The 122,055-nt window shown below is 47.5% G+C and overlaps 2 protein-coding genes across 4 annotated transcripts; both read right to left on the bottom strand.

The window, feature by feature from the left end:
• Positions 1 to 16,032: 16,032 nt before the first annotated feature.
• LOC142907360 (myelin protein zero-like protein 1) lies at positions 16,033 to 52,904 on the bottom strand. Its single transcript, XM_076056794.1, has 8 exons — positions 52,648 to 52,904; positions 50,259 to 50,419; positions 44,984 to 45,185; positions 33,194 to 33,223; positions 29,109 to 29,135; positions 27,265 to 27,291; positions 23,321 to 23,404; positions 16,033 to 19,541 (listed from the first exon to the last, which is right to left on the bottom strand). Exons 1-7 carry the CDS (start codon positions 52,700 to 52,702, stop codon positions 23,328 to 23,330), a joined length of 579 nt encoding a protein of 192 aa, XP_075912909.1. The 5' UTR covers positions 52,703 to 52,904; the 3' UTR covers positions 16,033 to 19,541; positions 23,321 to 23,327.
• Positions 52,905 to 60,225: 7,321 nt separating this feature from the next.
• Positions 60,226 to 100,189, bottom strand: LOC142907361 (uncharacterized). Of its 3 annotated transcripts, none has more exons than XM_076056797.1 (9): positions 100,131 to 100,189; positions 93,930 to 94,110; positions 91,500 to 91,696; positions 89,275 to 89,467; positions 87,128 to 87,276; positions 85,616 to 85,811; positions 78,507 to 78,627; positions 77,190 to 77,301; positions 60,226 to 62,668 (listed from the first exon to the last, which is right to left on the bottom strand). In XM_076056797.1, the coding sequence occupies exons 2-9, from the start codon at positions 93,991 to 93,993 to the stop codon at positions 62,417 to 62,419; spliced, it is 1,284 nt and encodes a 427-aa protein (XP_075912912.1). In that variant the 5' UTR covers positions 93,994 to 94,110; positions 100,131 to 100,189; the 3' UTR covers positions 60,226 to 62,416. The 3 variants fall into 3 exon arrangements, with proteins under 3 accessions (XP_075912912.1, XP_075912911.1, XP_075912910.1); XM_076056796.1 differs by having other exon boundaries at positions 93,930 to 94,113; positions 100,131 to 100,187; XM_076056795.1 differs by lacking the exon at positions 100,131 to 100,189 and having other exon boundaries at positions 93,930 to 95,745.
• Positions 100,190 to 122,055: the final 21,866 nt, after the last annotated feature.

Here is a 122,055-nt window from a genome sequence, read left to right on the forward strand (position 1 = left end):
AGTGGCTCAGGAGAAAAGAAGAAGTCGTCCGTGTGAAGTCGACCACTGCACTTATATAAATAACCCTGTGAGCCATGCAGCTCTTGACTCGGGTGCAACTGCATGCCCCCCCTCCATCTCCATCCCTGCTGTCCTTACTGATAAAGGCTGCCCGGAGTAGGTGAAGACATCCACCCACTCCAGTGGGTCACCCTTCCGCGAAGATATCCCAGAGGCACGTCGCGTGTCCCGGGTCGGTCACTTCGTCGGCCGGGCCTCGCTCGCGGCAACGGATTGGGACCTTGACGAAAACAAATTGGGCCCCAGGGCATTCGTGGACGCACCGGGGGGGGTCTCGAAATTCGGGCTACGGAGTCAAAACGCTCCATGCTGGGACGGCCAACACTCAGCAGACCTCCCAACGTTTGGACCCGTTAACGAATTGGCACTGTTCACGTGGCACAAACCCCCTTACTAATTGGGCTGTGGCGGGAGGTGGCGGGTTTTAACGACGCATCTAATATTCACGTGATCGAACGCGCACAGAAACCTCTGTTGCGAATAACATTTGTCGCGATAGCCTCCTGCTACGACGACTACCTCCGCTACGCGTTGCACAGTCGTGGTTGCTGGAATTGCGGTGTTGCCGTGCCGCGTCTCACTTGGGACCCATTTGGGGCTGGCTCCAAAAGCGCAGATGCAGCCGCCGGCGGTGGAGGAAGAACCTTTGGGTGCTGCCGAATATCTCTGGGAACTTGATGGCAAGCTGAGAGAGAGCGTGAATAAGCAATGACGCGTACACATTAGAGGCACATCAAATATTTAAGTGGACATTCACCCCGTTGGCCAGTCCGTGCCTGGATGTTTCTCTGCATCCACGTCAGCAGCTGTGCGGGATGAGGACGAGGGAGAGGCAGACCGCTATTGTCTGGCACTTGTCACTTATTATTATTACACGCTTTTATTCAACGCACTCTGTTGTTGTTTTTGTTGTTGTTTTTGTTGTATCCTCGAATCTTGTAACTCAATGTTAACCCACTTCCCAATGTGGTATCAACTGCAAACTTGGTATACTTATGTCATACTGATGACAATACTATATTCTATCATTAAAATAAAAAAAATATTTAAAAACATTATTTTTTATGTGTTATATTTCGGATTGGGTCTAATTCTCCACGCTCAACTCACGTTGGCTGTAATTACCCAGGGTCGCTTACGTTGTGGCAAGCTTCGGGGCCACTTCCTGGAGTCGTGGAGTTTTGCCATTACCAGTACGGTACATCTAGCTAAAGCGTATTTTTTAAAAAGTTATTTTTTTAAAAAATATTATTTTTGCTCAAATTTAATTTCGACGATGACAATGCAGCAGTAAGTCGAATGAGTTCTGCGGGAACCGGCGATGGCTTTATTTGTTTTGCGTGTGACGCACAAAGGCGAGAGCTCTTTCCTATTGACCTTTTTTTTCCCCCCCACGCAATTACCGGTTACACAATAAAAACAACTTTTACCAACCATCAGCCAACCCCCATCAAAGATCCCCCGTGTAGCCTTAAACCGCTGGAGCAAGTACTGTGAGCGAGTAGCGCCTATTAAGGCCGACACGGTGCACGAGGGGAGTGGGTGGCCAGCACCATGCCCGATCGCCTTTGTTTCCCCAGTGACGATGTTTACTACACTTATTTAAGGCTGAGTCGACCTAGAGGAGGCCCAGGACCGGTTCAGAAAATCACGCACCCGCTCACTCATGCACTCAACCAATCACTCAACCACTCACCGACTCATTCACTCACTCACCCACTCATCCACACAACCATTCACCCACCTGCTCACCCATTCATCCACACACTCACCCTCCTGCTCACACACTCATCCACACACTCACCCACCTGCTCACCCACTCATCCACACACTCACTCACCCACTCATCCACACAACCATTCACCCACTCACCCACCTGCTCACCCACTCATCCACATACTCACCCACCTGCTCACCCACTCATCCACACACCCATCTGCTCAGCCACTCATCCACACACTCACCCACACACTCATTCACCTGCTCACCCACTCATCCACACACTCACCCACCTGCTCACTCACTCATCCACACACTCAACCATCTGCTCACCCACTCATCCACACACTCACCCACCTGCTCACCCACTCATCCACACACTCACCCGCTCACTCACCCACTCATCCACACTCTCACCCACCTGCTCACCCACTCATCCACACACTCACCCACCTGCTCACCCATTCATCCACACACTCTCACCCACCTGCTCACTCACTCATCCACACACTCACCCACCTGCTCACCCACTCATCCACACACTCACCCATCTGCTCACCTACTCATCCACACACTCACTGACCCGCTCACTCACCCACTCATCCAGACAACCATTCAACCATTCACTCCCCCACCTACTCACCCACTCACCCACACAACCACTCACTCACCCAACCACTCACTCACCCACCTGCTCACTCATCCACACACTCACCCACCTGCTCACCCACTCATCCACACACTCACCCATCTGCTCACCCACTCATCCACACACTCACCCACCTGCTCAACAACAACCGCCATTCGCCACTAAGTGGCGGTGACGTCACCACAACGCTTGATGCAAGCCATGTGCACCTTGAGGTCACGTGAAGTGTCGAACGCCCGCTGACAGGAGGTCATGGGGCAGACCCAGGTGCCACGGGTCGACTGACTAAGATGACTGGCTGATGCACCACCTGTGCCCCCTACTGTGCCAACCTGCTGTGCTTTAGCCACCCGGCGCTCCGCTCGTTGTGAGCGTCGCTCCTCCGCCCTCCGTTGTTGTTGGAGGGCGACTGCCTCCAACTGCCCAGTAGCGTCCTTCACGAGCCTCCTCCACAGAGGCCGATCTTGACACCGCTGGTACCAGTCATCGGCTAGTCCACTCAGCTCCACATCCTCCTGTACCACATCACTCCATCTCTTCTCTAGCCCGTGCTGCGCCCATTTAGCCCCCTCGATCCGGCCGAATAAAAGCTGTTTTGGAATGCGGTGGCTGGGCATGCGGACTACATGACCCAGCCAACGCAGCCTTGCCTGTCGGAGGAGCTCACTGATGGGACCTTGCCCAGATCTTTCAAAGATTTGTGAGCTCCTCACACAATCCAGCCTGGTTAAACCCAGGATGGATCGAAGGCAGGCTAGCCTAAATGTTTCTAACCGGTGAAGATGGAGGGAATGACCGTGGCCGAGAAGACCTAAAGCTTAGTGTGGAGCGACACACCCGGGCCCGCTCACCATCATGAAGGTCCTTCATGATCGTGAGCAGAGGGTCAGGGACTCCAAAATCACGAAGAACAACCCAGAGCCCAAGCCTACTGATGGTATCATAGGCCTTGACAGGTCAATAAAGAAGAGATGTAGGTCTTGTTGGAATTCCCTACACCTCTGCTGTAGCAGACAGACAGAAAATATGGCATCTGTGCAGGATCGCCCTTTCCTGAAACTGCATTGGGGCTCTGCAAGCCTCTCCTTAGGGTGCCTGGCAAGGCGATGTTGAATAATCCTTGCCAGGACCTTTCTCGGCACACTGAGGAGTGAGATGCCTTTGTAGTTGTTACAGTCTGTGCGGTTCCCCTTCTTAAAGAGGGGGACCACCAAGGGCATCCTTCCAATCCTGCAGAACCGGTCCAGTGGTCCAGACTGTTATGATGTCATATAGGGCAGTCTGTGCACAAACGCCACCCTCCCTCAGCATTTCGGTTGGGAGATCATCTCTACCCGGTGCCTTTCCTGGTCTCAAACTCCGGATCGCCCTCAGTATTTCCTCAACAGATGGTATCTCAGCCAGTCACTCACAGGGGGTGACTTCTTCCAATTTTTGAGGCACTGCAGCCTCAGCAGGGTCATCCCCACTTTGTGCCACGATGTTTTCCTGGCTGGGGGATTTCCCCTCCCCCAGGACCTCACAGAAATGCTCAGCAAATCTGCAAACCTGTTCCTGGGGGTCGGAGATTGGATCACCGTTTTTTCCCCTAATCATGGTAATAGGTGTGGCGCTGCAGGTTACTTTTTTGATGGAGTTAAATAGAGATTTGTGATCGCGGGCCACTGAGGCAGACTCCATCTCCTCAGCAACCCGCGACCCCCACCCATCCTTGCAGCACCGCACGGCTCTCCAAACCTCCGAGCGAAGGCTGCGGTAAGCCTCATTCTCTGACGTGGGATTCTGTAGCCGATGACAGTGGGCCTGTCGCTTTTTCTCATCCATCCTGAACACCTCCTCTGTCAGCCAGGGTCTCTGGGGAGGTCTGGACCGCGTACCCAAAGCAGCCATTGCAGCTGCATGAGTCACAGTCCTAAACCTCGCCCATTTACCCTCAACATCAGGAGGAGTGGGGGACGATGCCAACCCCAGCCGCACGCAATGATGAAATTCTCGCTTGCAACTTTCATCAGATAACTGAGACCAGGCCACTTTAGGTTGGAATGGGGTCCTGGGTGTACACCCACCACCAGAGTGGAAGAATGGCAGGCGCATCTTACAGATGACTAGTCGATGTTCAGAGGGGTGATCAGCTCCACGGTAGGTCCTGGTGTCAAGGACATGGGCTCGCATCTGCTGGTCCGTCACTATGTAGTCCAGCAGATGTTCTTGCTTGAACCCGAAATGCATCCATGATGTTGTGTGGATGCGCCGATGCCGGAACAGCTTATTGGTAATTACAAGCCCATTGGCTGCACAAAAATCTAGCAGCCTCCTACCGTTGTTATTGAGCTCATCTGGCCCATGCCCTCCAATCACTCCAGACCAGGTGCCAGCATCATGACCAACTCGGGCATTGAAGTCACCCAACAAGATGACTCTATCCCGAGGGGCCACTTTAGCCAGCACCTGTGACAGGAGGTCATATAAGGCATCTGACTCATCGGCTTTGCCTGCATCCCTCCACGGATGTTCGTCTTCAGTGGGGGCATAAGTAACCACGACCACCACTCCTCGCCTCCGGTTGATGGGAAGGCGAGCCCAAAGTAGCCTGGGGCTCACAGCTTCCCACACCTCACCAAAAGAAGAGCCACACCCTGTTGTTTGGCAGTCTGCTGCCCCGAGTAGAGGACTCTCCACCCCTCATGGTGGTAGGAGCCAGAACCGGTCCACCGGACCTCCTGAATGCCACAGAGATCCAGGCGGTACCGGTCCAGCTCCCTACAGAGGAGTGGCAGCCTCTCCTCCGCAGTGAGCGTTCGAACATTCCACGTGGCCACACGAAGTGGCTTTTCGTTGTTTCTGGAGGAGCCCCGAGGGTAGAGATTCATTCTCCTGGCTCCGCCAATTGGGGTTTGGCCAGGAGACGTCATAGACGCCTGTCCCCCCGAGGCCTCCGGCACAAGCTTATTAGTTATATATTTAAGTCGTGGTTTCATGGTAATTTTGTGAAGGTGGAGGGGTTACCAGCCCCTCGCACGCCTCCAGATCCCCCGTTTATCCACTGTGGTGGCCACAGACGCCATGAGGGGAGGGGCAAATCGGAATTGGCCCTCTCCCCACAGCACTGTCCACGACAGAGTTGCCCGTCCGGCACCGCGAGGAGGTTGTGGGTTGTTTTGCTCACCCACTCATCCACACACTCACCCACCTGCTCACAAGGCCATAAAAAGCTGTAGCTCTGTTGTAGGCCAATTCGTTTCAAGGCCAATGCTTACATTATTATCATAGCATGCTTTGTTTGCGTGTGTTGTGCTCGATCTCGCGATGCACAGTTGTCCTGACGCTGTCGTTCCCCAGATATTCTCATGCGATCACCCTACGGGTCATCATGCAGCTGGTCAGTGCATAATCATCAGTTCCCTCACAAATCAGGTCACCACATCGGATATGTTTTATAATCTCTGGTTCTTTCGGTAAAGTCAGGTATTTAGAACAAGATAATAGAAACACAACGTTTCGGTCGCAACACAAGCGTCCGTCATCAGGTGAGAAAATTATCTGCTGTTGTAGCTTTATATAGGCATGGGAGGGGGTGAAGGATTTTTGTAGAGTCATGGCTGCAGGAGTTCACGGGGGAGAGGGGGGAGGATTTGTGGCGTGCAGGGACGGATGGGGCTGGATAAATTAGCATGTCAATTAGCTTGAGTTATAACCGAAAACCAAAAAACTCAAATGGCACGGGTGGGTGAGTGAAATTCACAGCAGTTAAAATTTGACGTAGTTTATCACGTCCTTCCAAATGATTGCTCAATCTGAATCCATCTTCTCGATTAAAGTTTTGTCTGTGTTTGTATATCTGGATGGCTTCATGAACAAATCTCTGATATTTAACACGTAGTCTTTCGCGACCAATATTATTCATAATAAAGTTTTTGTGTTAGATCGCATTATTTATAAATGTGTCGTAATCCTCCACCACCCGACATGGCCAAACAGTAAAAAATGTGTCACGCTTACAAAAGACAAATGGTTCACTACTTTAGCCCACCGGTGTGTTGAAGAGTGAATCAACATCATTTACAATTTTGAGTACGACGTTTCGCTGGTAATTACATCCAGTACCATTCTGGAAAATTGCCCAATGATACTGGATCAGACCTGCGCATATCACCGAGATTCCTATGGTAAGGGTGGTCAATGATTTACTTTTGTCAGCAGATGAAAGCTTTGTCAGTCTCATTCTGCTCGATCTGAGTGCGGCATTTGACTCTATTGATCACGGGGTTCTCCTTGACCGTCCGGCAGTTTCAATGGGGATCCTAGGCATAGCTTTGCTGTGGTTCCACTCTTACTTAACGAATCGTAAGCACGACGTCACAAAGGATGGCTTCAAGTAACCAATTAGACCGATTCTCTGTGGTGTTCCACAGGGATCTGTGCTTGGCCCATCACTTTTTATAATCCACATGGGACCATTGGGTATTCTGCTCTGACATTTTGGCTTTTCCTACCATTGCTATGCAGATGGCACTGACATTTATATCTGGTTAGACCAGACAATGCATCAGCTTCTTCTGCACTGTCTGCATTACGAACAGTGGTGAATTCATGGTTGCGCCAACATATTTGGCTACTCAATTCCGACAAAACCGAAGCCATGTTCATCGGCTCCCCTCTGCATCTTTCTAAATTTGGTTTGCCTCCTTTGTTGATTGATGGTCACGATTACAGCCCCACATGGGAGGTCAGAAACCTTGGTGTTCAGTTCAACCATTCATTATCCTTTGAGGCACATATATCTAAGGTGGTTACAATTTCCCTTTTCCACCTCAGAAATATTTGCCAGAATGCATCCCTTCCTGTCACCGGCAGGCTTTAAAAGGGCTCACCCCACAACGTCGCGGGCGCTTTAGTGAGTCTGAACGGCAGCACCCGAAACTCAAACAGCCCCATCGGGGTGGTAAATGCGGTCTTTGGCCGGTACTCCTCCGCCATCTCCACCTGCCAGTACCCGGACGCTAGATCGAGGGTGGAAACATACCGCGCCCCTGCGAGGCTGTCAAAGGTGTCATCGATGCGGGGTATGGGGAAGGCGTCGCCGAGGGTAACTGCATTTAACTTTCGAAAATCGACGCAAAACCGGGTTGATCCATCCTTTTTCGTCACTAGTACAACTGGGGCAGACCAGGGGCTCGCTGAGGGCTGGAATATGTTATCACGGAGCATATCCGCGACTGCTTCTTTGATCTGGGCCCGTTCAGGCGTGCCCACTCAGTATGCGGGGAGTTTGATGGGCCTGGGCTGCACCGGTGTCAATTTGGTGCTTAACGAGGTCTGTCCGGCCCACATCTGAATCGTGCTCACTGAACACGTCGGCGTACCCCCGCAATAACCCGCGCAGCTGATCGGCCTCCCCCTTAGGTAAATCTGCCCAAGGTACATGTAACGCGTCGCGCAAGGGGACGACCTCGGCTCGGGGAGTCGGGCCGACTCGCCAGGTCAGGTCCTGCTTTGTCCTTGGGGCGACCAGGGTCCTCAGTTCAGAGGGCAAACACCGAGTCGTTGGAGTGGCGCGCGTGCAGGGGGTGTATGGTGGCTACCGGGGTGCGTTGTCGTAGCAACGCCGGGGTACTGTGGGGGTTAAACACCCGCGTGAACAGTCGGCCCCCGTCTGCGTTGACCAGCGTGGCTGACCCTACGACTCCGTACCGCGCTGCCAACTCTGGGTGAGGAGTCAGCATTACCTCGCCCGATGGTCGGTGCGCGGGGTCAGCGGAGGGTGTCGCCACAGGCACCAGCATCTCGGCGAGCGGGCCGATGGTGACGGCCGACACCAGGGTAGCGGCCACGGGTGTGAAGCTTGGGCGATCCGGCTCTTGTCCCAGGAACGGAATCCGTTCCCCGCTGCTTTCCACCGTGGCGCATCGCTGGCGGGGCTGCACGTTGAGTCCTAGTTTCTCCAGGAGGTCCGTACCTTGCAATACACTCGTGGCACAACACACTCGAGACGTAGAATTCCTGGGTGCACGTCTGGTGTCCGAGGCGGACCTCGAGGGAGATCCTTCCCAGCAGCCCCATCCCGGCTCCGCTCGCCGTGTGCAGCGGGCGATGCGGGGCCTGCAGGCGGCCCACGTCCACCCCGAGCACGCTGCAGTGCGCGGCGCTCACGAGTGAGGCCACCGCCCCCGTGTCCAGTAGAATCCGGGAGCGCTGCCCGTTCACCTGTCCTTCTACCAGCGACGTGGCCCCCGTGATTCCCGCCACCAGCTCCCGTAGCCAGTCGCCCGTCCTCACCGCGTCCTTGGGTGTTGTGGTCGGAATCTGTGTGGGGGTCACTCTCTCACCATTATTACTATCGTCGTTTTGTGTCGGGACCACGTCGATTGCACCCCTAGATGGTCCACTCTCTAGGGGGCGTTGGCGTTTTAACCCTGGCGCGTTTCTAGCACGGGCGATCTGAGGGCAGTCTCTCACGAGATGCCCTCGATGGTCGCACAGGTAGCATGCCCGGGGGGCGGTCCCATAGGAGGTCCCCTGCCCATCCCTTCTTCCCGTACGCAGCTGTCCAAGGTCGGACTCTAACTGGGACACCCGTCTGGCCAGCCCCCCCACTCTGGAGCGTAGCTCACCCATTTCGGATTGAATGGTCTTCACATTTTTGTTCGCTTCATCCCGTATATCTTTTATACCCGTCTGTATCCCCGCTACCCAGCTCGGGGTTGTCTCGCGGGGCCCCGGAGACTCTCTTGCTCGACCCCTTACCGTGCGGGTGAGTCCCTCCTCTTCCTCCTCCTCTGGGCCCAGGCTCGCGATGGCCCGCTCTCGTCCCAGCCCTCGAAGCTGCGTGCGCTCACTGGCCAGCTCCTCGCACTCGAGTGCGCGCTCGACGAGGGTATTAAAGGGGAGGCTCGTATCGCCCACTTTAGGCTGCCACCACGCGGTGTGGGCTAAACATCGAAGGATTTTGTCGGCGGCCAGCTTTGTCAATCACCTCCGTTGCGAACTCTGGGCAGGCGATCGTGTTAGCGATCGCACGTCTCCAGCGTAATCGCGAAAATCCTCGCCGGGTTGGCGGCGGCGCGCCTCTAAGGCCGTCTTGGCCTGTCTCACATTACGCGTGCTAAAACGCAGGTCGAGATGGTGCATCAACTCTTCCAACTGGGTTTGGGTGCTTGCCGGTAGTGCCTCCACAAAATCAGCTGCCCGCCCGTCTAGATTAATAGTGAGTTGTAGTAACGCCTGCGCGTCCGTCCAACCATTAAGCTCTTTAGCCCCTATGATGTTGCGTGCAAACGCTTTCCACGAAGGGGTCCCTGTGCCTGCAAACACATATCTTATTTTCGTGTGGAGTACTGCGTTTCTCTCCCGTGGAGCTGTGGGGGTTTGTACCACGTCTGACACCAAATTGTTAGGGAGACTGCCCCCCGTCTCCCCGTTCTCCCGTGACCCCCCGTCCTCCTGCTCTCCCCCCTTCGCTGCTGCTCCTCGGGGCACGATTTAACTAGCTGCACTAACCACTTCACAATCACGGCGAGCTACACAGGCTCATGGGTTAACGTGCGCGGCAAGTGCGCACACGTGGGGGAAATTACATACTCGTGCGCAAACACAGAAACCACAGCGCGCAGGCTCGCCACACCACGCACTCCCCTTCGCACTCACAGAGACCACTCGACACGGTTTATACTCTCCTGACCATTTATTATCCGCAAATAAACAAACTAAACTGTGTCAGTGCGGACCAGCAGGACAGGTCTAACCTATCTCTCTACTGCCTGATACTTAATTGGCCTGTCCGTTCTCTATTTTCTCTCAGAATTCGCCCCTTTTGTCTTACCGCTCTTCCTTGTACTTACGGTCCGACCTTGCAGTGATAGAGGTCGCGGAGAGATGATGCTGTAAACGGAATCTGGCTGTTCTCTGCCCCGTCTCACGGACGTGCAAGTAACAGTGAGGTGACGGTTCCTCGATCCCTCCCTCCTGTTGATCCTCAGCGAAAACGGCCCCTTGCTTCCCCAAAGCGTCCCTTTTTATGCTCGCTTCAAAGCCCCCGCGCCGCCGTCCCATTGGCCTCTTATCCAATCCGATCACCTCCCCTCTCTGACGCTCCGCCCCCCCCATTGTTTAACCAAGTGCACCGACTCAATAAGTGAGCCGGTGCCGCATCATCGCCGCCAATCCGCGGTGCATCACGGGTAGAGACGTTAATCCGTGGTGCATCACGGGTAGAGACGTCAATCCGTGGTGCATCATGGGTAGAGACGTCAATCCGTGGTGCACCATGGGTAGAGACGCTAACCCGCGGTGCATCACGGGTAGAGATGTCAATCCGTGGTGCATCACGGGTAGAGACGTCAATCCGCGGTTTACCACGGGTAGAGACGTCAATCCGTGGTGCATCATGGGTAGAGACGCTAACCCGCGGTGCATCACGGGTAGAGATGCTAACCTGCGGTGCATCACGGGTAGAGACGCTAACCCGCGGTGCATCACGGGTAGAGATGCTAACCCGCGGTGCATCACGGGTAGAGACGTCAATCCGCGGTGCATCACGGGTAGAGACGTCAATCCGCGGTGCATCACGGGTAGAGACGTCAATCCGCAGTGCATCACGGGTAGAGACGTCAATCCGCGGTGCACCATGGGTAGAGACGTCAATCCGCGGTGCATCACGGGTAGAGACGTCAATCCGCGGTGCACCATGGGTAGAGACGTCAATCCGCGGTGCATCACGGGTAGAGACGTCAATCCGTGGTGCATCACGGGTAGAGACGTCAATCCGCGGTGCACCATGGGTAGAGACGTCAATCCGCAGTGCACCATGGGTAGAGACGTCAATCCGCAGTGCACCATGGGTAGAGACGTCAATCCGTGGTGCATCATGGGTAGAGACGTCAATCCGCGGTGCATCACGGGTAGAGACGCTAACCCGCGGTGCACCATGGGTAGAGATGCTAGCCCGCGGTGCACCATGGGTAGAGACGTTTAACCCGCGCTGCCCCGCTCCCCACCTGTCTGCTGCTCCGTGTGTGTCCTGGGCATCTCCTCACTGCGGTTCTCAGTGAGTTCGCCGTGGTCATTTAATTTTATTTTGCCTGGGGGGGGGGGGGGGGAGCCTGCCAATTCCCTGACCCTGAGAAACCGTGGAGCACCCCCACGAGGGGGCCTCTCGGGTAAAAACTCAGGGCAGGTGCCCCCCTCCCTCCCCATGAGGCCCTACTTGAGTGTGTGTGTTTAGGTGGGGGGGGGTGGCGGGGGAAGTGCTGTGACGGGAGCCGGGTGGCTTCTCGGTCGCAGCAGCACAGCGACGGCCCCGGTTTCGACGGAGCGGCTTCGCTGTTGTGGCACCACAAATACTCGCAACCCCGCTCCACATCCAACAAATCACCTCCATCATGTTATTATTCAATTCTGAGATGCTCTTTATTTTATTTATCCAGGCATAAGCTGAAAAACAGGTCGTAATTTTTTTTCTTCTTTCCGGCAACGTTTTTGGCAACTCCACCACTGCTGCCTCTGCTGTGAAGATTTCCCGGCTTGATTGGGAAGTTGGTGACTGTGGTCTGGGATGCAGAGGAGACCTCACAGACTCACTTGTCCGCTGTGGTCACTCGCCCTGCTGTTCTTGTTGTTTACGCTGCTTTCGTTTTGGCGACATTTCTTCATTTGGTTATTCATTTTTTTATTTTGCTTGGTAGTCGGGGTTTTTAATTTTCTTGTTAATGGCTGTATACGGGATTTGGGGCCGTCTATAAATGACGTCACGCGATTTTGGACGATTTTTGACCCCTCCCCCCCTCGTCGCAAAAAGTCAGACCCCCCTCAAATATGACGTCACAAAGCTCTGCCTCCCCCCCCCAAAAAAAACATGCTTCAAATCTTTTTAAACTATTGTCAATGTAGTGCGTGTTTAATGTGGCGCTGCACTCTGATGTTGTAGGAGAAAGCATTTATTAAAAAGTCTTTAATTAAGTAGAACGTGTTGTTACATTACACGCTTTTATTTAAATCGCTGTCTGTTGTATCCTCAAATCTTGTAACACAATTTTAACCCACTTCCCAATGTGGTATCGACTGCACACTTGGTATACTTATGTCATACTGATGACAATACTATGTTCTATCATTAAAAATAAAAACAATATCTATTTCTCAACAATATTTTACATGTTATGTTTCGGCTAGGGTCTAATTGTCCACGCTCAACTCACGTTGGCTGTAAATCACCACGGCCCCCTTACATTATGGCAGTGGTTCTTAACCTTGTTGGAGGTACCGAACCCCACCAGTTTCATATGCGCATTCACCAAACCCCTCTTTAGTGAAAAATAAAATGTGATTTTTTTCAAATTCAAGACGTAGATATGTTTTTTACTGGTACACAAAATGAGCCGTGCATGAACATTACCTTGTTCAAAGAATAAAACCAACACAATGCATAAACTCACAACAAATTACATACCTGGAAATCAATGTGACTTCTGCTGTTGCCTTTGAGAGATCAGTTCAGATATGCGTGGCTTCACCTTGGCAAGTGCCACTCTCATGTCATTTTCACAGCAAAGTCTGTTCCTTTTCTTCGTTTTTATGTCCAGCATCCTCGAAAAGGATTGCTCACAAAGATATGTTGTAACAAATGGTATAAAAAAATCCAGGGCTTTCTTAGCAATAACTGGATACTTGTTCATTTGTCGACACCAAAACGTTGAGAGCGTTGTTGTTCTGAAGAGTTGCTGTTGAACCTGGCTCTGCTGAATTTCAATGATTTCGTCGAGGAATTCATCATTGACATCTGCTGTTTCAACAGCAAACGTGAACGGCTGTCTCACCCATGCTGGATATGACACTCTTGTAGGGAAATATCCGTCGAGAGACTTTGCAAGCTCATCTAAGTGCGTGGCAATTGTTTGCTTCAGTTCCGTGGATACAGAAATATCTCCGATTCCAGACACATCTTCGATCTTACTTGCACAGTCGTCCAGAAGCGGGAAGTTTGCGAAGTTATTGTTCTCTGTTCGTCGTTTCCATAACGGTAGCTTTTTTTGAAAAGCCTTCAGGTGTTCTTCCGCTTCCATGATATTGACTCCACCACCCTGCATCTACTGATTGAGATGATTGAGAGCTGCGAATATATCAGCCATGTACGCTAAAATGAGAATGAACTCAGGATTTTTGAAGCAATCTGCATGGCAGTGTTGGTGCTCTTGCAAAAACAGGGCTAATTCCACACGCATGGCAAAAACACGATTCAGCACCTGTCCCCGGGATAACCACCGAATATTAGAATGGAGCAGAAGTACCTCAAATTCAGAGCCCATTTCTTTACACAGCTCACTGAAGATGCGGTGCCTCAGAGCACTTTTTCGCACATAGTTCACACATTCCACCACAGTTTTTAATACTTCTGCCATTTTTGGAGGTAAGGTTTTTGTTGCCAACGCATGCCTGTGCAGAATACAATGCGTCACAATGATGTGTGGTGCATCGGCCTTTACTAGCGCACCAAAACCAGACTTTCTTCCCAGCATGACTGGAGCTCCGTCCGTACAAACTGCAGAAACCATATCCCATGAAAGATTGTTGTCTATGAAGAAGTCATCCACAAGCTTCTTCACATCGGCTGCCTTCGTTGTTGTTGTAAGAGGCTTACAAAATAAAAACTCTTCTTTTATCATGTTGTCTTTCACATAGCGTACAAAAACATCAAGCTGGCTTAGATCAGAAACGTCTGTGGTTTCGTCGAGTTGAAGGCTGAATTTTGCCGGGCTTGAAATCAGATCCGCGACTACTTGAGCCAAGATGTCTTTACTCATGTCTTCTATTCTGTCACTGACGGTGTCATTTGAAAGGGGAATTTGGGATAATTTACCTTCGGCCGCTGTTCCGAGTATCAGATTCGCCATCTTTAATGCAGCTGGTTTCACAAGTGTTTCACCAATGGTGTGTGGCTTGCCCTGCTTTGCGATCAGGTAAGCAACTTCGTACGATGCTGTCAGGATCGGTTTGTTAACAGGTACAAATCCAAGAGCAGGCAGAGTGGCCCTTTCATCGAATCTGGCTCTCTTCACCCTGAATTCAGCAAGTGTTGTGTTCTTGTATTCCCCGTCTCCATGCAGCTTCAAGAAGTGTTCCTTTAGTTTTGCCGGTGCAAGACTAGAGTTGCTCAACTTGGCGTTGCAAATCATGCAGATAGGACGCTCACTCCCATCACGTTCCGTGATACATGAGAATCCATGTTGTACATATTCGTCCGACCACTTTCTTCTTTTGCCCGACATAGTTAGTATGGATAAAATATTAAAGAAATCACACGACGTACGACAACAACAGTCACACGTTGACTACTGAGTACGCACTAAATTCCCCGCAGCGCTGATTGGCCAAGCAGTGTAGCATGATCATCTGCAGCCAGTGATGGCCAAGCGGGCCGTGTGTGTCATCACAAATTTACACAATAATTCAAGTGTGTCCGGACCTCCGTGGCGGGGGCTCTGCCGAACCCCTGAGATCGACTCACCGAACCCCTGGGGTTCGATCGAACCCAGGTTAAGAACCACTGCATTATGGCAAGCTTCGGGGCCACTTCCTGGAGTCGTGGAGTTCTGCCATTACCCGTACGGTACATTTAATTAAAACGTGTTTTTAAAAAAAGTATAAAAAATATTACTTATCTATTTATTTAAAGTTACGCATTTTGATGTGACGTCACATTTCTCAACCCCCCCCACCCACCCACCTCGTCACACATCGTCACAAATGTCTGACCCCTCCCTAGGTGCGTGACGTCATTTATGGACGGCCCCTTTGGTCCTTTAACAATAATTAAAGTACAACGCTGCGACATGCTATGAATGACGCGACGTAAAATAACCATTACTACTTACAATTATCATTACGCTGGAAATTACGACAGCATCGTCAGGAGATCTGCCAGCATTGTTCTGTTTGTAATCAACCAGCGATGATGCAGGTCATTAACTCGATTCGTAAACGTCAACTAGTGGGTCTTCTCCCCAACTCACAACCGGTGGTGCTGCTGCTGCTGCTGAAGTCACTAGTTGGCACCTTTTGTTCCACGCGACAAACCGCACTTATTGGCTGTCGAGTGATGGTGGTGGGTTCATTTACGCGATCTGACCCAGGCACCTTGGATTATGAACACGCGCACGTCCGTCCGCTCCACTCGTTTCATTCTCTGCTTTCATTTCCGTTCAAGGTTGAAGCAATCACTTCTCTATACACAAATTCAGAATTATATCCCCGCACTCGATGTTACCTCCCTCGCCTGGTATACAGGAGGTCGTGGGTTCGATCCCGACCCTGATGACGCCTGCTGCTGCTGTATATTTCGAGTTTGCGCGTCTCGCTCTCCCCGCGATGGTCACTGCGTGGATGTCTCCAGGTCCTCCGGTTTTACCTCCACATTTAGAATCAAAATCACGCGTTAGCAGGAATTTGCCTGTCACTATAAATTTCTACGTGATGACGATAGGCCACTTCGTTGAGCTATCATTCATGATGGCCGGGTTGCTTCTGAAAGAGAGCTGCACGCTAGCTCAGTGGGCCTTACACCTGGTGACATAAACAAATAGTCTCAGTTGAGTGAACCCCCAACTCCGAAAAAGACTCCGAGGCAAATTTTTATTTTGTCAATCGTCAAGCAACACAAGCACGGACAACGAATAGGCCAGGCACGTTGTGGAAATCATCGCACTGTGAAATGTACCATAAGTAGAAGAAAAGATCGATATTGCACTGAGCCTTACAGATAAGGCTTATCCCCTATTCGACCTTCAGCGACGGTCAGCGCAAACATCTCATCTCGGGACTAAATTACTCCCAGGTGGTGTGCCCGGTTCTCACTGTAGCCGAGTGGAATTGGGTCGTACGCAGACACGGCCCAAACACATCACAACACAAACATGAATAAGTACATTAAAATAACTCAAATCACATAGCATGGGAGATTGGGAGAGGTTTTATCACGTAGCTTTTCTTTGGTATGGTTTTACGGTGTCAACGCATTAGGAGTTCAGCGAAATGGCTCCACTTTGAATTGGCAACGCATTGCTTAGAAAGCGGTGGAAATCCACGTTACAGCGAGTGGGTTGCCGCGGTGTCTAGATGTTAACTCCCTCGCCTGGAATGCAAGAGGTCGTGCGTTCGATCCAGACTCTGATGCCTGTTGTATATTTGGAGTCTGCGTCTCTCTCTCCCCGTGGTGGTGACTGCGAGGTTTTTTTCCCAGGTCCTCCGGTTTTTTCCCCTCCACATTTAGAATCAACGTCACCACGCGTCGAGAGAACGTCTGCTGCGGAAATTTCCACGCGCCGACGATGATATCAGTCACTTCGTTCAGCTGCTATAATTTGTGATGGCCAGGCTCACTTCTGAAAAAGAGCTACATACATCAGTGGGAACCTGAGCTGGTTAAATAAAAAAAATTGTTTAGTATTAGTTTAGTTAGCTCAACGAAGTGGCTTATCATCATCGCGTGAACCAAGGCCGTAAGCCATGGAGTCAACATTGGGAGGGACCAAATCTTCCAGGGTGTCTGGGGGTCCAATATCTAAATTTGAAAACTAATTTCCTGCCGAAAATATAAAAAAAATCACTCACACATGGGATGGACTTTTTATAAATTTTGTACAACGTTTAATAGTGTATTGTATTACATTGCTCTGTTTTAAATTTTTTTTACCATTTCTTGTTTCATTGCATGTAATGGCAGAGATTAGGGATTAATCAAGTGCAACCATAACCACAATCATATAAACATAAATCTATGCATTGTTATATGAAGACAAGTCCAGATATTGTGGCCAAGGTTTAGCAAATTGTTTATTTATTTATTTACATAGCATAGCAATTGTTTTTTTATAGCAATATATTGGGGGGGGGGCATTTTGATATTTTAATATTGGGGGGGGGGGATGTGTCCCCCCCCCCCAATATATATTATAATTACGGCCTAGGCGTGAACACATAGAGACGTTGATTCTAAACGTGGAGGGAAAAACCGGAGGACCCAGAGAAAAATCCACGCAGTGACCACCACGGGGAGAGAGAGGCGCAGACGCCAAATATACAGCAGCGGGCACCGCTAGGGTCGGGATCGAACCCACGAGCATCTGCACTCCAGGCGAGGGAGATGACATCTCGTTCATTCGGCTGATGGGATGTGTCAGACACGGGTGCATTGATTAAATATAATTTTACTTTACGTTGTGGTATAATCAGACGTGCATTGGCTTATTTATTGGTTATCCAGACCGTCATTGTTACCGCTACTCTTCTTGTGATCCAGCAGCGTTTGTATGTATGTTGTACATGTGTGTGTGTGTTGTACAGTAAAATCTTGAATTGCGAGCATAATTCGTTCCGGAAACGTGTTTGTAATCCAAAGCACTCGTATATCAAAGCACAGTTGTGATCACGTGACGCTCGGCAAAGCGTATACGTACTACTCGTATTGCAAGACCCTCGCTTGCTTTATCAAATTAATATTTATTTTAAAAAAATGTGCTCGTCTTGCAAAACACTCGCAGACCAAGTTACTCGCAATCTAAGGTTTTAACTGCATTATGTATGTTGTATGTTATATGTATGTATGTTAACTTCTTTGGCACCGCGTGCATAACCATCCGTGCTGCTAATCGTAGGTGGGTGTGGGAAGAGGACAACAAACTGAACAACAACAAGCAGCAGTTCTAAAGAAAGGGTTTTGTCAATCTCGACGTTGAATTTAAAAGTGCAGCATAGCCCCCTGTGCCTTCCTACTATCGGAAAGGGGAGGCGTTCCGGGCAGCCGCAGAAGTGCTTCCGAAAGCGCCGCGAGACGATGACCACGAGAGTTGGCGTGGTGACCGTTTATGCTCCTTGACGAGGCGTTGTTGTGGCGAGCACTTTGCGTGTGCAATGAGCACCACTTTTTATCATGGATTCGCCCTGCAACCAGACGCCAAACATTATCTGACTACGCCATGCGGAGTCAGATAGTAGCGAGCCGCAATAATCGAGTCTTGGTTCGAAACTACCACCCGTGTTGGCTACGTCCCGACTGCGATTGTTACAGACCACTTTAGAGCTTATTGGTCACCCCGTGCCCCTTATAAATCTCAACGTTCATCCTGCAAAGTCCCATCACAAGGGAGAGACACACAAATAGACATTTCGATTTTTTTTGCCCGTGTTGAAACGGCTGTACGCCGTATGGACCTAAAAACCCAATTTCCCCTGCACAAGAATACGGGGTAAACCGTATAGGTTGACACAGTGTGTTAGTCCGTCGGCCAATCGGTTTTCCAGGGTATAGACGAGGTCGTGGGTCCGATCCTGACCATGACGATGGCTGCTGCTGCTGTATATCTGGAGTCTGCGTCTCTCTGTCTCTCTTTCATCATCACGACGGTGGCGAGAAGTTCACTAGCTCGCCGGGTGTACAGGAGGTCGTGGGTCCGATCCTGATCCTGACCTTGGCGATGGCTGCTGCCGCTACTGTATATCTGGAGTCTGCGTTCCCACGCGTTTAGAGTATTTGGCTGCTCCTATCAATATGTTCACGGGATGACGATATCAGCTGCTTGGTTGAGCGGAGATCATTTGTGATGGGCAGGGTCGCTTCTGAAGAAGAGCGACGACACAGCAGCTCGGTGGGGCCGTACACGTGCTACAATAAACAAACATAGTTTGAGCTGAAAATGTTAACGTGGAATTGTATTGAGGGACTATTCGGAATCGGCTTGTCGGAGGAATTCAATGAGCTGTAAAGCTCTTTTTCACAGATGTCCAGCAGAGGGACTTGCAGTACGTCTTGGGGATAAAGTTGGTCTCATCTACACTTTTTAAATCGTCGTCATCATCATATTCATTGCTTCAGAACTGCTGTTAATTGTTGGTGTTGTTAAAGTTTTGTTTTCCTTCCGCGCACCTCCGATCAGCGCGGTTGGCTACATTCGGTGCCAACGAAGTTTAACATACATACAACATACACACCACTATACACTACACTCTATGTACAACACATACGTAAAACATGATTACACTTTACACACACGATAAATATACTTGTGCTCTCGTGTCAAAGCAGGGTAACGAAGATCACCGGAGCCTTCTTTGTAGCCCCGGCTGCCTGTGAATGAGAATGTTGTGAAAGCGTTTATGTCAACATCATTCTGTTTAAATTATTATTTAAAGCTTTCGTGACTGCAGTAATTAATATTCTTAGCTCTTTAGGTAAAGTCACGTTGAAGGGAAACAATAAAATAATAAAATATATATAAAACAATAAAAATTCTCACGACGTTTCGACCATAACACAAACGGTCATCATCAGGTGTGAAAACCAACGGGTTTTTTATGTATCTCTACGGGTCTCTGTGTTTCTGTGGGTCTCTATGGGGTTCGGTGTCTCTGTGGGTCTCTGTGGGTCTCTATGTGTCTCTATGCATCTCTATGGGTCTCTATTGGTCTCTATGGGTCTCTGTGGGTCTCTATGGGTCTCTATGGATCTTTATGAGTCTCTGTGGGTCTCTATGCGTCTCTATGCATCTCTATGCATCTCTGTGTATCTCTATGGGTCTCTTTTATTTCTGTGGGTCTCTATAGGTGTCTCTGTCTCTGCGGGTCTCTACAGATCTTTGTGAGTCTTTGTAGGTCTCTGTGGGGCTCTGTGGGTCTCTATGCATCTCCATGCGTCTCTATGGGTATCAATGGGTATCTATGCATCTGTGGGTCTCTAACTGTCTCTGTGTATCTCTATGTATCTCTATAGGTCTCTACGTATCTCTATATGTCTCGGTGTATTTCTATAGATCTCTATATATCTCTGTGTCTCTCTGTGCTATGAGTTGCTTGACTGAGATGACTGAAATGACTGGCCGATACACCACCTGTGCCCCCTACTGTGCCAACCTGCTGTGTTTTAGCCACCCGGCGCTCCGCTCGTTGTTGTGAGCATCGCTCCCCGGCCCTCCATTGTTGTTGGAGGACGACTGCCTCCAACTACCCAGTAGCGTCCTTCACGAGCCTCCTCCACAGAGGCCAATCTTGACACGGCTGGTATCAGTCATCAGCAAGTCCACTCAGGTCCACATCCTCTTGTGCCACATCAAACCCATATCTTCTCTAGCCCGTGCCACGCCCATTTAGCCCCCTCTATCCGGCCAAACAAAATATATTTAGGCATGCGTGTAACATGACCCAGCCAATACAGCCTTGCTTGCCGGAGCTCACCGATCTTTAAAGAATATGTGAGCTCCCCACACAATCCAGCATGGTTAAACCCAGGATGGATCGTAGTTAGGCTAGCCTAAATGTTTCTAACCAGCGAAGATGTTTCAATAGGGCGGGTCCACGTTTCACAAGCACAGAGAAGGGAGGGCAAGACCGTGGCCGAGAAGACCCGAAGCTTTGTGCAGAGCGACAGACCAGGTAGCTTCTAACAGTGTGGTATGCAGCCAATGGAAAGATAATGCCGCTCGACTGATTTGAGGTGAGACCTCTGCTTTCAAACCGGAGCTGGTCATGAGCACACTTCCCAGGTATGGAAAACTCTCCAATCTCTCCATAATTGCCCCATCACCAATGAGGAACTGAGGGTGTGGAGTGTTTGATGGCACAACATACCCAGGCAGGTGTTTAGTTTTGGTGGGGCTGATGGTAAGGCCCCACCTTTTCATGGCACACTCCGGGTTCAGCAGCAGCACCTCCAACTGCTCCTCTGAGTGAGCAGCAATCGCCAAGTCATCAGCATACATAACGTTGATGATCCTCCCATTGTATCTGTACAGGATGGAAATTCCTCCTGTACAGCCATCGAAGGCTTCACGAATTATGTGGTCAAAAAATATTTTAAATAATGTGGGAGCTAGAGGACAGCCTTGTCGCACCCCAAGGTGTACAGGGAATGGCTCTGACTCCCAGCCACGTAGTTTTACCTGGGCCTGCCCACCATCATGAACGTCCTTAATGATTGTGAGCACAGTCAGGGACCCCGGAAGCACGAAGAACAACCCAGAGCCCAGGCCTACTGATGGTATCATAGGCCTTGACCAGGTCAATAAAGCAGAGATGTAGGTCCTGTTGGAATTTCCTACACCTCTGCTGTAGCAGACGGACAGAAAATTTGGCTTCTGTGCAAGACCACCCTTTCCTGAAACTACCTTGGGGCTCAGCAAGCCTCTCCTTCACCCCCATTTTGCCCCGTGATGTTTTCCAGGCTGAGGGATTTCCCCTCCCCCAAGACCTCACAGAAATGGTCAGCAAATCCGCAAAGATGTATTTCCCCTAATGATGGTGATAGGTGTCGTGCTGAAAGTTACTTTTTAAATGGAGTTCAATAGTGATTTGTGATCGCGGACTGCTGAGACAGGCTCCATTTCCTCAGCAACTCGCGACCACCCATCCTTGCAGCGTCTCATGGCTCTCCAAACCTACGAGCGAAAGCTGCGGGAAACCTCTTTCTCCGACGCGGGATGTGAGTTATGCCTGTCGCTTTGCTCAGCCAGCTGAAACACCACCTCCTTCATCGAAAATCTTTGGAAGGCTTAGACCGTGTACCCAAAGAAGCCATTGTAGCTTTATGAGTCACAGTCCTAAACCTTACCCATTTTCCCTTAGCATCAGGAGGAGGGGGACCATGCCAACCCCAACTGCAAGCGATTATTAAATTCTTGCTTGCAAATTTCATCAGCTAGCTGAGATCAAGCTACTGTGGTTTTGAATGGGGTTCCAGATGTACACCTACCACCAAAGTGGAAGAATGGCAAGCGCATCTTACAGATGACAAGCCGATGGTCAGTGGGCAGATCAGCTCCACGGTAGGCGCTGGTGTTAAGGACATTGGCCCGCATCTGCTGTTTTGTCACTATATAGTCTAGCAGATGTTCTTGCTTGGACCCAGTGTGCATCCATGATGTTCTATGGATGCGCCGATGCTGGAACAGCGTGTTGGTAATTACAAGCCCATGGACTGCACAAAAGCCTAGCAGCCTCCTACTGTTGTTGTTGAGCTGATCTGGCCCCATGCCTTCCAATCACTCCAGCCCAGAGGCCAGCATCATGACTCACTCGGGAATTAAAGTCAACCAACAGGATGACTCTATCCCGAAGGGCCACTTTAGCTAGCACCTGTGACAGGAGGTCATATAAGTCATCAGCTTTGCCTGCATACCTCTACTGATGCTCGTATTTGGTGGGGGCAAAAGTACCCACCACAACCATTCCTCACCTCTGGTTGATGGAAAGGTGAGCCCACAGTAGCCTGGGGCTAACAGCTTCCCACATCTCACCGCCATGCTCCTACGCCCCCATAATTATTTTGTTCAAAAGAAGGGCCACACCCTGTTGTTTGGCAGTCTCCTTCCCGGAGTAGAGGATTGTCCACCCCTCATGGTGGCATGAGCCAGGGCCAGTCCACCAGACCTCCTGAATACCACATATATCCAGGCAGTACTGGTCCAGTTTCCAACAGAGGAGTGGCAGCCTCTCCTTCAACAGTGAACATTCGAACAATCCATGTGGCCAGCCGCAGTAGCTTTTTGCGTTTCTGGAGGAATCCCAAGGGTAAGGATTCAGTCTCCTGGCTCTGCAAAATGTTGTTTAGCCAGGAGACGTCATAGACGTCTGTTCTCCCGGGGCCTCCGGCTTAGCTAAATATTTATCACGTGGTTTTGTGGTAATGAATTGAAGGTGGTGGGGTTATCAGCCCCTCACACTCATCTAGAGGCCCCATTTGGCCGCTGTGGTGGCTACAAGCACCATGAGGGGAATAGCCGATTATGGAATTGGCCTCCCCTGCATGGTGTTGCTCACATTCACCACAGCATTACCATCCTCCACACACACACACAGAAGGACACACACACGGACACGTAAAGAGACACATAGAGACACACAGGGGGTCCTTACTTGTTGTCTAGCCATAGGCTGTTCCTCTAGCCAATGGAATCGGCAGCAACAGCAGCAGCAGCAGCCAGTGGGCGTGATGTGACCCTGAAAGGCAAAGATCCCCCGCATAGTAGCCTTTAACGGACTGTAGAGGCAAGGACTGTTATCAAGCAGCACCTATGAAAGTAGTGATGATGATGGTGGTGGCGGTGATTAATTAATTCGAATATTCTTTTGAGTAAAAACTCGCCCCCACTAAAGAGGGCATCACAATACTTTACAGTATGAATTTAACAAAGGTAGTCCTACCTATAAAATCGAGACCTAGAAAAAATATATCAAAATGAAGGGACACACTCAAGGAAAAGCTAAAAAGAAAAAGTGAGTCTTGCAGTTTCCAGAATCGTTCGGTGCTCGGAGCCAATCTGAAGGCCGGTGGAAGAGAGTTCCAGATCTTAGGCGCCACACTCGAGAAGGCACCACTACCGCCCAGTGTAGAGTGAAAAATTCTAGGTTGAGCTAGAAGGGCCTGGCCTGAGGAACTCAAGGCATATCTACCTGATGTCTGGGGGGGCAAACGGGACTGAAGGTACTGAGGACCAAGGCCGTTTTGAGCTTTGTAAGTCATTACAGCTAACTTAGCTGACTGGTAGCCAGTGCAGATCATGGATGATTGGTTTTATGTGCTCGGCATAGTTAACACGTCTAAGCATGAGGGCAGTCGCATTCTGCAGCAGCTGCAGTTTTTGAACCTCAGGGCCCTGAGGTCTCCGGAATACCAAGGGGTGCTTGTGGTAACTTGAGCATGAAGATGGCGGCGAGAAGCAAGATCATACAGATCGGAGCACTAAATTGTACTTATCAACACTTTCATTGATGGTCCCACTGTCACAATACATAAGAGCAAATATGGGCCGATAAGGCGTCATGAAATCCAGATCATAAATTACCCTGCGATTAGTCCATAGTGTGGATGAAAATGGAAAGGCCCCAACTGAGACCCCCTAGGGTGAATGCTAGGTCTATCATGTGGCCGTGATCATGGGTTGGGCCCTGAATAAACTGAGTAAATCCCATGGAACCCATGGTATCCAAAAGGTATGTAGCCAAACTGTTAGATGGGTCATCAATCCATCTATTGAAATCTCCCAGCACAACTCTATGAGGGAATTCCAGAAACAAGGGAGAGATTACCTCAGACAGCTGAGACATCTGTAAACAAGGGTGAAATACAGGCTCTGATTCTAATTCAGGGCACGATCATGTATTCGAATGACCCAACTATGGGACCACGGCACATATGAGACCAGTCTGAAATATCACCGCCATCTCTCTTTTTACCTGGTCTGGGAATATGCAATATTGAATACCCATCTGGGACTAAATCAGTCAAAGGTTGGTCGACTCCAGGTCGAAGCGAGGTTTCAGTAATACGAGCTAGGCATAGACAGTGCATAGCAATCTTATCATGTACTAAAGTGGCGCACTGCATGACCGACCTGCATACCCAGAGCAGCCACTGCAGCTGCATGAGCCACAGTCCTGAACCTCACCTATTTCCCCTCGACATCAGGTGGGGGGGGGGACGATGCTAACCCCAGCTGCAAGCGATGATGAAACTCTCGCTTGCAACTTCCATTAGCTAGCTGAGACCAGGTCACTGTGGGTTTTAATGGGGTCCTAGATGAACACCCACCACTGGAGTGGAAGAATGGCAGGCGCATCTTACAGATGACAAGCCTATGGTTAGTGGGTAGTGTCTAGGACATGGGCTTGCATCCGCTGTTCCATCACTATATTGTCCAGCAGATGTTCTTGCTTGGACCCGGCGTGCATCCATCATGTTGCGTGGGATGCAGCGATGCCGGAACAGAATTTTGATAATTACAAGTCAATGGTCTGCACAGAAGTATAGCAGCCACCTACCATTGTATTTTAGATGATCTGGCCCATGCCTTCCAATCACTACAGCCCAGGTGCCAGTGTTATGACCCATTCGGGCATTAAAGCCACCCACCAGGATTACTATCCCGAGGGGTCACTTTAGCTAGTAGCTTTGACTGCAGGTCATAGCAGGTATCGTACTTATAAGCCTTGACTACATCCCTCCACTGATGTTCATCTTCGGTGGGGGCATAAGTAACCACCACCACTCCTTGCTCTCGTTAATGGGAAGGTGAGCACAGAGTAGCCTGGGGCCTGATGCTTCCCACACCTCACCGCCACGCTCAGATGTCCCCTTCATTCTTTGTTCAGGAGAGCCACTATTGTTTGGCAGTCTCCTGCCCCTAGTGGAGGACTGTCCACCCCTCATGGTGGCAGGAACAAGAGCGAGTCCACTGGACCTCCTGTATTCCACAAAGGTCCAGGCAGTATCGTTCCAGGTTTAGTTCGACATTTTTTTATGTAGATTACTGGTAGTTGAATTCAAGATGGAGTTGTTACCAGCCCCTTGCACCAGTGGCAATGTTTACTACACACCGCTAAACCGGGTACTCATTTGAGGCTGAGTCGACCAAGGAGGCCCAGAAACGGTTCAAATAATCGTCACTGGTGTTGGTCATGAGCGGAAAACGAACTCGGGTCACCGCTACCCCCACCACCACCACCACCACAATCACCACCATCGCCATTACCACCACCACTGTCCCAACCACCATTACCATCACAGTCAGGGGTGCCACGGTGGCTAGCAGATGTTAACTCTCTCGCCTGCTGTATATTTGGAGTTTGCGTGCCTCTCTCCTCGTTGGCATGTGGATTTTTCTCCGATTCCTCCAGGTGTTCCCCTCCACGTTTAGAATCAACGTCACACGATTAGTCATTTGGCTGCTATACACTTCCACATATTTCTAAACGCGGACGGAAAAAACCGGAGGACCAGGAGACAAACCACACCGACTAGCACGGTTGGCTGTGTACGGCACGAAAGAAGTTCGACTTACAACATCACACGACACGCCACTTCGTTGAGCTATTAATTTGCGATGGCCCAGGGTGGCTTCTGAATAAAAGTTAATCGCAGCTCAGTGGGGCCTTACGCTTTGGTAAAAAGAAAACGAAATTTGTCATCAACAAATGTTACGGGAAATGAGCACGGGAAGTGGCAGCAGATGCCTCTACGCGATAAGAATGCTCGAGTCCATGACAAGTCAAACCGCCGAACCTCCCACCACCAGTGACTTTTGAAACACCCCCAAAACCCACTGAGGGGTTTTTTTCCCCCAAGCAGGAAAAAATATTTATAGAACCGAAACCAACTTCCTCTTTCACCACGTCGAAAGGCCAAAATGAACTCCGGGCAAGCAAACTTGATTATGAAGCTAACGGTTACTTAACTAAAAACTCCGCAATAGAGAAATGGGGTTTTAAGGGACACTTCTTCGTCCTCCTGGCCCTGATTCCAGTCAATCTTTGTGTATCCTAAATGAAAACTTATTACAACTCGACATTGTTTTTTTGTCACCGGGTGTAAGGCCAACTAAGCTTCTAGTTTATTTTTCAGAAGCGACCTTTCAAAAATGGCTTTCACAAATGGTAGCTAAACGGAGTGGCTGATATCCTCATCATTGCATGGAAATTTATAGCAGTGGCCAAATACTCTAAACGCGTGGTGACGTTGATGCTAAATTATTAGGGGGAAAAACCGGAGAACCCGGACAAAAATCCACGTGACCATGGGGAGAGAGAGACGCGGACTCCAAATATACAGTAAGCGTCAAGGTCGGGATCGAACCACCGACGACCTCTTGTATTCTAGGCAAGGTAGTTAATGTCTCACAACTGTGGCTAAACGCATAGATACTTTATCAGGCGTGGTGCTGGCCACCCACCCCCTCGTGTTCCACAGTGTCGGCCTTCATAGGCGCTGCTGCTCACTACTACTAACAACACTTAAGGCTACAAAGGGGATCTTTGTCTCTGTAGGCAGATGTAGCACCGCAGTGAAATGAGCTTTCACTCACCATTTCCTTTGTTGCCAGCATCTCTCTCTGTAGACACAAACACAGACAGACACACATCATGCACACAGAGACACATCGCGTGGACAATGAATCACACGGAGTAGCCATCGCAAAGTCTCGTTCAGATGATGCTGGATGCGATTACCAGTGAAATGTCACTGTACTCAAATTGTAAATGTTGTGGATTTATTCTCCAACACACCGGTGGGTTGAAGTAATAACTAATTGACGCGTTGTTCACGTGAAAAACCTTACTGGCTGTGTTGGGTGGTGGAGGGTTACGACACATTTATACTTACGCCATCTAACCCAAAAACCTTTTATAATGAATAATATTGGTTGTGAAAGCCTAGGTGTTAAACTATCTGTGTGTCTGTGTGTGAGTCACAAACACACTGTGAACTTCCCTGCTTCAGCCCAGTTTGCGTGATGGATGGACACATCTGGAGGCCATTACAGAGAACAGTGGCGCAGTCATCCAAGGCAAAATCTGGTCTCTGCCTAAAACCAAAACGACGAACTGGTTTTATTTCACCAGGTGTAAGGCCCCACTGAGCAAATGTGTAGCTCGTTTTCAGAAGCGACCCTGGGCCATCGCAAATGATGGCAGCTTAACGAAGGTGGCTTCAAATCTAGGTTGAAGGTGGCTTGTCATGTCAGAGTCAGAATGTTTATTTAGACTGCAGGAGGAGGAATCCGAGGAGCTATAAAGTTATTGTCACAGATGTCTAGTAGGGGCACGGGGTAAGAACGTTACAACAACAAATACACGATGCACAATCACGATAGGAGTGCAAAGTACAAGAAAGGAAAACGAATCATCCAAACACAAACAGATACAACACTAAACCATTCCCATCGTAGCAGGCAAAGCCCACTTAGTTCTTAATTTATTTTTTAGAAGCGACCTGGCCATCACAAATGATAGCTCAGCAAAGTGGCTCCTTGTAACCGCGAGGTCAATTTACAACAGAGGTCAAATACCCTAAACACGTGGCGACGTCGATTCTGAAGTCGAGGGTAATAAGTAATATTTAAACATAATTTTGTTTAAACACGTTTTAATTGTATTGTCATCAGTATGACATAAGTATACCAAGTTTGTAGTCGATACCACATTGGGAAGTGGGTTAAAATTGAGTTACAAGATTTGAGGATACAACAACAACAACAGACAGAGTGAGTTAAATAAAAGCGTGTAAAAACCGGAGGGCCCGGAGAAAAATCTATGCGACCATGGGGAGGGAGACATGCCAACTCAAATATACAGCAGGTATCAGGGTCGGGATCGAACCCACGACCTCCTGTATACCAGGCGAGGTAGTTAGCGTCTCGCCAGCGTTAAGGCAGCCAGCCTGCTAGCTTGGTGGTTGGGTGACCCATGAGGTCTCAGGGTGTGCGGTTTGGCCTTGAAATTATGTCGAGGACACCTCCAATTATGATGGTTGGCTAGGTACGGTGCAAAATAAGTTCAACACACATACATAGACTCACATCGAGACCCATAGACTCATCACACAGGGAGCCATAGACTTGCACAGATACCCATAAACTCACACAGAGACCCATAGACTCACACAAATAACCAGACGCACAGTGTGAGGCACAGACTCACACAGAGACCCATAAACTCACACAGAGACTCATAGTTTGTTGTTCTTTACCTCGCATCTCCAATTAGCACGGTTGGCTACGTACGGTGATAAATAAGTTCAATATACATACGTACGTACAAAACATACAGTTGTGTTTATTACATGGAGACAAACGTGGGAAGGAGAGGCTACGATGTGAGTGTGTATTTATGTTTGCGTAGTGCTGTGTTGAAACTGGGCATCACTCACCGCTTCCTTTGCGGGAGGAATCTTTCTCTGTAAACAGAAACACATCGGAGACACATCACGTGGACGGTAAATCACGCGGCATACCCATAGGACAATTCAGTTCGGTTTCTTTAAAATTAATTTGTGCAGCCTTGCCTGCCAGAGTAGCTCACCAATGGGAATGTGCCCACATCATTCAAGGATCTGTGAGCTCCGCACACAATCCAGCCTGGTTAAACCCAGGATAGATCATAGGCAGGCCAGCCTGAATGTTTATAACCAGTGCAGATGTTCCATTAGGGAGGTTCACGTTTCACAAGCACAAAGGGAGGGCATGACCGTGGCTGAGAAAACCCGAACCTTCGTGTGGAGCGACAGACCCCAGGTAGCTTCTACACAGCGTTATGCAACCAGTCAAAAGATAATGCCACTCGACTTATTCGAAGTGAGATCTCTACTGTCAAAATGGAGCTGGCCATAAGCACACTGCCCAGGTATGGAAAATTCTCCACTCATCAAAAAATAGGGAGTTGAGGAGGTGGAGTATTTGATGACACAAAATACCCAGGCAGGTGCTTAGTTTTGGTGGGGCTGATGGTAAGGCCCCAAAACTCTGAGGGGCACGCTCCAGGTTCAGCAGCAGCGCCTCTAACTCCTCCTCAGGTGGGCAAAGACAAAGAACCCCTATATATACTTAACATACTGTTGGGGCAAGTGCTGTTAGTGAGCACCTAGGAAGTGGGCACACACACCCAGACACCCATTCACTCACCCACACACTCTATGAGTCTCTGGGTATTTGTGAGTCTCTATGGATCTTGATGAGTACGGGTCTCCATGAGTCTGTATTGGTCTCTATATGTATGGGTCTCTGTGGGTCTCTATGAATCACTCGGTATCTGTGAGTCTGTATGGGTCTCTATGAGTCTCTATGAGTCTCTGGGTCTCTATGAGTCTCTGGGTCTCTTTGAGTCTCTTTGAGTCTCTGGGTCTCTACGAGTCTGTAGAAACACGCGTTCAGAGTATTTGTCTGCTGTTGCCGATATAATTTGTGGTGGCCTCGGGTGGCTTCTGACAAAGAGCTACGCAGCTCGACAGACGCTGCTTGTGCCCAGAAGCGTCGTCGAGGCTCACCGTATGCGAGGCGTGCTGCAGCTCGTTGGCGTGGGGTGTGTGTGTGTCAGTGTTTATTGTAAAAATTCGGTCACAGTCCTTGTGATCACTGTTACGTTGCAATTATGGCTTTATTTTTTTGGTGATTTGGAAAAGTTATTTGGTTTCATGGATTTTCTGTTTGCACAGTCACATAGTCACTTTAAGATGTTTTTCTTGTTCGTGTTTTTGTTTTTTTGTTTGTTGTGGTTGCACCCGATTCAAGAGCCGAATGGCTCACAGGGCTATACCAAAATAAACTGAACTGAACAGTGTGTGTCACCGGTAGTGTAACGGTTAGCGCGCTGCGCTATGAACCTGGCCACCCGGGTTCGATTCCCGCTCACGGCCAACACCAGTGACGATTATCTGAACCGGTCCTAGGCCTCCCCTAGGTCGACTCAGCCCCAAATGAGTACCTGGTGCGGTGTGTAAACATCGCCACTGGGGAGACAAAGGCGGTCGGGCGTGGTGCTGGCCACCCACCCCCTCGTGGACCGTTCCGGCCTTCATAGGTGCTCGCTAACAGCACTTGCCCCTACAGTCTGTTAAGGCTATACGGGGGATCTTTGTCAGTGTCTGTATGTGTCAGTGTCTGTGTGTGTCTGTCTGTGTGTCAGTGTGTATGTGTCTATGTATGTGCCTGTTTCAGTGTGTCTGTGTCATTGTCTATGTGTGTGTCTGTGTGTGTCTATGTCAATGTGTCTGTGTGTTGGCACAGGTGGTGCATCGGCAGTCATTTCAGTCACATAGGTATAAAAGAAAATAAATAAAATAAATGTTAATTTATACCTACGTGACTTTACCGAAAGAACCAAAGAGTAATTCCTGCAGTCACGAAAGATTTGATCACGAAAGCTTCAAATCAAGATCGTCCTTCCGATCTATTGTATGTATTAAAATAGCCTCCTACCGTTGTTATTGACCTGATCTGGCCCATGCCTTCAAATCACTCCAGACCAGGTGCTAGCATCAGGACCAACTCCGGCATTAAAGTCACCCAACAGGATGACTCTATCCCGAGGGGCCACATTAGCTAGCACCTGTGAAAGGAGCTCATAGAAGGCATCTGACTCATCGGCCTTGCCTGCATCCCTCCACGGATGTTCGTCTTGGGTGGGGGCAGAAGTAAACACAACCACCACTCCTCGCCTCTGGTTGATGGGAAGGTGAGCCCAAAGTAGCCTGGGGCTTACAGTTTCCCACACCTCACCGCCATGCTACCATGCCCCCTTTATTATTTTCAGAAGAAGAGCCACTCCCTGTTGTTTGGCAGTCTCCTGCCAGAGATAGTCCACTGCACCTCCTGAATACCACATAGATCCAGGCGGTACCAGTCCAGCTCCCGACAGAGGAGTGGCAGCCTCTTCTCTGCAGTCAGCATTCAGACATTCCACGTGGCCACCCGCAGTGGCTTTTTGCTGTTTCTGAAGGAACGCCAAGGGTAAGGATGTAATCTCCTGTCTCTACCAAATGGGGTTTAGTCAGGAGACGTCATGGACGCCTGTCCCCCTGGGGCCTCCGGCGCAAGCTTAATTCGATTTCTATTTCGTGGTTTTGTGGTACACACATGCACACACATGCAACAACAACAACCGCCATTCGCCACTAAGTGGCGGTGACATCACTACGACGCTTGTGCCAAGCTATGTGCACCTTGAGGCCAAGTGAAGTGTCGAAAGCCCCCTGGCAGGAGGTCACGCGGCAAACCCAGGTGCCATGGGTCGACTGACTGAGACGACTGGCTGATGCACCACCTGTACCCTCTACTGTGCCAACTTGCTGTGCTTTAGCCACCTGGCGCTCCGCTCGTTGTTGTGAGCGTCGCTCCTCCGCCCTCCGTTGTTGTTGGAGGGCGACTGCCTCCAACTGCCCAGTAGCGTCTTTCACGAGCTTCCCCCACAGAGGCCGATCTTGACACCGCTGGTACCAGTCATCGGCAAGTCCACTCAGGTTCACATCCTCCAGGACCATGTCACTCCATCTCTTCTCTAGCCTGTGCCACGCCCGTTTAGCCCCCTCGATCCGGCCGAACAAAAGCTGTTTAGGCATGCGGTGGCTGGGCATGTGGGCTACATGGCCCAGCTAATGCAGCCTTGCCTGCCAGAGGTGCTCACCGATGGGACTTTGTCCAGATCTTTCGAGAATGTGAGCTCCTCACACAATCCAGCCTGGTTAAACACAGGATTAATTGTAGACAGGCCAGCCTAAATGTTTCTAACCGGCGGAGATGTTCTATTAGGGGGGGTCTGCGTTTCGCAAGCATAGAGAAGGGAAGGAATGACCGTGGCCGAGAAGACCCGAAGCTTCGTGCGGAGTGATAGACCAGGTAGCTTCCACACAGCGTTACGCAACCGATGAAAAGATAATGCCGCTCGACTGATTTGGAGTGAGACCTCTGCTGTTAAACCGGAGCCAGTCATGAGAGACTGCCCAGGTATGGGAAACTCTCCACTCTCTCCACAACTGCCCCATCACCGATTGGGAGTTGTGGGGATGGAGTGTCCATGGTACAAAATACCCAGGCAGGTGCTTCGTTTTAGTGGGTTTGATGGTAAGGCCCCACCTCTTAGTGGCACACTCCAGTTTCAGCAGCAGCGCCTCCAACTCCTCCTCTGAGTGAGCTGCAATTACCAGGTCGTCGGCATACATAACATGGTTGAGCAATAGGGAGCCATCCCTTGACCGCACCCGGGCATCGATCACCCTCCCATTGTAATTATACCAGATGGAAATTCCTCCGGTACAGCTACTGAAGGCTTCATGAACTACGTGGTCAAAGTAGATGTTAAATCATGTTGGAGCCAGAGGACATCCCTTTCGCACCCCAAGGTGTACAGGGAATGGCTCAGACTCTCGGCCACGTAGTTTTACACATGCACACACACATGCAAACACACGCACACATACACATGCACACATACACACAGACACATGCACGCACACACACGTACCTGTTGGCATCCTGGTTGGAGACGCTGGAACTAAGAAACAGAACCAACACAACGACAAGAACATACACATTGTTATTTGTTTTTATCACACTTAGTCCACAGCACTGCCTGGCATTCAACATTCCTGTCCGTATGTATCTACGTCTGTTGAACTTCTTTGGTACTGTACGTAGCCAGATTGATTAATCAGAGGTGCGGGGGTAGGACAAAAAACTACACACAACAAGCTGCAGCAGTTTCAAAGCAATGAGTCGATGACGATGATGAAGATGATGTTAAAGTGGCTTCCTAATAACGGTAAGGAAGAGTGTTCCTGATGGCCGCAGAAGCAGCAACGCATCCAATTGGATGTCGGGTAGTGGCGGGTTTAACGACACTTTTATATATTTACGCGATTTAACCCAAAAACATATTATGGTTGTGTAATGTAGTGTATAGTAGTGCAGTGTATAGTACGCTACACCTCTGCGCTACGATACCCTGCAGAGACTCGAATTTGAATCCCGCTCAGGGCCACCACCAGCGCCAGTGATAGCGATTATCTGAACTGGTACCTGGGGCTCCCCTATGTAGACAGCCTCAATTGAGTACCTGGTGTGGTGTGTTGTAATCATCGCCACTGGGGAGACAAAGGCGGCCGGGCGTGGTGCTGGCCACCCACCCTCTTGTGTACCACAGTGCGGGCCTTCATAGGCGCTGCTACTCGCTACTACCAGCACTTGCCCCAACAGTCTGTTAAGGCTACACCGTGGGATCTTTGTCTTGGTGGGTGAGATGGGGGTGAGTGGGTAAATGGTTGTTGTGAGATGATGAGTGAGTTTCAAGTTGATTTTGTTTTAAAACTACGAATAGAACTGTTTTTAATTACCAGATATAAGGCCCGAAACTGAGATGCTGTGGAGCTCTTTTTTCAGATGCGACTTGGCCATCACAGATGATAGCAGTTCAACGAAGTGGGCTTATCAGCATCATCGCGTGGATATTGATAGCAGCAGCAAAATACTTTAAACGCGTAGATACATGTACATGTAGTTTATAGTCTATAGAGTGTAGAATGCAGTAGTGTAACCTATTGAAGTATTAATAATATAAACGCCCAACTTTATCTGTGATAAACGCTGCACTTTCCGTCGTTTTAATGCAGGGGGCGCTAGAAACATACGCACCCCCTGCATGAACGACAGAAGCGCAGGGATAGACGTTTGATTACGTTGGAATCGATCTGCAGACGGCGGTCTTCTCGCACGGCCAGCAGCTCTATGTCGCATTATCTCGATCCCGCAATCCCAAACAGGTGAAAGTCCGCATTGAACAGAACCCCCAGCAAGGACATCTACTTAACGATGAGAGAAAATGCACACGAAATATCGTTTTCAATTAAGTCTTCCAGATGTAAAATGATATTAATAATATAAACACCCACTTTATCTCTGATGAACATGATGAACGCTGTAGAGAGAGAACGAGGCGCTTCGGTGTTGATTCCCAGAATCGATTCCCAGAATCGACTTGGCTCCCACTGACACGACTTTGCCATTTGTTTCGCGACATTTTCCCATTCTCCCCGCATACGCTATCACAATCAACAAGTCGCAGGGACAGGCGTTCGATTACGTTGGTAAGCGCACTACTTTATCTATCTTTGTATGATGCATATGATGAACGCTTGTGAGAGAGAGAGAAGAGCCAGCAGAGGCCAAAGAGAGGCGGCCCACTCTTCTCTATATTCGCCTTCATCATGTTCCTTAAAGATGGTTTCACTTCCAGTAACAAATTATGGACGCATAAAAAGCATCGAAAGGCAGACAAACGAAAGCAAAGATGGTTGGCCAAGCAAAGTCAGGAGTCGCTCGAGGGAATTCGTGCAGCACATTGCGAAACTCAAGAATGTTGCATCAATCGACAAACTGCTGAGCAATCGCAGTTTCGCCGCGTGAAGCAGATGCTGCAGGCCATCGACTTGGAATCGTGGCAGAAACTCCTGAACAATCGCAGTCGCGGCGTGCAGCGTTCGTTCAGAATCAGCGCTTAGTTCCAGAGCGTCAGAGACAAGCGATCCGCAATGAAGCCATCAATTTCGATGACACTCGAGTAGAGCTGCACAATTGCAGTCCACTGAACATCATCTGCCAGTTCTGCGGCTCGAGGAACTTGATTCCAGGATTTTTCTGTTGCGTGTAGTCACTTCAAAACGTTTATTGTTCATGTTTTTTTGTTTTGTTGCGGTTGCACTCATGTCTCACAGGGTTATACCTAATAAATGAAACTACAATGAAATTGAATCTCAGAACGCCCTGTTGATCGGAAATTCACTTCGCGCTGCCTTAAGCGCAAATTCAAGTTGACAAACGACATCAATGGAGTTGAGCTGGAATATCCTGAATGTCTCCGCACATTGCTGACTGACCCAACTCATCCGAATCTTACTCACTTCCGCGATCACATAGATCCTACAACAGTGTGGTCTCCTTCGCGTCGATGGGAGCGAAGATCGTCGATTTGCCAGGACGAGGCCCATATGTCTTCAAGGTCGACGGCCAGACATATCACCGCACATCTCACCTGCAGCCACTTGACAATCAAACACCGCAGTACACGTAGCTATACGTTCTTGACAGCATGCAAGCAACGGAGATCCGTCAAGAGCACACCGTGGATGCTCAGTGTTGTCAACCTATCCTGGACGAAATTGATCACTTTTTCCGCCGGCACAACAGATTCGCCAACAGCTACCAGTTGATGTGTGAAGTCGAAGCACGAGAAGTTGACCGTGCACTTCAAGCGGGAGAAGAAATTCCGTTGGTCAGCATGGTGCTGAGACGTCATCATCAGTCGGATCACCGATGATACAATGCACCAACATCAAACGAAGTCGCGATGGTCTTCGTCAACGAGGATGGCGAGCCGCCGTTCGAGCGTGACATTCGCATCTACCCGAGGAATCCATAGAATCCCAATCAGCAGTTCATCAACCTCAATATTTTTAGTCCCAACATGGATCCCATGACGTATGTGATTCTGTATCCGTACGGCAAGCCCGGATGGCAACTGAACTGGCAGTGCGAGGCTTACGAGGGAGCACAACTGAATAGAGTTCGGAACAACATCAGCATGCTTCAGTGTAAAGCAGCTCAAACGGCGATTCGAGGCAACTTCAATCCAATCATGAGTCCCGGAAAGCTGACTCAACAATGGTTGGTGGATTCGTATCTGCAAGTCAAGGCCAACAATCTCAACAACCGCCAAAAGCAGCAGTGACTGCAAACACAGCAGACCATGTCGCAAACTTAGCCCAAGACGCAAACATTGCAGCTGGTGTTGCAGTCATCCTCCCTTCGAGCTTCGAGGGATCGCCAAGAAACATCCGCGAGCGATGCTGCGATGCAACGTCTATCTTTGAGAGATGGGGTGCACCCGACCTCTTCATAACGTTCACCGCAAATCCGAGCTGGCCAGAAATCACCGACAACCTTCGACCGGGCGAGCAGCCATCAGCTCGACCCGACTTGGTGGCGCGTGTATTCAAAATCAAGTTGGACCCTCTGATCGACCATCTGACCAAACATGACGTGTTTGGAGAATCGAAGGCACATGTCTACATCATCGAGTTCCAGAAGCGAGGCCTTCCGTGCGCCCACATCTTGGTGACTCTGCGAGCTCAGGACAAATTCACAACTGCCGAACAGATCGACCAGTTTGTGTGCGCCGAAATTCCAACGCGGGACCATCCACGACTGCGTGAGATTGTCTCTAGATGCATGATGCACGGTCCGTGCGGCACTGCAGACCTACGCGCCCCCTGCATGAACGACGGAAAGTGCAGCAAGGAGTTCCCAAAAGTTTTAAACAACACCACAATCCCGAATGTGAGCGGCTACGCACCCAACCGTCGTCGATACGCTGAGCAGGCAGAAGTCAGAGGCGTTTCGATGGACAATCAATACATTGTGCCGTACAAGCCCTACTTGACGCTCAAGTACAATGCGCACATCAACGTGGAAGTACATCTATAAAACACGTCTTCAAGGGATTCGATTGCGCCAACATTGCTCTCACTGTGAATGGACAGCCGGAACTGTGCTATGATGAAATCACCAATTTCATCGATTGCCGATATGTGAGCGCTCCAGAGGCAATGTGGCGGATCCTCGAGTCGAAGATGCAAGATCGCTCACACACGGTGATGAGACTGCCAGTCCATCTGTCCAACCAACAGACGCTAATGTTTGAAGTGTATAGTAGTGTATAGTAGCATAGCAGCGTATAATGTAGGGTATAGTGCAGTGTATAGTAGTGTATAGTGTAGTGCATAGTAGTGTACAGTACTATAGTAGTATATAGTGCAGTGTATAGTATATTGTATAGTAGTATAGTCTTGTATAGTGTAGTGTATAGTGCAGTGTATAGTAGTTGTAAGAGCCATAAGACAGAAAGTGAATGTATTAAATTTTGACTTAAAGCTTTCGTGCCATACATAGCAGGGTTTACCAAAAATTTTTTTTCCCAAAATCATGAGCAAAGGCAAGATCCAAGTTCGATTCTACACAGTACATCAAATTTGTTATCTGATCCCATCTGTGAAGGATGTGTTCTCTGACATGCTATACCCTGGTGTCTACAAACTAAGCTGTGTCTGTGGCAGTAGTTACATTGGAGAAACTAAGCAACATTTCTCGGACCGTGTTCGTGAACACAAGGCAGATCTGAAATACGGTAGGACCAATACCCCAGCCATGGCTGATCATTGTTTTAACGCTGTGGGCACACACGAAATTGATTTTGCCAAGACGAAGGTACTCTGCAAACCCACCGGCTATCAGCAAAGATTCGTTCATGAAGCCATCCAGATATATAAACAAAGACACAATTTCAACGGAGATGGGTACAAACTAAGCAATCATTGGTAGGACGTTATTAACCAGTTTAAGTCATAACTGGCTGTGATGTTTCCATCCTACCTGCTGATGTTAGCAGTTATTTTCGACTCTCTGAGTTACATTACCAGGTTAAATGTCTTTACATTAACAGGCTAAATGTCTCACTAACACAGCCATATGGATATGGCTCAGCTCTCCGATCTTACATTTACATGCAAATTTCATCTCTAGCCCTGCCCACTTCTCTTATGACCCTTGGGCTACACCCATCTCAAACCTTTATAACATCCTGCGTCAGCAGATTCCCCGCTATCATTTTTTCCTGCCTCAGCAGCTCTCCCGCTATATTTTTTTCACCTGATGACGTTTGCTTGTGTTGCGATCGAAACGTCATGATATTTTTTTAATTATTTTTAGACCTACGTGGCTTTACTGAAAGACCCAAAGAATATGAATGTATTATTTCTGTGTATACATTTGATGTACATCTGTCATACATTAGTTGAAGATTGGGCATACTTGATTTGGAATATTCCAACTCTTTAGAAACCCGCTTTGGTTAGAGGCTCCATTAGTTAAACCCATGACGTCACTTCCGGTCTGACGGTATAAAAGAGAAGCCAGGAGAAGAGCTAGGCAGGAGTGAGTGGCCACAGTATTTGATCGTGTGATAACGTGATAAAGTAAGTGAACAGGCAAGATATATCTTCTTTGGTTCTTTCGGTAAAGTCACGTAGAATGAGAATAAAATAATAAATTGATAAAATAAAATAACACAATAATATTCTCACGACGTTTCGGCCACAACACAAGCGGCCTTCATCAGGTGAAGGGACGAGACTGTCTGGTAGGACAGCGCTGGCCGAAACGTCGTGAGAATATTATTGTGTTATTTTATTTTGTCAATTTATTATTTTATTCTCATTCTACGTGGTGGTGACTTCACCGAAAGAACCAAAGAAGATGAATCATTGCAGTCACGAAAGCTTTAAATCGAAAAAAAGGCAAGATATAACTTTGGAAATTGTTCATGTTGTGCAGCTAAGAAATAAAGAAACAGTTTTTCGATTTAAGACATGTCAAACACGCGTCAGACTTATTGCTCCCACAGGTTAAGGCGTAACTTACTATTTTGGTATAAGAAAGCTGCACCTACAGCAGTCTAGTAGTGTATAGTAGCATGGTAGTGTATAGTAGTGTATGTTGTATGTGTGTTGAACTCCTTTGGCCTTAACGTGCACATAGCCTGGCACATGGGCCATGGTGACTGGCAAAAAAGGTCCCATTTTGTAGCTGCTCACCTCTAGCTCTCAATGTCCTGAGTGCATTGTCTTTGTGCTATTCACCTTTTGGCGTCCTCTGGTCTAACACAATTTTAAACTAGGCTCTAAAGAAAGCTTTCTCTGGTGTGGAGCAATCAGTTTCAAAGACAATGCATCATATACTACCAGAACATTTTTTTGTTTGCATGTCCACCACAAGCATATATGGTATATGCAGACATTATTCCTTACAAAAGGTTTCAGTTTGGTGTTTAACATCTTAACACCTGTTTTATTGCCAGAAAGGGTAAAACTTATTCTTATATGGATGTATGTATGTAGAACTTATTTAGCACCGTACGGAGATGACCGCGCTAATCAGAGGCCATAAAGCATCCTGGCGAGTCTGAGCTCCTCCCCCCAATGCCCACCCAGCCAGATTTGATGAAGAGCCAGCAGCTGTGCTAAGTCATGAATGCAATTTAATGAGGCAGTAAAACATATGGCCAATGTTTTTTTTGTTTAACATGGCGATGAGTCTCATTTTCATGAGCGAGCGAGTGGGGGAACAGCTGAATGGGTGGGTACGTGAGCGAGTGGGTGAGTAGGTGAGTGGGTGAACGGGTGAGATAGTGAATGAGCGAGTAACTGAACAGGTGAGTGAATGTTGAATGACTGAATCAATAGATGGGTGAGTGAGATGATGGGTGAGTGGGTCAATGATTGAGTATGATGATACGGAAGTTTAAGTTTAAAGCTGATTACACTATGTAACACAATTTTTGTTCCTGGGTAGGAAGTTATTTCGTAATTTCTTATGCCTAGAAATTATAGAAAATGGCTATTGTTCCCCACAAACATTTTTATGACCAGGACAGCTATATTTTGAAATTTATATATTTTCAATGAGAAAACAGGCAAATGTGTCTTTTCGTTAACATGAAGTCAGAAAAAAATAACTTACGAATCAAAATTAACATGTATTTATACTAATGTAATACAAAGATGACGACAAAATATTTAGAAGCGAATAGTTTTTCGAGATTTACGATTATACGGTAAATAACTTTCACAAATCAGCCCCCAAATGTAGTCTCCCATCATGTTAGCGTTATTCTGTCCTTGGTAGCGGCGTTCAAAGTCCAGTATATCCTGGTGGAAGTGCTCGTCTTGCTCCTCCGAGTACACTCCCATTTCCTTGAATTTATCAAGATGAGCATCAAAGATATGGACATTGAGGGACATCCTACAGCCCATTGTGCCATAGTTCTTCCCCAGTCTTAACCAGCTCCACGTAGTGTTCGACCTTGCGATTGCCCAGGAAGCCACGAACCACTCCAACAAAGCTGTTCCAAGCCGCTTTCTCCTTACTAGTGAGCTTCTTGGGGAATTCATTGCACTCCAGGATCTTCTTTATCTGTGGTCCGCCGAAGACACCGGCTTTGACCTTTGCCTCAGACAGCTTAGGGAAGAGGTCTTCAAGGTACTTGAAGGCTGCCGACTCCTTATCTACAGCTCTGACAAAATGTTTCATAAGGCCCAATTTTACGTGCGGTGGTGGCATCCGCACCTTCCAGGGATCCACCAGTGGCTCCCACTTGACGTTCCTCCCCACAGAGAACTCGGTCTGCTGTGGCTAGTCCCGCCTGTGGTAGTGCGCCTTGAAGTCCCTGCTGTCCCAAAGGCTTAGATAGCAGGGAAACTTGGTAAAACCAACTTGGAGACCCATCAGGAATGCCACCATTTTGAAGTCTCCGATGACCTCCCAGCCGTATTCATCATACTTCAAGCAAGGTCTTGATGCTGTTCTAATCCTCTTTGAGGTGCACCGAGTGAGCCAGGGGAAGAGACAGGTACTTGTTAACATTATGGAGCATCACGGCTTTGAGGCTCCTGGATGAGCTGTCAATGAAGAGGCGCCACTCATTCTGGTTACAGGCGATTCCGATTGCCTCGAACAGACTGGTCACATTGTGGCAGAAGCAGAGCCCATCTTGACGGGTGAAGAAGCTGCAAAACGGTTGGTGACGCTTCCTCTGATCTGCGACTTGCACAGTTTCATCCAAATAGTTCCACTGCTTGAGCCGAGGTGTCAAAAGCTTGGCATTGGACTTGGTGAGACCTCTGATCAAATTGTTGAGGTCTTTTTGGTTGGAGTAGTATGGGTTCCTCTCCTCAGCTCCACCTCTTAAATTGTCATCTGGATCTACAACGTCTTCCTCGCTCTCTGACTTGCTGCTCTCTTCTAAAGACGGCTGCTCTCTCTCCGGAGGAGTGGGTACAGGGAGCTCATGGCAGTGTGGCACCGGGGCGATGGATGAAGGAAGGTCCGGATACGTGATAGCAGGTGCATTCTTGTCAGTCCGACGTGTGGAAGGGTCCACCATGCAGAAGTAGCAGTCGCTTGAGTGGTCAGTGGGTTCCTGCCAAATTCTTTGGATAGCGAACTTTACGGCTGTCTTTTCCCCTCTGCACCATCCTACAAAAATACATTTATTTCACCCATGACTAACGTGTACGAGATTCTCCCAACATTTTTCATGTATTTTTTTTAAATAAAATTGAAAATTGTAAAACATTTAAAAATTAAAAACTTTTACAATTAAAAATTTTTAAACAAATTTTATGACATAAAATCCTGAGCAACAATTGTACATCTTACCTTCCAGAGTTTTTTTTGCATTGCTCGCAGGTGAAATGAGGTGCCTAGGGTTTGTCTTGATCCCTGACAGGCATGCCGAAATATGCCTTGTAGGCCTCACACATCTTAGCAGATGCTTCCACAGAGTACTTGTCTTGATAAATTGGCCGCAGACATAGCAAAATGCGTCTGACGGATGCTTGCCGCCACTTGATGCCATCTCAGAAAAATGCATATATGTATCCACTTAGGCAGCTGGAACTAAACTAAACTGGTGGGCTTAAGGCAACTGTATTTAAACTATTTATATTACTGGAAAGTTCTAGAATGTTCTAGAAGTTACTCCACGTTTGCTCAGTACTGAATCTATCTGTAATGTTCTGGAAAATAGGTAAATTTCTAAATATCACTGTACTGGTCACAAAAGCAAAGTTTGTGGGGAAAAAATAGCCATTTCCTGTACTTTTGAGGCATAAGCAATTCGGAAATAACACTACCCAGGAAGAAAAAATAAATAAATGTTACACGGTGTTATGTTTTAGGTGAATATTCAAGAGACCAGGATGAATCTAATTTGCAAGTGTGACATGTGGTATTCGTCTGCCAGTAGGGGGCAATTGATTGCTGTTGTCTGTGATATAAATTGAGGGATGTGAGGTCAGTTTTTTTAAACATGCAAAATTTGGACCGTGACGCCACGGTCGGTATGAGATGTTATCTCCCTCGCCTGGTATGGAGGAGGTTGTGGGTTCGGTCCCTGATGATGCCTGCCGCTATATATTTGGAGTTTGCATGTTTAACTTATCGTGTTTTTCCAGGTCCTCCGGTTCCCCCTCCCACATTTAGGAGAATCAACGTGCGATGAGATTACGTGGCTGTGACTATAAATTTCTACGTGTTGATGATGCTGATAAGCCACTTCGATGAGCGATCATCTGTGGCTAGGTCGCTTCTGACAAAGAGATATATAGCTCAGTAGACCTTACCTGACAAGTAAAATAGTTGATAGCCTCGATAAGTGTGGGTCTCTGTGGGTTTTTATGTGTCACTGCGAGTGTCAACACGAGTTTCTGGATATCTGTGAGTTTGTAGAAACATGCGTTTAGGTTGTTTAGCTGCTGTCATTTGTGGTCAGTTCGCTTCTGAAAAAGAGCTGCTACATAGCTGAGTGGGCTTAACCTGGTAAAATAAAATAGTTGATTTAACTCTTGCTAATGACTTCAGGGGATCTTTCACATTCGCTGTGAGTGAAGCAGATGGCGCACGTTAATACTATTACTACCACTACTGTGGTAAATAGACAAGCGCACTCTTAACCAGGTTTTCACCGCCGACATCATGATCTGGTCACATTTGTGTCAGTGGACCCTGCACCACCCGACGCGGCCAAATGAAATCGTCACGCGACGTACTGAGCTTTCGACAATGCGCCGACCACGATTGCCTCTGTTCTATTTAGGATTTATACAGCAACGCCCTTTACGGGGCACTTTACAATGCAAGCTGGTGGCGGTACACAAGGGGCCAAAAGGGCGAGCGACAGGTGGGGTGAAGCGGCTGTCAGTGAGGGCGGTGATGGAAGGGGCGGAGGCACAGGGCCTGGCAATGCAGCTGCTGATGTTGCAGGGGTAGGGAAGGAGGAATAAGGTGGAGTGCGATGGAGAATGAGGGTGACGGACAGGTGCAACGTGGACAAGTGGCAGCGCGGTTATGGTTCACACACGTGAAGTGGTAAGATAGATAGGTGCTATGGCTGGGCATGGATGAGGGTAGGTGAAGGGTCGTTGGGGCAGAGGTCTGGTGGCTGGATCGATGAGCTGATTGTGGAGCATGGTAGAGGGCTAGGGGAGAGATGTGGTTAGGTGCACATTTTCTCTCCCCCCCTCCGCCGATCCCCCCTTTGTCTCACGCTCAGCAATCGTTTATGACTCTAGGGCTACGCCCATTTCTACCATTTAGAAGCAGCCTGCATCAGCACCAGTAGCTTTCTCCTTCGTCAGCAGTTCCCCTGTTGTCTTGATCTCAACTGATGATGGTTGCTTGTGTTGCGATCGAAATGTCGTGATCTATTATTTTCGACTTACGTGACTTTACCGAAAGAACCAAGGAGTATGCGCCTTAACAGGCTGCCGGGGCAAGTGCTAGTAGCGAGCACATTTACGTGCTCCCCACATTTACATGACACAGGTGCACACACTCACACTATACATCCTATGGGCCCCAATCCGTACCCTGGCAGAAACTCTACTATCATCATCGTCATCATCATCCAACGAGTTGCAACCACGGCACACACTCGTTGCTGATACAGTGGGTTCAAGCCCTTATGGCAATAGATAAGCAGCACAGCTACTCCCACCACTGGGAGTAGCCAATATGAGTGTCGCAGTGGAAATTCTACGGCTGGATATGTCATACTGCACGTGTAATCTCATCTAGACTCTACTAGTCCATGGGCTAGAGCTGAAATCTGTACTGTCTGAGGTAGCAAAAATTGAGTAAACATCGATTTATTTCCACGGCTAAAACGAGTGAATTACTGGAGAACCCCACTCATTTCAAAATGGCTATCATGTAGCTCAATGTGTTGTTGGCCACTTAAGGAAATAGGATAGCCATACAAATGGCTGTTCATGTTTGTCACTAAGTCCGCAACATTGCCCAGCAATTCCTATCCACGTTAAATCCAGGCACTTGTTACCTAGCTACTGCAATCACTATACATGCTCAAAACAGCTTAGCATCATTCAGTGCTTTTGTCATAGATCAGGGCATGAATAGATTTCTAGGAATGAAGCTGCGTATTTAACAATGACATAATTTATTGCGAAGATTTTTTGAGTGCGCTAGAAGAAGTCTAAAGTATTCAGCTGCATAGCCGGGCTTGTTGGGACAGAGACGCTTGTTGGGACAGAGACGCTTGCTTACACGCGCAGCTGCAACGAGTTGCGTCTCCCTGTCAGACTATTCACAAACACACACATCAGAGAATCACAGACACTGCACTCACCAACATGAACGTCGAAGGATTCTTTGCCGACGTCGACATCGGGCATATTCCTAACTTCACACAAGTATCTTCCATTATCATTGTGCTGGACAGGATTAATGCAGAGTTGTAGAAATTTCTTGACCAGGTCAGCAGTGCAGGTCATGCGCATTTTAAAGGCATCAGGTACTGGCATCACCGAGTTTCCCATAAACTTGCAGATCTGCAAGACCAGAGATATGATTAGAGGGCGATGAAGTCACACCGGGTGGCTTTAAGAGGAAGACTAAACCCTGATGACAGACCGGGTTAGTGCTACACACACACCTGAGATGCAGGGCTGTGTATTGTCTAATAGGCCTCATTCGGCACTGTGCCTAGGGCCTACGACAACTTAAAGGGCCTCACTAAACTAAGCATTATATTGACGAGCATTCACCGTAACGAGCATTTGAATTTGTGTAAGAATACGTTTTATTAACCACACACACTTTTGGTGAATATGCAAAAAAAAAATGCTCTGGTAATATACATCCATTATACTGGTAGGAAACGTAGTGGACTGGAAGCCCAACCGGGATTAATTCACAGGAGGCAGGGGATTAATTGTGTATGTCTGTCCACGTGTATCCGGACACCCGGATAAAATGGGAGGGGTGGGGCTGGGTGGAGAGGGGAAGGTGGGGAGGGGAGGGTGGGGAGGGGCTGGGTGGGGCTGGGTGGGGAGGGGCTGGGGAGGGTGGGGAGGGGCTGGGTGGGGAGGGGCTGGGTGGGGGGTGGGTGGGGAGGGGCTGGTCACCCCGTGGTGCCCTTATAAAACTCAACGTTTAACCTACTCACGCCGGCTTGTGCCCGCCCTCACAGTCCGGCATATTTGTGGAATACACCACGTGGTGCCGCCGTTGACCCTGGCCATTGACCGAGCAACCCAACGTTCCTACCAGCTTCCTCCGCAGGAATGTGTTTATTTGGCGCAATTTGTTCACATAACAAAACGAGCAGATGCATCCAATGGGGGCCCACCCCGACCTCCACAGTTGTTGGTTTAGCAGCTACAGCGTGCTGAGTGGGCCGCGTGTGGGTGCATGGGGAACAGTGCGTGGCGAATGGGGGCCTCGTGGTGGCACTGTAAGGAGTGGGTGGGGGAGGGGTGGGGCAACGGTTGGCGCTACATTGCGCTACAAACCCGGCGACCAGAGTTTGATTGCTGCTCACGGCTAATGCCGGCGACAATTATCTGAACCAATCCTGCACTTCCCATAGGTTGGCTCGGACTCAAATGAGGACCTGGCACGGTGTGTAAGCATCACGACTGGGGAGACAAAGGTGGGCGGGCAGGTGTGGTGCTGGCCACTCACGCCCTTATGTGATGTGCCAGCCTTCATAGGTGCTACTCGCTAAAGGTCTCTTCAGGCTATACAGGGGGGTCTTAGTCTATGCATGTGTAATGACCGAAAAAGGTCCCAAGCCAATGTGCAGCCTAACGGTTATTTCAAAGATAAACTAAGGTCTCCGATTGGCAGAAAGAGACCTCCTCAGGGATTGGTTGGAATGCAGGTTTTTGAAGTGATTGGAGGAAAAGGTTTGAATAAGAATAGGCAGAAACCAGAGTGGAAACAAGGGGATCCATTAGAGGGAAAGGACAGAGATTGGCTAAGGGAAATACAGTGAGGGAACATTCGAGAAAGGGGACTGGAAATATATAAAAGGGCAGAGCACAAGGGGAGGGGACGTTCGAGGGAAGGGACGAGCTACAGCTCAGTATAGTCACTGTGTCTTTAATAAAGAGGCTCCAAGTATCCAGTCGTCCGAGTCATTACATATGTGTAGTGTAATAGCGCCGTCTGTTGTCCAGCAATGGCAACTGCAGTGTATGAGCAGTACACACTCCGGTGAGCATATACGCTGGTGTGTTGGCAGGGCGGAGGAACTGTGGCAAGGGTCATAGAAGACCCCATCTGGAAGCCCCTGGAACCCACTAGTGGGTTCGAGAAGGGAGGCGTGGTCAGGGCGGAGCCAGGACGCGCCTGGTAGAATAAAAGCAGTGGAGAGCGGAAGCTCGTGGCTGCCGGTTCTGGGAAGTGGACTCGTCTCATCGTCGCTGTCGTCTTCACCGCCTTCGCTAAATATTGCGCGGCCAGATAGTTGTTGTGTGTCTCGGTCGGCGCCGTCGGTGTAACACGGTCAGGGTTGTGTTAAGGCCTTGGCTAGACGACTTGGGAGAAGCGAGGGCGAACCTGTGAACCTGAAAGTGTTGAATAAAGAAGGTGCTTCCTCAAGAACCTTGTCTCCCGCTCCGCTGACACTACATATCTATGTACGTTCAACTTCTTTTGCACCATACAACCATGCTAATCGGAGGTGCGGGAGGACAACAAACTAAATTCAACAAAAACATCAGTTCTAAACAAATGAGTTTGTCAATCTAGATGATGATTTAAAAGTGCATCATCGCTCCGAGTGGCTTCCTCATATCGGAAGGTAGAAGCGTTCCAGACGGCTGCAGAAGCGCATCTGAAAGCGCCGTGCAATGATACGGGGTGACCACCGTCTTTGTTCAATGGCCAACAAAAATCCGACACTGCTGCGAGGATGAGCGGAGTTCACGTTATGGTTTATGCTCCTTGATGAGATTAGTAGCGAGGTATTGTGGTTCAATTTCGATTTAAAGCTTTCGTGACTGCAAGGATTCATCTTCTTTGGTTCTTTCGGTAAAGTCACGTAGAATGAGAATAAAATAATAAATTGATAAAATAAAATAACAATAATATTCTCACGACGTTTCGGCCACAACACAAGCGGCCTTCATCAGGTGAAGGGGACGAGACTGTCTGGAGGACAGCGCTGGAGTGAGAAAGCCACGCTGAGATCACGACCTTTAAGCTGCCGCGACTCTAAGCTTAAAGGTTGTGATCTCAGCGTGGCTTTCTCACTCCAGCGTTGTCCTCCAGACAGTCTCGTCCCCTTCACCTGATGAAGGCTGCTTGTGTTGTGGCCAAAACGTCGTGAGAATATTATTGTGTTATTTTATTTTATCAATTTATTATTTTATTCTCATTCTACGTATTGTGGTTCATTTATGGCAAGCACTTTGTTTGCAATGCGTGCGACCTAAATTCATTTCGGTAACCAAAAGCCAATGCAGCTCAGCGAGCACTGGACGGACATGGTCCGGTCTTGCAGTACCTGTCATGACACATGCCAGAGAATGTTGTACATGCTGCGGCTTGGTAATATTTTTGCCAGGATGTCCCATGGAGTAGTGAGTTGCAATAATCGAGCCTAGTCGATACTATACTACACGTCACCGTGTTGGCTATGTCATGACTCAATAGTGGTCGAATGTGTCCTAGAGCCCTGATATGATAATACAGAAACTGACGATATTTTCCAGGTGGTGATCAAATGACATTCTGGTCGAGTATGGTGCCGAGGCTCTTTAGATGAGAAAACTGAATCCTGGTGTCTGCAACCACCACACTTGATCCACAAATTATTTCTTCTAAGCCTGAGTGCAAACCAGGAGAACCTCCGATTGTTTTGGATTAAGCTGCATTTTATTTCGTGCAAACCACACGTGCACCACTCACGTGCAATTTTCGAGGTTACCGAGGCTCTCCGTATCTAACTTTGACTTCGCTGCAGTATACAATTGTGTATCATTAGTATATTGTTGGAACTGGATGTCATGTGGTGAGGTGACATCGGCGATAGGAATGGGCCCAAGTATGGACCCCTGTGGTATGCCAACTTGGCATGGCATAGGCGATGACTGTTCATCACCCAGCTTGACGAACTGTGATCGACCATGTAGGTATGACTCAATCCACCACAGTGCCGTGCGAGATACACCAAACCTTCACTTAGCCACCCAATGAGTATCTCATTGTTGATAGTGTTAAAGGCAGTTGAGAGATCGAGGCCAACCAACGTTGCAGTGCACCGGTCATCCATGATCTTGTAGAAGGTCATCAGTGTTCTTTAGTAGGGCCGTCTTCGTGCTGTGGAACTTTCAGCACACCGGCTGTAATGGGTTTTGAATCTTCCAGTCATGGGGAAATAATCCAGACACACAGATGCTCTATGATCTTTGAAAAGGTACTCGGCTTTGAGATCGGGCGATAGTTTGCTGGGGCATTGCTCAAGCAAACTTCTTTTCAGGAGCGGTGTTACCTGCACCATTTTGAACTGGTCTGGAAAACAGCCCTTCGCCAATAGAAGATTTGCCAGGTGAACAATCGGCAGCACAAGCACGCCCGAGCATGATTTGAGAATCGACGTGTGGATGTAGTCGAGCGGCGATATCTTATTTCGCAGCTGTGTGATGAACAATGACACTCCGATGTTGGTGGCAGGGTATCGAGTTTTGCATTGGTTGCAGCTTGATCAAATATTGTCAATACAATATTGTGTGAGAGTGTTGATTTCAAATGTGTGGCTATAAGGAGGTGACATCATTGGCAATAAAGGGGATCTTGCACTGTGGTTCCTCATGTATGGTAGAAGTGTTACATTTAATGTTTTGTTACTTTCTTTTCAAATTATGGAACAATTTAATTTCCACGAAAAAATATGGGGCTGAAACGTAACTCAGCTTTTAACATGGGAGGGAGTCAATGGGAATACGATGATTGTTTAACGAATTTGCTAAGCGACAATTTTTCGCAACGTTATCTCACTTGTCAAGTCAGACACACGTGCATTATACATTATTGGCAGTCCCTTGTTAATCCACTGCTGGATGAAGGACTTTGTACACCCTGTGTTGTTCACGGGAGAGGGATTGGGGGTTGACCATACTTCACCACGCTGGTCAGTGCTGGGTTGGTGATGGAGGATGGGGCCCGGGACCAGTTTGTGTATCACTCTTTACCACTGATGTGAGCCGTGGCCTGGAATCGAACTCAGATTGCCACAGCACAACTGCACCACCGCTCCTCCCAACCGTCAATACAATATTTAAAATGTTTCACCATTAAATGCAAACCGGTGGCCATGCATGATGCGAGAGTCAAGGAATAAAAAGCAAATTAGAATGAGTTTTTGGCTTAGATCGCAGCGTGAATACATTATGTGATAAAACCTGCCCCAGCCAACATAGCCAATTAATTAAGTAGTCACGAAAACAAACGTGCATAATCTATCACTTCCTCAGCACAACAGCGAGAATACAGGAAAAATATCCACATACAGGATTTTCACGATTCTGACCCAAACGTAAATCATGAAACACAATATTGATAGCTAGAGCCTCAGTGGAAAACCAGATTACAATCTTGCACATCACGAAACTGACCTGCTGCATGTGAGAATTTCCAAATTGCCAGCTCATTTCAGTTTTTGTACTCGGCTCATTACTTGATGAGAAGTTGCAGAAAAGATTTAAGCTCTGTCCAGGATTGACCGTCGCTGGGCCCGTGATGGTAACGTTTACTGCTTCAAGGAGAATGGCGTATTCTGTAAAGACAGCAAGGCACAACTTCAGTGTACACAGTGGAATCTCTCCAAGCCAGAAAGGGGGTAGCCAGAATCCATAACTTTTCCAGAAAGGATTCATGGAACACGGACAAGGAGTTGACAGCACGGGTAGCTGGGGGAATGGAGTCCCAGGCTTTGGGGGAAGCAGAGCAGAAAGAGCGACCTACCAGTAAGTCAAGGTCGACTGGGGGCTTCAGAGAAAATCCCCATCTGCCGGGGTAGAGACTGAGTGGAGGGGAGTAGAGTGAGATGAGAGGGGAGAGGTAGGAGAGTGTAAGGAGGAGAGTAGAGTGAGATGAGAGGGGAGAGGTAGGAGAATGCATGGAGGGGAGTAGAGTGAGATGAGAGGGGAGAGGCATGAGAGTGTAAAAGGAGAGGAGAGTGAGATGAGAGGGGAGAGGTAGGAGAGTGTAAGGAGAAGAGTAGAGTGAGATGAGAGGGGGGAGGGAGGAGAGAGTGTGGAGGGTAGTAGAGTGAGATGAGAGGGGAGAGGTAGGAGAGTGTAAGGAGAAGAGTAGAGTGGGACGAGAAGGGAGAGGTAGGAGAGAGTGGGGAGAGGAGTAGAGTGAGATGAGAGTGGAGATGTAGGAGAGTGCGTGGAGGGGAGTAGAGTGAGGTGAGAGGGGAGAGGCATGAGAGTGTAAAAGGAGAGGAGTAGAGATAGATGAGAAGGGAGATGTAGGAGACTGTGTGTAGGGGAGTAGAGTGAGATGAGAGGGGAGAGGTAGGAGAGAGTGTGGAGAAGAGTGAGATGAGAGGGGGGAGGGAGGAGAGAGTGTGGAGAGGAGTAGAGTGAGATGAGAGGGGAGAGGCATGAGAGTGTAAAAGGAGAGGAGTAGAGTGAGATGAGAGGGGAGAGGTAGGAGACTGTGTGGAGGGGAGTAGAGTGAGATGAGAGGGGAGAGGTAGGAGAGAGTGTGGAGGGGCGTAGAGTGAGATGAGAGGGGAGAGGTAGGAGAGAGCATGGAGGGGAGTAGAGTGAGATGAGAGGGGAGAGGTAGGAGAGAGTGTGGAGAGGAGTAGAGTGAGATGAGAGGGGAGAGGTAGGAGAGAGTGTGGAGGGGCGTAGAGTGAGATGAGAGGGGAGAGGTAGGAGAGAGCATGGAGGGGAGTAGAGTGAGATGAGAGGGGAGAGGTAGGAGAGAGTGTGGAGAGGAGTAGAGTGAGATGAGAGGGGAGAGGTAGGAGAGAGTGTGGAGGGGAGTAGAGTGAGATGAGAGGGGAGAGGTAGGAGAGTGCGTGGAGGGGAGTAGAGTGAGATGAGAGTGGGGAGGGAGGAGAGTGTAAGGAGGAGAGTAGAGTGAGATGAGAGTGGAGATGTAGGAGACTGTATGTAGGGGAGTAGAGTGAGATGAGAGGGGAGAGACAGGAGAGTGTGGAGGGGTGTAGACTGAGATGAGAGGGGAGAGGCAGTAAAGTGCGTGGAGGGGAGAAGAGTGAGATGAGAGGGGAGAGGGAGGAGAGTGCGTTAAGGATCTTGGAGACACTGAGTGCGACCTTGAAATTGGGAGTCGGTCGAGGGGTTGGAAGAGTTTGCGTGATGTCGCGTCGTATTGCTGCGCTCCCGTGGCTAGTAAATGTTAACTCCCTCGCCTGATATGCAGGAGGTCCTGGGTTCGAACCCGACCGTAACGATGCCTGCTGATGTATATTTGGAATTTGCGTTTCTCTCTCCCCATGGTTGTCACTGCGTGGATTTTTTTTTATCTTCCATATTCATAATCAACGTCACCACGCGTTTAGAGTATGTGGGTGCTGCTATGAATCTCCACGTGACGATGATGAGCTCACGTGGTTGAGCTGCTATCATTTGTGATGGCCAAGTCGCTTCTGAAAAAGAGCCGCTACACAGCAGCTCAGTGGGGCCTTAGCTGAGATCACTCATCTGCAACATCCCCTCAAAAATGATCCTCGCATACAATGCTGCAACCACAACCTTCAGCTCCCCCCTCCCTCCGTGTTGTTTTGACCGACCAGAGGATGATGCTCGTCACGTGCAAAATGAAAAAAAAAACCGTATTAAAATGTTGTTGACACGCACAGTACTCGGTTGTTTGAGCTCCCAAAGTCAGATGCATGAATACAGCACGTATGTATGGTGAACTTATTTCGCACCGTATGTACCCACCCAACCGTGCGAATCGGAGGTGCAGTGAGAGTGCGAGCCGTGTGACTGCGCCGTGACAATTAAAACTGCGACCACTCACCCAAAACGAGCACGAAGCCGATGATGATCATCATCGGCATGCGCTGCTGCTTCATTGTCTCGAATTTGGCGAGGAGCCAAACAACATCCTTCCCTTGCTTGGATTGTTATGGCGCTGCAGGGCTGCCGAAGCAAGCCGCTCCTCTCCGAGCGTACGGGAAGGGAAACTGTGGGGGCCGCCGTCCGCCTCTCCGCTCCCTGTGGAGCGGGCGGGGCGCGACGCCACTCCCCACTCCTCCTCGTCGGCCGCTTCTCGCCGGGCCCCCGCCGATCGCGTGATCGCCCCCCCCGCCCGCCCGGGGTTGTCTCGCACACGCCCACGATCACCACCACATAAGCGAACACGGAGGCGTGCAGGCGCATCGCTACTCGGCTGTCTCGCAGAAGCACTCGCTGGCCGGCGGCGGTATGAATATGCGCGCGCGCCCCTCCTGGTGGTTAAGCCCGAATCTGCTAGCACACAAAGGCTAATGCTAAATGGCTGTGTGAATGCAGGCGCACGCCTCGCCGCTAATGCTATGCCGGTGTGTGAACACGCTGTGGAAACGCCGGCGAGCGGATTTATCGCACCACGCCCCCGCCCTAATTAATCACGCGGCACACTGCAGGCGCTCGTTTTTTTTTCTTCCAAAAGCTCGCGCGTAAACACGCGGGAGCGTTGGCGGCCGTGTATTTACCAGCACCGCGCCGAGGTTCCACACACACACACAGAAATCACACTGCACTGATTCTCGGTGCAGGGTGATTTCTTACCGGCGCAAATACACCCTACCTGGGGGGGATATTTCGCGGGAAGAGCTCAGCCTAACTCTGCTTACGAACCCAGTTGCTCAGACGTCCTACCACGTACCTCGAAACTGGACTCACGGCATCCCAATGATGCTGAGAGTGTCGGAGGGAGAATGACGAGAGAAGACTTGCCCCATCACTGTCTCGCAGCAGCACCCGCTGGCATCACGCGGATGCTGTGAGCGGCTCGAAGAGGCAGGACGGCAGGGAGGGTCTGGACCGCCTGGAGGTTGTAGACAACTCAGCTAATCGTCCCGGGGCTTCCACCTTTATTCTCTAAAATTCAAAGGCCCAGGGGAGCGTCGCACTGCGCAGCCAATCATACGCTACCTTTCAATTTTAAAAAAAGATGCCCCGCCCTCACCCCGAGCGTTATTTTCCTCTGTGGCACACATGGCACTCTCTCCCAATGGAGGGGAGTTATTCTCAGGGCGTTCCAGGGGGGGCCGTTGCCTGTTGGAAGCGTCCCCCCGTTGAGCACGGGCAGGCCTCCTCAGTCCTTGTCTCGGAGCACACCGTCGGTCATCTTGACAATGTGTCCGCATTTGCGTGCGTCCATCCAGCCCTGTACTCGATCTGCAGGTTATATTCCTGCAGCTGCGTCAGCCACTGGGCCATCTGCCCCCCGCGGTTCCTTGAATGTGAGGAGGACGTGCAAAGTATAATGGTCGGTGCGCACGCGACATTTCCTGCCGTACAAATACGGCCGGAACTGCTTACGCGCGAAAATCACGGCATACAGTTCCTGACGGGTCATGCAATAATTCAGTCCGGCTGGCGTTTGCGATGACCCGCTCCATCCCATTCTGCACCTGTGACAACACCACGCCCAGCCCACTGCTGCAGGCGTCGGTGTCCAAAATAAACTCAGTGGAAAAGTCAGGGAAAGCCAGGGTGGGGGGTTTGGGTGAGGTGGTCCTTGAGGGTAGTGAAGGCCGTCTGGCAGGCGTCCGTCCACTGATAGGGGTTCTTCGGGGAAGTGAGTTGGGTGAGGGTGCGTGCAATCTCGCTGAATCCCTTCACAAATCGACGATAGTAAGTGGCTAGCCCCAAAAATGACCTGATCTCCATCAGGCTCCTCGGCCGTGGCCACTCCACTACGGCGCGTACTTTTTCCGGGTCATTGCTCACCCTTGCCTCGCTGACGCGGTGTCCGAGGTACCCAACCTTGCGCTGTCCAATATGACACGTACGCGACTTGAGCTTGAGATGGCCTGCTCTGCAGTCGTTGGAACACTTCCCGTAACCTTGGACCAGTGCTCAGACAGGGACCTACTGAACACTATTACGTCATCCAGGTAAATTAGGCACTGCTCCCATTGCAAGCCCCGCATCACCAACTCCGTCAACTGCTGGAATGTTGCAGGCGCGTTAGTGAGTCTGAAAGGGAGTACTCGGAACTCGAACAGTCCCATCGGGGTGGTAAATGCGGTCTTTGGCCGGTACTCCTTCGCCATCTCCACCTGCCAGTACCCGGACGCTAGATCGAGGGTGGAAGAATACCGCGCCCCTGCGAGGCTGTCAAAGGTGTCATCAATGCGGGGGATGGGGAAGGCGTCGCCGAGTGTAACTGCGTTCAACTTTTGATAATCAACGCAACAACGGGTCGACCCATCCTTTTTTTGTCACCAGTACAACCGGGGCAGACCAGGGGCTCGCTGAGGGCTGGATTATGTTATCACGGAGCATATCCGCGACTGCTTCTTTGATCTGGGCCCGTTCAGGCGCGCCCACTCAGTATGCGGGGAGTTTAATGGGTCGGGCTGCACCTGTGTCAATTTGGTGCTTAACGAGGTCTGTCCGGCCCACGTCCGAATCATGCTCACTGAACACGTCGGCGTGCTCCCGCAGTAACCCGCACAGCTGATCAGCCTCCCCCTTGGGTAAATCTGCCCAGGGTACACGTAGCGCGTCAAGTAGGGGGACGACCTCGGCTCTGGGAGTCTGGCCGACTCGCCAGGCCAGGTCCTGCTTGTCCTCGGGGCGCCAGGGGTCCTCAGCCCAGAGGGCTGAGAATGCGCGTGCAGGGGGTGTATGGTGGCTACCGGGGTGCGCCGTCGCAGTGCTGCTGGGGTACTGTGGGGGTTAAACAACCGCATAAACAGTCGGCCCCCATCCGCGTTTACCATTGTAGCCGACCCCACAACCCCGTACCGTGCCGCCAACTCCGGGTGAGGAGTCAGCATTACCTCGCCCGATGGTCGGTGTGCGGGGTCAGTGGAGGGTGTTGCCACCGGCACCAGCATCTCCACGAGGGGGCCGACAGTGACGGCCGACACCAGGATAGCCGCCACGGGCTCAAAGCGGGGGCGATCCGGCTCTTGTCCAAGGAACAGAATCCGCTCCCCGCTGCCTTCCACGGTGGCGCATCGCTGGCGGGGCTGCAAGTTGAGCCCTAACTTTCCAGGAGGTCGGTACCTGCAATACACTCATGGCATAACACGCTCGACGCATAGAACTCCTGGGTACACACCTGGTGTCCGAGACGGACCTCAGGCATGACCCTCCCCAGCAGTCCCATCCCAGCTTTTGCTTGTAGTGTGCAGCGCGTGATCCGGGGCCTGCAGGTGGCCCACGTCAACCCCGACCACGCTGCAGTGTGTGGCGCTCAGGGATGAGGCCACCGCCCCCGTGTCCAGCAGAATTTGGGTACGCCGCCCGTTCACCTGCCCTTCCACCAGCGACGTGGCCCCCGTGATTCTTGCCACCAGCTCCCGCAGCCAGTCGCCCGAAGTCGCCGCGTTCTTGGGGGTCACTCGCTCGCCATTATCTTTACAGTTTGTTTGTGTTGGGGCCACATCGATTGCACGCCTCAGTGGCCCCCTCTCTAGGGAGGTCTTGGCGTTTAACCCTGGCATGTGCCTAGCGCGGGCGATCTGGGGGCAGTCTCTCACGCGATGCCCCCGACGGTCGCATAGATAACACGCCCGGGGAAGGGTGGCGGCTCCGTAGGAGGCCCCCTGCCTACTCCCTCTTCCCCCCCCCAATACGCATCTGCCTAAGCTCTGACTCTATTTGGGACACACGTCCATTTAGCCCCCCTACCTCGGCCCGGACGGTTTCCACTATTGACCGCAGCTGGTCCATATTTTGGTTCGCCTTCTCACGTACATGGGTCACTTGGGCAGCTATATCCCCTATGCCAGTTTGTAGCCCTGCCACCCATCCCGGGGTTGTCTCGCGGGGTCCTGGAGGCTCCCTCGCCCCCCCTCCCCCCCTTTACCAGCTTGGCGAGCTCCTCCTCTTTTTCCTCCTCTGCAAGAAGGCTCGTGATGGTGCAGTCTGGTCCCTTCACCATACTGTCCTCGAGACAGTCCGGTCCCTTCACCTGATGAAGGCCACTTGTGTTGTGGCCGAAACGTCGTGATTTTTGTTGTTTTATTTTTTACCTACGTGACTTTACCAAATAGAACCAAAGAGTATACAGTGCCATCTTGTGGGGAGGAGCGGGCAGGAGCGAGGATCCAGCCCCAGACCTCGCTATCCTCACCAAGACTTCCTAGAAGCTTGAGTGCTGGCCTCCAGCTGAAGTTCAGTGCTGTGCAGATATGGAATCGGTAGACTGTGTATGTGTGGCAGGATTGTGTAGTGCCATAGGCGTAAGTGAAATTCTGACTTTACACCTTATTCATGTGGCTTTGTGGTTGTATTTCTCTGGGATCTTTTGTACCATTTGAGGTGCTGCTCACATCTCCCTTTTTGTGTGTTGTCATTATTTGCATTTACTGCGGAATGTCACGTTCTGTTGACCAATAAATAAAATCGTGAGATGACTTTTTCCTTCCCTCATTTGTTTATTTGATTCCAGACACTAGGTTTACCTCAAATGTCCACATGGTTCATCATGCAGACTGCTTTAATGCACTCACTGAATAAAGTATAATGTACGATCTGACACTCACAGTCAAGTTAAAGGTGAAGGACATCGGAATGCACTGAATCGCGTCAACGATAAAATCGGAAAATAGCATGAAAATGTTTACTAAGCATAACAAATGATATTTTTATATAGCGACTTAACATAGCAGTCTGAACAACTATATGAACAGATTATCATACACATTTGCATATGAATCGAACATCAATACTGTTAAATTTTGATTTAAAGCTTTCGTGACTGCAGTAATTCATATTCTTAGCTCTTTCGGTAAAGTCACGTTGAAGGGAAATAATAAAATAATAAAATATATATAAAACAATAAAATATATTTTATTGTTTCCCTCCAACGTGACTTTACCGAAAGAGCTAAGAATATCAATACTGTTGTTTTGTATGCTCTTTGAACCGTAGAATGTAATTTAAGATTAAAACGGAAATGTTCAAGATGGGTACCGGATCGACTGAGCGTAATCGATACAATAAAGGGTCAAAAAGGCCAAGGTTGCTGAAGTTCGAATCTGAGGTGTGGGATACGGGAAAAGACACGCCCCTTCGTGCAACACCACGCCTATGTTCTCCCATATATGGACAGATCTCTGATCGTTCATTTTGTCACGTGTCTGATTTTATTGTATTACAGCGCCATGGAAGCGAGATGTTATCGCCCTCGCCTGGTATGAAGAAGGTGGCGGGCTTGATCCCGTACCTGTCGCCTGTGTATTTGGAGTTTGCATGTTGTCTTTTGCATTGGCTACGTGGATTTTTCTCTGGCTCCTGTTTTTTTACTCAAATATTTAGTATTTGGCTGCTATAAATGTCCACGTGATAAGCCACTTTGTTGAGCTATCATTTGTGGCCAGGTCACTTATTTTAAAGGGCTATGTAGCTCAGTTGGCCATACGTGTGAAAATAATTTGGTTGTTGTAATAGTTTTAGTTTACGATACACAAAGACCAACTTTAATCAGGGCCAGGAGGACGATGCATATCACTTGCCACGTGTTTATCATTGGGAGGGCGATTTAATGCGTTGGGACGTAATCCCGCAGCATTGATGCGTTATTTTTCTGAGTCAGTGGCGTAGAGGACATGGCAGCTAATACACGTAGATTAACTTTTGGTGTCTTGAAGATGAACTATTATTGAGCGGGTATGCTTTAGACATCCATTGCTGTGTGGCAGCATGCTAAGATTGTGCATGACACTCCCCCCTTGAATTACAAAAGTTCATCTGCAATGAATTTCTGTATTGAGAGTAAATGAAAGAGTTACCCAATATATTCTGGTATCTTCTCTGCGATTCTATGGGGGAATTGTTATTTGCTGTTTGGGGCGGAATACTTTACCCATTGGCTGATGGCATGACTTCTAGATCAAACAGCAACATCCATCACAAAGGCATTTGTAAATCGGTAGGTGGTGGATAAGCCCCCCTCCTCCCAAGCAATTGCTGACTGACCAGGATCGTAATTCTTAGTTCTAGCTGCTGAAGGAGATACGTGCCATGTTAGCAAGTAAAAAGCTCACTTTTTCACCCACAGACAGTTGGAATGGTCAGAAGACTGCATCATACTATTTTTTTCCATGCTATGCCAAGTAGTCAACAAAAAGCAAACCTACTGGGATTTGCACATTCCGGGAGATCCCACGACAAATGGAATGGCTCCACACGCTTCTACGGGATTCTTACTATTCTAGTTGATGTACGGCCAGGGCCCCGCATCCCTGAATGAGAATAAGCAGGCCAAAGCATCGGCCCCTGCAAGTTCTGGGCCGACGTCCTTCAGCCACACATTAACTTCCTTGCAGGAAGCAAGAGAGGCTGCTGTGGCATCCTCTGCAGCAGGCCAAGCTGTAAACGAATGGGTTCGGCAACCCATCAAACTCACTGCCATTGTCAACTCATCCATCATACACAACACACCCCTATACTTTCTCAAACAATGGCACCTCCCATATTGTTAATTATTTTCCTCCAGTCTACAATATTCTACCATGTCATGATATTGTTTGTTTCATAAGTTACCCCACCTGTTACCCGTGGCTTAAATATGAATCATAGACATGCCTCTCTACATGCTAGAAAATGCAATTTAGGACAGCACTCTCGTAGGAAAAAAATCTAAAACGTAATTTTATATTGGTGATTAGGTCGGGTGTTGAAACCAATCCTAGTCTAATTACCGCCATATCTTGTCCATCACTCACTGAAACTCACCAATAGATTTTAAAAAACAGACAGAGGCTTGGCATTGTCCATGTCAATATTCAAGCCCGTATAGCTACATTTAAACAATTCTAAAATATCTTCAATAATCTTTGCCTGGATATCTTCTGTCTGTCTGAATCAGGGCTTACCTCATGTACAAATCCTAGTGTAATATAAATAGGATATTATATATTCCGATAAGACATACAATCAAGAGGAGGAGGTGTGGCAGGAAATGTGAAAAATGACCTACCTTGCATACAACTTACTACTGTGTCGACTCGGGCTCTGTTGAATATATCGCGGTGATGCTTTCTTCTCCAGCTAACCAACATTTTACTCTGATGTGTTGCTATATACCATCAATTAATAACATAAAATAAATCCATGGATAAAATTACATCACCGATTACAAAATGTGAACTATTACACATAGGGGATCTAAATTGGAATAGGCGAAACCTATTACATGATGCATTAAACTTTACAAACCAGGACAATATAAATCAACTGGTTACTTCAACAACTTGACCCAATATGAAAAGATTCAGATCGCTCATCCGTACTTGATATCTTACTTACACATTTACTGAGTACATTTTTAAAAGTGGCAGTCTTAGTTAACATTCTCAGTGACCATGCAATTATCTGTGGCATTGTTCAATGAAAAATAACTAAAATAACATTAAACAAACGAAGGTATTCAAATATTTGGGTTTACTAAGTGATAAAAATTACATTGCAACCCCATATTGATCACATCTAAAAAAACATGAAAACAAACGTTCTTTTCTCATTTGATTGCACCTGCAAATTGTTGAAGCTATCATTCTACCACAGGAGAGGGTGAACAATATAAAGTACTCGGGGTTGTTCGGGGGCGCCTGTGGCGCCACCTCACAACCATTTACGGCTTTCGGCCGGGAAAGTCACGAAAAAAAATACACACGAACGACGTATTCACGCAAGCACCCGATGCTCTGTTTTGAAGTTTTAAAATGAAACATCTTTGAATTGTATTATGTTTTAAATTAGATAATTTTACTTCCTCATTAAAAACTTTTATCATTTTACATCTGGAAGACTTAATTGAAAAGGACATTTCGTGTGAATTTTCTCTCGTTGTTAAATAGATGGCCTTGCTGCGGGTTCGGTTCGATGCGGACTTTCACCTGTTTGGGATTGCGGGATCGAGATAAGGCGATATAGAGCTGGCCGTGCGAGAAGACCGCCGTCTGCAGATCGATTCCAACGTAATCGAACGTCTATCCCTGCACCTCCGTCATTCATGCAGGGGGTGCGTATGTTTGTAGCGCCCCCTGCATTAAAACGACGGAAAGTGCAGCGTTCATCACAGATGAAGTTGTGCGCTTATGTAAGATAGGCAGTATGACCAGTTTTGGGAACAGTCTAGGTGGAATTAATGGGGGTTGGGTGCCTCTAAGTAGTATAAATGGCAGTGCTCAGAGCGAAGCATGCAGGAGCCATATCTCTTAGCATCCCATACAGTATTGGAAGTAGAATGGCTTGAAGGCAGGAGCAGTGGACTGGACTCTGGGCAAAGGAGACTTCCCGAGCCTTAAGTAGAATTGTCATTGGTGTAGATTGTGGTTTGTTAGGAAAGTATTATCAGAGGTTAGGCTGGTTGTATTTGTGTTTCAGCACGCAGTGAGGGCCTAGGCAGGAGTGAGGCTGGAATGTGGCAAGCTGTAGAAGCCATAAGAGAGAAGCATGGCTGATAGCGGGGCCAAGTGCACCATGTCACTGCTGGCTCCTGTGACTCGGCGAGGGGGAGTTGGCCTGTGTTGCTGCTGCTGCTGCTGCCAGGGTGCCTTCGTGTGAATAATGCGTGTGGGTTGGGATATACTGGCGTGTTCGGTATGCAGTGGTGGCTAATGTAAGACTCGCATTGATAGTTGCATGGTGATAAATGGTGTGGCCAGGGGGGAGTCACAATTGCAGTGTAGTGTGTGGCGAATTCGCGATACCCATAAGGTATGTTGGTTTTGCGGCACGGGGATATGTCATGGAGCTCTTAAGGCAAAATTGTAATGATAGACCCATGTTTATTTCAATACTAAAGACGCGTATCCGAGACCTCCGTTAATCGTGTGGCAACCCACCCACAACACACAATCACCCCATTACGGGAGAAGAACGCCCTGGCTCACACTAAGACAATTACAATAAGCGGTGGGGTTTGGGATAGACGTTTGGGAGAGAGCAGAATCCCCCCCCCCCACGCCATTCTCCCAGCTGTGCCGTGACCATCATTCTGCTCTTTCGTTTATCACTGAATCTACCATACAGGACCCAACATTGTGACCTATATTTAAAATTCAATCTCACATCACTTGGCGCTTGAATACATCTACATTGGGCCCTGTTTACCCATACCATTCGTATTGGCAAATCTATGCTATGCTGTGTGTTATCTTGGTGTGGTCTGGGACTGTTTTTGCTGTTTTGCTGCCTTGCCCAAGTTTGGGAATAGATGTACTTATGCAATTTTAACTTTTTTGTGATTGCTACCTGTCCTATATTTTGCACTCTTGTCGTTTTTTTCATCTCGATTATTGTAACTTTCTCCTGGATAAATGCATTCTATTTCTGATTCTTTCCTTTATAAGGCCACACACACGGTGTTGAGCTGTTATGTCCTTGTTGTGCCATCCACTGCTAATCAGAGGCAAAAAACTGAAACCCAGATTAAAACCCAGGATGTCAGCGGTGCCAACTCTGAGTCTCTAAGGCAATTGGTGACCCCGTGGTTCATGTTGTATGTATGTTGAACTTCTTTCGGACGGGATGTAGCCATGTGATCATGTGTAGGGTCTGTTGGGGAGTGAGGAATGTGGTGTCTTGTTTGCCTGCTGAATGCGTTTTGGTTGGGCTACCCACTGTCTGCATTGACGAGGGAATAGATGCCTGAGGCATCCTCGTGGTCACTCTTCTCCTTGCTCTTCTTCTTCTTCTTCCTCCTCGTATTCTCCACGTTTACGATGGAGTACAGGCAGGAGCCTTCGGGGCTCGTGGTGTGGTTGGCTGTGGCGGCGCCGGCAAGGGAGTAGATGCAGGTGGCTGGCTCCTGTCCCGCAGTCGAACGGTCCCCGCGATGCTCCAGCACGGCATACACCGCAGTGCCCTTGGGGAGAGAAGGACATCACTGTGAGGCATTGAATGTAGCCATACAATCCGGTGCACAACGTTAACTTGTTGTAGCCTCTCATGTTTTGGATTCCGCCACCGAAACCTAAAACAAAATGTGTTACTGTATATACAATGCAAATTCCAACTATATATAAATGCACACAAGGTTGGCTATGGAGTGAAAGAGTTTCAACATACGTACATACATGGAGAATGTCATGGCTGGTTATAAGCATGTAACATCATTGACTTCATTGATCACTGGGTTTGCCTTTGAGCAGTGGGGTCACCCCCACAGTTCAGAAGTCCTTTTCCCAAGACATCCTGTCCACTCCCTGCCTCTGTTCAAGCCCAGACTCATCAAGACCTTCCTATTTTCCACTGCCTCTGTCTCTCATCCATGCTTTCACAGACACCCATCGACTTAAATAGAGTTATGACTGACGCGTTCTCTAAAAAAATATGCTCAATTATTCTCAATCAATCGATGTTTTATGCCAATATCGCCCTCAATAAAGTAGGCGTCGGTGCATATTACAACAGAATGAGAATCATACAAGGGGCACAGAGCAACAGGAAAGATAAAAGAAACCCGTCACATCAACGGCTAACATTAACTGAGCGAAGTAAAGTACAACCACTCGCAACGAAGAGCATAAGAAGGGTAAATACAAATAAAAATGAATAAAATAAATGAAAAGTAAATTTTTACTTTTGCATTTTAGATTTTCTGGGAAGGCCAGTCTGAGTAGATGTCTTGCAGTGACCACAGAATTGAGAGATGCTCTCCAGACACTTATTGTACAGCATCTTCAGCCATAGACTAACCAAGAGACTCATAGACTCACGGATCCTGTTCTCGCGGATGGCAATATGTTCAGCAGGAGCTAAATGCCAATGTGGAGGTCGTGTAGTGTTGCTAGTCCACCATTGAAGTAGTGCATACTATAGTGGTTTACCCTATTATCCATAAAGTTTGCCTTACTGACATCCGAAATTGGATGACCTCCAACTTTCTTCAGTTCCATGTCAAAACGACAGCTCCTTCTTGTCGGCACAAAAAAAGTAATTCGAAAACCTAAATATGGTTGTTCGTAATTCAGTAGGTTGTATGATAATTGATTCATCATCTGTAAAGAGTTGGGGAGCTGTCTTAAATTGTCATTTAGGACTCGAGAAGCATATATTTTTTTATGTGACTCAGACTGACTTTTACCACCTCAGAAACTTGTGCAGTAAAACCCCCCTTTTTAAAGTCAAAACAATGCAGAAAGTATAAAAAAAATAACAATAGGTTTCACCCTTTCTGGAAATAAAAGAGGCGTTAAGATGTTCAAACACCAAATAGAAATATTTTTCGAGGAATGAAGTCTGCATTAACCACGTCACGTGGCTCCCTCACCAGACAGTGATGCCGAGGCGGCCTCGCCCGCCCAGGAGATTTGCACCTGGTGCGTGAGCGCAGCTACTTTGCCACGCACCGCAGCTGTTGGCCTCTTCAGGCAACCACGCCAGGCAGCTCCTTCACTAAGCCACGATGCTGCTGTCACCTCACCTCTCCGGTACGTTGATGCGGCTACCGCAGCCACCCCATGTGGCTGTCGGCCGGCTCCAGCGTCCGCATCGGGCGGCTAGACAACTGGGCCATAACGCCTCTATGGCCTCGCCTGCACAGGGCCGTCATGCCTGGTGCTAGACCGCAGCTGCCTCACTGCCCTGTGCAGCATTTGGCCCGCTCCGCCAACCACGTCGGGCGGCCACACCTATTGAACACCGACGTCGCTGGGGCTTTGTCTACCCGGGACCTATGGGCCAGGAATGTAGACCTCACCTGCTGGCTGCTCTGCGCACTGAATGACCAGCTCTGGTTACTATGTTGAGTTGCACCTCCATGGCGCTGCACCGTCGTCGGGGCTCAGCCTGCCCAGGCACTCTGTGCCTGGGGCACCGGCATGGTTGCCTTGATGTCCCGTGCGGCTGCTAGTCTGCTCCTCCTACCGCATCTTGTGACTCCATCACCAAGCTGCGACATCACCATGACTTCACCTTTCTGGGGCCACCATGCTCGGTGCGCATGTGCGGTCTCCTCAGCGCCCCGTGTGGTTGTCAGCCAGCTCTGTGGACCGTGTCGGCCAACCCCCCCCCCCCCCCACCGTTGCACAACGTCATAGTGGCCTCGCCTGCCCAGGGCCGCCATGCCATGCACGTGAGTTCGGCTACCTCCTCGCCCTGTGCGGCTGTCGATAGGCTCCACCAACCAGATCCAAACATTATTTTGTCGAGCCACATTACCGCTGCGGTCTCGCCTATTCGTGGCCTTCTGGCCTGGGAGATGTGTCTATCGACCTCACCCTCCACCCATAAGCTCCATTCACCTAGGCCTCTGGAATTCCTGTTCAGTCTATAACAAGCTCACTTCCACCCTAGGCGCCTTTTTCTCTAAAAACCTTCAAGCCCTAGCATTTACAGAAACCTAGATATCTACATTCAACACTGCCACCCCAGGTGTGCTTTCCACTTCCTGCACCAAATTCATCCATTCCCCACAACCACCTGGCAAGCCTGGTGGTGGCGTTTGATTGCTCTTCTCCTCCACCTGGATCCCATCGCCTCCACTTGTTGCCCTTCCTTTGTTTCCCTCTTTCGAATTTCTTCTATCATCTGTCTCTTTTTTTTTACAATCTAATTTCAATTTCTTTACTGCCTCCCTGGTGAGCCCTCCTCATTCTTCGACGACTTGGATTGCCTTCTCTCCACTATCCTTCCTATCTCATCTCCGTTGATTCTTATGGGTGACTTCAACCTCCATTTTTCTTCCCTATTTACATCCTCAGCTTTAATGTCTCTCACTAGCTCTCTCAACCTGCACCTTGCCTCCTCTCCTCCGACCCACTCACCCGGTAGTACGCTTGACCTTATCTTCACTTTTGCTTGCTCAGCTTCCCATGCCCAAGTAAACTTACGTCCTCCATCCAATCACCTATTACTGACCGTGACACTTACAATTCCTCTCCATCCAGCCCTTCATCTGCCCCCCCCCCCCAAGCCTCCATCGAAATCTACGCTCCATTGATCATTCTGCACTTCATTCCCTGGTTCCTTCTAACCTACCACCATATCTGATTTCTCCTACCTCCTCCCAGACCAAGCATCATCCATCCTACATTTCACACTATCCTACTTATTAGATGCTTTTGCCCCTCTGCTGCCTTTCACCCCTCATAATCATCTTCATAGGCCTTGGCTAAAACTTGGGCTAAAGAGTCAATATTGCTTCATATGCAAAGCCAAGCGAACCTGGAAGAGACCCTACCCACCACTCGACTTACATTTCCGTACTTTTGATTTCGATTCTTCACTGGAGGCTGCTCGCCAATTCTATTTTCTATGCCTCATTTCTTCCCTTTCTGTGCACCCTGCTCTGCTATTTTCTACCTTAAACACTCTTAGTACATCCTTCACCAGCTTCAACTGCTATTTATTATTCTACCCCCTCCCCATTAGTCTTCTCCAAATATTTATTGGAGAAGATCTCTCAAATTTAATTCTAGCCTCCTCAATATTTGCCTTCCTGTCAGCATCATACCTGCCTGCCCCTCTCCTCCTTCCTCCAATTATTCTTCTACTTTAAAAAAATTTCCCCTGCGTCTCTTCTGGAGCTGTCACAGACAATCTCCAAAACTCACCCAACCGTTTCCTCCCTTGATCCCCTACCGCCTTCCTTGCTTCCATCTGTGATTGTGGTGCCACGACCACGAAGCAACTCCGCAAGCGCCGCGATTGTCCACTACCCCCCACCCTGAGCACACGCACACACGCAGCACTTGCACCCACGTAGTGTTCTGGCAGGGGATTTTGCCTGGCACATCGGGTTTTAATCCGAAGGGCCCCTAGAGGGAAAGTCTCACGGTTTCCCGGTGCCAGGAGATTGGCCGACCCTCGCAGGACAGGTTACATTGCAATTCCCCTAAAATTGGTTGAAAATTATATGGGCGCAGAAAGAGAAGGTTCCCTGGGTCAACCGCAATGAGTTACTCACAACATTGGGGGATAGGACGGAGGGCGGAATATTAAGCAAGAAAAGTGCAAGTGCCCTTCCAGACAATGGGCAACGAGGGACGATGGGTGGCCGGTGACCGCTGCCGTGGACTAGAGGAAGGACACAGTAACAGGGGGGGCGGTAACCGAGGTAGGTGTACGATTGGCCGCGTGTTACAATGGCACCCAGGGCCTTTGAAATTAAGGGAATAAAAAGAGTAGCCCAGGACGATTTTGGTCTCTTGTCTTCAACCTCTGGGCTGTCAATACCCACTACCTGCCGTCCTGCCTCCTCGAGCTGGTCGCAGCATCCATGTGATGCCAGCGAGTGCTGCTCCGAGGCAGTGATAGATGAAGTTTTCTCTCTCTTTGGTTCTATTCAGTAAAGTCACGTAGGTAAAAATAAAATAACAAAAATCACGACATTTCGGCCACAACAAGTTTCCTGACTTACAGTACCCCGGGGTTTACAAATTGAGCTGCATCTGTGGAGACTGCTATATTGGGGAGACGAAACGACATGTCTCTGACCGAATTCGCGAGCACAAATCAGATTTGAAACACGGCAGAACGAATTCTTCTGCCGTAGCTGATCACTGTTACAACGCTGTGGGTGATCACGATATAGTTTTCTCCGATACCAAGGTTCTCTGCAAACCCACAGGTTTTTATCAGAGATTTGTCCACGAGGCAATTCAGATTTACAAACACAGACACAATTTCAACCGAGAGGACGGTTTCAAATTAAGCAATCATTGGAAAGATGTTCTAAATCAAACCAAACATTAAAGTAATTTTCAATGGTACAGTATATTTATTCAAGTATTGGTATCCCAAATTTTCACAGCAGCTTATTTCCCTTCACACCAACATTATGTAAACTCCCCCCCCCCCCCACTGTGCTGGTCCAGTACATCATTGTTATGCTACATCATTGTTATGCTAATTCCTTTGTCAAGGCGTTTTCTGTTTCCTCCCACACAGCTTAAAGGACGCGACCTGGGCTTGCTGTCTTCACTCCAACGCTGTCCTCTGGACAGTCCGGTCCCTTCACCTGATGAAGGCCACTTGTGTTGTGGCCATAACGTCGTGATTTTTGTTATTTTCTTTTTACCTACGTGACTTTACCGAATAGAACCAAAGAGTATGGATCCTTGCAGTCACGAAAGCTTCAAATCTAGAAGTTTTCTCTCGTTCTTCGCCCTCCGACTCTCACCACGTCCGTGCGACGCCGTGAATACAGCTTCGAGGTACGTGGTAGGACGTTTGAGTGACTGGGTTCGTAGGCAGGGTTAGGCTCGGCTCGTCTCACAAAATATTCCCCCCAAGGTAGTGTGTATTTGCGCCCTTAATAAACTTTAGTACAGGGTATCAGTGCAGAGTGATTTATGTGTGTGTGGGTGGAACCTCGGAGTGGTGTTGGTAATTTGAGGGTGTGTGTGTGTTGGTAATTTGAAAAACAAACGCATGTTTACACACACGTGTATTGGAAATAAGTGCATGAAGGGGCGCGCGCATTCACGCCACTGCGTTCGCTTTTGAGGCGGTGTACGCGGGAGTGTGCGGGATAACCCCGGACGGTGGTGAGCCAGCCAGTTAGCTATGTCCCTCAGAGGGGGCGCTGGCTCGGCGGGTGCGATCACACGATCGGCGGGGGCCTGGCGACAGGCGGCCGACGACGGAGGGCTTGGACGTCGCGCCCCGCCTGCCCCCACATTATCCCTACTACCGTTTCCCCTAGCTCTCTTCAACTCTTCGCTCTCATCTGGAATATTCTCTAACTCCTTCAAACCCGCCATCATTCTACCCATTCGCAAAAAAAACCTTCACTATCTTCTTTGGTTCATTCGATAAAGTCACGTAGAATGAGAATAAAATAATAAAATAAAACAATAAAATTCTCACGACGTTTCGGCCACAACACAAGTGGCCTTCTTCATGTGAAAGGAACAGACCTGTCGGGACGACAGAGCTACAATGAACGCTGCTAAGATTCGCAGCGTCTTTTAAGCTGGTTGAGAGAAGTGAGGCACCTTGACAAAGGGGTTTACATATCAAACAGGAGAATTTTAGCATTGAAATAACTGAGGGATTAGCTTGTGACTGGTCATAGAAATTGCTATGTTAAAGTCAAAGCCTACACATCCACAGAGGCACCTCGTACATGGACGCCAAAGGGGCTGCAACAACTCAACTATCATACAGTAAACCGATGTGAAAAAACCCAAGTCTAAATTACATCAATATAATAAATGTACTCAATATAATCTTCAATAAGCTGAGCTATTAACAGCAACTGGGTATACACAACACTATATAATGAATACCATATAGTAAACAGATAAAAAAATTAAAACATAAACTACCTCAATGTTATCAATAAACTCTATATATTCTCCAATCAGCTGAGCTACCAACAATAAGTCGTTACATATCACGATGCTATATGGCGAAAAAATGGGTGGATTCTTACACTCCCTAGTCTTTGCACGTATGGATTATTGCGCGTATGGATTATTGCAACTCGCTCCTGGTCTGTCTCCCTGCCTATGCCCTTGCCCCTCTACAACAAATTAAAAACTCAGCTGCACGCACCGTCTTTAATCTCCCCTTCACCACTCATTGCTCCCCTCTCCTTCAACAACTTCACTGGCTTCCTATCTATGACCACTGCCTCTTTCTATTGCTCACCTTAATTTTCAAAACTTTGCACGGACTGCCTCCCCCCCCCCTTTACCAGTCTTCTCTAATTTCCTTATGTCCCATCACACCTGCTCCGGTCACAAGCTGCCTATCTTCTTGCTGTTCCTCCTCCACCCTGTACCAATCTCACTTTTTTTCTCCTTCTCTCTGCTTTCTCCCTTACACTGGAACAAACTCCCTCTCCATATCCATCTCTCTGCCTCGCTTTCTTCACTGCCACCAGGTCCTATCTCATTCTCTCTGCTGCCTTTTCCCTTCCTCTTCCACCACCCCTACAAGCCCCACCTAACGCCCCTAATGCCTCCACCACCACAGCCTCCACCTCGCTCCCTCCACCCTAGTCACTACCAAATCCCCATCCCTTATCGTGCTATTTTGTACTGTAGTTGGCAAGCATTGTCAAGCGCATTGGTGAAAAGCGCTTTTTATATCCAAAATAAAATAGAACAGAATAGGTGCAATGTCTCCTATGAGGTATTTATTCTGGTAATCCGCATTTTTTCACTCTTTTCACCAGCGTTCTTCTTCAACTGGGTGTGATTCACGCATGAATACAGCGTGAACGCAAAGAGAGGATCGGGACTTGCATAGCGAGATACATTTTTGAGGTCTTGGTTGATGGGTAGGTGGTTATCAGTGACAAGAACAAGTGCACAACTCCTTTTGCGTGTCTCTGCGAATATTTGGTGGCAGAATATTTGCCAGAACAGGGAGCCATGGGATTGGTTGTATTATCCAATTGTGAATCAACATTTTTGGGGTATGATCTCCTGGATCAGGGTGTAGCACAGTACTCTGTCACTGAGTAGATCAGTGAGAGGGCGGCAGTTCACAACACAGCCGGTGTGGCTTTTCAGGTTCCTTAAAATTTCTTATGCAGTGCTATTCTTGATTTATTATTTTCGCAAATCTTTTATGCAGGGCTTGAAGAGCAGGCTTCTATTCATGATTACTCCTCGATATCTTGGAGTAGGGGCATAGTTATTGTTGGAAAGTGCTTGCGGTGGATTAGGTAGGATTTGGGCAGAGTCTTCAGAGATGGAGATATGGCTCCAATAAGGTTAAATCAGCTGTTATAATATTGGGAATGTTCTTGAGGTGTGCGCCCATTACAGCTTTTGCTATGTCAACTGCATTTATGAACTTATGGGATGATATGGCAGGTTATTTATATATATAAAATGGAAATTTGTGAATGTGTCTGTTAAAAATGTTAAGCATACTTCCCGACATGCAACAAACTTGAAATTTTCCATATGGGTACTTTCCAGACTATACACCATGCAAAAATTATAAAAATAGACTTTTGTATATATTTTTTTGGGGGGGGGGGGGCGAAATAATGCATATATTTTTCACGGAAAGTGAGCTGTGACGTCGCATCTGTCATGTGACCCGTGTCCGGAAGCGTAACGGAGTGTGCCTGCTGATCGCGGGTGAAGTGAAATACAAATGTGTTGCAGGTCTAAGGCGTTCTTCACGCAGCATTGCTTTATTATTTCAGTCGTTTACTGCCGTATGCACCCTGAAAGTTGTGTGTCTGCAGGAAGCGCGTGTACGTGTACCTATGGACGTGCACACGTGTGTGTGTGTGGGGAGGGGAGTGGTAGTGTAGTGGTTGGCACACTGCGCTCCAAACCCGGCGACCCGAGTTCGATTCCAGCTCACGGCCACCACCGGTGACGATTATTTGAACCGGTCCTGGGCCCTCCCCTAGGTCGACTCAGCCTCAAACGAGTAGTTCGTGTGGTGTGTGAACATCGCCACTGGGGAGAGAAAGGCGGCCGGGCGTGGTGAATCCAAGTCCCAGGCAAAGCCGGGTAGTAAAGCTAGTTTATATATAATAAAGACGGTGCTGGGGCTGAGCCTTGTGGGGAGGCCATTGTTCACAATTCTTTTGTGGCTCTGTTCACCAGCCAGGTGTGAAAAACTAAAAACATTGTTTTTTTTATTTTACCAGGTAAAGCTACAGTGCCGAGAAAAATATTGTGAACCGCAATGATAACACGCCTTTTGGCGTCCTCTTGTCTCACACTGTTTGAGACGAGGCTCAAAAGAAAGCTGTCTCTGGTGTGGACCAATCGATTTCAAAGACAATGCATATATTGATTTGAAGCTTTCGTGACTGCAGGAATCCATACTCTTTGGTTCTTTCGGTAAAGTCACGTGGGTATAAAATAAAATCAATCACGATGTTTCGGGCGCAACACAAGCGTCCGTCATCAGGTGATTTATTTTATACCATCGTGACTTTAACAAAAGAACCAATGAGTATATAACGTAATGCATATATTATCAGTGTGTTTTTATTTGCATTTTGACCACAAGTTTTGTGGTTAATGCAGACATGATTCCTTGTAAAAAGTTTCAGTTTGGTGTTTTAACAACTTAACAACTGTTTTGTTGCCATATAAAAGGGGAAAAACCTATTCTCAAACCCCAATGATAATTATGGAAATTTCATAGTTTTATCATGAAAACCTTCTTGAATCAAAACCGCTCTTTTCTTAAATATCCACTAGAGTTTATATTAACCAATTCCATGTCTTTTGAAACAAAATAATATATGATTTAAATAAACAATGAGTAATTAAGGTTCAGGGTATATGAAAGAGTAAGTGAACCCCTTGTTTCATTGTCAATTAAGATAATTACAAACAAGTTCTTAAATAATTTGGGAGGACCCACCCTATATAAAGAGAATAAACCTTGTGAGTTTGGTCTTCACCATACAGGTGTGTGGAAACAAGTCCTGCCACTATCAAAATACATCTCTGAGGACTTCAAAAAATAGTTATTGATGCTCATCGGTCTGGAAAGGGTTACAACCACATTTCTAAGAATGTGGGGCTCTACCAATCCACGATCAGACAGGTAGTCTACAAATGAAGAAAGGTCAAGACCACAGTCCCTATACCTAGGAGCGGTTGTCCTTCCAAAATCTCTCCAATAAAAAAAAACAGAAAATCCTCAAGGAAGTTTAAAAGAGTCCCAGAGTAAAATCCAAGCATCTGCAGGCCACGCTCGCCTTGGCAAATGTGAGTGTTCATGACTCAACTATCAGAAACGACTGAACAAGAATTGTCTTCATGGACGTATAGCAAGGAAAAAAACAGCTGCACTCCAAATATAACATTGTTGTCCATATGAAGTTCGCCAAACAGCACATAGATAATACGCAAGACTTCTGGAACAATGTTCTCTGGACAAACGAGTCAAAGGTAGAACTTTTTGGCCTCAATGAGAAATTATGGTCGGTGAAAAGCAAACACTGCTTTTGAAAAGAACCTCATCCCAACCGTCAAGTATTGTGGTGGGAATATGATAGTTTGGGGCTGCTTTGCTACCTCAGGACCTGAATGGCTTGCCGTCATTGACAACAATGAATTCTGCATTGTATCAGAAGATTCTAGAAGAGAATGTCGGGCCATCCGTCCATAAGCTGAAGCGAAAGTGGGTCTAGCAGCAAGAAAATGATCCAAATGATAAAAGCAGATCGACAAAATAATGGCTGCAGAAGAATAATTTCTGTGTTTTATAATGGCATAGTTAGTCCCGACCTAAACCCCATAGAATGTTATAGCAGGACCTGAAGCGAGCTGTCCATGCAAGATAGCCCTAAAATGTCAGAGTTGAAGGAGCTCTAAGGATAAATGGGCCAACATTCCTCAAATCCAATGTGAGAGACTGATCAACAGTTACAGGAAACGCTTAGTTGCAACATGGGACCTCCTTTGATAATACCAAAATATGAGAATAGGTTTTCCCCTTTTTTTCTGGCAACAAAACAGGTGTTAAGATGTTTAAACACTAAACTGAAACTTTTTACAAGGAATTATGTCTGCATTAACCACATATACTAGTGGTCAGAATGCAAACAAAAAAATACTTTGATAGTATATGCATTGTCTTTGAAACTGATTGGTCCACACCAGAGACAGCTTTCTTTCGAGGTGTACGCCTTTTGGCGTCATCTATTCTCACACCGTCTGAGACGAGATATTACGTTTAACCCTGATTAAATTATAGTAAGTTTTTACGTGGCTTCTCTGTTCATGAGGGTTCTAGTGAACATGTCAATTAAATTACTCAATATTCTGGTAACGAACACAGGTTTAGCCAAAGATATCCCACGACTAGCTGAGCACTGTCTAAAGAACCCATATTTCTTGTGGAAAGGTGATTTCTTTCAAGAAAAGGAAGGAGCAAGCAATGGCCTCTCCTTTGTCTCCGGTGTTTGCGATTTTTTTACATGGAAGATTTTGAAGCAAAAGCAATAGCTTCAGGCACAATAAAACCCTCTACTTGGTTTAGATATGTGGATGATACATTGTTGGTCTGGCCACACGGCAGAAATACACTGAACGAATTTCTAAATCACCTCAACTCGCAAAACCCGCCCATCCAGTTCACCATGGAGGTAGAAGTTGACAGAACTCCCCCATTTCTGGATATTGTGCTCGGGCGCGGCCGAAATGGTAAAATAACACAAAGCATTTACCGAAAGAAAACGCACACTGACGCCTATCTGAATGCAGAGTCACACCATCACCCCGCACAGAAATCCTCTCTCATCAAGATGCTCATACATCGGACTAAGAAAGTGTCAGATGGTGATAGTATGAGAAGTGAAATTAAACATGTTAAAGAAGCACTGCAATTGAACGGTTACAATGATGCACAAATCAACAGGGCACTGAATGCCAAACCGAAATCAAATAGCACAAGCGTTGAAACTGACCAAGCAATTTAAACTATTAAAATACCGTACATTGCGGGAGTAACTAATCATCTAGCCAGACTTTTCGAAAAACATCCGAGTGAGGTTTGGCACGGTACATAAAATACAGAAACGAATATCTGTTACTAAACATGTCTTACCGAAGCTATCAATAGAAGGTGTGTACCGGATTAATTGTTAATGTGGCAAATACTATGTTGGTCAGATGAGTCAAATGATCTGCATGAGCCCAAAAGAACACCAAAGTAATATTAAATACTCCCAAATACAACTGTCAGGGTGACAGAATACACATGTCAACAAGGACACTAAATTGATTTAGATAATGTTGAAGATCTGTGCAAAACTAGTTACTATTGGCCAAGACTAGTTAGATAATCTATCGAAATTGAGAGGAATAAAAATAGTTTCAGCCGTTTGGATAGCTCCAGGCATAGGGCTGCTTGGAAGTGAATCATAAAGTAATACCAAATTTTAACTGCATGCCTATACATGCCACCATACGTCGATGGTGAGCAACTTTGAGAAGACGACAACAGATTCTAGATTTGAGGCTTTCGTGACTGCAAGGATCCATACTCTTTGGTTCTATTCGGTAAAGTCACGTAGGTAAAAAATAAAACAACAAAAATCGCGACGTTTCGGCCACAACACAAGCGGCCTTCATCAGGTGAAGGGACCAGACTGTCTCGAGGACAGCGCTGGAGTGAACACAGCCAAGCTCAGACCGCGACCTTTAAGCTGTGTGAGAGTAAGGTGCCTTGACAAAGGAATTAGCATAAGTCGGCCAATTAAATGCTAATTTTTATGCTAATTCCTTTGTCAAGGCACCTTAATTTATCTCACACAGCTTAAAGGTCGCGGTCTGAGCTTGGCTGTGTTCACTCCAGCGCTGTCCTCGAGACAGTCTGGTCCCTTCACCTGATGAAGGCCGCTTGTGTTGTGGCCGAAACTTCGTGATTTTTGTTGTTTTATTTTTTACCTACGTGACTTTACCGAATAGAACCAAAGAGTACGACAACAGATACTGTGATTGTCGTGCCATGACATCGGATGACATAGAAATCAAGTAATCATTAAAATGTTGTGGCCAGACGATTAAAGAAACTGTTCCTAGATAGGCCTGTATCGAGGTCTATGCAGTCTTCCTGAACACCTGTAATAGACATCTGAGACCAGAAAACACAAGGTAAAGTTTGCGGCGACAGTGCTCATGTGCGACGACGCAGCTCATTTCCATTATACTCGTTTAGATTAACATGCGTGCGTGCATGCGGCGACGGGACTCCTTTCCATCCCTGACCCCGCCTACTTACCCTTGGGTGACACCCACCTCAAACCTCTACATAACCTCTTGTTGCAGCAGCCCTTTCTTGTTCAGCAGTTCTACTGCTGTATCTCTCCACCTGATGACGATTGCTCGTGTTGCGATCGAAACGTCGTGATGTATTTTTTTTTCTACCTACGTGATTTTACCGAAATAACCAAAGAGTATAGATTCCTGCAGTCACGAAAACTTCAAATCAAGATTGAAGGTAAAGTTTGTTTGGACATTTGACGATGCATTGATTTGTCGATTAAATATTGAATATATTGATCGAATGCTATCCTCAATAATCCACCAATACGATTGTGGAAATGTTAACATTACATTTAAGCTGAGGGAACAAAATGGACGAATGGGAATGACAGTGCAAACGAGGAAGAACATAGAAGGTAAACAATAACAAGTGAGGTAGACTGTATAATATAACAGACAATACAAACGAGATGGGAATACAAAAACGAGGTAACACCAACAAGGTGGACAATGTGAATGAAAATAAAACAACGAGACAATACAAAGGAGATAGGCAGAACACTGTACACAAATGAGACAGACAGTACAGCGAGGTGCATGGCGTTCCCTGCAAGTGTGAAAGCATCGTGAGGAAGTGGGTCAGCATTCCAATGAGACAACACAGGCATTGCTGTTGAGTCTCAGAGCATTAGACCAGAGGTCGTTGTGGTTCTGCACGTGGGCCTGTAGTCCAGCACTGAGGGCAGTGAGGGTTGGTGGTTCGCACAAATGTGAAACTGGCTTTCCTTGGGGGTTGAGGAGGTGCCATACCCTGGCTCGCCAGGAGAAGGCAGTACAATACAACAATTAGACTAATACTCTTTGGTTCTTCTTCTTTGGTTCTTTCGGTAAAGTCACGTAGAATGAGAATAAAATAATAAATTGATAAAATAAAATAACACAATAATATTCTCACGACGTTTCGGCCACAACACAAGCGGCCTTCATCAGGTGAAGGGGGCTGTCCTACCAGACAGTCTCGCCCCCTTCACCTGATGAAGGCCGCTTGTGTTGTGGCCGAAACGTCGTGAGAATATTATTGTGTTATTTTATTTTATCAATTTATTATTTTATTCTCATTCTACGTGACTTTACCGAAAGAACCAAAGAAGATGAATCATTGCAGTCACGAAAGCTTTAAATCGAAATTTACTCTTTGGTTCTATTGGGTAAAGTCACGAAGGTGTCCTCCAGACAGTCTCGTCCCTTCACCTGATGAAGGCCGCTTGTGTTGTGGCCGAAACGTCGTGATTTTTTGTTATTTTTTGTTATTTTATTTTCACCTACGTGACTTTACCCAATAGAACCAAAGAGTATGGATCCTAGCAGTCACGAAAGCTTTAAATCTAGAATTAGACTAATAGCTGTCCCTATTGCATGGGATACTGTTACCCCTTCTCCAGGTGCTCTGGTTTCCTCTCTCATGTATAAAAATGCAAATATTGGCTGAAAACATCTTCGTATATTGTTAGCACCGGCTAAGCATCTGTCTGATGCTGTCTTCTCGCTTATCTGTGGTTCCTCCTCGTGTCTCTGGACCAGTGTGTTACAAGTTGAAATAATTATTAACAGCGGTGACCCCAACAAATCCGTAGAGTGTAGGGGAGGAATTAGGTGGCTTTTTAAATCATCAGCGCTGGAGCTATAGTATGATGATAATGATCATGATGATGAACACAAGATAAACACCCTTACCGGGATGCCTGTAGGTATTTCTGCGCCATCTGCAGCCACTGTCTGGATTGGAGTTTCGTTGTTTCTTGCCTCATTTTCGACATCATATGGACACTGCTGCGCAGGGTTGCTCCTGTTGAATGAAATGCACAAGTGATGTTGTTTCGTGTTATGGTCGAACAATAAGTACACTGTCGTACATGTACAGCTATTTTGTGAATCCACTGCTGGATGAGGATCTATCTATCCCGTACAGGTCTCCGGGGTTATTTGGCCATACTTTACTACGCTGGTCAGTACAGGTTGGTGGGAGGCGAGGTGGGGGGAAAGGTTACAGATGTTGGGAGCAATTAAATATCTAACACTGATGGGTATTGCTGCAGTGGCCTCTGCTGGCAACGTACCTCCATAGCAGCCTGTGGGGATATGGGGTTGTCATGGTGGCGAGATGCTAACTATCCCGCCTGATATAGAGGAGGCATGGGTTCGAACCCTATCATGACACCTGTATATTTGGAGTTTGCATATCCTCCAAGTTTTCCCTCCATATTTAGTTTCAACATGCGTTTAGAATATTTGGCTGATATACATTTCCACATAACCCACTTCGTTGAGCTATCATTTATGGCCAGGTCGCTTCTGGAAAAGAACTACATAGCTCAATGGGCTTTACCTGGTAAAATAAAAAAATAGTTGTAAATAGTCTATAGCCTATGGCGCCTGTTTTATGTACGGTGGTTCCCCATCCAAGCAAGACCCAGACTCAAAGCCTGCTTAGCTTACGAGATCCGGTGGTAAAAATTTCAGGTAACTTGGTCAGAGGCCAAATGTATTTAAATCAACACCTTCATTCTCATCAAGGTTATTCATAGTAGAACAATAATGCAAACAATCAAATTATATTGACAAATATGGTTTAAATTTTCACAACAATCATTGTGCGACTACAGCATTAGAATGCAACAAGTTTGAATACGTTGAAATATATATTTTTTAAATAATTGAACCTTATGGCGGGACCCCGGGGTACCACAAGCCCCCGGCTCTCGCATAAACTGCGTTGCGACGTAATTTTATATATGTTTAAGGCGAATGAAACGGCAATATATTCCTCTCGACAAGCTCTACACAATGCGAGAGGAATTATTTTTGGTGGGTCGCGTCGTTTATGTGCGAGGTAGGACGGAGTCGCCAAAAATAAATACATCAATTACGATTTTGACTTCCATTTATTCGGGACCCCAGGGTCCCGCCATAAGGTTCAATTGGTGATTGATTGAAAACATGGCATGTTAAACTTAGGCTAACAAAGTCGAAAACACGAGTAACGTTTCTTACCTGATACAATCACCTCTGGTCTTGTTATTTAACTTTTTCTTGAAGTAGAGGACGAAAACCAGAACCAAAATAAAAACCACCAAGAGCCACAACAGGTGCAGCCACAACAGGTGCAACAATTCTGAAAAACACACATCAGACACGTGTAATGGTATTTACACCTTATACCTGATTTCAGCTCCCTTTGTCCCAACTCAGCATCAACTACCCTCTCCATGTGCTTTCTTCCTTCCTCAATTCCCTGGCTCCCATTTGCCCTCGGTTCCCTTAAATATTCTTCCTCAACCCTGGAGCAATCCCTTCCTCCAGTCAAAATGACGCCTCTTGCGCAAAGCCGAAAGGCTTCTTAAATTTCCCCCTCATGCGACAACCTAGCATCATATCATTTGCTCCTATCTCACTTCTTACGTGATTTTGGAACAAGCAAAACAAGATGAATTCCTGGACCTCATCGCTATGCCCGTCAACTATTTTCCACTCTCCTCATGCACCTCCAGCAGTCTCATCAAACTTCGTCACCTCTCCCAAATCCACGGTCACTGTCGGTGTCCCCCAAAGTTATGTCCTTGGTCCCTTACTTTTTCTCTCTACATCTCTCCTCTCCAAACCCTCGTTCAACCTTTTCCATAATTTATTTTCTGATGACACTGAAATAATCCTCTCCTTCCCCTCTTTCACTCCTAACCTTGCTTCTAACATTTACACCCCTGCCTGATCGCCATTCAAAATATTGGATGTCCCAGCACTTTATCTGTATAAGTCCTTCCAAAACTCAATATATGTTCCCTGATTCACGTCCCTCTCATACCCGTCCTACTATCCCCTTTCCTGTCCTACTATCCAAGGAGATTTCGACCTGGGATTTAAGTGGGGCCAAGGTATAAATGATGGATCTTTGAGTATGATTGTAAACCTTCACCATGTCATCAAGAAGGAAGTAGCCAACTTCACTAAGAATTTGGTTGCCAAGAGGAGACTATGCTACTGCTACTGCATTTGAAAATAAAGATGGGGTGATAAGTCTGGATCGGACGAAACTTGATTCACCTCCTTCCGAATAGGTGGAGGCAATGCCGCAGTGAAAAGCACAGCCAGATGGTCAGCAAGGCCAGGACCAACAGGCTGCAAATCTAAAACGTCAATCCCACAGGAAATTACGAGGTAGAGAGTGTGACCTATGACTGTGAGGTGGGTAGATTCACATGTTGGGTGATACCAACGGAGTCTAGTCGAGCCAAGAAGTCCACAGACAAGGAGTTATTCTGGGAATCGACATGGATATTAAAGACGCCCACAATAAGTGTCCTGTCATAGGATGGGTACAGCAGTGTGAGGAGCTCGGTGAAGGAACAGAGTGGTTGACTTTGGAGGATGATATACCAGGGCCAGAAGCAAGGGATGGACACGGAAGCAAAATACTCAAATGCTTGGAAAGCAGGCGTGGTCACAGGCCGCAGATTGGAAAACTTGTGGTAAATAATTTCGAAACCAGTGGTACGTGGCTTATCGGAATAGTTGTACTCAAAGGGGGTGGCCTGGTTCAACAAAAGCACGTAATATTGATGAAATCAGGTCTCAGTCAGGAACAGGAAGTCGAGGTACTGATCAACAATGAAATAATTGAACAACCAAGCTTTATTGTTCAAAGAACGCAGAGTTGTAAAGTGCGAACTTGACTGGGATAATGTCTTTGTCAGTCAAAACATGGAATGATAATGGTGCAAAAACATACAACAGGGGGGGGCGCAACAGGTGATTCAGATTAACTCCAGAGCACATGGCAGCTGGACTGCGAGTGTGCGATATAATCACAGGGATTGGATTGTCAGATTTGGTGGCAGGGGCCCGAAAATGGCCTGAGCCACGGTGAAAGTGCTGTGAGTAATTCAAAGGGGCCAATAGGGAGTATTGTTGATGGGAGCAAAGGTGGGCAGTAGCCCACTTAGAGAATGAGTTGAAGAGAGAGAGAGAAGAAAGGAAAGGGGAAAACCCCTATGCCAGAAAGACGCTGACTCACGATCCAACGGTGCACAGCTCACTAAGGTATGCTGGGAATAATCCTAGACAACGACCTGGACCATGCAGATGATGTTACCCCTGATAGCTGAGTTGCTTGAAAATGCTCCTTCTTGCATTGCAGATCATGCAAATTTAAGATTTCTTATGTGGCCTGGAAATAAACTGGGAGAAAAAAATTCAGACCACTGAAGGGCTGCCACATGACCTGAACAAAGCGAAAATAGTGGACATCAATGTTGAAGTGATACAATCATTCACCTACCTGGGATGCAACCTGCAACATAGTGGACCACAGTGAGGGAGAAATTAATAGATTAATCTCAATTTTTCTCGAGTGCATAAAAGAGCTTGACATATATCTGGTGCTCCAGAATTACAATGGCAACAAAGATACACCTCTACAACGCATACATCCTGCCGATGTTGCTGTATGGCTCAGAAACGTGGTCGAAGATAGCGTCTCTGTGCAGGAAACTGGATGCATGTGACTAGTGGTGTCGATGACAGATACTCTGCGTGATTGGGAGTAATGGGCCCCCTGAACTCAACCCAAACGGTGGGATGTTATTGGAATGATGTGTAGTTACAGAATGTAAATAACAAACACCGTGTTCGAACACAAGGATCCTCATAAGTGTACTTGGTACCAGAGCGCCTTGGGCCAAAGGTCAATGATTGACTTTATAGATGTATCATCGAACCTAAGGCCATATGTTCTGGACACTCAGGTGAAGAGAGGGGCAGAAAGATTTCAACTTTCACCTCCGAGAAAACTTCTGCACTCCCGGGGGAGATCGTGGACATTGATTACAAGTGAACCATGTTCAGGACCTCGATTGTGGATGCAGCTGTGAAAAGCTGGGGCTTGAAGGCAGTTGGTGCCTGTAATGGCGGCAACCCTAGGACCTGCTGGGTGTTGAGGAAAGCTGTCAAGCTGAAGAAAGATTTCTGACCTATACTTGGAAAAAGGTCTCCCAACTCTATTGAGAGGTACTGACTTGCCATGATGGCGGCAGCTGCAGAAGTCGCTGATGCAAAAGCCCGGGCGTGGGAGGAGTTTGGAGAGGCTATGGAGAGGGACTACTGGGCAGCCTCAAAGATGGTCTGTCAAACCATCCGACGACTTCGGAGGAGTCGACCGGACGTGGCCCAGGCTGTTTTCTGTAAGGGTGGTAGCGTAACATTGCCCTCAACTAAGGAGATAGACGAGAGGTGGAAGCAACACTTTGAGGAGCTCCTCAACACGGTGGACATGCCCTCCTCTCAGGAGGCAGACCTGGAAACAGCTGGGGGGGTCAGATCCATCACGGTTGCTGAAGTCACTGTGGCATTCGAGCACCTTCATAGCAGCCAAGCTGCTCGGGTCGACGAGATTCGCCAGGAGTTATCGAAAGTGCTGGACAGTGTAGGAGTGTCGTGGTTAATGTTGCCTGGAACGCGGGTATAGTACATGTGTGTTGGCATTTAAGAAAAATGTGACCAGAGGGCGTGCTCCAACTACAGAAGAATCAGACTCCTTAGCTTCCCAGATAAAACCTATGCCAGAGTGCAGAAGAGGAGGCTGTGTCCGGTTGTCGAGCCTCAGATTCAGGAGGAACAATGCGGATTCCGTCATGGTCGTGGAACAATGGATGAGCTCTATTCCCTCTCACAGATATTTGAGGGGTCATGGGAGTATGCTTCTTCGGTCTCCCTCTGCTTTGTCGACTTGGAGAAAGCATATGACCGTGTTCCCCCGCAATGTATTGTGGGAGGTGCTGTGGGAGTATGATGTTCCGGTGCCGCTTGTGTGCTCCATCTGGTCCCTCTATTACTGGAGTGAGAGCTATGTCCGTATTCTTGGTGTTAAATCAAATTATTTCACTGTGGGTGTTAGATTCCGACAGGATATCAAGGAACAGCTGAGGTATGGAGAGTATTTGATTATGGGGGCATGGAGGTGGCATCGCTGCTTTTTGCAGGTGAAGTCCTCTTTGCCCCGTCAGTCTATGATCTTAGTGTGCACTTGAACAGTTTGATGCCGAGTGTGAATCAGCTGCGATGAGGATGAGCACCTTCAAATTTCAGGTCATGGTTCACTCCTGGTAGATGGTGGATTGTTCTCTCCAGGTGAGGGGGGAACAACTGCCCTTAGTGGAGGAGCTGATGTTCCTCATTTTCTCTTTCACGAGTGATAGTAAGTGGGTGCGGGAGATCGGCTGATGGATTGGTGCGGCATTCCCAGTGTTGCGAGCGCTGTTCTGTTCCATGTTAGTGAAGTGGCAGCTGAGTTCTCGAACAAACCTTGCAGTTTACAGGTCGATCTACATTCCCACCCTCATCTATGGTCATGAGCTTTGGGTAATGACCGAAAGGATGAGATAGCAGGTACAAGGTGCTGAAATGAGGTTTCTCCGCAGGGTTGCCGGGCACACTCTCCGTGATCGGGTGAGGAGCTCGGTAATCCGGGAGAGCTTCAGAGTCGAGCTGCTGCCTCCCGGTAGACTCCCAATGGAACTCTACCGGGCATGTCCCACTGAGCGAAGACCCCGGGGCCGGCTCAGGATATGCTGGCGGGATTATGTCGCTCTACTGGCCTAGGAATGCTTGGGGATTTTATAGGAAGGGCTCAAATCTGTCGCTAGGGAAACGGAGGTCTGGACCGTCCTTCTCAACATGCTGCCACTGGGACCCTCACCAGGACAAGCGGACTGAGAAATGAACGACAAAATGAGCCACTGCAGAGTTTAATCTGAGTCACCATCATCATGTAGCAAAGTTAGGAGGCTGAGGTTCACTGTGGTGGATTGACTGTGGAATGCTGTCGCCTCACGTGCATGGCGTAATAAGCTTTGTGGTCGCATTTCGAAGGATGGATGAAGATGAGCATGAGGAGAATGATGATAATGGTGGATAATGTGGTTGAGGGGCTGATAGTTCGCCTGTCAATTGTGTAGTGTTGGAGTATTGCGTGGGTGTGAGTGGGGAGAGGAGGAGTTTGTGCAGCCAATTAAATGCAGGGTGAAAGGAAATCGTTGCAGCATGCGAGATGCGAAATGTTGCGGCCCGCGAAGCGAGCAGTTTTGTTGAATGCCTAGGGTCCAAATGCTGTAGACTCAGAGTAAAGTTATAAGAAAGGAACTCAGCCATTGGGATGGTAGAATCCTAGGTGAACCAATTGGGGAAGAGGATTATCCGAGGGAAAAATAATTCTCTAAAAGAATGCCTGAAGCAGGCGTCTGAAATTCCATCCCCGCTGGGTATACAAGTGAGCGGATCGAAATGGATTTTTAGATAGTGGGGTTATTAAAACAACACGGGGTTGTTCATAGAACTGAGTGGCCAATAGCAACCAGAACAGCGGGCCGATAGTGCACTTGAGAAAGTGCGAGGAACGTGTGGGAAAGAAAGCACGGTGAAAGTTGCACAGCAGCAAAGCATGGGAAATATATCGCATAGCCAGGGGGAGTGAGTGGCATAGTTGGCATGTGAAATCAATATGGGGAGTTAATGCAGCAGCAGGGAAGATACAAGTGGTTCAGACCGAAACACAGAGGTTCAGATACGTGATTTGGTATGTTTCATAGCGGAGTTGAACAAATTATGGTACTTACCTATACTCATATATGCTCTTATAGTAGAATACGTCTGCACACAGAATTATTTCCATTGGATCGCAATTATGCTGACCATATGGTTCAATGACATGCCCGTATACCACAAGCATGTATGCAGTATTCCAGTTGGAGTTATTTAGTTTAGTTAGTATTTTTATAACCTGCCTGTTTGAGTTAATTGACATGCAACCAATAGTCTCTCCTCTATATTTAGCAGCAGATAAATATATATGAATGTTATTGAAAGCCACCGTGTATGTTAATGGTGATGTGTGACCGATGAGGTTGGTAATCAATCTCAACCCATTACTACATTTTCAGCTTTCACTAAACCTGTAAACGATGAGAAAGACCCATCATCATAACAGAATAATAGTGCTGGCTGGAAAACCTTTAGTTTCAAACAACACAGCCATCTGTGAGCTGTGAAAATCTCGAACCAAGATATTTAGTATTTACCTCGATGGTGTTGTCTGATGTCAGATATTCTCCCTAGATCATTCAACGTTAACGCAGCATACGCTGGGGTAGCTGTGAGAACACACCCACTACTCTATCTGAGCAGTCCAAAGTACTTAACCAAGCCAAGCATGGGGAACTTAGGCAAATAATTGAAGCAGTCAAAAAATGAATACATTGCGGGAGGCATGCATTTGTAGAGTAGTAGTTAGTGACGTCATGTCACGCTCACCCTTCGGTACGATGACGTCACGTATGGTGACGTCATGGACAGGGGCAGGACGGTGACATCATGTCCCCCTGGGATATTTAGGTTGGGATCCGTGACGTGTTCGAGGTCGTCTGGAGGGTCCGGGAACGTGAAGGGTGAAAGTCGGGACCCAGGGTAGGGGGAAATTGACACCAGGCTAGGGTAGCCTGTGGGTGTGCTAGGGAATCCCTAGTACCCTTCCCCTGGGGGAGCGATGGGACCCCGGGGTAGGGTGAAATTGGCACCAGGCTAGGGTAGCCTGCGGGTGCTAGGGACCCCCCAGTACCCTTCCCCTGGGGTGTGGAGTGTAGGCAGTGAGGGGGCAGTACACAGAGTCGTGTGCGGAGAGGTCTTTAATAAAACAACTGGCGTGAGCCCCTAATAAAACGTGGCGTGAGCCCCTACACGGAGATCTGCCTCGGAGTCATCATTTACGCCTCAATTTATAGCGAGCATGTTAGTCACCTGGACGAAGATGAAATCAGTTTTACTTGTAAACATCTGCACACAGATGAGAATTGTGGTTCCCTATTGTTCTCTTTCATTGCCGGTGCATCACTATGACAACCACGTTCATCCCTGAGATACCTATTTCCAGCAATTTGCGGTATTGTTGTGGTGCAATCGGGCAAATGTAAGTGAACACAACTGCTGCACACTGGTAACCCAAGTGCGATTTTATTTTTTACGAATAAAAGCAACAATAATGCATTGCAACAGGAACTTTTTAGTCAGCTTTAGATGCCACTTTGATGGCCATCGTGTTGAGTAAAGGGGCTTCTTACCGGTAGTGCTGTGTGATGTAATCCGCAGATGTCCAGTGGCGGTTCCTCTCGAGCTGGTGGTGTTGATAGCACAGGAGAAATTTCCACCTCGTGTGATGTTATAGAGCGTCACATGGCTGGAGCCATCCCTAAGGTCGAAGTGTCCCTCGTACATCATGGGGCCCAGCTGTTGCACTCCGCTCGGGACTTGTGAGTCCTTGAATTCATTCATCCGTAAAGACAGGACACGGTGCACGCTATTAGCATTGACGAAACTGGTCTCAGAGAAACGTCACTCAGCTACATCATTATGGCCATTGTCAGCCTGTGAGACATAGGAGTCAACACGGACCCTGCTGTTCCCAGAATATTTACATCATTGCTATCAGAATCATTGCTGCTCATGCTAATCAGAGTGAGATAGTTAATGACCCTATACCCAAATTACTGACGTATGTACGTTGAACTTCTTTCACACCATGCGTGCCTCATACATAGCCAACCGGGCTAATCAGAGGTGTAGGATGAAAGAGGCTATCTTTGCTGCAGGCCAATGTTAACCTGCGCCAACATAAACATAACTTCAATAAAAAACTCGTTATAAATAACTTTACTTTGCTCATGTTTATGTTTAGCCACACTAACCAGCGTTCACATAAGTGCCTGAAGATTATATAAAAAAAGCAGTGTAAAAACGACGTGAGCAAATATTCGCCCTTTGAAGATAAAAGTGAACCACAATGCGGACTAGAACCAGGATCGTGAAACTCGTGGTGGGATTCTGTGCAGAACTCTAACAGTCAAACACACAAACCCTATCAAACGGACACATTTTTACTCCTTTATTTGTGCCAATTTTTGGGTGTTTTGCGGTTAAAAATCAAATATAAACCTACAAATGAAACGTCGATGCTGCTACCTTGGATGGGTAGAACTAACTAAATGTAAATTTTGATTTAACGCTTTCGTGACTGCAGTAATTCATATTCTTAGTTTTTTCGGTAAAGTCACGTTGAAGAGAAACAACAAAATAATAAAACATATACAAGCACAGAGACAATTTCAACCGAGAAGATGGATTCTATCTTAGCAATCATTGGAAAGATTTGATAAACCATTTCAGGTCTTAATTGATTGTTCACGCTTACAGTGGCTTTCAGACAGCATACATTATAACAAATTTCGTCTCCTCCCTCCTCTTTTCAGAATATAGATGGACTAGTCCTGGGTAAACTGCCAAATCGTTGCGCGTGGCGCTAACGGTTTTTTAAATAAATAAATAAATGCGCCGTTTAAAAATAAATTTATGCGAACCAACACACCTGAAGACGACCGTTTGAGTTATGGTCGAAACGTCGTGAGAATTTTTTTTATTGTTTTATATATATTTTATTATTTTGTTGTTTCTCTTCAACGTGACTTTACCGAAAAAACTAAGAATATAACTAAATGTATTTCACATGTGAGGTGTACTCAGGGGTCACTGTCACAAGGTCAGTGAAAGTGCAAGGGACATGTGGGGCCGAGACTCACGTTGAGGCTCACGGTCATCGATGTAGAGGAGAACGTCCACGTGACCCTGCACAGGCGCTCCTCACGCTCCATTCTCGTGACATTGCACCACAGAGTGACGTCACCTCCCTGTACAACTGAGACATCTCTCTCTACAGACACCGACAGAGCTGAGACACAGAGACAGAGGCACAGAGACAGAGACGTTCCCCCATTATACAGCTGAGACGTCTCTCTACTGACATAAACAAAGCTGAGACGGAGATATCATCACCCTGTATAGCTGAGATATCTCTCTACAGAAACAGACAGAGCTGAGACAGACACAAGGACAGATACATCACCCCTCTCTACAGCTGAGACATCTCTCTCTACAGTCACAGATAGAGCTGAGACACAGAGGCAAAGACGTTACCATCCTCTACAGCTGAGTTATCTCTTTACAGATGTAGTGACTGTGATTGTCACTGTGTGGTGCCGGGCTTACGAAGCCACGGCGGTGGATGTGTTGGCATTACGCGCAGCCCGCTTACTGGGCGTGGTACCGGCCCTAGCGGGGGGCTTGGGCGGGCGCTGGTCAGCGCGGAGGCACCACGAGCGGCGTGCGGTGCCGGCTCCCGGTGAGGGAGCCAGAGGGAGCGTCAGCCAGCCAGGGTTACGTTGGGGCACGATACGCTGGTTCGACCTGCTGACACGTGACTGGATGATATTGGAGGGGGACCACCAGTGGACGGGGGCCGCTGGGTGGTCACGTGGTCTAAAAGAGCTCTCAGGAGCCTTCGAGAAAGAGCCGGAGAGATCTAAAAGGTGGGCGGGGCGAAGGGCGGAGCCAGCCCCAGCCCAGGGGGATATAACGGGGGCCCCGTGAGGAGCTCGAGGTTCTTCGTGTGCTGGTGTGAGAAGATCCAAGCCTCTAGCCACGTGGTCCGGGACCCAGCTTGTGGTCCGCAGTGGACCGTGTCTGGTTCTGCCGTAGCGTGGTTAGATGGGCATTCGATACCCGAGTGTAGATTGTGCGATGTTATGTTAAAGTTGCTTAATAAATAGCATTGCTCCCAAGACAACATCTGCGACTCAGTTGGACTCACTACACAAACACAGACATAGCTGAGACAGACAAAGAGACATCAATGTTAACTCCCTCTATAGTTGCGACATCTCTATCCAGGCACATATAGAGCTGAGGCACAGACACAGGTAGATATGTCAGCTCCCTCTATAGCTGAGACATCTCTCTATAGACACAGATAGAGCGGAGACATAGAGACAGATATGTAACTTCCCTGTGAATCTCTCTACAGCTGAGACATATCTACAGACACAGACAGATCTGAGACAGAAACGCAGTGACATCACTGCCCTCTCCAGCTGGGACATCCATCTCTACAGACACAGACAGTTTAGATAGACACAGAGACATCACCTCCCTCTACAGCTAAGACCTGTCTCTTTACAGACAGAGCTGAGACAGAGACACAGACGCATTGACATCTCTGCCCTCTACAGCTAGGACATCTCTCACTACACAGAGATGAGACGCAGACACGTCACTCCGCTACATTCGGCGATTTATATGTTATCACCATATTAAATATTACAAAACAAGAATGAATATCCCGCACGTGGATGGACATGACATCACACGCAATGACGTAATGTCTGTGGCTGGCAAGGTGAATAATTTTAGTGCTGATTTTGTCGCCACGTCTTTGAAACACTTGGATCAGTTCTGCACGTTTTATGTAAGGGACGTTAATACGTATTTACTAAATTGTGATTTATATTGCTACTGAAATGATGCTACTCCCAAACAATTCACTCCCAGAACGCCTTGTGGCTGATGGAAAGTGTAGTAATTACGTTTGTGTTATGTGGAGGGACATATGAAGGAGATAGTCTGCTTATTTTGACATTTATATTGGATCGTCATAGACTTATAGACGGACAGGTAATGCACGAATACATTCAACATTAATTATAGAGTATTCAAACCAGGTAATGTTTGACCAAATATTCAATCTTACTGAACAATCAGTGTATACTTATAGACGGACAGGTAATGCACGAATACATTCAACATTAATTATAGAGTATTCAAACCAGGTAATGTTTGACCAAATATTCAATCTTACTGAACAATCAGTGTATACATAATTCTGAGCTTGTACCTTTGTAGATCTTAACTTCAAGATTTGCTTTTTCGTCTCCAGAATGAACATTCAGCACTCTACAGCTGTAGTTTCCACTGAGTGCCATGTTTGCATTGTGAGCAACAAAGACCACACATTTCTCTTCGAAACCGTGGAACTTAAACCGCATGCTGTTTTCTGTTTCAGTCATGGAATTTCTGTATTCGCCAACCTGATGCGGTAGTCGGGGGCGTTGGGGAGAGAGAAGAGAAGTGTGATAAACATTCTGCACTCTGTCAAGGCCTGGCCCCGCTATTTGCTGCGAGTGTTCACTGGCTGAACAAATCCACGCCTCACAGCAGGTGGAGTGGGCGTGGCCAAGGCACAGAAGGGGCGTGGTCCCTGCAGTGGTGGGAAAGTGGGCATAGCCAGAACGATCTTGATTGGAAGCTTTCGTGACTGCAGGAATCCATACTCTTTGGATCTCCGGTAAAGTCACGTAGGTATAAAATAAAATAAATCACGACGTTTCTGGCGCAACACAAGCGTCCGTCATCAGGTGAGAAAGCATGATCTGCTGCTGAGGCAGACTGTTTTAAAAGGTTTGTAATGGGTGTAGCCCAAGGGTCATAAAGAAGTGGGCAGGTCTAGTGATGTTAATGTGAGAAATAGTGGCCTCCACGAGCCAAAAGCGCCAACGCAAGAGAACCACCGCAATAGTGGCCATGCCATTGAGACACACAGCCCATAACACAGTAAGAACCAACGATACATCGAGGCTAAGGGAGCAGAAGTGGCCATGTTAGTGAGACCCCAGCCCGTTAACGCAAAGGCATCCCACAGGGCAATGCAACTCAGCGAGTCGGAGATAACAGCCAAAAGGCAGGAAGGATGGAAGCATCACAGCGAGTTATGACTTTACCTGGTTAATAACGTCCTGCGATTGTGAGAGATGGACTGTAGGGCATGTGAGCATGAGAGTGTAATCCAAAGGACATGTGAGCATGAGAGTGCAATCCAAAGGACATGTGAGCATGAGAGTGCAATCCAAAGAGTGCAATCCAAAGGGCATGTGAGCATGAAAGTGCAATCCAAAGGCTTGAGAGTGGAATCCAAAGGACATGTGAGCATGAGAGATCTAAGAGAGAGGCATAGAGAGAGAGACACAGAGATTAGGAAATAACAGCCGACATAGGCAGGTCGGATGGAAACATCACAGTCAGTTAAGACTTCACCTGGTTAATAACGTCAATCCAATGATTGCTCAGTTTGTACCCATCTTCTCGGTTGGTTGTGTCTGTGCTTATATATCTGGATGGCTTCATGAACAAATCTCTGAAGGTAGCCGGTAGGTTTGCAGAGTACTTCTGTCTTGTAATAATTAATTTCGTGTGAGCCCACAGCGTTAAAACAAGGGTACCTCAATGGGTTCTTCCTTATCGCCAGTGGTAGCGAATGTTTTAATGGAGAATTTTGAGACAGATGCCATCCAGACATCCACCCTATGACCTTCCTTGTTGAAGAGATTTGTAGATGACACGTTTGGCATCTGGCCATATGGCCTGCCAGTACTGAACTGATTCTTCAACCACATCAATTCCATACATCCAGCCATCATATTCACCGCGGAAGTGGAAAAGGATGGCAAGTTACAATTCCTGGATGTTTTGATCCAAAAGAAACCTGATGGCTCGTTGGGACATTCTGTCTACAGGAAAGCCACCCACACGGATGCCTATCTATAGCCTGCCTCCCACCACCATCCAACCCAGAAAAATTCCCTCATCAAAACACTACACCATAGGGCCCGTTGCATCTCCGACCAGCACCACCGAGCCAGTGAGCTGGAGCACGTACACATAGCTCTCAGCTACAACATCTGAAAGGGGGCAATGTTCCTTTTCAAAATAGAGAAACGTTATTTGCTTTCTCGAGGTAAAGGATTTTCAAAGTGTCTCCACTTAAATTAGTTTCATGACGCTAATTCTTATTTGCTACCCTGTACCAGTCCTGACAGATTCACATTCATACGGCATGACGAAGACGTGCTGATTTTAATCAATAGAAGAATGACGATGATAATGGGCTAAGTTCACCATAATGAGGATAATAACTCGTGAACTTGCAAACATGAGTCGTGTGCTGCCAACACAGCACCACTCGGCCAGAACGCGGAGCCGTGCCACGTGTTGTGCTACGATGCACGTGCCCCACCCGCCTCTCTACTCACAGTGAAACGGAGCGACAGATGAAGAGGAACTCACTGTGGTTTCTTTAAGTGGTGAACGTAGCTGTGATAGATCAGCCAATTTCATGTTAGATTGATTGATGTTTGGAGGCAGTTGGCATCTGACCAACAGATCTTCCCCCTCAACTCCGCACACGTTATACCCCTTGGAGCAATGAGAGAGCTGCTTCTCACACACGGCCTTCGTCTTCCCATAATCAGCAGCAATGATTCCTGCAGCAGCAGAGGAGAAGGCGAGCGATGAAACATGGGGCACGATCAGCAATCATCAGCCAGCATCCTGCCACCTTTTTTTCGCGTGGCATCACAGCAACATAAACATTATTTGACTAACCTTCATTTGAGGCTTTTGTGATTGCAGGCATCCATACTCTCTGGTTCTTTCGGTAAAGTCACGTAGATAGAAAATAAAATAAACACGACGTTTCGGTCGCAACACAAGCGGCCGTCTTGTGTTGCGACCAAAACGTCGTGTTTTCTTTTAAAAAAAATATCTATATCTACGTGACTTTACTGAAAGAACCAGAGAGTATTATTTGATTAAATTAATCCAAACGCATTTTGATGAACCCATCTTCTGTGTGCAGCTCCCTATCTTATACTCGGCGTACTGTTGGTCACACTGTTTCTGCCAGCAAAAACGTGACACTCAGCAAGCGGAGAAGTGCTGGTAAGTGAGGCAGCAGTGCTCTCTGTGTTACGGTGTGGAACTCAGAGCCAGGGCCGTATTATCCAACAGGCACAGTAGGCAGTAGGCACTCTGCCTAGGGTCTACACAAACTTAATGGGCCTAGAAAAAATGTTTTTTTTGTATGATAAAAAACATGTAAACAATATATTCTCTTTAATAAATGTATTTATATAGCATGGATAGGCACCGTGTATATATAAAGAGGCAGTCATGTCAATGGCAATCTTTTTTTTTCATAAAGTGAGAGAAATTAACACCAAAGATGAACTTTGAGATTTTTAATTGCAAAATTGGCAACAACATCTTCAAATGGTGTTTTTCGCACAATAAAGGGAGTGACAGCGGCGGTAGTAGTGACATTGGGCAGCAGTATCAACTGTAGAAAATTATCACTGAAGGCCTAAGAAAAATAAGTGCCTAGGGTCGACAAGAACCTTAACCCGGCCCTGCACAAAGCCAGCCCCGAACTCAGATGCTCGATGAGGAGTTGCTACCATTTGAGTGCAGGTGTCTGAGATGGATGCCTGGAACATTGCGGAAAGACAGGAGGCGATGCAGAAATCCAGAAGAGAAGGTGGTAGGCATGTATTGCAGATGAGATTGGGTTAAATAAAGGGCATCATTTGAGATATTGCATCCCTATTGGCTCTCACCTGGTGAAATGAAGGACGTCAGTCAGCACAGTCGGATAATTTCGATGGACTCACACGAGATTGTATAAAGGACGTCCATAACAAGATAGTGAATCGCAACGGGTTCTCACTTGGTTAAAGAAAGGATGTCAGTTACAAGAGACAGTGAATCTAAAAAAACACATGCTAGACAGCGGCACACAAACACAAAGACAATACAAAGATCCCCCGTGTACCCAACAACAGACTGTTGGGGCAAGCGCTGCCCACGAGCAACTATGACGGCCGGCACGGCACACGAGGGAGTGGGTGGTCAAAACCATGCGTGGTCGCCTTTGTCTCTCCAGTGGCGATGTTTACTGCACACCACACCAGGTACTCATTTGACGGCGAGTCGACCTAATAATAACAATACCCAGCATTTTATATTAAGTGGCGGTGGCGTCACCATGGCTCCTGTGCCAGTCCAGGTGCATTTTGAGGCAACGGGAAGTGTCGAAGGTTCGGAAGGAGGTCACAGAACAGACCCAGCAGGTGCCATGGGTTGGCTGACTGAGATGCATTGTTAGATGCACCACCTGTGCGCCCTACTGTGCCAACTTGCTGTGTTTTAGTCGCTCGGCGCTCCGCTCATTGTTGTGAGCGTCGCTCCTCTGCCCTCCATTGTTGCTGGAGGGCGACTGCTTCCAGTTTCCCAGCAGTTTATTTTACGAACCTCTTCCACAGAGGCCGATCTTGACACTGCTGGTACAAGTCATCAGCAAGTCAAATCAGCTCCACATCCTTCTCCAAACCGTGCCACGCCCGTTTAGCCCCTTCTACCTGGCTAAACAGAAGCTTCTTGGGCATGCAGTGGCTGGGAATGCGGGCTACATGACCCAGCCAATGCAGCCTTTCCTGCCGGAGGAGCTCACTGATGGGACTTTGTCCAGATCTTTAAAGGATTTAGATGCACACATAATTCAGTCTGATTAAACCCAAGCATTTATCGTAGGAAGGCCAGCCTGAATGTTTAAACCGGTGCAGACATTTAAACACTCGGACACACACACACAGACCTCTGTGTAATCGCCACCTATAACAACACAAAGCGAGGCAAAGCGTGATATAGATAGGTGTTTACCTGAAATCACCACGGAGATGATGATGATGGTTGCTGGCACAGAGGTCGTTAAATCCACGGCCATCGCAGCTGTTCCGTCACCGATTAAAACGTGACGACGCTTCCTCTGGCTTGTAATCTTAATCGGTAGCAATTCTCCACTCGTGGAGGCGAGCCGTGGAACTCCAATGCGGATCGATTGCTACTGAAATATAAGCCACCACCACCAACAGCAGTGATACTTTTCGGTTCGTTAAACAAATTGGCGTCCCATAAATGCGCCGTTCCAGTGTAACTGATAATTCCCAATTTTGTGGCGCAGGGAGGGGTCTGTCTGGAGTTTGCGAGCTCCTATTATGCGGAGCGACGCTCCCGTCTGTGAGCTCCTCTGCGAGTCTCAGCTCCACTCCGTAACCACGAAGGGGAACTCAGACTTAATGCTCGCTGCATTCCGCTCAGGAAATTGCGGAATTGCAACATCTGTTCGGCAGCTCGCATAGATCAGCTCGGCCTGAAATCCTTATCACGTGGTGCGCTGACGATGGCGTGGGTTGTTAGCACCGTTCTAAAGCAATGGGAGTGAGACAAAGGTGGTCGGGCGTGTGTGGTAATGGCTACGCCACCTACAACTAATATACCGGAAAGACACAAGCGTTGTACATTGCAGAAATGTTACCAAAATGTGCGCAATTTTAGGGTTGAGTCCACCTAGAGGAGAGTTAGTTTCCGAACACGCTGTGAATTGCTGTGGTAACAATACACACAGTACATAACTGAATTTGTTGTGCAGTGTGCTAACCACTGTGCCACCGCTCCACCCCAACATATAAACACATTTTTGTATTTATTTTACCAGGTAAGGCCCACTGAGATATATAGCTCTTTTTTCAAAAGCGACCTGGCCACAAATAATACTCAACGAAGTGGCGTATCATATAGCTGCCAAATACTCTAAACACATGTTTATACATGTGGAGGGAAACGCCGGAAGCCACGGAGAAAAATCCACGCGACCATTGGGAGAATGTGCAAACTCCAGATATACAGGCGTCATAGTCGGGAACGGATCAATGAACTCCTGCATACCAGGCGAGGTAGTTAACATCTCCTAGCCAGCGAAATGGACAACTCAAAATATTCCTCGTGTAGCCTTACACGTAGCGGATATGGAAGCGGAGGTGGTCACGATAGCGGGGTGCATCGGGAGTTGGTAAAGGTAGGGGAGGGAAGAGAATGGGCGATGAATGTATCCAGGACAGAGCACTTTAGGCTGTCCTCGAGATACGAACATCCGACTTCTGAACATCTGCACTTGCAAATGTCCGGTCGCACTTACGAACCGAACCGTGGAACTTTTTTTCTTCGACGGAGAGATCTTCTTCGAGATGTAATCCCGCGTGAAACGCGCCTTCCGACAAGCAAGCCAGCATCAGGACTTATGGTAAGTGAAAATACAACAGATATTTCTCTTTTCACGTTACATAATTTAAATGTATTTACGATACAGATTTTTAATACACATTTGTTCTTACGAGTTTAATTCGGCTTCCCTTTTTTGTTGAACCAGAACACATCCAATACACTTCCCGTATTTACAATTGAATATTGAGTTCCGAGATACGAGCAAATCGACTTACGGATGGTCGAAGCAACGTAACCCATTCGTAAGCCGAGGACCCCCACATGATGAAACATGGGATCCCGCTAAGCCAGGTCTGCCTGCATTTATTTAAAGGCTCCTAAACTAAAGCCCGTGTACTGAAAATATCCTTCTCTAATATAACTTTCAAACCGCGCAATTAAAGCGATAATACTAATCTCATACCATACACAGTTGTGACACTATGTTCTTAATCTTCATCTGTAGATGCCAGGCTGGGCAGGAACGATTTTGAGTTATATTTTGAAACTGTGGATGGTCACTCAGTTCCTGAGTTCATGAGGATGCTGAAATCCATGGGATAGGAGCAGTGCAAGCAAAATGACGGTCTTCAGAAGTTTGTAATTACACCCTGGGGATCTACAGCGACCCCTGCTCACAGCAACAAAACTTCCCACAATGCAATGTGTTAGTAACATTTTATTATATTTTATTGAATATAAATGAGTATTTAGAAACACATTTTGATTATTGAAGGTTTTTGTCGAACTCAGTGACGGCTACTATTAGGTAACTATTCGTGCTCCTGTTTAAACACGGGTGATTACAAAATAAGTTTGAAATGCGATTACCATCGGTCCGCATGGTGCAAAGTGCAGTTTCCAACTCTAATTATCAACTCCATCTCTCTGGTCACATATAGTTATGCACAATACTATGAAGAAAGTCCATTTCCATATAAATCAACTCTCATCCATATTTAATTTTAAGGCAATGTTATTGACGAATGTGTTGTTTTTTTTGTAAGTTGTGATTGTCAACTGTCAATGCAATACCATCAACTTACTGCCTGAGTAGCCGATAGGAGTGAATTACTTGATAATCCCTCTAAGGCAAAACGGTAATCACAACTTCATCGTTATTGACAACGAGTGAATAACTTGATAATCCCACTACGTTGTTGACCACGAAAAGATATGGAAGCTACGAAAGAGATGACACCTCAAGTGGAACCGCCAAGTGAAATATCTGAATTGGACTCATGGACTAAGCTGGCGGTGATGAGGCTGTGGGAGACCATTGTGCATGCGCCACTATAAATAAGAAACTAATGCTGTAAGCGCAATTAATTAATAAATTATGTGTGTACATATATACATATTTGAGTTAGTGGTTTCATGTGCAGCTGTGCCGGGAGTCACGATAAGAACCCACAAGCTCCCGTGCTGAGCCAGCAGCAATTTCCCCACACACACTTCACCAACTCCGCAGTACGCTACAGCGTTAAGGGTTGACAAGCGAACTAACAAAGAGCCTCCGGTTAAGTCCATCACCATAACTAACGTGGTGAAGTATGGCAAAATATCCCCCATGGCCCGCATGGAGTGGCGAGGCTCTATTACAGCAGCGGGTTAACAAAATAGCTGTGCTTGTATTTGTAAAAAAATGGTCATTTAATAAGAATAATTTACAGCCGATGTTGAATGGGGCCATATACTCTTCACTATACTTTCATCTTTTGATCTAAACCAGGTACGGTCCACTGAGCTATATAGCTGTTTTTCAGAAGTGACGTGGTGATGAATGAGAAAGCTCAACTTAATCGCACTCCAGCGCTGTCCTACCAGACAGTCTCGTCCCTTCACCTGATGAAGGCCGCTTGTGTTGTGGCCGAAACGTCGTGAGAATATTATTGTTATTTTATTTTATCAATTTCTTATTTTATTCTCGTTCTACGTGACTTTACCGAAAGAACCAAAGAAGATTAATCGCTCATGTGGATAGTTACATCAGCCTAGTAATCGAAGCCAGTGGTTCTTAACCTTTACTGCAGCCTTAACCCTTTCGTTCTCAATCGATAAAACATGTATAATGTTAATAAATACATGGGCTTGATGAAACAAAGCAGTTGTACTTATGTGCCCGTGCAGAATTTTTGTTTTCGATTATTTACCTTCTTAAACAATCTGGCATGTCTCACAACCTCAGAAAGGGCATCTCGTGCACCCCAGGTTAAGAACTACGGATCTAAACGCATGTTTTTAAATGTAGATGGAAATGACGGAGGATCCGGAGAAAAATCCACGCGACCACGTGGTGAACATGCAAACCGCAAATATACAGACATCAGGGTCGGGATCGAACGCACAACCTCCTGCTTACCAGGCAAGATAGTTAATGTCTCGCCACCGCTGTGAGATGCGATTTCAGCAACAACTATGAATCGATGTCTAAATTGTTAGTCCAGCTGTTGTCGACAGAGTACTGTAAGCACGAATACCACTCATGCAATCGGAGAATGCCCACAGTGGACATTCGTTCACAAAAGATACTCACAAACTCACGCATAGACTCACAACAAAGACCCATATGCTCACAAAAGATCAATTGACTCAGGAATAATTAGATTCACACAGAGACCCATAGCCTCACAGAGACCCACCAGAGATCCATAGAAACACAAAGAACAACAAACTCACGCAGAGACACACCACACACAATGTTTTCCACTGTTTGTTGCGGGGCATCAGAATCGCTTATTTTCCATTTGTGGAAAAGGTCATTGCACCTGTCGTGGCCATTTCCGCGAGCAATTATTTGGGTCAGGTAGCGTCTGCAAAATAACTACTAGCTCAGTGGGCTTTACCTGGCAAGATAAAAATAGCGAAGATTTCGTTTATTTATTTGTAAGTGAATTGCTTACTTTTCTAATACTTTACACTCCTATCGCTTTTTTCGCTAATGTTTGTTGTTGTAACTCTCTGACCCCGTGCCACTACTCGACATTTGTGAAAAAGAGCTTCATAACTTATCGGATTTTTCCTCCAGTCTGAATATTCTGATTCTGTCAGGTTACCCACTTGCAGTGAGCTTCCTCGTGTCTGAATGGTGGGGGGACACACGACGAGGCGCTGATTGGGGATGATGTTTGAATTATCTCGGTCGTTCCTCTGCCAGTCTTCGATTCTGATCGGCAGTGTTGCAGTGGCTCTTAATTTCAGGTACGGTACCTTGGTGTACGTCAGGCTCGTTTGGGTGGGGAGTTCTTTGTCCAGGTTTGTCATATGGGAGAGGACAGGCATCCAAGGTCACATGATTAATTTTGGTGTGTTAGTTGCGATTCTCATTGCCGATTTCAAATGGACATTCTCACTTGTTGTGTTCGAGCTGGAGATTCAAACTGGGAATTAGTACTCAGCCATGGCATGGCACCAGTGTGAGTGCTACAGTACAGAACGTCACAGCATCTCCACATCAGGATGTCCCAGTACATTTTTGGATCCGATTAATCTGACCTTTTTAATTTGTCACCAAAGTCCTTCAGGTATTTTCTTAAGGTGGAGAGCACAAGTCACGTGTAGCCCCTCAACGTTGCACCTAGCCTGGCAGAAGTGCACTCATTACATACAAAGTGCTAGCCACAATTGAACCACAATACCTTGCTGATCTCGTCAAGTAGCATAAACCATCATGCGAACTCCAGTCTTCGCAGGAGCAGCTTTTGGCTAACCATTGCTTTCAGATGCCCTTATGTGGCCATCTGGAACGCTCTTCCGATATTCGGAAGCCACTGGAGCTATGTAATTTGATTATATAATGCAGCGTGTAAATATCTCGGGGGAGACAAACGCGGGTGGGCATGGTGGTGGTTACCCACCCCGAGTGTGCCATGCCGGCCTTCATAGGTGCTAGTCGCGAACAGCACTTGCCCCAACAGTATGCGGAGGCTACATGGGGGATATTTTGTGCTGGTGGTGCTCGTGGCAGTGGCCTGGTGGTGGTGGTGGTCATGAAGCCATTGTCAAATCATTCGCAGCAACCTCCGATGAGCGCGGTTGGCTACGTACGGTGCGAAGGTCGCTCAACAAACATACAATGAGCCCCTCATTTTCTCATAGACTGTTGCTATCACAGGTGGTGGGGATGAAAAAAAAAACGAACTTCAGAGCAGGTCCGTGCCGTATGAGATCATGCCATGGGTATGGATACAGATTTGGCAAGCCCCAAGATGAGGCCCAAGAGCACTACCACTCAGGCTCATTCAATATAAAGGTATGCATCGTGCACACCTGACTCATGAAAAGAGAGCACCATTCGTGGAGGTTTCCCCAGACTGTCCAAGATATCCTCCTGAGGCACTGCGCAAACTTACCTCCATTCTTTTTAGCTATGCCCAAATGTTGCGAAACTTTATCAATAAATTGCGGGGCTATTTTTGAGGACACGCAGCATTAACCTCTCCCCGTTGGGAGAGGTTAGAAGAGACCCTTGGGGGCCTGAAACCCGACGCCTTGACGAGATACCAGCATGGTATACATTGGTATACTCTAAACCTTGAATAGCCAGAAAGACTATTCTGGTTATTTGGAACCCCCCATCATGGCAAGTGGCACATTACCCTCCTAGCACAGACGCGCCTGGATCACTGAAGCCACAAGCGTAAAGAGAGGGAATGGGAGTTCAAAGCCACGTTGTCTCCTTTCCTCCAGAGTCTAAAATGAGCAAAAGGGACGAGGAGGTCGAGAGTTGGGGAATGAGAAAAAGAGAAGCAGAGCCCCTCAGGGTTCAAATGGGAAGGCAGAGTGAGGAGTGGTGGGGGGCCGGCTCAGAAGCCCACTCACCGCATGCAGGTTATCTTGCTTCTTAGGGCTGTTCTCGGTCTCCCCTCCCTCCCATTTTTTCACTCTTCCCCCCCTTCCCCCTCCAGCTGGTTGTTATTCTCCAATCCCCACCCCCACCCCACCCCCCAGTTTCCCCTCCCCATTTACATGCCATTGTTCCCTCTAACGTGAGGTCGCTACTTTGCTGGGTTAGCGCGCGACCTATTCCCCTTCTTTTCTTCCAATTTCGTGTGATTCCGTCGTGCGAGAATGGAAGACTGCGGATTTTGTGACCTGTTGCCAGAACTTTTTAGTGGGGTATGTCGGGCTTGCATTATTTTATTGTACTAAAAACATTAACAAAAAAACATGGCTTTAAGTCAGCTAACTTGAGCCACTGTGAAAAGGAGAAGAGAAATAGCGAAGTGGTGGTGATGAGGCTGAAGGAAGCAGTCTCCAACTGTATAATTCATGTTTAGCTTACACGATTTGTCGAATTGCACAAGGCGTCTCTACTAGGGTCCCATATTTCTCCATGAAGCTTTTGTCCCTTCATTTGTCAGAGATAATCAATCGGCGATAATTACCGGCGTGCTTGGACCAGGTGCACATCAAGTGGTTCGTCCATATAGTGAGGGAAAAAAGTATTGGATCCCCTGCTAATTGTGTACGTTTGCCCACTGACAAAGAAATGATCAGTCTATAATTTTAATGGTAGGTTTATTTGAACAGTGAGAGACAGAATAACAACAACAAAAATCGAGAAAAAATCAAGTCAAAAAAAGTATAAATTGATTTGCATTTTAATGATTTATGGCTCCCAGGTGTCTTTTAAACAGATAACGAGCTGAGATTAGGAGCACACTCTTAAAGGGAGTGCTCCTAATCTCAGCTTGTTACCTGTATAAAAGGCACCTGTCCACAGAAGCAATCAATCAATCATATTCCAAACTCTCCACCATGGCCAAGACCATAGAGCTCTCCAAGGATGTCAGGGACAAGATTGTAGACCTACACAAGGCTGAAATGGGCTACAAGACCATTGCCAAGCAGCTTGGTGATAAGGTGACAACAGTTGGTGCGATTATTCGCAAATGGAAGAAACACAAAAGAACTGTCAATCTCCCTCGGCCTGGGGCTCCATGCAAGATCCCACCTCGTGGAGTTGCAATGATCATGAGAACGGTGAGGAATCAGCCCAGAACTACACGGGAGGATCTTGTCAATGATCTAAAGGCAGCTGGGACCATAGTCACCAAGAAAAAAATTGGTAACACACTACGCCGTGAAGGACTGAAATCCTGCAGCGCCCGCAAGGTCCCCCTGCTCAAGAAAGCACATATGCATGCCCGTCTGAAGTTTGCCAATGAACATCTAAATGATTCAGAGGACAACTGGGTGAAAGTGTTGTGGTCAGATGAGACCAAAATGGAGCTCTTTGGCATCAACTCAACTCGCCGTGTTTTGAGGAGGAATGCTGCTTATGACCCCAAGAACACCATCCCCACCGTCAAACATGGAGGTGGAAACATTATGCTTTTGGGGTGTTTTCCTGCTAAGGGGACAGGACAACTTCACCGCATCAAAGGGACGATGGACGGGGCCATGTACCGTCAAATCTTGGGTGAGAACCTCCTTCCCTCAGCCAGGGCATTGAAAATGGGTCGTGGATGGGTATTCCAGCATGACAATGACCCAAAACATATGGCCAATGCAACAAAGGAGTGGCTCAAGAAGAAGCACATTAAGGTGCTGGAGTGGCCTAGCCAGTCTCCAGACCTTAATCCCATAAAAAAATCTGTGGAGGGAGCTGAAGGTTCGAGTTGACAAACGTCAGCCTCGAAACCTTAATGACTTGGAGAAGATCTACAAAGAAGAGTGGGACAAAATCGCTCCTGAGATGTGTGCAAACCTGGTGGCCAACTACAAGAAACGTCTGACCTCTGTGATTGCCAACAAGGGTTTTAACACCAAGTACTAAGTCATGTTTTGCAGAGGGGTGAAATACTTATTTCCCTCATTATAATGCAAATCAATTTATAACATTTTTGACATGCGTTTTTCTGGATTTTGTTGTTGTTATTCTGTCTCTCACTGTTCAAATAAACCTACCATTAAAATTATAGACTGATAATTTCTTCGTCAGTGGGCAAACGTACAAAATCAGCAGGGGATAAAATACGTTTTCCCTCACTGTATATGGGTCACTAGATTAGTATATGGGTATCTGGGTAAGTCTGTCGGTTTCACACAGATTCTCAAATACAAATGTTCCACGTAGAGCCTTAACAGACTGTTCGGGCAAGTGTTGTTCGCGAGTAGCAGTGCCTGTGAAGGCCGGCACAGCACACGGGGGGGGGGGGGGGGGGGGGTGAACAGCACTACGCCCGACCGCCTTTGTCTCCCTGGTGGCGATGTTTATACTTCACACCAAGGAACTCATTTGAGGCTGAGACGACCTAGGAGAGTCCCAGGACCAGTTTAGATCATCATCACTGGTGTTGACCGTGAGCGAGTGCTACTCATTGACAGCATTTGCCCCAAATGTGGTTAAGGTTATGTGGAGGGGTATTTGCGTAAGTTGATGCCTCTCACACATGGGCACTCACTCACACGCAGAGGGGCAGCTGTGGAATGGTGTATGGGCAGCTGTAGAATGGTGTATGGGCAGCTGTGGAATGGTGTATGGGCAGCTGTAGAATGGTGTATGGGCAGCTGTGGAATGGTGTATGGGCAGCTGTAGAATGGTGTATGGGCAGCTGTAGAATGGTGTATGGGCAGCTGTAGAATGGTGTATGGGCAGCTGTGGAATGGTGTATGGGCAGCTGTAGAATGGTGTATGGGCAGCTGTAGAATGGTGTATGGGCAGCTGTAGAATGGTGTATGGGCAGCTGTAGAATGGTGTATGGGCAGCTGTGGAATGGTGTATGGGCAGCTGTAGAATGGTGTATGGGCAGCTGTAGAATGGTGTATGGGCAGCTGTAGAATGGTGTATGGGCAGCTGTAGAATGGTTGCCATAGCGTGCGCCAATGTTGTTGTCACGCCGTGGCGCTCCTATAACCCACAAATTTGCATCGCAAGTATGTGCGAAATATTGACTTCAAAGAACTTGACACTCCCTATTCCAACTGCTCTGCCATAATTTAACTTCTAAAAACACAATCGGCTTTACGCTTTCAAAACAAATCATGTCACTCATTAAGATAAAACCTGCAGCCTGTCGTATCGACGGATTGCTTTGACAGGGGAGCAACTAAAACTATAAACTTATTTTTATTTTACCAGGTGTAAGGTCCACTGTGTTATGAGCTCTTTGTGTCAGAAGAGACCTGGCCACAAATGATAGCAACTTAACGAAACAGCTTATGTTGTGGGAATTTTTAGCAAATATCATTTTTTTATAAATTCTACAGACTCATAGAGTACAATAGAGACCCACAAGGACTCAAAGATACCCATATAGATCCAGCGACTCATATGAAACCATAGAAAACCCGTAGTAAAAATTATTTTATTTACCAGGTAAAGCCCACTGACTTATTAGGTTTTTTTTATTTCAGAAGTGATCTGGCGAGAAGTTATAACGGCTCAAGGAAGTGACCTGTCAGCATCGTTAAGTGGGAATGTAATGCAGCAGCCACATACTTCACACGCATAGAGACCCAGAGAAACCCATAGAGACCCATACTTATAGAGACCGACACTTAAACATTTTTTTTTATTTAAAGCTTTCGTGACTGCAGGGATTCATATTCTTGGTTCTTTCGGTAAAGTCACATAGAAGGGAAACAATAAAATAATAAAAATATAAAACAATAACATTATCACGACGTTTCGACTGCAACACAAGCAATCATCATCAGGTGTGAAAACCACGGAAAGAAAATTTGAAAAAGAAAAGTGGCGGTTATTTCAAATTTTCTTTGTGTGGTTTTCACACCTGATGATGATTGCTTCTGTTGCAGTCGAAACGTCGTGAGAATTTTATTGTTTTATATTATTATTTTATTGTTTCCCTTCTACGTGACTTTACTGAAAGAACCAAGAATATTATTTTATGTACCAGCTAAAGCCCAATGAGCTACTAGACCCGTGTAGTAATAATAACCCTGTATCCTAATATTTTGACCAACCTGTAAAATAATAACTCTTTGTTTTCTGACTTTGAGGACACCCTGTATAATAATAACAACGCTATGTCTTCTGACTTTTAGACCACCCTTTACAATAATACCCGAATGTGATCATTATGATTGTTGTATAACAACAATAACCCTATGTGTCCTGAATGATGCGTATGACCTGCAATCCACGTGTTCCCCTATCTACACACTCCATACACAGCGCACGCTGAGTTTGTCTCATGTATTGCTAATTAATGACGACCTTTCTCTAATAGCAGCTACGACGCAGTGATGCAGCCACACGGGTGTGGCACTTGCCCGCTGATTGTAAATGCTGGAAGGTCGATCAGTCGGAACTCATTCCTATGCTATAAATAATCATTGGAAGGACGTTATTAACCAGGTAAAGTCTTAACTGACTGTGATGTTTCCATCCTACCTGCCTATGTCAGCTGTTATTTCGACTCTTTGTCTGTCTCTCTCTCTCTATGCCTCTATCATAGATCTCTCATGCTCACAGTCCGTTGCATTGCACTCTCTTGCCTTTGTATTGCACTCTCATGCTCAAATTGTTTTAGAGTGCACTCTCATACTCACAGGCACACTTTGGATTACACCCGTTGGGTTGCACTCACTCGTCGACGAGTCCGCTCTTCTTCCCCTTCTTTTCTACAGTTACATGCTAATTTCCCACGTTAACATCACTTGCCCTGGCCACTTCTTTATAACCCTTGAGCTACACCCATTTCTAACCTTTTAAAACAGTCTGCCTCAGCAGCAGACCACCTGATGATGGACGCTTGTGTTGCGCCCAAAACGTCGTGATTTATTTTATACCTACGTGACTTTACCGAAAGAACCAAAGAGAATGGATTCCTGCAATCACAAAAGCTTCTAATCAAGATGTCTAAGGTAGTAGCTCTTTAAATTGGGATAAATGTGGTGTTCATGAATGTTACGGGGCATCCCCCTCCCCACCCTCCCGGATGAAAAACAATGAATCTGTTTTAATTTACTTCATCACTCCATCTGAACGATGGACTTACTCTTGGGCACCTTTCTTCCTCTGGCTACCATTCAGTCGTTAGTCTTGGGCCAGTACCCAAGCACAGCCACTTTTATTCAGAGTCAATTGCAACGTCTCTGACATGCGAATGTTCCCGAATCCGTGTCTTTCTCTTTCTCTCTTCTCGCTACAATGCCCAGCAACTTATTGTTACATTTGCTTAGTCAATGTCCGTGCTCTCTGAACCATATCTCAAAGTAGGCAAATATTACTCTTCTCAAGACTCATGGAACATTCAGTAATTAATTAACCGGATGCGTGTGTGTGTGTGTGCAGTGGCTCTGTGGTTATGAGCATGGAACTATTTTAGTCGTGAGACGGTAATTTCCCGTTAAAGCTCCGCTGGCTTCGTGGTTCTGACCACGCAGAACAGGTGTGATCTACTTACTGTATGCACTGTACGTACAGTAGGGGGGCGGGTCTCACGCAGCCAGGGCAGCCAACAGGAAACCTCTGCCTGGGGTATAGGGAGTGAGACAATGATACTCAAACTCAATTCTACATACACTCAATGATACGTAAACGCATGTGTATGTAAACTCAAATGTAATACACTCAATGATATGTAAATTCAAGTGTACGTAAGCTGAATTGTACATACACTCAATGATACAGAAACGAATGTGTATGCACACTAAATTTTACATACACTCAATTATACATAAACTCGTGTATTTAAACTCAATTGTACATACTCAATGATACGTAAACTCGTGTGTATGTGTAGTGTAGCACAAGTCGGAGACGAGTTAGTTGCAGAAGGCACCTTCTTTAGTGTAACACCCTTCGCCCGTTCACAACACAGGATCACCTCCTCCGCTCTCGTTGCCATACAGCACAGCCTAGACACAACCCTAACCGGGTTGCACCGACGGCGTCGACTGAGATAGCCAACAAGTGTCCGGCCATGCAATTATCGAATGAAGGTGGCTGCGATGAAGGCAGCAAAGACGACAGCGACACGAGTCGCAGCCATCATGTCCTGCATCTGCCATGGCCCAGACTCCATCCTTGACCGATATTGGTGGTCCTCGTAGGCTTACATTTTTTGAGCCACGGTTAAAGACGAGATCTCTGCGCCAGGGGTGGAGGGCAGGGCGATCTTCAACTCCCACGCCAGCACCTCCACCACAACGTCAAGTGCCCATTCACCCAAGTGCGGGTATGCCTCCTGTCCCAGCACCAGCAGCGCCTCCTGGAAAGTGTAGGGTGTCTCGGCCTCCCCTTGCTCTCTCTGTAGGAATCTTGTGTGGGCCTGCCGTGGCAGGTCAAAAGCGGCCCCTTGCTGTGCCGCCGAACTCTGCGCCTTTTCCACACATTCCGGCGCTCGCCTCAAAATGGCACCCGCTGGCCACGGTAGGTCCTACAGGGGAAAAATGGCACCCACCATATGCATGGTCGCCTGTCCAGGCTCCTGTGCTCTTGCTCCAACAGATGCTCCAGCCGGGGTCTCCGCGTGACTTCACTCCGTGACCACAGCGTGCCCTCCGCGACGTCCTGCGCCCCTCTCGACACGGCGGTCCTCCATCATGCCACATGGTCGGTGCGCGACCGCGGAAAATCACGCCGCTCTCCTGCCGATGCACAGCTGCTCTTCCATCAATGCACAGCCGTTCTCCCCGCAGATGTGTAGCCGCTCTCCCTGCAGATGTGTAGCTGCTCTCCCCGCAGATGTGTAGCCACTTTCCCCATAATGGGTAGCCGCTCTCCCCATGGATGCGTAGCCGCTCTCCCAGCACATACGTAGCTGCTCTGCGTTGATGTGCAGTGGCTTTCGCGCTGATTTGCGGCGACTCTCCTGCTGCTCCACAGCCAACGGGCATCATAACCAGGGTCCCGGGTCCCGGGGCTGTCGGAGGAATGAAGCGTCCTCATCCCAATGACGCTATATGTGAGTTCCTCTTCGCGGTCACTGTGGAACCCCACTTCTGACACCAAATGTAGTGTAGCACAAGTCGAGGTAGTTGCAGGATGCACCTTCATTATTGTATCACCTTTTGGCCATTCCACACACAGATGATCGCCTCCTTCATTCTCGTTGCCATACAGCCCAGCCTAGACACAACCCTAACTGTGTTGTACCGATGGCATCCACGAAGACAGCCAACAAATGTCCGGCTGTGCAATTATCGAGTGAAGGCGGCCGCGACGAAGGCGGCGATGATGACAGCGATGGCGAAATGAGTCCACTCCCAGAACCAGCAGCCTGGAGCTCTCGCTCTCCGCTGCTTTTATTATACTTGGCATGGCCTGGCTCTGCCCTGGCCTCGCCTCCCTTCTCGAACCCACTAGCGATGAGGTCTTCCATGACCTTTGCCCCAGCTCCTCTGCCCTGCTGGCACACCCGTTTATATGTCCAGATGTCCCCCAATGAATTGGGCCCATAACCTTTCCTTTGCTTATTCATTTGAATAAATTTGCTCAAATGGACAATGTTCCCCAAAGGACCTGGCGCCGAATCATCCTGTACAAAGAAAATGCTGATTCTCATACAGATTTACTGCACCCTTAACAAGGAAAGTGTTAAAATTGTAAAATGATGATATTTTTTGGGTCTTTCGGTAAAATAACAAGAAAGAACAAAAACTACGACGTTTTGATCGCAACACAAGCGTTTGTCATGAGGAAGAAAAACGAGAAAAAATAGTTTTTGTTCCTGATGACGAACGCTTACATCACCCCCCCCCCTCCCCCCCCGTGAAAAACATCCATCCCGGCTGACATCAATCACCTGTGTAGAGGAGAACTGAACAAATGCACTCACAAAACAAGCTAATATGGAGGAATAACGGATTCTAGGCGAGGACCCTCAACAACAACGAAGTCCGACCACAAGGAAGTGAACAATGGAAAAAGGGTGAGTTATCGAAACGAAACACTTTCAGTTGTTTCTCGCCGCTGGACCATCAGCTGGGACGGGAATTAACGTGCTGGGGACCCCCGGGACAATACGCAGATGGACTAATAGGCACAGCCCCTACCGGGAAGATGAAGAAGATGGCAATTGGTCCGTCACCCCCTCTCCGTACTTCGGAGATGCTGGCGGTGGGTCTCTGCGTGTTAGGTGATGGAATCCTGCAGGCGATATGGATTCCTGCAGTCACGAAAGCTTCAAATAAATATTGAACCCTTGTGGTGTTCAGAATACGGTTTTAGGTCTGGACCCTTAATCCAAGGGCAACTGCCAAAACCCTGACAACCAGTCGAGGGTGGAGAAGGCGTCTAAGGAGTCATCCATCCAGGGAAGCAGGTACATGTCCGCCACATAATTTTTATTTAATTTACGCAAGTCAACGCAAAAACGCAGACTCCAATCCCGCTTTTTAACCACGACAATGGGTGCCCCCCACGGACGAGTGGATGGGGAGATAATGTCTCTGGCCTACATTTCGTCAACTGCCTGGCAAATGTGGTCCTTCTCCTTGGGACTAAGCCTGTTCGAATTTTGCTGTATTAGGGCAGCGTTACCCGTGTCGATGCAATGTTGCTATAGTGATGTGTGGCCAATATCAAATTTCCCTTGTCTAAAAGTATCCTCGGAGTAGGGCACGCAACTTGTCCCGCTGCTCCTCGAACAATTTTGAATTTTCCCACACAACGTGTCCATCCAAGCCACATCCGAATTGCCTCCACGCTCCATCACGACAACAACCTCTGCAGCCCCCTCGAGGGGTCTCCTTACAGTGTGCGACCATCGCTTGGGCAAAAACAGTACCTGTTTGGACCACCGCAACCCCCAGCCCGACGTTCAGCACTTGCAAAAAGGGCTCCTAGTCCCCTCTTACTATAGTTTGGGCCCCCACCAACGTGAGACACCAAATCGCCTTGTTCGAATGGGTTAAAAGGACCCCTGCAACGGTATGTGTGCAATCAAGTTGCTTTCGCAAACGTAAGGGCACCAACATCTGAGCGCCTGGAGGAACAGTTTACTTCGCCAGGGCCTGATCCACGGTGTTGGCCCTTTTTAACTGAGTCAGAGACTTCAGAAAGGCCAACCGTCATCCCAACGGAAATTCAATACAACCCTGATCAACTATAATCTTAAGGGGCATCCTTCTGAGTAAATCGGTACCCAAAAGGCAGGGCACAGCCAATCTAATATAAACCAACACTGGCACTGTCAACTCAATGTCCCCAATGCGGACTTTCGCCAATATCTGACTTATAATGCCCAAACTCCCACCATTGCCGTGACAGATGCACTATTGACCGGGCTAAGACAACAGGACCTCGGGAGAAAAGACTTAAAAATAATCTCAGAAATCATACTAGCCAACGCTCCTGTGTCGATCAGCACCCTCAACTCAGTCTCCTGAAAATGCACAACTACTGCGAACAACCCCATCGCCGCCACCACAACACTGTGCGCCAATGGATTCAAAGACCCGCGCCCTGAGGCCACCCGTTCAATGCCAACGTCCGTTGCTCACATGCCATAGCACAATGAGGGATGATGGTGTGCGAACCCGACACTCAAAAAGGGAATGCATGGACTGACATTTGCGACCGGTTGTGTGATGCATCGCGACCTGCCTGCGGGCCCGAGGAAGCGGATATCAGTGGGAGGAGGATGTCGAAGGCGAGCTGAGCGATCCAGTTCTGGTGCGGCACCCCCTAGCAATGTGGCCCAGCCGGCCACATTTAAAGCAGATGAACATGGATCTCCATGCTGGAAGGGGGGCCCCCTCTCGCCATTCCCACTCCGGTTGTCGCCCCTCGATTTCCCTCCCGCGTGGACCTCGGACGAACGATGTACAGTCCCACTCCGGCTCCTGCAGCGCCAGCTCCTCTGCATCCTCCGGAAGTTCCGCGCAGGCAGCCATCCTGGGTCACCGTTGCAAGTTAACGTGGGCCTGGATGCAGCGGGCCACCTTCAGGGACGACAAGAAGAGACACCCCCAGCTCCTGGGCCAGTGACAGCAGCGCCAAGGAATCCAGCGCAGTCTGCTCCAGCCACTGGTATGCCAAGTGGCCCAAGGCCAGCAAACACGCTGCAGAAGGTGAGAGGCGTCTCGGCCTCCTCATGCCTTCGACGCACTTTGGACGGCGGGTAAAAAATAGCAGCCATCTGAGCGCATGCCCGAGGCAGCTTTGCCCGGTCAGCCTTGGGGATGGCCTCGAACACCGCCAGGGAGTCGTCGTCCAGCGCTGTGGGCAAAGCTCGCAGCGCCTCCTCGTCCGACCACCTGACCTGGGTGCAAGATGCGTTGAAGCGGCGCTGGAAAGCCGTCCGGTCGCCCTCCATGGCCACGAACTCACGGACAGCAGGTAGGTGCTTCTGTAGTGATGGCACCCCCACAGATGCTGCAGCCCCCGTGCTGCAGCATCTCCGTGCTGCAGCATCTCCGGGCTGTCCGACCAGCTCCGCTGCGACGGAGAGCAGACCCGCGAGATGCCCAATGAGGTTGCGCCATCCTTCTCCGACCGGCGGCCGCAAGGGGCCGACGTCCCTCTTGCCGCTCTGCAGGAATCTCCGCCTCGGGACACATGACTGGATTCCCAGATTCCGTGCTGTCGAGGGGATCACGTCCCCGTCGTCCTCGTCTCCAGAAGACATTATTGGTGGGTTCTTTCTCTTGGCCGACTTTGACATGGCGAATTTATTGTTTTACTTAAACACTTCCGGCGCCAAATGTAGTGATTAACTCGGAGACGAATAAAAGTTGGAGGCACTTTCTTTATTAACCAGCACCATCGGGGTTAACACTTTATAATAAGTCCGTCTGTGATCAGCGACGTTAGTCAGGACAGTTGGTAAGCTGCCTGACTGATGACGCCCCGAGATGGTGAAGACGGAGACGATGACAAGAAGGAATGGTGAAGATGACGAAAATAATAATGAGAATAATTACGAGACAAATGGTGAAGACTTCAGCAGCACAACGGGGATCCCACGACAGCCTTGAGGTCCCGCACAGGGGCACTTCTTATACTGTCATAATGGACTGGCTCCGCCCCCGGCCACGCCCCCTTTCTAGAACCTACCAGCGGGTTCTGTGACCTTTCCCCGAGATCCCCCTCTGGTGTATAACCTGGACTGCTGACGTCAAAGCTGCTGTAAGCTGCAGATCCCCTTCCCCGCCAGCAGCCAGCGCTATGCTGCTACATTACTGATTCTATGCCACTACACATACACTCAATGATATGTAACCTCGTGTATGTAAACTTAATACACCATTGAATTCGTACACACACGGCAACAGATTTAGGAAGGTTGAGCAATTGGAAGTGTGGAGACATGGCCTTACATACCACACGTAGGGTTGCACGTGGCAACCCTTGCCAAGAGTTAGTCTAGCACAGCAGTTCTGAAAACCTGTGGGTCTGAAATCCTTACAGGGATTTTGATGTGTATGACGGGCATACAGACAACACACACTGATACACAACATGAAATGCATGCCTTACTAACACAGAACACGCTAATTTACAAGGGGAAACACATGGTTTAATAACATCACACACTAATACACAACATGAAACACATACCTTACTAACACAACACACACTAATAGACAACATGAAACACATGCCTTGCTAACACAACACACACTAATAGACAACATGAAACACATGCCTTCTTCCCAACAACATGTTGACAAGACACGTCAAAATAGAGTCTGAAATCAAATCTTGGGAATGGCTATCATAGCACAATTAAAACCTTTAACTTAAAAAAATGTCAGTCTATCATATGGTTAAAATGCAAATCGGTTATCTATATTTTGATTCCTTTGATTAGATTCCATCCAAAATCAACTGATGATAATGTAAAAAAAGGTTATATTATAATTGTTTTTGTTTAAAAAATAAATTTTATTGAAAGTATGACCGTCCTGTTAATGCTATTTTTTCCTGCAACTCAGCCTTTTATTTCCAACAATTATTTCCATTACGAAATCAGCCTTCACCACGAGCATGAAGCTGGGTTTATGCAGCCAAATCCGTTATATGTGTACGTCTCTGCAACCGATTGCTCGCAGTAGAGACAAAACCCGACTTTTAAGCTGTGTTTAGCTACGAATTTCATTAACATCGGACATCCATAATATAGGTTTTTTGGGTGAGATCGCATAAATAGAAATGCGTCGTTAAACCCGCCACCACCCAACATAGACAATAAGTAAGGTTTGTCATGTAAACAGAACATGCTAATTCGTTACTAGTGTAGTGATGTATATTAAGTCACTACAGCATCTAGTGCCAGCTACTGGAAGAATGGTACTCATTTTCTTTGGGTCTTTTGGTAAAGTCGCGTCGATAGGTTCAAAGAAAATATTTTAAAAAGATAACAAAAAACTACGAAGTTTTGATCACAACACAAGCAATCGTCATCAGGAGGAAAGAGGAGGAAAGCTGATGAATGCTAGACTGTGTTTATGGGGTGTAGTCCGAGGGTCATAAATGAAGTGGGCGGGTTTAGTGATGTTCATTTGAGAAATTAGCATGTTATTTTCACATCAGAGAGTGGCGTCCGCGATGAGTTGCACGGGTGGCTATGTTAACGTGAGAGATGAGCATGTTAATGTGAGAGATGAGCATGTTAATGTAAGAGATTAGCTTGTTAATGGCGTATCGCAGAGCAGGACGTCGAGCTCGGCGAGCGAGGTGGCAGTGTTAGTGTGGGAAATTTAACCTGTTCATGTAAAATCAGAGAGCTGAAAATAACAACTAACATCGGAAGGTGGTAGGATGGGAACATCACAGGCAGTTATGATTTAAACTGGTTGATAACGTCCTTCCAGTGATTGCTCAGTTTATACCCATCTTCTCGAATAGAGTTGTGTCTGTGTCTATATATGTGGATGGCTTCATGAACGAATCTTTGTTGATAGCTAGTGGGTTTGTCTGAGACCTTACAACCATTCACTAGCAAGACCACCTCAGCTGTACTTAACTCAGCTCACTTGGTATCGATAATGAAGGACATCTCACTATCTCCAGGTGATTTGCTCGTTAGTTTCGATGTAGTCTCTTTGTTTACCAAAGTTCCTGCACCTGACACCATTGCAATCATTGAGGACTTGGTACAACAAGGACTGAAGGCTGATGTACCGGCCCTGGCGAGACACTGCCTCACCAACACTTACTTCACCTGGAATGGAACTTTCTACAAACAAGTTGAAGGTACCCCAATGGGTTCTCCCTTATGTCCAGTTGTAGCCAATGTTTTCATGGAAAAATTTGATACAGACACCATCCAGGCATCCACTCTACGTCTGTCCTTGTGGAATAGGTACTTAGATGACATGTCCGTCATCTAGCCACATGGCCGACCAGCTCTGAACCAATTCTTCAACCACATAAATTCCATACACCCAGCCATCAAATTCATCATGGAGGTGGAAAAGGATGGCAAGCTACCATTATTGAATATTTTAATCGAAAGTAGACCAGATGGCTAATTGGGACACTGTCTACGGGAAAGCCAACCATACGGATGCCTGCCTAAACCTGACTCCCACCACCATGCTTCCCAGAAGAAATCATATACACGACCAAATTGGCTAAACTCTCATCAAGCCCCATTGTGAAAAGTGGAGTCTCCAGCTCTTCTTATCCATTGTCTCTCTGGCCTATGTATGTGCTGTGAAGAAGGGTAATTTCCAGAAACGTCGCCTATTATATACTTCTTGTTAAGGCCACACCCACACTGTTAAAGACGAATGCGTTGAGTTTTCTGTTATTCTTCGAATATAGATTGGCCACCGTTGTTTAAATGATAATTATTGACTTAAATAATTGGCCCATTAAGCTGAAATATTGCATGCGGACTATTATTGTAGAACTAATTCCTCCTTGGTGGTGGTGGTAATGCCAGAAGGATCCGGATATCTGGGTGATTGGGCATGGAATGACCCACCTATGGGTTGAGTCCATGCTGCACTCCTCTCTTGTAGACCACCTGATAACGTAGAACAGGGCACACACACAGACCTCACCTTAATAAAGGAGCATGCACACACCCCTAAGAAAGGCCCCATCCTCACCTGGCTCCGCAAAATCATTGGGCTGCAGCCCCCGAGCTGCGTTCTTTGTCATCTGTTTACGTTTCCATCGTCCATTTCCTACAACCCACCAGCGCCTCCTTCCGTCGTTTCTCCCTGGTCAGCATTAATGCCACCTTCATCCAGCCAGCTGGTCAGCATTAATTCCAACTTCCTGCTGCCTGGTTCATGTTGCATTTTAACCTCTCGGTTTTCAAAGGACACCCCCAAATAAGCTTGGCCTCACCCCTCTCGTTGATCTCATACAGCTGTACGAGTCGACTGTAGATTACATTCCCATGACTGTGGTATCACAGCTTTTGTATATCTATTTACATGTTAGGGTGGTCCTGTTTTTAAATAACGACAATGATAGTGACCCATAAACATCCTTCAATTCGGCTAAACGTTCACAGTAAGCATCATTCAACAACAATAAACAATCCCAATCGTACTACTTTTTTAATGAGGACCAACTGAACACATATTTACACCAAATCATGTCAAGTATAAATTTGCGTTGCTTTATTATTTTGAACCACTGACAACGCAATACCAAATAATTGGTATACATTTTGTAAGTCGACTCAACCACAATCGAGTTGCTGGTGCATGGTGTAAACAGCAGAATTGGGGAGACAAATGCAGCCTGGCGTGGTGCTGGCTACCGGCTGCCGTGCCTTGGCAGCTTCAGCAAATGCTCCAGCGCCATCTGCTGTTAAACTACCTCGTCTGTTATACAGGTGGTGGTGGATTCGATCCCTACCCTTACGCCAGGTTATGCTTGAAACATTGCTACAAAGCTCAGTGGACCTAATACAATTTCCGTGAAATGACTGTTCTCGGAAATACGAAAAATTGTGGTCAAAGCAAATTTTTTATTGCGCTTGTCGTTTGGTACTTGGACCTCTGTTTTTTTATAATAATTATTTTTATTGAGGCAATGTGTGGCCCGATACATCAAGTTGTGTTGCACATATACACCGTCAACATAAGCCAAACCGAGTATTAAAGGGGAAGGGATGACAAGGGGAGAGAGGGATATAATCGAAACACACCTGACAAAGAAAATGAAAACATGAGGCGACCTAAACGAGCATTTTTCCCCAGTCTAATTTGCAGTGGTTATGCCCCTCAAACTCGGTCCCTGTCTCCCGATCCTCCATTCTGAAAACTTATTTCAGGTGTTGTCTGATGGGGAAAATCTGACCCTGAATCCCCCCTCCTTTCCCATGAGCTTATGGCTCAGGTGTTCCATTCCATAATATGCCATAAACGTACTGTATTATAATAATTATTATTTTTATCAGGTGGGTGGTTCATAGTTCTTCAAGTTAGTCAAATATATATTTTTGAGCTATGGTATTGAAGGTTTGGTGGTATTAAAGGTGTAGTGTCTTGAGGCTGCGGGAGGCATTTATCCGCATAAGATTTCCTCTATTGTTGGGGATAAATCTGTGCCACAACGGTCATTAAATAGCCTTGTTGTCTCGCTGTAAAGCTTTGCAACATCCGGGAAATACCAGAAGGCAGAGATCGTTTGCCCTTAGCCTGGAGGAATCTGGGGCAGTCTGAATAAATCTTCATGAATTTCACCCTGCTCTCATTGGTTAAGTATGCCCCATGCATGAACTTATCTTTACTTATTTGGAGTGAATGAGCACTTGGACTAGCCTTCGAGAATCGCCATATCCTGTCCCAAGTGTGCGGTGGGATTTCCTGGGGCAGAGACCTTTCCCACAATTTCTTGGTGGCCAGTCTCAAGACTGGGTCCCCCTCTATTGGAAGCCAGTAGGCCTCGGATAAACTCTATTTATGTTTAAGAGTCTCCAGCCACATAATAATTGAGTGAGTTAAAATCCCGAGGTTCTTATCCGGATATTTCACTCTTGCATCCATAATTTGTAGGTATCTGAAGAATTGAGAGTGGGGGATATCATATTTCATTCACACCTCTTCAAAGATAATAGGTCCTTCACCCTTTATAGACCAAGGATTTCCCAGCTGTCCCAATTTATGACCTTTCCCCCTATCGTCAGCAATCTTAAGGGGACTCCTCCCAAGAAAATCGGTGCCCAAAAGACCGGGACACAGCCAATGTCCTAGAAACCAACACCAGCCCTGTCAACTCAATGTCCCCAACGCGGACTTTCACCAATATTTGGCCTATAATGCCCAAACTCCCGCCATTCGCGGTGACACACACACTATTGACCGGGCTAAGACAACAGGACCATCAGCGGCAAAGACTTAAAAATAAGCTCATGAATCATACTAGCCGATGCTCCTGTGTCAATCAGCACCCGGAACTCTATCCCCTGAACATGGCCAACTACCGCAGATGACCCCACCGCCAGCGCCACGACACGGTGCGCCAACACGTTCCGCTGCCCCGCGAACCGCAGCCATCTGTTCAACGCCGAAGTCTGTCGCACCCGTGCTGTAACACGGTGAGGGATGACGGTGTACAAACCCGATGCGCTCAACAAGGGGGGTGCATGAAGAGGGCAGGAGCGGCGGTGATGCCGATGGGAGAACCGGCGTTTGGAGCCATCCGACTGACTGCTGTGGGGACTGTGGACACAGGGACACCCGAAGCAGCGGCAACGACAAAGGCACCATCGCTGGAGACAGCACTGGCGGCGAGAGAGAGAATGGCTGTCTGACTTTGCCGGCTGGAGCCTGTGACGGAGTTCATGGTGGGAGGTGTGGGGGGGCCTTCATCCGACGGTTGAGGCTGTTTAACAGGCCTTGGACTGGTCCGAGGCTGAAGCACTTAAAGTATTGCCAATGGCCTTGAACGATGAAGCTTCACCATCTTCAAGGTGATACTGGCAGAGTGGAGGACCTCGCTGCAAATGGCCTGTTGCGAGATGGGTGAGGTCTTCGATCTGCCATCAAACGCCAAGAGAAAATTTCAGCAGTGCAGGCGAGAGGAAGCCGAGTTGCCCCTCGCCTACCACAGTGCTCTAATAGTGCTCTGTGTAGTGGCGAATGGGGTTAACATGGAAATCATAGTCCAAATCGAGACAGGAAAATAATTGGGGAGCTCACCTTGACGGGACCCATATTAGTTCCATGCCCTGTTGAGAACCTATTTCTTAAAAAAAATTGCCTTCTCTCAAATACTCACGGACGAGGGTCAGTGAGTGGAAAAATGTACTGAGAAGGAGGTGCCAGTAAATGCGCTGGTCAATGAGTCCGTGAGTGTACCTTCAGGCGTGCAAATGTTGCTAACGTTGCAGTACCGAAAACAAATAGTCACAACGCAGGCCGTTTTGCCACTTGTGATTCCTCCGACAAATGTGACGACCCCCAGGTTGACATTAGCAGGGGCGCAAACGGTTCAGAGAATGGACCAAAAACCGTTCCGACGAGTATTGAATATTGGGGAGCATCCAATCGCTGTTCAGACGGGGACGGTGCTAGCACATGAGTGATGCCTATAGCTCTCAAAACGGAGGACCCAATGGAAACGGTGGTAGCTGGAGTCGCTAACGATGTTCCATCAGCTGAGGAAAATTGGTGAGACAGGCTGTGTGATGAAAATGAGGAGTTGGCAGAAACACAAAATAACAAACTAAGAGAATTACTCCTGCAATTCTCGTATGTATTCACCAGGAGACAGTATGAATTAGGCCGCACGTCCTTGGCAGCATAACACATTGACACGGGAAATTCGCTCCCTATTCGGCAGCATCAATTACTGATGTGTTCCTTCACGGGTATGTGATTGACAAAGGCCCTCCTGAGCAGCTCCTCACCAAACTGGGATGACATTTTTTGACGAAAAAAATGCCATCCCATGGCAGCATATAGGCTGACCCCACAAGCCTCCACGGCATTTTCTCCCTTCTACCTCATGCATGGCAGGGAACTTGAACCTCCCATAGAAACACAGCTAGGTTAGACTCTAACAGGAGTGTCCAATTGGCCGGCATCCTTACAGATCCCATTCGACCGACTCCACAAAGCGCAGACAGTGGCAATGGCGAACAACTCGAAAGGTAGGGCCACTAAGGAGCGATATACAATGCGATGGGTTCATACACTTCCCTGGGCAATTGCAGCGGGCATGGCAGGGCCAAGTCGACATTGTCGAGGTATAGTGGCCGCAATACATATGTATATAGTCGGGACATCGCCGTTGCTATGTTCACCCATCGCGCCTACAGTATGAAGGGTCGATTAGCGATTGGGCGTTAATTATTCGGAACCTCTGAGTAAATTCCAATTTTTTCAGGGGAGGAGTGATAGCGGCAAGTTTGAAATTTGGAAGTGACCACACCAGAGCTCGGAGATTGATTAATACGTTGGAACCAAATGGCCAGAGTAAATGTTCTTGGATTAATATGGTAGGGACGGGATCGAGTGAGCAAAAGGTGGTTCGGGACCGAGAGACCAAATAAGAAATGGTTGTTGGGGCAACCACGGAAAATTCCAATAACGAAATCACCAGGAATGACGGGGGAAATTTTTTGGCACAGGGGCAGGGGAAAAATACGAGGTAAGTCGGAGTTGGATGTTGTACATTTTATAAAAAAAAAATCTGAAATTTCTCGCATTCATCTTTGGATTAGGAGGATGATGGCTGAGATGGTGGCTTTAACATCCGATCAATCGTAGCAAAAAGTGCTCTGGGGTTTATAACATTGTTTGCAATGAGATTTGAGTGCAATGAGATTTGAGGAATTCAAATCTTGCGGCAAGAGCCTCCCTATTGCCCAAGTGCTGAATGACAGTGGAAGGGGAGGGTATTATAATTTCAAAGGCGGGGTTGGGGAAAAAGGAGTGAGGGACCATTTATTGAGTCTCTTTCAAAAATGGCGTAGACGGTGTGCGTAATAAACGCAAACCCACATGTGCTGGCGTGCCTCTTGACTACAATGGTTACTGTTCCCATGACCTTCACTAATTGATCCCTCTACACATGTTGATATCTCGGTCTAACACATCGTCTCATTCGATTTATATATTGTGTTCAACCACCATATTGTGGAGCAGATAACATGAACATTCACTCAAATGGTATTTTCTCCTGGGATCATTAAAAAAAGACACTTAAAAACCAAAGATGGCCACCGTCTTTTCAAGATGGCTACCATATTTTTTTACAAACTGTCAATTTTGTATACATTTTGGGCAGATATCTCATCACTTTGATCTTAGTGTCTATATATCTGCTTGTGATATAATTGATGAATAAAAAAATGCTAACTATTAAATAATTAACAAAGTCCAACATGGCCTCAATTTAGCGTCATGAAAATACTATTTTTAAATACAGATCAATCGAGCCATGTAATTGTGTTTTTACTCGTATGTATACACCACTTTGGTGAATTTAACAGATTTACTATAATCCAGCTCATCCTGGCACATCTGCATAGTTCTGTGCATCTCAGACCCAAGTGGTAACATTTGCATCTTCCATGACTCTGTCTTAGAGCATCGATAAGTCAGTTTTTGGAAACTGTTTGAAATCGATGGAAGCACAGCCCAGACAATCCTCCACATTTCACCTTCCTGTAACCATCCCCAGTTAGAGGGGTACTGGGTTACTGGTTGGTGCACTACTGACTGACTGCACACCATACAGATAAAAGACGTCCCATCATCCTTGGTTTGGCTTTGCCTTGCTGGCACATCCTGTAAATCCAGGGACGACTACTTATTGTGGCGGCTTATTCTGGAGCATTTGGGACGGTAACTGCATGCTGAGAAACAATACCTTATCTGACACTAAACTCCACGCCGAGTTGCAAAGCACTGATATTTGCAGTGTATCGGGTGGTGCTGTTAAATATGTGAAATTAAAAAAAACACATAATATTTTTTTAATAATTAAAATTACGAAAAATATGTTTACATTTTCGTTTAATTGTATAATATTAATGTGGTTGTGTGTGGTTGAGTGTTATTAAAAATGTGTGCGTGTTGTTAAGTGTAATGAATAATGATTGTAATTATAAAAAAAAGAATGAGTGATTAATATTGATGTATATAATTGGGACGCGATTATGCATAACGTTATCACAAGTTATTATTATTGGCTCTCGTTATCTAGGGGTGTGTATTATCAATTGTGATCATTTCAATGATTATCACTTTCGCATTTACTGATTCTCGCTTCATCAATTATACGTAATTATGTCAGATCTCAGGATTCAGATCTCACCGCAGGATAACATTTTCGCAATTGAGACAATGCGTGACTGAGGAAAGGAGCACTCGGACCCTGCTTTGTCTGACGAACTTTAATATAAACTTACTCTAATATCCAAAAACACTTATCATCAGAACAGCAACAACAGTAAACATGAAAATATACGTAAATCCGTACTGAATGATTATAAAAGCATTCACGGTCAAATCTCACGATCACGTTATTAAAAGAGAACAATAGGCAAACACCTCAAGATGGCAATATTCGTATGGAATTAATGCTCAAATGCGTATCAAATGGTTAGAAAGTATCAACGATCGGATCTCACGATCACGTGATAAAGAAAAAACAACCCGGCTAATTAATCATGGTAACGCAAAAATTCGTTTGCTATGGTTTGTGATGCATGCAAGCTGAGATTCTTCTTGGTCCACAACCTGTACAAGGTACAGTTGAAAAATGCGAAGTGAATGTAAAGTGAATGTTCCATCTTCTGTCTTCTCTCTTACCGAAAATACCTCCAGTCCCACAAAGATGTGTAGAACGTCAGGCGTGGTTCACAGCTGGAGTGCGCTCCCGACTATGGAGGCTGTCAGTCAGCCGTTAGCTGCTGCGCTGCACGCTCACAGATTGTCTGCACGCCAGGCTCGATCTGCAGCTGGAGCATGCAGCGGCCACGCTGGCCCAGCATGCTGCCTGTCAGCAGCCTTGGGAGTGGCTTGGTTCGCGAGCACCTTTGGTCGCTCACCCTCAAGAGATCCCACGCCGTGCAGCGGCTTGCACGTGTCCACACACTCTAACATGCTCTCAGCCTCTTGACCTCATCCAATGTCAGTTACTGGGCTCGACCAACAGAACTTTTACATCCAATAGCTTGGACAATATTTCATGCATACTTGATAGTGGTGAATAACTCGTCTCCACTTCACTTCTCACGTGTCTTAGCTCATCACAGTATTGTATAAAAATTACAACTCCTAGCTTATTACAATACAACTTCTCGAAGTCCCCGACTCCACAAGTGACTCAAAATATGAAGAAAAACGTAAAATAAAAATTTCAGCAATACTTAGTCTGCCTTAGCAAGATCTCAACTCTCAACTACTCAGAGCCTTTGCCTCTGCAAATCTCACTCTTAGCCGAATTAGGAGTGCTCTCCCCAGTCGCCAATGCATGCCTGACGAACACGATGTTTGTACGCTGTTTCATAGGAATTTATAGCTTATTCAATGATTTACCTGAGACGTCAAAAGCTCATTCCACTTGCATGCCCCTCGAGCATTCATCGGGTCCGACTTCGGTCATCTTTGCTTCATGGCTCTGTAGACATCGTGGCACGTGATGTCACTGACCCCTCTCAAACTCCCTTCCTGCGGAGGTCATCCTTGAGTGGAGACAAACCTGTTTGATTGCCCCTTGGAATGTCAATCGACTCATGGAGGTGGGCCCCTTGATGTGGTGGTGGTGCGTGTGTGTAGCACGTGCATGTAGGTCTTCTCAGCCTTAAAGTCGACTCGGCCTTAAAGTGAATACCTGCTGGAGCATGCAATGATAGCCACTGGAGAGACAAGGGCGGTCAGACGCAGCTTTGGTTGTACCCCC

Source organism: Petromyzon marinus, chromosome 78 (genome assembly GCF_048934315.1).
Source record: "Petromyzon marinus isolate PM22_M1 ecotype Great Lakes invasive population chromosome 78, UKy_Petmar_22M1.pri1.0, whole genome shotgun sequence".
NCBI classification, from domain to species: domain Eukaryota; kingdom Metazoa; phylum Chordata; class Hyperoartia; order Petromyzontiformes; family Petromyzontidae; genus Petromyzon; species Petromyzon marinus.

Coding starts and splice junctions, on each gene's coding strand:
- LOC142907360 (XM_076056794.1), bottom strand. CDS start 52,702: ATGAAGCAGCAGCGCATGCCGATGATGATCATCATCGGCTTCGTGCTC. Junction 29,136..33,193: donor TCCAACCAGGATGCCAACAG/GTACGTGTGTGT, acceptor TTCTGTTTACAG/AGAAAGATTCCTCCCGCAAA. Junction 23,405..27,264: donor TGCTGGCAACAAAGGAAATG/GTGAGTGAAAGC, acceptor TTTGCCTTTCAG/GGTCACATCACGCCCACTGG.
- LOC142907361 (XM_076056797.1), bottom strand. CDS start 93,993: ATGGCCGTGGATTTAACGACCTCTGTGCCAGCAACCATCATCATCATC. Junction 87,277..89,274: donor TGAAGTTAAGATCTACAAAG/GTACAAGCTCAG, acceptor TCTGTGTCTCAG/CTCTGTCGGTGTCTGTAGAG. Junction 78,628..85,615: donor TACATCACACAGCACTACCG/GTAAGAAGCCCC, acceptor TGTGTTTTTCAG/AATTGTTGCACCTGTTGTGG.